We start from the raw sequence: 144,179 nt of genomic DNA on the forward strand, positions 1-144,179 counted from the left end.
TAATCTGTAATCCCAACTCCCAACCACAAAACACGGTTGTAATCTCAGCTATGTGTTCTTCACACTCAGGACACCAGCACAGATGCTTATCATAGTCACCACCCCTTCCAATGCTATTACAGTTATATATTTTGTCAAGAAGTACACTTCAGTTTTACCCACCCAGCATGTTCCAAATGGGGGTGTTTTAAACAGGGAATTTCTAATGGGGCAGTGGACGGAGTTCTTTCTTCTCTGCTGTATAACTCACACACAAAAGTTAAGTATAATCCCTGATATTTATATAGTCCCAATCCTCCTGTTTGGGGCGGGATCCTCTCCCCCCCCAGGGGAATATAAAGTTCTCGTTAATGCATTAACACCGGGAAGCTGAAACCACCGGCAAACTTCTCATTCTCGTTCCTTATCTCTACCTTGATAGTGTAAAATAGTACTATTAAAATATATTTCTTGGCTCCCTTAGTTCACATAAAACATATGTAGACAAGTTAAGAAACACTACAATTACTTGACACGCTTCGTCCGTCTCCGGACGGTCTCCTCGCGGAGATACGGAACCGCGGATAAGGACTCCGCACTCACTTCGCAGTCAGACTGCATCTCATTCATTCAAACACTCAATTCACACACATATATCACAACTTTAACCACGATATCAACAATATCCGTTTATCTTAAATACAAATAAGCCCGGGTACTTCCAATGCCACAATACTATTATTATTATACCAGCTGTTATCCCTTCCGCAGCTGCAAACTAAAACCAAGATGTCATGCGAATTCGCCCTGTAATCATCCAAATCTCAACTGGGGCCTCTGAGTTACGAAAAACCAAGTAAGCCCCCCCAATGCCAGCTGGGGCCTCTGAGTTATGAAAACCAGGTAACCCCCCCCCAATGCCGAGATTCTTCCCAACCCATACTTACACAGGGACTCTGTCGTGCGTCAGACGTCTCTGCGCGACTTAACGATCGCCCCGACCGCAGTCCCTTTTCCCTCTTTCACATACCTTGTCCGCAGGATAGATGGTTGTTGTCTGCTCCCGCAGTGAGTGGCTGGGAGTGGAGTTCCTCCGAAGAAAAAGACTCGGGCCGCGGTTAGGACATCCGTTCCTCAGTCACTCCTGCAGCTGAGCAGAGTGCATCCCATCTGGGATGCCAAAATGACTTGTGGAAACAGACTCTATAACTCAAAGAGTTATAAAGAAGGTATGTTTATGAAGGTATGTTTATGCGGCGCCGGGCGCACGGGGGGGGGCCTCCACCACAAACGTGAGCACCTGACTCAGCAACTTGCTTGACTTATATTTGTTACAAAGTTACAAAATCATATGATGACATTATCTGCCTAGACAAAGACACAACCTGTCCCCGATTTCACATGTAAATTAGATCTTTTCTTCCTTTCATTTGCCTGATGTCTCCCGGTGATAGTTGGTGATGGTCTTTGGGGCCTTGAGAGATGAAGGCTGATAAGTCCTGAGGCTTTCTCATCCCTGATCTCTCATATGATCTCTCATAAGTTCTCTCTTAAGCTGTTCAAAAGCTCACTTAGCCCCTCTCAGTCCATATTAAGATTGATGAACTGTTAAAGCTTCTATCTCATACAGACAAAACTATCTGCACACAGAGCTGTAAAAAAGTCAGGGTCCTCCAAATTCCTTGGAGGCAGAAAATTGAGTGAAACCGGTTCTTTGAGGGGCCAAGTGATATCTGAAGTTGTGCAAAGATCAGGGGTGAGAAAGACTTATCAGCCTTTGTCCCCCAAAGACCATCACTGACATCACGCAAATTAAAGGAAGAGAAGACCTAATTTACATGTGAAAGCAGGGACACCTTTGTATAGGTGGATAATGTAATCATATGATTTTGTAACTTTGTAACAAATGTAAGTCTATAACTGTTCGAGTTATAGAGTCTGTTTCCGCACATCATTTTGGCACCCCGGATGGGACGCGCTCTGCTTGGCTGCAGGAGTAACTAGGGAATGGACGTTCTAGCCGCGGCCCGAGTTCTTTTTCTCAGAGGAACTCCACTCCCAGTCGCTCACTGCAGGAGCAGACAACGACCATGTATTCTGCGGACAAGATATGTGAAAAGAGGGAAATGGGACCAGTAAGTCATGCAGAGACGTCTGGCGCACGACAAAGTCCCCTTATAGGTAAATTGGGAAGAATCTCGGCATTGGGGAGGGGGGGTGTTACTTGGTTTTCATAACTCAGAGGTCCAAGTTGGCATTGGGGGGGGGTTACTTGTTTTTTGTAACTCAGAGGCCCCAGTTGGCATTTGGGGAGGGGTTACTTGGTTTTCATAACTCAGAGGCCCCATTCAAGATTTAGAGGGGAGGGGGTTGATCACAGAGGGTGATCCAATAGCCCAGTGGCCCCAGTATCTGTATGGTTATAGGACAAATTCGCATGACATCTTGGTTTTGGTTTGCAGTTGCTGAAGGGATAATAACTAGTATAATAATAATAGTATTGTGGTGTTGGAAGTACCCAGGCTTATTTTTGTTTGTAAGATCTCCTTTTCTGTCCATTTTCTCATCCTTTGAACCTATCGGGGCATTCTTTTTTCCAATGTCCCCTGTTTTTACAGCACACACACTGATCCTTGTACAGTCTTGGTGGCTCTCTTCTTTGTGGTCTCTGTTCCAGGGCCACCACTGTAGCTGTTGTTAATCTTTGTTCCAAGACGTAGCATCTATGTCTTGTCAGTCTGGGTCTTGGGTTTTAAGAATCATATCAAATCTTTTGGCGACCCCTAGAGGGTCTTCTCGATACTCTTTTACTGTTTCCTTCCAGGAATCCAAGTCATTTATAGTAAAAGGGACCTTTATTTTCATGGGTCCCACCGAGTTCATCGCCTGTCTCAGGGGAGCTTGAATTATTGGACCTGTTTTACTCCAGGTCCTTGATGTAATGAGGCTAAATCCAAGGCCGCCTAGTTTTGTTTCCCTTTCCACTGTTCCCTTCTCCGATTGTCCCTCTTCTGCTTCTTTTCATTAGGAGGGGGCATGGAGGGAGGCATATAACCTTCAAGACTTTTGTAGTGGTTTAGTCCGATGTCCACCCAGTCATAAAATCACTCCCCCTCCTAAACTGGACAGGAGAGAGAGAAATATAACAAACGGCTTGTGAGTTGAGATAAAGACGCAGAGATCACTTGGCAATTAGCGTCACAGGCAAAACCAGACTCAGGGAGAAAAAGGTTTGATATATTAAAGAAACAATAAGAGCAGAGAGATGAGAAATAAAACGTTCTTAAAAACATGTCCCCTCACCCCTCCTCTTCCCAGGACTCCCTTTCCTCCCCCCCCCAGCGGCGCAGGGGATGGGGAATGGGGGTTGCGGTCAGTTCATTACAGATGGACTTTGCCGCTGCTTCTTCTCAGGGGGAGGCCTCCTCACACTTCCCACTGCTACACTGTGAGGTCCCTCCCCATGGGAGACAGTCCCTCACAAACTTCTCCAGCATGGGTCCTTTCCATGGGCTACAGCTCCTCACGAACTGCTCCAGCATGGGGCCTCCCACGGGGGAGGAAAAAAGATAACCAAGGATGTTGTGGATTGAGACAAGGGCAGGGAGGGCTCACTGCCAATTATGGTTCTGGGCAAAACAGACTCCACTACTCGACTTAGTGAGGAAATTAAGGAAAGCTTATTCTACTACCTACAAGAGACAGAACAGAACAAAAAGCAAAAACAAGACAGAATGATGAGAAAAATGAAAGCGCTTTAAGATCTCCCTCCCCCATCCCTCCTTTCTTCCCAGCTTCACTTCACTGAACGGGGAGGTAAGGAATGGAGGTCAGTCTCTTGCAGATGGTCTCTGCCACTTCTCTCTTTTCAGAGGAAGACAACTCCTCACATTCTTCCCCTGCTCCAATACGGGGTCCCTCCCACGGGACATGGCCTTTTCTGGGCATAGTCACTGCCCCTGGCACAGGATCTTTTATGAAGTGCAAGCAAATCTCTGTTTCACCACTCATCTCCACAGGGTGCAGGGGAATCTCTGCTCCAGCACACCTCCTCCTCTCTTCCCTCACTGACCTTGGGGTCCCCATGGTCACTTCTCTTTCTCAACTCCTTGCATCACTACCAGTCAGAAAAGAAAAGGAAGAAAGAACAGCAAGAAGGAACCAGGAAGAGCCCTCCTCTTTTTCTTCTTAAAAAGTGATCGTGGAGTTGCCTAATTGGCTCAGCCCCAGAAGTGTGTCTGAATCAAAGCAGGGGAGAATTTTGAGCAACTTCTTATAGGAGTCATCTTTACAGCTCCCTCCCCATCACCAGAAATAGGTCCGCACAAAACTATGACACTGCACATTACCTGCATCATTATAAATCACCTCCAGCCTGGCTAATTTCCTCAGGTACTGGATATCTCTCTCCATGGTGGTCCACTTGCCTGGGTGACATGGAATATCTTCCTTGAAGGGGTCACGCCCAACAGAAGTCGCCTCCAGAGACTGAGGACTTGTGTCCTTTTTCCAATTGCCTTGTCAATGCCCCCTTCCCTAGACAGGAGGCCCAGGTGCTTGACTTCCATGCCCTCTAATTCTGAGCTATTGGCACTATTATCCTAGCATCAGAGCAGACTGATGACAATGTGCTCCCCTCGATGATGGCTAAAATCCTTTCACATATCTCACAGCTCAGAGATAGGGATTGCATGTTAACCATCTCATTCATGACTTTTGCACCTTTCTCTTCCTCTTGTTATGGTCCTGCTTTATCCACTTCTGCCTCCTTCCCCTTTTTAGTAGGAGTTGGAGACTGATAGATGGAGATAGATACATAGATACATACGATACATAGTTCCCCAGTCAGGTACCAGTCTCCAGTGGTAAATGCCTTGGACCCTGGTGACACAAAAAAAGCAGGACTCTGCTTCATAATCTTCCCTTCAGTGTCTCAATCAAAAATAAATATGAAGCATTAACAACGGTGGGCATAGACAAGGAAGGTCCAGAAGGGGAAACCTCACTGACCAATCTACTGCCAAACATTCCACCAGCAACAGGCAGTGGGCACTGTAAAAAGAAGTGATGGGTGCTTGTGATGGGTGACTCACTGTTAAAAGGCACAGACAGACTTATTTATTCAGGCATATATAGAAATTGATGAATTTCCCACTGCCTCCCTACTCGAAATTTTAGAGGTTGAAGAAAAGATTGACTTTAAGCTTTCCCTGTAGCACCAACAACTTCTGTAACTTGTTTACTTAGTTTTCCTGTGCAGGTGTTTAACACAGAATAAGTTGCCCCCATATCAACAAGAAAATCTATTTCTTGATTCCCAAGCGTCATGGTAACCAGGGCTTCTGCTGGGGAGGTCTCCCCCAGTCTCCTTTAGGATTCATTTAAAGTTATTTGGTTCATTCCTGCAGCGAATTCCATCCCCTTTTTCCAGGGAGAGTCCCTTTTCCAGAGCCCCTCTCTTTTACATATCATCTACTAGTTAGGCCCCAATTTCATTATGTTTGAGGGGTTTCTCCCTGTTCCCTTCCAAGTCCTCTGCCCTCGTCTCTCATGTCTCCTTCTGAATTCCTTCTCAATGCAGCAATCACTTTACTATCCCTTCTTATCTGTCTCATTTCTTTTTCTCTCTCTCTCTGTTATTAAAAACAATCCAAGCCACTTCTAACATTTTCCCTATATCCCGAGAATCAGTGTTCTCCAGTTTTTGGAGTTTCTTTCTTATATTTGGGGCTGATTGTCCCATGAAAATAGTGTAGAATTTTCATGGTTTGACATGACAGCCATTTCTGGTAAGGGGGAAGGGGCTGTAAAGATGGCTCCTGTAAGAAGTTGCTCACAACTCTCCCCAGCTCTGAGTCAGACTCACTTCTGGGGCTGAGCCAATTAGACGCCTCCACAATCACTTTTTAAAAAGAAGCCGGAAGAGGAGACTTCTTCCTGGTTTTTCTTTTTTCTGTCCCCTCTTCTTTTCTGGCTGGTGGTAGTGCAAGGAGTGGGAAGAGAGAGAGAAGCAACCATGCAGACTCCAAGGTCAATGAGGGAAGACAGGAGGAGATGTGCTGGAGCAGAGATTCCCCTGCATCCTGCGGAGAGGACTGGTGAAGCAGTGATTTGCTTATACTTCATAAAAGACCCTGTGCCAGTCCCGTGGGAGGGACCCCATTTTCACAGAAGCAGTAACTGTGGGGAAGAATCCACGCCAAAGCAGCTCATTAAAATTATGCCCAGAAGAGGCCTTGTCCCGTGGGAGGGATCCTGTATCTGCAGAAGCTGTAACTGTGGGGAAGAACCCATATCAGAAATATTCACTAAGGACTGTGTCCCGTGGGAGGGATCCTGTATCAGAGCAGGGGAAGAATGCAAGGAGTCGTCCTCCTCTGACAAGAGAGAAGCGGCAGAGATCATCTGTGGGAGACTGACTGTCGGAGACGGCGGGAGAAATGCAATACGATCAACAAGGATGATCAGCAAATCTCACTTTAATTGCAAAGACACCACTCTTTTATAGCATCAATAATCAGCCTCATACATATTGCCAAAGCTAAGCTCATCATTGGCTATTTGTCTGTCAACTCCTCTTAAGAAACATCTTGCTCTACATTTTTGTGGTTAATACATCCTCTTTTTATATCCTGTCTACATACAGCTGCAAGCAGTTCCTCATCTCAAGGACAATGCGCCCTTGGGCTAACCTTTTTTCTATTTAAGACATTTCTATTAGGTTAACCTTGCTATGACCTCTTTCTTTCAGCCATACTTGAGCAACACTCTCCACATTTCCCCCGTTTTCTTTTTGTGCTAAAAGATTAGTGTCCCACATTTAGAAAATCATTTTTCTCATCATTTTTTGCAGACACATACATATACACGGCAAAAGCACAACCATTAGCAAGATTAATGCATATTACAATACCCATTTTAACTATAGCCTGTAACCAGGGACCAAGGCCTAATGAGGTTAACCATCCTTCAAAACCTAACTCCTTGTCTATTTGTAAATCTTCTGTCAATTGTTGTAGTTTTGACAACTGTGCATGAATAGATCGAGAGTGATCGGATAAATTCATACAACACATTGTATGAATACACCCACCTCTACTGTACCTTTCACCTCTCACGTTACAACCCGAGATCTTCCGGACGCCTACCACATCTCCCGTTCCCTATGCTCGATGACTCCAGTGTCTTGTGGCACGGGTTGATACATAACGTGTCTGCCCAGCACATATGCTAGCTGAGCCAATTGCAGGAAGATATGATCAGGTGGTGGTTGTGTTCCACTTCACTATTCAATCTTGCCAATACTTGAGTGACTCCATCTTGATCTGCATCACAGTGAGCACTCCGAAAAACACATCAATCTGCAAGAGAGACTCAGTAGACCATTATGCTCATATCTTCTATGCCCCATGCTCTCCCCCTCCCTAAGACTAGTGTGAGGGATACCATGGCTCAATGCATGGGGATAGCTGGTATGTCCATGACCCCTGCGGGCAGCCTATAACTCAAATTTTACTAACAAGCATCAGACCCTTACAATCAGCAGCAAAGCTAGCTTAGCAACTCATGCCTAGTAAGCTTCTTCTTATACACTGAAAAAAAAGCACAGCTGACAAACAAAGTTATTATACTTGTGCTAAAGGTAAAATCTCTAGCAGGTCTATGTTGCAAAGTTGTATGGCTAATACCACTTACATTACTAATCAAGTCTTCTAATGTCATTGAGGTTTGGTTACTTTGTTTGCTAGGCCAGTATCCTAATTTGTATAGCTGAGTTAATAAAGCAGATACTCCTACACCTGGAGCAAATATACTAGTTGCTATTATTGCTGAGGGAGACCAAAGGTAACATGGTCATCACATTTGCCAGTAAATGCATGCACAAATTGTTTTGGACAATGATGTTTCTAAATCATTGTGTGATTAGGCATCAAGATCGTCAGTTGTCCCAAACTGCATGGTCCCCTTTGTAATCTCGAGGGTATTCCAGGCCATGCCTGGTCCCCACAGATCAGAAAAATTCCCTTTGGTAACTGTACAGGCACAAGACCTGGGTATTTTTGGTGAAGTATAATTGCACCAAGATGTTGTGTTCTTATACACGCCCAGGATGGGATCCACATTCTGTCCCAAATGTTTTGGTATTGCCGGTAAAATTAAATATAACACAAAAATCCATCTTTATAGATCCCAATAATTCTAACTCCTGTGGCTCTGTTGTCATTATTGGCAACCATGAAATGATCAAATCCCAGCTGTCAACTTTGCCATTACCCTTAACTAAGGGATTTGTTTTTAATACATTTGGTACAGGCCATTGTGCCACATCTGATGGAACTCCCACCAAACAGGTAGAAAAAGGATTATCTGGAGTGGCCATTGATAAACATATTGTAGACTGATTGATTGCTTTGGCCAGTGTAAGCCACATGTTTTGCTTGGGTTGTGGAAATTACCTAAAACCATTTACTACAATCATTTGAAGCATCAACATAAGCCACCTTTTAGCTTCTCAATGTCAAAATGTTCTGTTCTTCCAAGTTCCATTCCTGACACCTAAAACGCCTTAGAAAGTTTCCACTGTAAGAAAACCACTATTCATTATCACATTTACAGCAAAATGCATAACATTACGACCAACAGTTTTTACACTCGTTGAGGCAAGGGATTGAGGATGGAAAGGATGAGCCCTGCGGTCCGTGAGGGCCGGGGCCGACGGTGTCGGCGCGGTATGTGTGTGGGGGGGCTCCGGAGACACTGACCGGGCGCGGGAAGCGGCTGCGCGGCGGCGGCTGCGGATGGAAGGGGGCGGGGGGGGTCTGGCTCACTCCGTGCCGTCCCCGGCACCGGCGGCGCAGTCGGTATTACTCTCTCCCGTGTTTTCTTTTTCTTCCCCCGCGTGCCCGATGGTATCCAGTCTAACACGGGGTCGCGCTCCCCCACTCTCCTCTGATCGTCCTGCGCTGCACCCCCACCCGACTCCGCCCACTTGGCATTCCCCTGCAAGTCGTCCCAGGGGTAACTCGGCGGGTTGGGCTCGAATGGGAAGCAGCTCTCCCGCGGGGGCTCTGCTCTGAAGCCCCTTCGCCTCTCTGACTTTGTAAAAACTCTTGTGTAGAGAAGAACCTTTTTCTTTTTTCTCGGTATCATCCGCCTCAGCGCCGCTCCCGGCACTACTCTCGGCACCTCTCCCGGCGCTACTCTCGGCGCCTCTCTCGGCACTACTGTCGGTGCCTCTGCCAGTTCACTCTCTGCCCCAGGGACAGGCTCACTAAGTGGGGGGGGCAGAGGCGGGGGCTCTTTAGGCCGGCACTCTCGTTCCCCAGGAGGGGCTGATGGCTCATATGGTTCCCGTACCCCGTCCGTGCCTTCAGGGCTATTTTCTACACGTGGGGGGTTGAGCATTACTTTTGAGACGGTAGGAGCCAGCAAGGTGGATTGGAACCAGTCATGCTCATAGTTTTTGTTCTTACTCTGTGCTGCTGATGCGTGCTCAGCAGCCTTCTTTTCTGCCTGATGTTGCAACAACTCATTGTGCACTATCCTCCAAAGCTTCCCTAACTTTTCAGCTATCTCATCGTCCTCCAGGGTAGCTTCCCATAATTTATCCCCAAACTTTCGCCATTCACTTAACTCATGAACAGTATGTGGGTTCTGAAAACAACCCTTAGCATACCCATAAACTAAAAGCCCAGGGAGATCCTTTTGCAAATCTATTCCCTTAACCTGTCGCTTTTTTAAAAAGCAAGTAAATAAATCATATGCTGCTTGCCTTTCCATTTTCAGAAGACGTCAGCGCTGTTGCAGCCCCACAAGGTCTCGGCAGCACGTATCGGCCGGGCTCGTCTGTACGGTCACCCAGGGCACAGCACCACCCCTTCCTTCTGCTTTCTGATGCTTAGCTGCCGTCCTCGCTGCTAGGACCCGAGCTCCTTCGCCGCTCTGCCGTGGTTGCCAATCTTGTATCACGTCGTTCCTGTATCACGTCGGTATATCACGTTCCCCGTGTATCACGTCGCTCGTGTATCACATCGGTATATCACTTCCCCCGTGTATCACGTCGGGGTCACCATTTGTCGGAGACGGCGGGAGAAATGCAATACGATCAACAAGGATGATCAGCAAATCTCACTTTATTTGCAAAGACACCACTCTTTTATAGCATCAATAATCAGCCTCATACATATTGCCAAAGCTAAGCTCATCATTGGCTATTTGTCTGTCAACTCCTCTTAAGAAACATCTTGCTCTACATTTTTGTGGTTAATACATCCTCTTTTTATATCCTGTCTACATACAGCTGCAAGCAGTTCCTCATCTCAAGGACAATGCGCCCTTGGGCTAACCTTTTTTCTATTTAAGACATTTCTATTAGGTTAACCTTGCTATGACCTCTTTCTTTCAGCCATACTTGAGCAACACTCTCCACAACTGACCACATCCCCCATTCCCTACCTCCCCCAAGCCGTTGAAGGGGGAAGAGGTAGAGATATCGGGAGCAGTGAGCTGGGTCTGGGAAGAAAGGAGGGATGGAGGAGGTAGATCTTAAAGTGCTGGTTGTAATTTTCTCAATCATCCTACTCTCTCTCTTTTTGCTTTTATTCCATTCTGTTTCTTGTAGGTAGTAGAATAAACTTTTCTACTTTCCTCTCTAATTCGAGTACTGCAGTCTGTTTTGCCCGGAACCCTCCCTGCCCTTGTCTCAATCCACAATGACCTTGATTATCCTTTTCCTCCCATTTCACTGGAGCCTCTGTCATCCTAACGAGGGTGAGGGTGAATGGGGGGCACAGAGCGAGAGACTGTCATGGTGCTTCTTTGCTAGCAGGACCAAACCACGACATAGCTTCATTCAGTTTCTCAGGGTCCAAACATCCTGGCTGATATTTTTAGTCGCTCCATAAAGGCAGATGGAGGCTCATTAGGTTCTTGTTTTATTTCATACAATTTAGACCAATTAGTTGCTTTGGGCATCCCATGTTTAATATCTAAAAAAATCTGGTTTTGTTATGCCATTAGCAGGGCTCTAGGACCCAGTAAATTAGGATCCCAAGCAAGGTCTGTCATAGGGAGATCTATGGAGCCTCGTAAATTACCAGCAGCATCCACAGTTTCCACCTGCCTCTTGGCAGCCTTAAAAAACCATGGGCTTTTCAGTTCCATCCATTAATATGTCTAAGATTACTTGCATGTCATTCCAATACGGATTCCGAGTTTTAATAATTGTTTCAAACACTTTTGCAACCCTTTCAGGATCCTCTCTGTGGTTACCTGCAGTCTCTTTCCAGGCCCATAAATCAGTTATAGTAAAAGGTACTTTAACTGCAATTGGTCCATCATTTTCCACAGTCTGTCTGAGTGGAGCTTGAAGCACTTCTCTCTCCCTTTCCTGCTGTCCCCTTGTTCTTCTCACTATTGGACTAAGCCCTTCAGCTTCTCAATATCCCCATGCTGCTGCTTCTGATTCTCCTTTCTCATATCTCCTTTCTCCTGGCCCTCTCTTGTTCCTGAGCTGCTTACCTCATCCTCTTGTCACAGCCCCTCGCCCATCCTTTGCCTAGGGGCTACCATCAATTCCAAATCATCCTCCACTAGCACACTTCAAACACCGTTTCCCAATATTACAAGCTGAACAACATCTTTTTAATACTTTCTTCCTCTTTTTGGTCTCTAGGGCTAATACCATGGGGTCTCTTGGTGTATATCCACAATCTTTTCACCATTTTGGATGTTCTCTCAAAGCAAAAATCAAATGCATATATGGAGGTTGGACTAGATGATCTATAGAGATCCCTTCCAGCCCCTACCATTCTGTAGTTCTGTGACTTCATCCCATTTTCCCCTTCCTCTACAAAAGAGAGTCCTGCAGAATAGTATTCTATTTTAAAGTTCCATTCTTTGGCTATTTTTCTTTATCATTCAGAATATAAAGTGGCCACCAATTATTACAGTACTCTATCAATTGCTTCTTAGTCAAAGAATTACTTCCCAGATCTTTCCAGTTCTTCAGTATGCATCCTAATGGGGATTCCTTCAAAATTCCCTCTTCCACTGCCGATCTATTACCCATTATAAAATAACACAAAAATAAAAGCTTAGTACAAAATGACACAAAATGCACAAATACAGCACAAAATGGCAAAATTCAACACAAAAAAAAACAAAAAAGAAAAGCTTAACACTATGTAAACAAGATACTGGAAACTCAAATCCCTTTAAACCTTCAGAGCTCTTTCAGTAGGACTTTAACTCACAATAGGAGACTCAAACCCCTCTGTTGCCGCTACCGGCAACACCACCAGGCCGCCTGCATGGATCACTCAGCCCACCCCGCTGAGGGGACAAGGATCACCACACACTCAGCATGGATGATACTTTATTCCAACCCCTTGTTTACACCATGTGCCTTTATCTGCTAACACCAGGACCTCCTCCCACTCCACCCCGTGCCTACCTCTTCTGTACCCTCCACCTCTTGCGTTACAACCAGAGATTTTCTGGACGCCTACTACATCTCACCCTCCCTAAGCTCGATGACTCCAGTGTCCTGTGGCACGGGCTGATACGTAACGTGTCTGTCCAGCACACGTGCTAGCTGAGCCAATTGCGGGAAGATATGAACAGGTGCTGGTCGTATTCTATTTCATTGCCCAATCTCGCTAATAGTTGAGTGAACTCAGCTGGATCTATGTCGCAGCAAGCACTCTGAAGAACACGTCAACCTGCAAAAGAGACTCAGTAGACCGTTAGACTCATTTCTCTGGTCGTATTCGTTTTGTCGGGACCCACTGCTGGGTTCCCTCTTTTTCTACACAAGCATACCCTCAGCCCAAGCATCTGAGCTTCCACCCTGATTCCTATTCCCCAGTGTAGATGTACCGTAGTTTGACTGCTGGTAATATCGTGTTGCCTATCAGGGGTATTTCTATTTCCCATGCTCTCCCTCTCCCTAAGACAGTTGAGCTGTACTTGTAGAGTAGCGTGAGCACGTTCAACGATCGTCTGTCCCTGGCTATTGTGAGGGATACCGTGTACCAATTTGATCTGCCAGGTTCGACAGAATTCTTGTGTCACATGGGAGGTGTAACTAGTCCCATTGTCAGTTGTGATTTGTGCAGGACATCCTCAGACGGCTATACATTGTAGCCAGTGCCTAACCACGTGGCCTGCTGTGGCTCGACACATGGGGGTGGCTCCCATCTGTCTCCCTGTTTCCACACCAGTGCTGCTGTGTTGGTCTTTGATGAGGTATCTGTAAAGCATGTGTCTTTACAGTCCCATGCAGCTCCTTCACAACCTTTTTTTCTAGGGGAGTCCATTCATATCTGCTTCCATCGATCACTGAATCATAGAATCATGGAATCATAGAATGTTCGAATGTTAGGAGTTGGAAGGGATCCCCAGAGATCACCCAGTCTAACTCCCCCTCAGTAGAAGTAGATTCACCCAGACCAGGCCACACAGGAACATATCCAGGCAGGTCCCGATGACCTCCAAGGGAACAGGCTTCACAATCCCTCTTTGGGCATCCTGCTCCACTGCTCCATCACCCTCACAGCAAAACAGTTTGGTTTGGATTTTTTTTTTTTTTTTTTTTTTTTGGTCATAACTATAATTTTACTAACAAGCATCAGACTTTTATAATCAGCAGCAAAACTAGCATGTTTACACTACTTCTAATTGGTCATTTCTCTAAAAGCCAGGTGCACTTTTCTGCGATAAGCCTTGCAGTTTCACATACTGCTTCAGCCTCCTCCTTGCTCGAGCTTGTTATCATGTAGGCATTCTTTCTTCTTTTCTCACAGTCGAGAGCAGCTCAAGGACAATCCGCACATTAGTTCTCAAAGCATGGGTTGTTCACTGTTACCAGGTCATGGCCTCTTTCAGACAGAAATTCCTCCACCATTCCCCTTTTTATTTTTGAGCAACTCATGCCTGGTAAGCTTCTTTTTATACACTGAAAAAAAGCACAGTTGACAAACAAAATTATTACACTTGTGCTAAAAGTAAAAATCTATAGTGGCTCTATTTTGCAAGGTTGCATGTCTAATACTAATCAAGTCTAAAATACAAACCACTTTGCATAAACTTCTTTTTTCTTTTTTTTGGTCCCCTGGATCCTCACCACCCCCCGTCCTCCAGCTCTTATTTCTGCCACTCCAGGCATCATCTTCAGTGGCCAATAACGCGGCTGACTTTTCTCCTTTCTCGTTCCTGGCACTGTTCGTGGTGTCGCTGCCGGTACTGCTCCCGGCACTGCTCCTGGTGCCACTTCCCGGCACTGCTCCCAGCACTGGCGGGGCAGTCGATTTTACTCTCTCCTGCGTTTTCTTTTTCTTTGTTTCCCCTCGCATGCCCAATGGTACCCAGTCTAACATGGGGTCGCGCTTCCCCACTCTCCCCTGATCCTCTTGCACCATACTCCCGCCCGACTCCACTCGCTCGGCATTCCCCACCCGCATCCTCTGCAACTTGTCACAGGGGTAAACCGGCGGGCTGGGCTTGACTGAGAAGCAGCTCTCCCGCGGGGGCTCCACTATGGGGTCGTACTCCTCATCCTCCTCCCTGCTGTCAAGCCCATCACATTTCGCGTCCCCACACAGTGACGGACCCGTCTGCGCTCCCAGATTCTCTACCTCCACGCTCCACGTTTGAGCCTCCTGATCACTACAAACTCTCTCCTCCGTCTGCGCTCTCCACCCCACCCCCCGGAGAGCCTCCCATGCTGATAGCCAAAACTGTATCCTCTACTTTAGTCAGAGTCCTCTTAACATCTCCCCACACTTTAAGATACCGAACTATTCCCTTAATCCCCGTTAAGCCAGCCTGTAACAGCTCCTTCTCCACCGTCGTCCAATTCCGTACATTTAATAACTCTCTGGGTGCCTGTACCACACCCCGCCTCTGCAACCATAGGAAACACTTGGCCGTGGGTGTGCAATTAATCCGCTTGCCCACCTTAGGTACCACCACCTTAAGTACCTTAATAATTTGTTCCATCTGTGCCATAGCCACAGACGTCCTGCGTTCCGCTGATCGCGTCAGGGTCACCATATGTTGCCGCTACCAGCAACACCATCAGGCCACCTGCACGGATCTCTCAGTCCACCCCGCTGAGGGGACAAGGATCACCACACACTCAGCATGGATGATACTTTATTCCAACCCCTTGTTTACACCATGTGCCTTTATCTGCTAACACCAGGACCTCCTCCCACTCCACCCCATGCCTACCTCTTCTGTACCCTCCACCTCTTGCGTTACAACCCGAGATTTTCTGGACACCTACTGCACCCCTCCTCACCCGAGTGCCTATAGACTTTCATCCAATAGGAAGCCCCAACCCTGCGTAGCTTTTGCTGTGCCTTACAGGCAGGCAGCCCAGCCCTGTGTAGCTTTCGCTGTGCCTTATGGGCAGGCAGTGGGACTTGAACCTGCTCTGCAGGGAAATTGGACCCTTGTTTGAAGAAAGGAAGAAATGCCTTTATCTTTCCAGAGGTCTTGCTTTGGAGCTTTTTGGTCCGGGGATTGGAGGTTCTCCCCAAGAATCCCTCGGTGCCAGCTGGAACTCCTGCAATCCTTTGGATCCATTGAGATTCAGAAGTGGAATTCTGCCGCGGTCACCAGAAACTGTCACTGAAATTGGGAAATAAACTCCTTAACACCGATGTAGCATTAAGCAGCAGGCATTCCTTTATTGCAGCGCTATGTGCATGGGGGATCACTCCACCTAACATGCACACCAAAAAATGAAAAAATGCTCCTTATATGCATTACAGAGAAATTAAGAAATGAAGCAATTATCTTATTTTTGAATACTGTGGCCTTGCTGAAACTGTTTTGAAATTGTTTTTCTGCTCAGTCCCACAACCTATAGTCAAAACATAATTAACTGCTGTTGTCAGGCTCTCTCCTTTGGCCTCCTCTCAGGCTGATAGGTTCACCTTGGTCTCTTCTAAGGCTGATTTCTAAGGCCTCTGGCTCCAGGTTGCAGAAAATGTCAATGTTGTTTTTGCAGTTGGTTTTGAAGTTAAGAGCTGACGTGGCAGGAATTAGGACAAAGAACTGCAATGTTAAAACTAGTGAGAACTGGGGTTTTTTGGTCAAGGATCAAGATATATTGTTGAATAACTGCTGAATAGTTTTGATCAAAGGGGACAAATGAATAAAGGGGAGTGGGAGACTAAGACAGAGTTGTAGGAGATGTAAACAGGGGTGAAACATCTCCTGGGGACTTTAGGCACCTCAGATAAGTTGTAAACCTTGGAGTACCTAATCCATAGGGAAGCAAGGGAGGGACCTTGTGGACAGGAATAGGGAATAAAAAGGTGAATTTTATACTTACCAGGTGTGCCTGCTGGCTAGGATACCTGTTCTTGAAAGAACGCTAAAGAAAAATGCTTCACTGCAGAGTCTGACCTGAGTCTTTTATGAAAAAGTTTATTTGTTTCTTACAGATGGAGGCTCGTCCGGGAACCTAAGTTGTTTTCCAAGGGACTTCTGTTGCCGAAGGATGGGAAGACATGTCCTGTTAATTTCAACAATCTTGTGAATCATCGGCAGGAGTTCTGGAGGAGATTGACTGGATCCTGAGACCAAGTTGGAAGGCAGACCCAGTGAATCACAGGGAGAAGGATAAGAACAATAGGCAAAATCATTTTGATCAGGCAACTCCGTGTATGAACCAAGGTAAGAAAATGGACTGTTATAGTATTACCTCAGTGGTCAGGGCATTCTGAGATATTTTCTGTGTGTGACTGAGATGTACAATGGGTACTAAGTGAGCGCAGAGTCCGAATTTGCGGTTCTGTTGTTTCACGAGAAAAACAGTCGGAGAAGGACAAAGAGAGAGAAGAGAGTGACAGAAAAGTCTCAGGAAATCAGAATGGGAAATAAAAGGGCTAGGCCTTAATGTAGTGGTTATGCCTGGGCCAGGTTTTTTTGTAGCAGGGGGCTCTTTTAAACAAAGAGTTGCCAGAAGCTTCCCCTGTAGCTCACAGGGTTAGGGCCAGTCAGTTCTAAGCTGGACCCTGCACCTGACCCAAGCCTAGCCAATTAGTGATGGAAATAACACCTCTGTGAATAACATATTTGAGAAGGAGAAGATGTTGCGCAGTGGCAATAGGGAGTGAGAATGTGAAAACATCTCCGCAGACACCAAGGTCAGTGGAGAAGGAGGGGGAGGAGGGTGCTTAGATCCTAGAAGAAAGACTCCCCTATGATATGTGGTGAGGACCATGGTGAAGCAGGTTGTCCCCCTGCAGTCCATGGAGGACCACCGGGAAGTAGAGACCCACTCGCAGCCCATAGAGGACCCCACACCGCAGTGGGTGGATGCCTGAAGGAGGCTGTGACTCCATAAGAAGTTCATCCTGGAGCAAGTTCCTAGAAGAACCTGGGAGTACGTGGGGAGAGAGGAGCCCACACCTGAGCAGGTTTGCTGTCAAGACTTGTGATCCCGTGAGGGACCCAGGCTAGAGCAGTCTATTCCTGAAGGACTGTTCTCCCGGTGGACTGTTCTCTCTCATTGGGGAAGTGTGTGAGGAGCTGCCCCTGTGGGAGGCCCCATGCTGGAGCAGTTTGTGAGGAGCTGCAGCCCATGGGAAGGACCCATGCTGGAGAAGTTCATGAGGGACTGTCTCCCATGGGGAGGAAGCTCACAGTGTAGCAGTGGGAAGTGTGAGGAGGCCTTCCCCTGAGAAGAAGCAGTGGCAAAATCCATCTGTAACAAACTGACGACAACCCCCATCCCCTGCGCTGCTGGGGGGGGAAGGAAAGGGAGTCCTGGGAGGTGTGGGGGGAGGTGTTTTTAAGATGATTTTATTTCTCATCTCCCTTTTCTTATTGTTCCTTTAATAAATCAAATCTTTTTCTCCCTAAGTTGAGTCTGTTTTGCTCATGACACTAATTGCTGAGCGTTCTCTCCGTCCTTATCTCAACTCACAAGCCGTTTGTTATATTTCTCTCTCTCTCCTGTCCAATTTAGGAGGAGGAGTGTTTTCATGACTTGATGGACACCGAGCTAAACCACCACAGCCTTGGGAAAAAGAGAATGATTAGGGAAAAAGTCTCAAATACATTACTCCAAACAGAAAAGATGGTCATCAGGAGGAGTAAACATGGATTCACCAAGGGGAAATCCTGTTTGACTAATCTGATATCCTTCTGTGAGTGCATAACCGGCTGGCTAGATGAGGGGAGAGCAGCAGATGTCATCTACCTTGACTTCAGCAAGGCTTTTGACACTGTCTCCCATAACATCCTCATCAGAAAGCTCAGGCACTGTGGCAGAATCCTGCACCTAGGGAGTAACAACCCCATGCACCAGTACAGGCTAGGGGTCAAACTCCTGAAGAGCAGCTCTGCAGAGAGAGACCTGGGAGTCCTGATTGATAATAAGCTAAACATGAGCCAGCAATGTGCCCTTGTGGCCAAGAAGGCCAATGGCATTCTGGGATGCATCAAGAAGAGTGTGACCAACAGGTCAAGGGAGGTTATTCTCCCCCTCTACTCTGCCCTGGTGAGGCCTCATCTAGAGTACTGTGTCCAGTTCTGGGCTCCCCAGCTCAAGAGGAAAAGAAAACTTCTGGAGAGTCTACCACAGGGCCACCAAGATGATCGGGGGACTGAAACATCTTTCATATGAGGAAAGGCTGTGGGAACTGGGGCTGTTTACTCTAGAAAAGAGGAGATTGAGGGGAGATCTTACTAACATTTACAAATATCTAAATGGTGGGTGTCAGGAGGTTGGGACATCCCTCTTTTCTATTGTAGCTAGAAACAGGACAAGGGGTGATGAGATGAATTTGGAACACAAAAAGTTCCACTTAAACATAAGAAAAAACTATTTCACTGTGAGGATGATGGAGCACTGGAACAGGATGCCCAGAGGGGTTGTGGAGTCTCCTTCCTTGGAGGTCTTCAAGACCCGCCTGGACATGTTCCTATGCGACCTGATCTAGGTGAACCTGCTTCTGCAGGGGGGTTGGACTAGATGATCTCTAAAGGTCCTTTCCAACCCCTACCATTCTATGATTCCTATGATTTTTACCCATGGCCATGAGTTTAAAACAAAAGGTCAATAACAGCTACATCACTAAACAATGTAACAAAAATCCATAAACTCAAAATAAACATAATATGATATATGTTTCTGGGAGGGATGCATACTGGCGAGAAGGGATGAGTTCTCTATACTTCCACTGATATTTCTGTTTCCTGAATGTATTTTCAGACTTTTCTTCAACTTCTGTAGCCTGCTTATCTGTAAGCATTATCTGTAAGTTGGAAATATCTCTTCATGTGTAGAAAACACAACATTTTTGCTTTCAACTTTCCATTGGCCATTTTGTTAAGTTCTTCAATTCTTTTAATGCAATACAGATTGCTGGAGGAATTTGCAGCAGCATATGTGGCGCCACAGTTGACAGATTTCACATTTTAATAGGGTGATGGATGGGGGGTACATCAATTGGATCTTTGCTCAAGATTGTTTGTTCCATTGGTCTTAAAGTCATTAAGTCCTTTCTGTTGATGTGGCTTGATCCATTTTGCCAGAATCCACCGGGGAACTTGATCTGTAATGACACACGCAGAGCCTCTTCCCCACGTTAACAGATCTGCAGGACCTTGCCACTATCCAGTAACGGGATTCTTATATCAAACTTTAGGTTTGTCAGTAAAATCCAAATCCCGACTCATTTGGGCAAAGTCTCTTAATGCCAGTGGTTCATTCCGGTTTGCCGCAATTCTTAGATGATTCATTGTATAAAGGGCTTTCATTAGTCTGTCTTGAGGGCTCTCCTCCTCTTCCCCCGTTTTTTGTTTTTCTAGCAGTCTTTTAAAGTTTGATGAGTACGTTCAATAATGGCTTGACTGGTAGAATTGCCTGGGATTCCAATAGTATGTTTAATACCCCGTGAGTTCAGAAACTTAGGTGTTCTACTGGCTATATATCCAGAACCATTATCAGTTTTTATCTCTCGTGGAACACCAAGGACTGCAAAGCAACTTCTCCAATATCTTATAACATCTCGAGCACTGTCACTCGTTAAGGCTGTGGCCCAAACCATGGCCGAATAGGTATCAATAGTGACATGAATTCGTTTAAATCGTCCAAAAAGAGCATAGACAGTGATATCCTATTGCCATATTCCCAATGGTGCCAGACCCCTGGGATTTACTCCTACACCTAGGCCGATTTGATTCTGGCATGCAGGGCATGTGGAAACAATAACCCTGAGCATCCGATATGGTCAGATCAAACTGCTTTGCCAGCATTTTTGCACCCTGGTGAGAAAAGTCGTGCAATCTTCAGGCTTGAGAAATTATTGGCCCCATAGGTATCAATAAAGGAGTTGCCACTATCTTGTCAACAATTTCATTGCCAACTGATTGATAGGCCATCTTTTAAGCCTGAATGTCTTTGAATATGACCAGTATAATAGGCAGTTTGATGTTCATTTATCTGATGCCAGAGCCGCAGAAATAAGTTCTACAGATTCTGATTAGAGATTTCTTTTAACAACGCTCTCTCTAATCGAGTGACGGCATCGACCACATAGAGGGAATCAGAGATGATGTTTAATGGTACGTCTGGCCATTTCTCGAAAGTTTTAACTACAGCCATCAACTCCAGCAGTTGAACTGAATTGTCTGGGGAGTGAACACTTAGGTTTTGCCATTTTCCATTCTCCCACCAAACCACCCCTGCTTTGGCTTGGATCTTACTTGTGTCGGTAAAAACAGTCAGGCCTTTAATGGGTACTGCTGATCTCAACGGCCGGTCTTCCATTTGAAATTTAACAGAAAACAATTTATGGGGTGGATAATGATTATTTATAGTCCCTGGATATGACAATAAGGCCCGCTGTAATTCATCAGATTGTTGCAGTGCCCAGTTCAAGAACTCATCTGTGAGAGGAACAAAAATGACGTCTGCCTCAATCCCTGCTATTTCCAGCAGACGTTTTCTGGCCTTAACTATTATTTTTGCAATTGCCTCTAGTCTTGTGGTAATTGTTTTTTGCAAATTATATGGCAAAAATATCCACTCCAAGATCCTTAATGGGTCTTTCGCTACTGAATCCCATTGCATCAAGACTGCCATTACATGCTGGTTTTGACTAATCACAGCAATGTTAATTGACAAGTCAGGATCATATTGGTGACTGTAGTTATTAACTATCTTGTTTCCTATTTTTTCTATTGCTTGTATTTGCTGCTGGGACAGTTTTTGCACACTGTCAGCCTCTACTGAGTCTTTTAACAAAGGCATTAGTGGCGCAAGATCCTCATTTGTGATATAGTTCGTACCCATTGGATATCACCTATTAGCTTTTGAACGTCTGTTAAGTTAGCAATATCTGTTTTAATTGCAACCTTCTGAGGATAAATGCACGCACTGGTGATAATATTACCTAAATATTTCCAAGAGGCATGCATTTGTACCTTTTCTGGCGCGATCACTAACCCAGAGATGCCCAACTGTCGCTTCACTTCTTGTAGAATCTGATGCTGGTCCAGGTCTGTTGCCGCTACCGGCAATATCACCAGGCCGCCCGCACAGATCACTCAGCCCACCCCCGCTGAGGGGACAAGATCACTACATACACAGTATGGATGGTGCTTTATTCCAACTAATTGTTTACACCATGTGCTTTTATCTGCTAACACAAGCATCTCCTTTCAGTCCAACCCATGCCCGCCTCTTCTGTACCGTCCACCTCTCGCATTACAACCCGAGATCTTCCGGACACCTACAACGTCTCACCCTCCCTAAGCTTGATGACTCCAGCATCCTGTGGCACAGACTGATACATAACATGTCTGCCCAGGACACATGCTAGCTGAGTCAATTGCGGGAAGATATAAACAGGTGCTGGTCATGTTCCACTTCACTGCCCAATCTCGTCAATAGTTGAGTGACCCCAGCTGAATCTGCATCGCAGTGAGCGCTCCGAAGAACACGTCAACCTGCAAAATAAACTCAACAAACCGTTAGACTCATATCTCTGGTTGTATTCGTTTTTCCAGGACCCACTGCTGGGTTCCCTCCTTTTCTACAGAAGCATACCCTCCGCCCAGGCATCTGAGCTTCCACCCTGACTCCCACTTCCGAGTGTCGATTTGCCGCAATTTGACTGCTGGTAATTTATCTACTGCTACTGGTTCTTGCTCCCTAAAGTGTGCTTGCGCTGGTATGGGTCCTGACCCTCGAACAAAATGGTTAAGGATGTACAGACAGCGCATTAAAATATCGTGTTGCCTATGGGGGGAGTTCTATGTCCCATACTCTCCCCCTCCCTAAAATGGTTGAGCTGTACTTTTAAAGTAGCATGAGTATATTCAACAATCGTCTGTCCCTGGCTATTGTGAGGGATACTGTGCACCAATTTAATCTGCCAGGTTTGACAGAATTCCTGTGTCACATGGAAGGTGTAACAAGTCCCATTGTCAGTTTTGATTTGTTCAGGACACCCTAGGATGGCTATACATTGTAGCCAGTGCCTGATCCTGTGGTGCGCTGTGGCTCAGCGCATGAGGGTAACTAGTATGTAGCCACTGCAAGTGTCAATGGTGACATGGAGGTGATGGTTGGAACGAAAGGGCTCATAAATTGTGATATCCGTTTGCCAGATCTGATTCGGGAGCAACTCTCGGGGGTTAACTCTGGCTTCCCATGGTAGCACTGAAGCACATTGAGGGCAAGTAGCAACTATCTGCTTTGTCACTTGGAGAGGGATCTTGGTCTGATGATGTAGAGCCTGTGCTCCACAATGCAAAAAGGTCTGCAGCTGTCTGGCCGCTGGGAAATCCTCTTGGGTGGAGATAGGTCATACATGTGTGTCGTGGTTTGGCCCAGCAAGAATAGCAGCACCACAACAGTCTCTCGCTCGGTGACCCCATTCACTCCCACCCTTGTTAGGATAGTGGAGGACCCAGCGAAATGGGAGGAAAAAGGACAAGGGCAGGGAGGGCTCACTGCCAATTATGGTTTCAGGCAAAACAGTACTCGACTTAGAGAGGAAAGTAGGAAAGTTTATTCTACAAGAAACAGAAGGGAATAATAGCAAAAAGGGAGTAGGATGATGAGAAAATTACAACCAGCACTTTAAGATCTCCCTCCCCCATCCCTCCTTTCTTCCCGGGCCCAGCTCACTGCTCCTGGTATCTCTACCTCCTCCCCCTACAACGGCTCGGCGGGGGGCAGGGAATGGGGGATGTGGTCAGTCTTTCACAGATGGGCTCTGCCGCTTCTGTCTTCTCAGATGAGGACGACTCCTGGCATTCTTCCCCTGCTTCAACACGGGGTTCCTCCCCCGGAACACAGTCCTTAACGAACTTCTCTGGTGTGGGTTGTTCCCAACAGCTGCGGCTTCTGCCGATACAGGTTCCCTCACACAGGAAGCAGTCCTTGGTGAATATCTCTGGCGTGGATTCTTCACCGCGGTTGCAGTTTCTGCAGTTACAAGGTCCCTCTCTCAGGCCTCTTCTAGGCATAAGTTTAATGAGCTGCTTTGTCGTGGGTTCCTTCCCACAGTTACAGCTGTGGATATCGGGTCCCTTCTTCGGGACACGGCCTCTTCCGGCCATAGTTTTAGAGAAGAAAATCACTGCCCCTGTCTCAGGGTCTGCAATGAAGTGGTTGGGTCCCTCTCACAGGACACGGCCTCCTCTGGCCATAGTCACTGCCCCTGGTCCGGGGCAAGCTTTAGCAAAATGAGTCTCTGCCCCTGATGCGGGCTTATTATCAAAATGAGTCTCTACCGCCGATGCGGGGTCTTTAAAGAAATGAAAATAAATCTCAGCTTCACCAGTTCTCTCCATAGAATGCAGGGGAGTCTCTCCAGCACACCTCCTCCTCTCTTTCATCACTGACCTTGGAGTCCGCATGGTTGTTTCTCTCACTGTTCCTACTCCTTGCACCACCACGAGCAGCAGAGGAAGAAGGGAAAGAAGAAAGAAGAAAACAGGAAGAAGCCTCCTCTTCTAGCTTCTTCTTAAAAAGTGATTGTGGAGGTGTCTAATTGGCTCAGCCCCAGAAGTGGGTCTGGCTCAGAGCTGGGGAGAGTTGCGAGCAACTTCTTACAGGAGCCATCTTTACAGCCCCTTCCCCTTTACAAGAAAAGGCTATCATGTCAAACCATGACAATGTGTCGCTGCTTCATCTGCCTTTTGGTTATCTCGTTAAGAGTCCCCAGAATATTGGTGTGACTGTTGATGTGTACAATAGAGCAGGGGGCAGCACGAGTTTGTAAGGCATTCAATATGAGGTCTGCTGTACTGGTGGAGGCACAAATGGCTCGTGCACATTGTCAAACTAGTTCAGTGATGAATCTCAAGTCCGTGATGATATTGAGCGGCATTGAATGCCATGCCTCCAGGGCAAGGGCGACAGCCTTGGCCTCCAGATATTGCACCGGTTTTGTGGCATCAGTATGCAAGATTTTCTCCCATTTGTCTCCCTGTTTCCACACCACTGCCACTGCGTTGGTCTTTGATGAGGCATCTGTAAAGCATGTGTCTTTATAGTCCCATGCAGCTCCTTCAATACCTTTGTTTCTAGGGGAGCCCATTCATATCTGCCCCCATCAGTCATTAAATCACAGAATCATAGAATGTTAGAATGTTAGGGGTTGGAAGGGACCCCCAGAGATCACCCTGTCCAACCTCCCCCCCCCCCAGAAGCAGGTTCACCTAGACCAGGTCACATAGGAACATGCCCAGGTGGGTCCTGATGACCTCCAAGGGACGAGGCTCCACAATATCCCCCTGGGCAGCCTGTTCCACTGCTCCATCACCTTCACAGTAAAACAGGTTTTGTTTCTTGTGGGTTTTTGGGGTTTTTTTATTAGTATTATTTTTATTTATTTAGGTGGAACTTTTTGTGTTCCAGCTTCATCCCACCACCCTTTGTCCTACAACAGAAAAAAGGGTGTTCCAACCTCCTGACATCCACCATTTAGATATATGTAAATGTTAGTAAGATCTCTCCTCAGTCTCCTCCTCTCTAGACTAAACAACCCCAGTTATCGCACCCTTTCCTTTAATGTAAGAGGCAATTTTTTTTTTTTAAGTCATAACTCAAAATTTACTAACAAGCATCAGACTTTTATAATCAGCAGCAAAGCTAGCATGTTTACACTACTTCTAATTGGTCCTTTCTCTAAAAGCCAGCTGCGCTTTGTGCAATAAGCCTTACGGTTTCACATACTGCTTCAGCCTCCTCCTTGCTCGAGCTTGTTATCATGTAGGCATTCTTTCTTCTTTTCTCACAGTCGAGAGCAGCTCAAGGACAATCCGCACATTAGTTCTCACAGCATGGTTTGTTCACTGTTACCAGGCCGTGGCCTCTTTCACACAGAAATTCCTCCACAATTCCCCCTTTTTATTTTTGAGCAATTCATGCCTGGTAAGCTTCTTTTTATACACTGAAAAAAAAAAAAAGAAGCACAGTTGACAAACAAAATTATTACACTTGTGCTAAAAGTAAAAATCTATAGCGGCTCTATTTTGCAAGGTTGCATGTCTAATACTACCTACATCACTAATCAAGCCTTCTAATGTTATTCAGGTTTGATTACTTTGTTTGCTAAGCCAGCATCCTAATTTTCATAGCTGAGTTAATAAAGCAGATACTCCTACACCTGGAGCAAATATACTAGTTGCTATTATTGCTGAGGGAGACCAAAGCTAACATGGTCATCACATTCTCTAGTAAATGCATGCACAAATAATTTTGGACGACGATGTTTCCAAATCATTGTGTGATTAGGCATCAAGATCGTCAGTCGTCCCAAACTGCACGGTCCCCCTTGTAATCTTGAGGGTATTCCAGGCCATGCCTGGTCCTCACAAATCAGAAAAATTCCCTGTGGTAACTGTATAGGCATAAGACTAGACCTGGATCTTTTTGGTGAAGTATAATTGTACTAAGATGTCATGTTCTTACACACAGCCAGGATGGGATCCATATTCTGTCTAAAATGTTTTGGTATTGCTGGTAAAATTAAACATAACACAAAAATCCATCTTTATAGATCCCAATAATTCTAACTCCTGTGGCTCTGTTGTCATTATTGGCGACCATGAAATGATCAAATCCCAGTTGTCAGCTTTGCCATTACCCTTAAGAGATTTGTTTTTAATGCATTTGGTACAGGCCATTGTGCCACATCTATTGGAACTCCCACCAAACAGGTAGAAAAAGGATTATCTGGAGTGGCCATTGATAAACATATTGTAGACTGATTGATTGCTTTGGCCAGTGTAAGCCACATGTTTTGCTTGGGTTGTTGAAATTGCCTAAAACCATTTGCCACAATCATTTGAAGCATCAACAGTATGACAAAATCAGGTTTTTACTTTTTTTTTACTCCCGATCAAAGAAAATCCTTCACCAATGAGTCTAAAACACAGATCACTTTTTATAAAACCTTTTTTCACCTTTTTTTTTTTTAATGTGTCACTGACTTCTCAATGCCAAAATGTTCTGTTCTTCCAAGTTCCATTCCTGACACCTAAAACACCTTAGAAAGTTTCCACTGTAAGAAAACCACTATTCATCATCACATTTATAGCAAACTGCATGACATCGCGGCCAACAGTTTTTATAATCCTTGAGGCAACGGATTGAGGATGGAAAGGATGAGCCCTGCGGTCCGTGAGGGCTGGGTCCGGTGGTGTCGGCGCGCGGGGTGGGGAGGGCACTCCGGAGAAAATGGCCACGGGAAGCGGCTGCGGATGGAAGGGGCGGGGAGGTCTGGCTCACTGCGTGCTGGGCCTGCTAGTCTCGGCGGGCGTCGGGCTCGCTCTGTGTTTGCTCTCGGCTGCGCTGGGTCCTTTTCGCCTCCTTGTCTTTGTAAAAAATCTTGTGTAGAGGAGAACTTTTTTTTTTTTTGAGATAAAGGCAGTTTAATAAAGAAGCCGCGTTCGCGAGATGCGAAGCAAAAGCAAATAAAACTGTTATTCTGTACCTCCCATCAGCAGCGATGTCCGGACACCTCCACGTACTCTGTCCCCTTCTCCTTCAGGCGCCATCTTTGGTGAGTCGTGGCGCAGCTGATTTTTTTCCTTTTTCGGCACCGCCCGCCCCGGCGGCGCAGTCGGTATTAATTTCTCCTGCGTTTTCTTTTTCTTTGTCTCCCCTCGCGAGCCTGATGGTTCCCAGTCTAACACGGGGTCGCGCCTCCCCACTCTCCCCTGATCATCCTGCGCCGCACCCTCGCCCGACTCCGCCCGCTCGGCATTCCCCGACCGCTTCCTCTGCAACTCGTCCCAGGGGTAACCCGGCGGGAGGGGCTCGACTGGGAAGCGGCTCGACTGGGAAGCAGCTCTCCCGCGGGGGCTCTGCTCTGGGGCCGCACCTCACTCTCCTCCCTACACAGTGACGGACCCGTCTGCGCCCCCAGATTCTCCACTTCCACGCTCGTTTGAGCCTCCTGATTGCTACAAACTCTCTCCTCTGTCTGCGCTTTCCGCCCCTCCCCCTGGATAGCTTCCTGCGCCGACAACCAGAACTGTTTCTCCTCTGCTGCCTTAAGAGTCCTCTTAATCTCCCCCCACGCTTTAAGAAACTTATCCATCCCCTTGGTCCCCGCTAAGGCAGCCTGTAACATCTCCTCCTCCACCGCCGTCCAATTCTGGATGCTTAATAACTCTCTGGGTGCCTGTACCACACCCCGCCTCTGCATCCATAGGATGCACGCGGCCGTGGGCGAGTGATTAATCCGCTCGCCTACCTCAGGCGCCACCGCCTTGAGTACTTTAATCACCTGTTCCAACTGTGTCATGGCCACGGACGTCCTGCATTCCACCGATCACGTCGGGGTCACCATATGTTGCCGCTACTGGCAACACCACCAGGCCACCCGCACGGATCACTCAGCCCACCCCCGCTGAGGGGCAAGATCACTGCATACTCAGTATGGATGATGCTTTATTCCAACTAAATGTTTACACCATGTGCATTTATCTGCTAACACAAGCACCTCCTTTCAGTCCACTCCATGCCCGCCTCTTCTTTACCGTCCACCTCTCGCGTTACAACCTGAGATCTCCTGGATGCCTACAACACAGGTCTTTTCCTGCAATTAGGATATCATCCATATAACGCTAAAATAAAACACAAGGGTATTTTTTGCACAGAGGTGCTAGTGCCCAGGCGACATATGTTTGACAAATAGTTGGAGAGTTCTTTATTCCCTGAGGTAAAACTGCCCATTGATACCATTTTGCCAGGTCTTGTTTGTTAATAGATGGTACTGTAAAGGCAAACTTTTCACTATCGTCCTCATGTAGACGAATTGTGAAAAAACATTTTTTTTAAATCGATAACTAATAGAGGCCATTCTTTTGGAATCATTGCAGGAGAGGGCAATCCTGGCTGTAAAGCACCCATATCCTGCACCACTGCATTAACAGCTCTTAAATTCCCTGATTTTTATAGGGATAGTAAAAATTGGTGTATTCCATGGACTAGTGGGTGGCTTAATATGATGTTTTTCTAATTGTTCATTTACTAATTCATGAATCTGGGTGAGCTTTTCTTTACTCAGCAGCCACTGATCAATCCAAATTGGTTTATCTGTAAGCCAGGTTAACTTCGGGATTGGTCGTCCATCAATGGCCACCACTAAGCCGTTTGGCTTAAGGCATCTCTACCTAAAAGCCAAACTGAAGTATTCATCATATAGGGTCTAATTTGCACACACCTATTTTCTTCACCCTGTATCCATACTAATTTAGGTCTCTGCTAATTTTTGTCATCTGTATGCCTCCTACTCCAACAACAGGGGTCTCAGTTATCTAAAGGCCAGCTTTTTGGCCAATAGGATAATGGAACAATGGTAATGTCTGCTCCCGTATCCAGTAACGTATTGTACCCAAGCATGTGTTCACCATCTGAATGTTGGAATACAACCGTCTGAGTGGGCTTTGCTTGCGAAAGTGGCATTGCCAGTCTTACCTCAGGTACACCAGTGGATCCAAAAGTACCATCTCAATGCTCATGACTACCTGCAAATGGAACTTTAGCCCTGAAAGGAACTAACTGCGCTATTTTAGTTCCTTTAGGTATATAAACTGGTGGCTGCCATACTTTAACCATTTTTCCAACGTTTCCTCAATAATCTGCATCAATAACACCAGGGAGCATGAAAATACCTTGTCAAGAAGCCGATGACCGTCCTAAAAGCAGAGCACTTAAACCATAAACAAGGGGTCCATGAGCATTGGATGGGATAACTGTTATGTCTGTATTGTGGATGGTTACATCTATTGCTGTTTCCACATCCACTCATGCGCTTCCTGCAGTGGTTGATCTGAGGCTATCCAGGCAGCCACTGGTGTCAAAGGGTGTTTTTGTGTCATTGCGCTCACCATTGCAGTCGTTAATCCGTTTCCCTTAGGCATTATGTGTCTGGCCACTCGAGAACAGCACTCAGTGGCTCTGTGTCCAAACTTGCAAAATTTGTAACAATTGCCATAAGATCTGCCATTGGACCCCGATGGTCTGATGGAGCTGTTTGTCCACACCAATGGTCTGGATTGACATTGTTTTTTCACATCCCTTTTTTCCACAATTGAAACATTTTGTCTTGTGAGGAGACGAAAAAAACCTACATCCTGTCCCCATCTTACGAGTCTTAACAAAATCTGTCTTTCATAGTCGAATCCTTTCTCAGCAAGGATATGCCGGAGAGTGTCAATAGGGTTTTCCTCTTTGCTTATTACCTTTCCCATTATACTGGTTTACTCGGCTCACTTGCCTTTTCAGACAGGAACCCGGGCAATTTTCTGACAAGGGTTCTTAATCCAACAAATTTGCCTGATCACATCAGGGTCACCAAATGTTGAAACGGTGCAAACAATATTCATTCAAAGATGTAGAGAAGCTAAATAATGTACATGCAAAGCCCTACACCAGCAACATAGTACAACCAACAGAGTTGACTCAAAGCCACCCTTCCTTTGCTAGCTACTTCCTTATATGCTGCTTCCGTCCATATGATCACTCAGGGCCGAATTGATTAACTTGCAGCACCTGTTTTTGATAATTGGTAGTAGCTTACCAGCTGCATTAAGTTGTCCCTACCATCTTTCTTTAAGCTGGCTGGTTCAAGTCATATTTGTACCTATAGGAGTAAGAATGTGAAAACATCTCTGCAGTTACCAAGGTCAGGGGAGAAGGATGCTTAGGCCCTGGAAAAAAGACTCCCTAGTGATATGTGCTGAGGATCATGGTGAAACAGGTTGTGCTCCTGCAGTCCATGGAGGACCGCTGGGAAGCAGAGACATACTCACAACCTGTGGAGGTCCTCACACCGCAATGGGTGGAATGCCTGAAAGAAACTGTGACTCTGTGGGAAGCTCACCCTGGAGCAAGTTCCTGGCGGGACCTGGGAGTCCGTGGGGAGAGAGGAGCCCACGCTAGAGCAGGTTTGCTGTTAGGACTTGTGACCTTGTGAGGGACTCATGCAGGAGCAGTCTGTCCCTGAAAGACTGTTCTCCTGGTGAATGGACCCACGTTGGGACTGTGTGTGATGAGCTGCCTCTGTGGGAGGCCCCATGCCGGAGCAGTTTGTGAGGAGCTGCAGCCCATGGGAAGGACCCACACTGGAGAAGTTTGTGAGGGACTGTCTCCCGTGGGGAGGGACCCCACAGTTTAGCAGTGGGAAGTGTGAGGAGGCCTTTCCCTGAGAAGAAGCAGCGGCAATGTCCATCTGTAACGAACTGAGCGCAACCTTCATCCCCTGCACTGCTGGGGGGAAAAGGGAAAACGGTGGATGAAGTAGTCAGCCAACTCCAGAAGTATGAAGGAAGCCTTTCTTCTTCTTTATGATCCTGTGTCTCTGCTGTGGAGAAACTATCCCTTGAGTTCCAACAATTTAAGAAAGACATCTCCTGCTCTGTACCTGTATTTACCTATGTCTCCGCTATTAGGAACAAGTGTTCTTCTGATAAAAGAGGAGATACAGAGGGTATGCACACCGGGGCAACTTGCGGTCCTATCTACGCAGTAAGGGAGAGGACATGAGGAGGTGGGATGGAAAACCTACCGTGGCCCTAGAGACAGGAACTACAAGCAAAAACAGAGAGGGACTCCTCATGAAAAAATGCTGCCCTGGTTTCCAGTGAGCAGCTCCCCAGAGATGCAGTGCTTAATCTTGCTTCTGATCCTCTCAAAGGGACCTCTAGTTTTTTTCCCACCGAAAGTATGTGATAAACATAATCAATATTAGAGGGGCCCTGCCTCCAGCTAGGGGGAGGACAGGGACAATAGGATCTACCGGTCTGTGTGGATCCAATAGCCTGGCACATCAGATCCACAAGAGTACAAGGCTCTCATGGATACTGGAGCTGAATGCATTTTGTTCCCATCAAGTTATAGAGGAGATGAACAAATTTTAATTTCCGGAGTGACAGGAGGATCCCAACAGCTCACTGTGTTGGAAGCAGAAGCGAGTTTGACAGGAAATAAATGGCAGAAGCACCCCATTGTGACAGGCCCAGAAGCTTCATGCATCCTGGGAATAGATTACCTGAAGAGAGGGTATTTCAAGGACCCATAAGGGTATTGGTGGGCTTTTGGTGTGGCTGCCTTGGAGACAGAAGGAACTGAACAGCTGTCCAGCCTGCCTGGCCTCTCAGAGGACCCTTCTGCTGTGGGGTTGCTGAGAGTTGAAGACCAACAAGTTCCAGTCGCAACCACAACAGTGCACCAGCGTCAATATTGGACTAAACCTGACTCTGATTCCAATCTACAAACTGATTCGTCAATTGGAGAGCCAAGGGGTGATCAGTAGGACTTGATCACCCGTTAACAGCCACATATGGCCAGTAAGAAAGTCCAGTGGAGAGTGGAGACTGACAGTAGACTATCGTGGCCTGAATGAAATCATGCTGCCGCTGAGTGCTGCTGTGCTGGACATGCTGGAACTCCAATATGAACTGGAGTCCAAGGCAGCCAGATGGTACGCTACCATTGACATTGCTAATGCATTCTTTTCAATTCCATTGGCAGCCGAGTGCAGGCCTCAGTTTGCCTTCACCTGGAAAGGCATTCAGTACACTTGGAATCAATTGCCCTAGGGGTGGAAGCACAGCCCTACCATTTGCCATGGACTTATCCAGGCTACGCTGGAAAAGGGTGGGGCCCCTGAATACCTACAATGTATCAATGACATTATTGTGTGAGGCAATTCAGCAAAATAAGTATTTGAAAAAGGAAAGAAAATAGTTAAAATCCTACTGAATGCCTACTTTGCTATAAAATGAAGCAAAGTCAAAGGGCCTGCACAGGAGATCCAATTCTTAGGAATAAAATGGCATGATGGTCTTCGGCACGTCCCAATGGATATTGTCAAGATTACTGCAATGTCTCCACCAACCAGTAAGGAAGAAACCCAGGCTTACTTAGGCACTGTGGGTTTTTGGAGGATGCATATTCCCAACTACAGTATGATTGTAAATAGTCTCTATCAAGTCACCTGGAAGAAAAATGACTTTAAATGAGGACCTGAACAATAGCAAAGCTTTCAACAGATAAAACAAGAAATTGCTCAGGCAGTAGCCCTTGGGCCAGTCCAGACAGGACCAGATGTGAAAAATGTGTATTACACTGCAACGGGAGAGAGTGGCCCTACCTGGAAACTCTGGCAAAAAGGACCTGGTGAGACTTGAGGCCAGCCCCTTGGGTTCTGGAGTCAGGGATACAAAGGATCTGAGGCCTGATACACTCTAACTGAAAAGGAGATATTGGCAGCATATAAAGGAGTCTGAGCTGCTTCAGAAGTGATCGGGACAGAAGTACAACTGCTCTTAGCACCCCGACTGCCAGTGTTGGGCTGGATGTTCAAAGGGAGGGTCTCCTCCACACATCATGCAACTGACACCACGAGGAGTAAGTGGATTTCCTTGATCACACAATGAGCTCATATAGGAAACCCCAGTCACCTAGGCATCCTGGAAGTGATCATGTCCTGGTTTAGCAAGGAGCAGCTTTTGCTTGGTAACAGGAGGAGCGGGTTGCAGTGAAGACCCGGTAAAGAGTTTGCGGACTCTCCCCCGGCTCCTGGGTTCACACCCATGTCTGGCCTGGCCTGGCCAATCTGGCACCTCTGCGATCACTATTTAGGGATGGGAATTTGAAGTGCTTGCAGGAAGTGTAAGAGTGATACAAGATGGAGGCAGCCACACGGACCCTACAGCCAGAGAAGGAGGAAGGAAGGAGAAGCAATAGACCAGAGACCCCTCTGCAAGCTGTAGCAAGAATGCAGGCTGTACCCCTGCAACCCATGGAGGGCCATGGCAGGACTGAGACTTACCAGCAGGTCCGTGTGAGTGAGCCCGGACAGGCAAGGGACTGTGTGGGGAGACGGCCATGGCACAGGCCGTGCTGGAGAGCCTGCGTGCCGCAGAGCAGACACACACGAGAGGCAGAAAGGAGCTGCAGCCTTTGGGATAAATGTGTGTCAGAGCAGCCCGTGCAGGGCTGCCGTGTGTGTGAGGTACCCCATGGACTTTCAGGGAGGAAGGGGGCAGAGCCCACCTGTCCTGAGGAGGGACAAACGGCAGAAGCTATCGGGAACAGATTGACTGAAATCTCCACTCCCTGCTCCCCCGAGCCCTTCGGGGGGGAGGAGGTAAAAACACTGGGATCAGGGCTCTGAGTCTGGGAAGAGGGGAGATGTGGCGAGAAGGTGTTCTCAAAGGGCTGGTTGGACTCTTCATTGTTGTACCACTCTGTGTTGTTTTATTTTGGTTATGTTTTGGGGTTTTAAGGTTATGTTTTAGTTGATGTTGCATTAAATTATTTTCTGTTTTCTCCCTCAAGCCAAGTAGCCTGGTCTGTTTTGTCCTGAACCTTAAGCAGCAACTAAGCTCTCCCTGTCCTTTGGCAATTCTCAGCCTCTTCGGTACTTGAGGCTAATCGTGATCTTTTGTTCCCTGATGGGCCTAAACCATGACAGATCACCAACTGGCCAGAGGGCAGACTTTGGAATATTGCCTGAAAAGGTGACATGCGCTGAAGAGGCCTCACTGTACAATAAGCTGTCAGAAAATGACAAGCAATATGCTTTGTTTACCGATGGATCCTGCCGTATTGTGGGAAAACATCAAAGGTGGAAAGCGGCTGTGTGGATTCCCCATGACAAGTTGCTGAAGCTGCAGAAGGAGAAGGTGAATCAAGTCAGTTTGCAGAGGTGAAAGCCATCCAGTTGGCTTTAGACATCGCCAAATGAGGAAAATGGCCAATACTATACCTCTATACTGACTCATGGATGGTGGCAAATGCTCTGTGGGGGTGGCTACAACAATGGAAACGGAATAACTGGCAACACCAGAGCAAACCCATCTGGGCTGCTTCATTGTGGCAAGACATGGCTGCCCACCTGGAGAAGCTGGTTGTAAAGGTGTGCCATGTAGATGTCCACATACCCAAGAACTGGGCAAATGAAGAATATCAGCACAACTAGGTGGTGGACCAAGCTGCCAAAATTGAAGTGGTTCAGGTGGATTTAGACTGGCAGCATAAAGGTGAACTGTTTGTAGCTCGGTGAGCCCATGATGCCTCAGGACATCAAGGAAGAGATGTCACCTATAGATGGGCTTGATATCGAGGAGTGGACTTGACTTTGGATGCTGTGGCACAGGTCATTCATGAATGTGAGATATGCGCTGCTACCAAACAGGCCAAACACATGAAGCCTCTGTGGTATGAAGGATGATGGTTCACGTATAAATATGGAGAGGCCTGGCAGACTGATTACATTACAGTGCCACCGACTTGCCAAGGCAAGTGTTACGTCCTCACCATGGTGGAGACAACCACTGGATGGCTAGAAACATATCCTATGCCTCATGCCACTGCCAGGAACGCTATCCTGGGCTTTGAAAGGCAAGTCCTATGGAACCCCAGAAAGGATCGAGTCAATTGGATGCATTTCAAAACCAACCTTATAGATACCTGGGCCAAACAGTGTGGCATTGTGTGGGTCTATCACACTTCCTATCATGCACCAGCCTCTGGGAAAATTGAATGGTACAATGGACTATTAAAGACCACTCTGAGAGTGATGGGAGGTGGGATCTTCAAACGTTGAGACATGCATCTAGCAAAGGCCACCTGGATAGTCAATATGAGGGGATCTGTCAATCGAGCTGGCCCTACTGAATCAGAGCTCCTACACACTGTAGAAGGGGATAAAGTCCCTGCAGTGCATATGAAAAATCTGTTAGGAAAGACAGTTTGGATCAATCCTGCCTTAGGCAAATCCCATCCAGGGGATTGTTTTTGCCCAAGGACCTGCATATACTTGTTGGGTGATGCAGAAGGATGGGGAAGTTCAATGTGTACCCCAGGGGGATTTGGTTTTGGGTGAGACTCGCCACTAAACTAAATGGTATTAGTTACTGAATAACCTCCTGCCTTGAGCATGCTTTTCAGGAGGAGATGATCTCATACAAGAACCAAGAGCTGAGACCAGAGAAGCTGAAGCAGCAAGTTGACATCATCTGAGCAGGAACCTAGAAGACTGCTATGAGAGATGGAGCCCTGAAGTCATGGACTAAATTAACGGCCCATGGTCTAAGGGAATGATATCTGTATCAATGACAGGAAAATGTTAAAAAATGTGTATGATCTGGGCATGATGTAGGTAGTATAGAATAAGGGGTGGATAATGTCCTGGGTTTGGCTGGAATAGGGGCCACCAGGGAGTGTGGCCAGGCTATTCAATCCCATGTGACATCACACTCAGGATATAAGGGCAGCAGCAGGGCCTGGGAGGGGCTGTGGCCAGTGAGGGAGCTGCGGTTCTGCTGTCAGGTTGCGAGTGGTGAGCAGTTACACCGAACATTGCTCATTTTTCTATGTCCTTTGGCCATCATTGTAACTGCCTACTCTTTGGGGTGTTCTATTAAATTGTCCTTATCTCAACCCACAAAGTTCTAGATCTCTCTTTATTCTCCTCCTGCTAAGGTGGGGAGGAGTGAGTAACTAGGTGGTTTGGTTATTGTTCAGCCAGGGCTAAACCACCACATACTAATTGCTAAATAACCCCACCATTAATACCGGAAGTTCTTCCACTCTATAAACATCACTTTGTTATAAAGACTTAGGCTGAACAATTAACCTAGAATAAACTGTGCATGATCAAGGGATAAGGGTATATTAGCAGAAAGCTTTAGCAATAAAGGATCTGCAGCACCATGAACTGTACCCGTCTCTGTGAGTGATTCTTGGCTGCTACGACAGCTCTGCCCCATTGATCACAACTCTCTGCGTTTTTTCCTTCAATCAGTTAACAATCCACCCGACTCCCTGATCATGCAGCCCATACTTTCTCAGTTTTGCTGCCAGGATGCTGTGGGAGACGATGTCAAATGCTTGAAACCACATCCACTGCACTACCACCATCTATCCACCTGGTTAAGTCTTCATAAAAGGTTATCAGGTTGGTCAAACACAACTTCCCTTTGGTAAATCCTTAATGCATTTCTTTTTACATTATTTGTAACAACTCTTTCTTTCCTTTCCCATTAATACTTTTTGCATTCTATTAGCAACATACGCATTCCATCCTTCTACAAAACTGCTTATTAAACAGTTCCTTCTAGCCTTATCCTCTGGATCTAAATCAGCTAAAGCTTAGAAGGAGATTTATGGTGACATTTTTCCTGCAAAAGCAGTACATAAATAGTATCTCTTAAGCAATCTTTATATGTCTTGCTTGTAAATAACAAATCATTTACATGTTGTATGTCTCCAGATTTCCCAGGTGAACTCACACAATGCCAGCAATTGGATGTTTGGAGACAAGAGATGCTGATGTTCACAAACACACTTGCTAACTGTTATCAAAATTCTGGAGATTTGTTCCCCCATACATCAACAAAGCCTGTTGCAATCTTTCCCCATAGCTACTGGGATGTTTCTCTATCCTTTGTCTACATTTCTGTAGTTTTAGTTCAACTTATTCTTTGCGAACTTTCCCAATTAGAGTCAATTTGAGACTAGATTGTTTTTTCCCATCTATGGGGTTAATTCCACATACCTGTCAATTATTTTCTCATAGTTTTACTCACTATAGATTATGTATCTAAATCAGTTGGCATCTAATCCAAGCTCTATTATATTTAAGGCCATCCTCTGCCCTGAGGTAGGGTTATTTCCAATGAATATTGAGGAGAGCTATTAAAAGATCTTCCAACCGGTAATGCTTCTTGTATCCCATCAGAGTGATTATCTCTGAGCTATCATCCCATCTACCGGAGGTATTAAAAGACTGTAGATAAAATCATTAATCACAAAGCAGGCTGTTTTTAAGCAAGACTTCCTACTCACAGACTCAATTTTCCTTAAGTCCCTGTATACACTGAAAAGATGCTATTGTATTAGCTTGGAGATTAGACTCCAAACAAAAAATATCAATTCTAAAGAGTTTCCACATGTTTCTCAAGCTGCGCTACCATTTTTGATGCTTGCCCACATCCACAAAAGAACCATGTATGAGATATGGGGCTTAGCACTAAGAGACAAACTTCAAGAAATTATTGGGGGAAAATTGCAACTGTGATATTTAAATCTTTCCCTATCTCACACACCAACACACACATTACAAGAGCACAGATGTCACCTTTTTTGGTAGTGTAGAACTGATGATTTCACATTCATCAGACTGGAGCACTCAAGTTGTATCCACACTGGGAGCACCAGAGTTAGCTACACAGCTCTGACAACAAATTTTCCTTTCTTCAGTTATAAATACAGGCCATTGTCATTCACTTAGAATACATTTAAAAGTAAATAAATGTATAAAGTACCAAATTATTTAATGGAATATTCTCCATACAAATACTAAAATCTCATTGCCAAGAATCAAAATTAATTGGAGGAGGAAGAATATTTTAATTGATATATCTCTATATTGTAAAATGGCACTTGAGTGACAGGCAATTAAACATCAAACAATTTCTATTACATAGTGTATAGTGGAACAAAGCAGAAAGGAGAACAAAAAAGCCTGAATATGCCAAAAATAATCAAATTTGTGTGTGCTGCCTGTATGACCAATGCAAACACACACAAACATTTATATGAGAATAGAGCAGTAAATAACTACCCTGAGATATTTACAGCCACATTAGTAAATATGCTTTCACTTCTCACAGAGAGGATGGTACTTTATAAAACTACTCAAACAAAACATCTTGCAATCCAGTGTATCCAGGGCAAAGGAGTTTGCTAATCAAGGTACCTGTGTAAGGATGATAAAACCTGTAAAAGAGATGGTAAATTGTTTTCCAATATTCCTTCTCCTTTAATATTCATTTGATCATCCCGTGCTACAGTGCTATTGACTAGAAAAGGTTTACCATATAGGATTCCAAATGGACTTATTCCTTTTCTAACTCTGGGAGTAATCCTGATTCTCATCAAGGCAATAGGTAAATTATCTATCCATTTAAGATGAGTTTCCTGGCATAATTTATCAGTTTGTCTTTTAAGAGTTTGATTCTATTTTTCTGCTAGACTGTGGGTCTCCAGGGGTTGTGTAATGTTTATTTAAATTAAAAACTCTAACACTCCCTGGATTGTTTCCAAAAGAAAATCAAACCTATTGTCAGAAGATAACCTTTCAGGAATCCTAAATCTAGAGATTTTCTTTAATAGTCTTTTAACAACCTTTTGACCTGATTTGTCTGATAAGGAAACTTTCTGGCTACCCTGACAAGGTATCTACCAAAACAAGCAAATACTTGTACTGATTGCACCTTGGTAACTCAGAAAAATCTATCTACCAGTGTTCCCCAAGGCTGATTTTTCTCTTTACATCTCACACAGGTGGTTTTCTTTGTATTTGTGGATTATTTGCACAACAGATCTGACATTTCTTCATTATGATGTACACAGTAGTTTGTGGGTTTGGTCCTATAGTATATCTTCTAACAGTGCTTAAACATAACACCTGCTCCTTGAGAGTTTCTTCATGAGGTCTTTTAATGGGGGGGTTCCATCATCTTGGCTGTAATAAGAATCTGTTGATTGGGATCTATATTGTTCAATGGTTCATTTTTTAGATCTAGTCTACTTGCATAGATTTATTCAGTGATAGTCACTGAATAAAGTTGTTTACCACCTTTAGCCAAGAACAGTCTGACCTTGAGGGAATAGAAAGCAGCCTGCTGTCTACGTGACAGCAACTGCTTTAACCATGTCTCTGACTCTGGTCTTGATTGTGCATCAAATCCATATAACTAGAGCCCAGGCTGCCTTGCCCCAACAGGCCTAGCATTATACCCCGGGATCCATGTCCATGCTCCCTCATTTTTTCTCCACATTCCCTTTGTGTTGCTCTGTGAATTTGTCATTATTTCAGCCCAGGAGATTTTACCTTTTTCTTCTGATTGCCCTCACCATCCCCCCCGGGGTGGTGGGGGGGGAGGAGGAGTGATAGAGCAGCTGCCTGGTTCTTTAGTACAACAGTAATGTATATGAATTTGGTACAACAGAGTGTACATTGTAATTCAGTTGTTTTCTCTCAGGTCTTAAACTCCTGAGATTGGGGTTTCTTAAGTGGAAATATAGGAGTATTAAATTCAGATTTACATTCTTTTAACAGTCCGTATTTTAATTGGTGTTTATCAAGAGTCCCAACTCTTTTCATGCTTCTAATGCTTCTTCTTATACTGTCTTTTTCTTACCCTGGCTTGAGCTCTATTTCAACAGGAATCTCTTCTCTCTACCTGGCTTTTCCAAGGCCCATACCAAAGGGATTGCTGCATTTAGTATTGCTCCTGGAATGTTGTCTTTGGATTCCTCCGTGGACTTTTCCCTGATCTGAATTTCTCTCCCTTAATCTGAATTACTCTTTTTCCCTTCTCAAACACTTATTCTGCCTTGTTGCCCCACACAATTATATCATCGATGTATTGCAGTTGCTCAGGGTCATCACCCTTTTCCAGTGCAGTTTGGATCAGTCCATGGCAAATGGTAGGGCTGTGCTTCCACCTCGGGGTACTCAATTCCAGGTATATTGGATACCCCTCCACATCAAAGCAAACTGTGACCTGCACTCTGCTGCCAAAAGGATTTAGAAAAATGCATTGAGGATGTCAGTGGTAGCATACCACTTGGCTGCCTTTGAGTACAGTTCATACTGGATCTCTAATATGTCTGGTATAGCAGCACTCAGTGGTGATGTCACTTCGTTCAGGCCACAATAGTCTACTGTCAACCTCCACCATCCATCAGACTTTTGTACTGGCCATATGGGACTACTAAATGAGGAATGTCTTGCTGATGACCCCTTGTCTCTCCAGTTGATGAATTGGCTTATGGATGGAAGCCAGGGAGTCTTGGTTTGTGTGATATTGCTGCCAGTGCACTGTCCTGGTAGCAATTGGCACCTGCTCTTGAACTCGCAGTAATCCCACAAAGAAAGGATCTTCCGAGAGGCCAGGAAGGGTAGATAGCTATTTGATCTTCTCTGTGTTCACAGTAGTACACCAAAAGCCCATCAATATCCCTTTGGGTCCTTCAAGTACCCTCTTCCAAGGTAGTCTATGCCAAGGATACAAAGGGCCTCTGGACCAGTCATAATGGGACAATTCTTGGCATCTCCCTGTCACTCCAGAGAGTTGGATGGGTTCTGTGCCCCTATACCCTGATGGCACCAGCATATAATGAGCATTAGTGTCTACCAAAGCCATATACTTCTATGGGTCTGATGTGCCAGTCCACTGAATCCACACAGTCCAATATACCCAGTCATCTCTTTCTTCCTCCTGGCTGAAGTCAGACATCCTCTATTTCTGTTCCTCATCAGAGTATTCACACTGTCTGACCCTTGCAGTGCCATACCAGAAGTCTCCTCACTGGGATCGAGGAAGCTGACTTTAGTCCTTCAATGGCTGGGAGATCACTGTTTGCTTTCTTGGGTGCAAACAGCCACTACACTTACAGCCTTATTGGGTGACCTCTTCTTAACAGTTGTCTTCCCCCTCAGTTTACGTACACGGGCTTCTAGCTTAGTAGAAGGTTCACCATCTCACTTCCTCACATCCTCTCCCTGACCACTCAGGAAGAACCAGAGTGCACCTTGCAGCATGTGTCTGGAGTTTCTTTTCCTTCTGGCTGGGGCAGGAGGGGACTGACTCCTTGCAGCACCCCTGACAGCCAAGTCGCTGGCCCATAGGGATGAGGGAATATAGAGATTGTCTTCAAAGTTTTGAAGTCAAGAAGATACTTTCTCCACAGATGGCATATTCATATCCAGACAATACATTGCTGCCAAACTGTTAGAACATGATGCTGGGGCGCTTTGAATCGCCTTCCTCTATATGGCCCATGTGCTAAGGATATCCTCTGGATCTTTGAGATCTCATCATTGTCTAGATCACTGTAGATGAATACCAGCAAGCTAATTCTCTCAGGTACTGGATACCTTCATCTGCAGTAGTCCACTTTCCTAGGGCATTCACAAGATCTTCCTTGAATGGGTATCTTGCCCTTAAACTTGAGAGGAGCCATCTCAAGAGACTGAAAATTGATGACTCTTTTCCAATTCTTCTCTCAATTCCCTGGTTTCTAGCAAGGGATCCCAGTTGTTGGGCTTCTTTACCTTCCAATTGCTGTCAGCCCTGTTATCCCAGCATCGGAGCAGCCAGGCAGCAATCTGCTCACCTGACTGGCAGCTGGAATCTTTCTGCATGTCTTGAAGTTCTGATGAGGTCAGAGACCAGGTAGTTTCTGCATTCTATTTGATTTTTCTCTCTCCTTCTTCCCATTTATTTGCTGAAGGACTGGCTTCTTGATCTAACCATTCCTCCACTTCCTCCTCCTCCCTTACTAATTGATGATATCACAGAATGATAGGGGTTGGAAGGGACCTCTAGAGATCATCTAGGCCAACCCCCCTGCTAAAGCAGGTTCCCCTTGATCAGGTTGCACAGGAATGCATGCAGGTAGGTTTTGAAAATCTCCAGAGAAGGAGACTCCACAACCTCTCTGGGCAGCCTGTTCCAGTTCTCCATCACTCTCACAGGAAAGTTTTTCCTTCTGTTCAAGTGGAACTTCCGGTGTTCCAGCTTGTGTCTGTCACCCCACGATATGGACCTGTTGACCTCTTTTCTTTTTCTGTGCAAATATTGTAGTTACTGTTGTTTGAATCCCTGTCTCAACCATGGCCTCAGATGCAGTTTAGGTCCCTACCTCAACCACAGTCCTCTGAGAGTACTGAACTGTGGCTCAGTAGGCACAGGTCAGGCCCTGGTGCTAGAAGTTGTTGGTTTTTACTGGGGTAGGGAAGGCATCCTTTTTTCAGGTGGCACTGTTCAGGTGTAAAATTCAAGGTTATGGGAGATAACTGTCATAGGAATCTGCCCAAATCCTTCCACACACCCTGCCACCCAGGGCCCAGCTGCCTCAGGGCACGTTTCAGTATTGTCTCACCCAAAATTTGTCTTCTCTTAGACCAGGATGAGACTAGATTCCACAAAATCCATAATATGCCAACCATATTAATTAGTAATATTAAAGAGTTCACATAAGGGTGAATAAGGACTTTGGGATCCTGCATAATAAACCCATCCACATCAGTCCTGAGTAGGGAGAGATGTATTCCCCCTCATCTTCTCCACAAGATAGCTTCCATAGCACAGCAAGACCATCAATGCCAGCATGAAGTACATAGCTATTATTTGTACCAGCACATTCTCAAGTTCCTTCATCGTCCCCCACAAAATAGCACCCCCAGCACAGTGAGGCTGTCAATGCCAGAACAAAGCACATAGCCATTATTTGTATTAACATGTTCCCAAGCTCAGCAAAATAGAGAGATAAGCAATGCAGCCAACAGAACTCCATGTCCCACACAGGAGCTTTGCACTTAATAACTACTATAGTTATAGCACATTTAATGCAAAACTGACATCTCGAGCCCCACACTGGATGCCAAAAAGGACTATAGTGAGTTGACCTTGGCTGGATGCCAGGTGCTCACTAAGTCACTCTATCACTCCCCTCTTCAGCAGGACAGGGGAGAGAAAACAAAGTGGAAAAAAACCATTGTGGATCAAGACAAAGGCAGTTTAATAAAGCAACAGCAAAGGTCACATGGAAGCAAAGAAAAACAATTTATTCTCTACTTCCCATCAGCAGGCAATGTCCAGCCACTTCTTGGGAAGCAGGGCCTCAGTACGCTTAGTGGTTGCTCCAGAAGACAAATGTCATAACAAATGCTATTGCTGAGCAGACAGCATATGGTATGGAATATCCCTTTGGTCAGTTTGGGTCAGCTCTCCCGGCTATGTCCCCTCCCAAGATCTTGCCCACCCCCAGCCCTAGGTGCAGGGGGAACATTGGAGAGATAGCCTTGATGCTGTTCGAGCACTTCTCAGCAGTAGCCAAAACACTGGTGTGTTATCAACACCTTTCTTGCTATCAATACAAAGCACAGCACTTGCTCTTGAATACTCCACTATTTTTTCTGACCTTTCCACCTAGTTAATTTTCTTTCTTCTCCAAGAGCAACAGAAAATGAGAAAACACATCACAGGAGAGTGACAATGAAAGCAGTGAGTTAGCATATGCTGTCAAGTACAGAAAGTATTATGTAAGCTATCAAATATAAAACAGCAACTTTAATTTTTTTCTCCAATTTAAGCAATTGATGTTGAAATGTCAAAACAACGAGGACAACTTTATTAGGAACACTGTAAGAACAACGATTTAACTTGAAACAATTCACTATTGTACATGCATGTCAAGAGAATGCAACGAATCGCCTATGCCTGCCAAGCTATGAAGAAACTAGGGAAAGGGTATTTCCAGCAGGGGGAGATCGAGAGCACCGACTCATGGCCCACCGACTCCAACTACACTTCAAAAGAAGGCAGGGGAGAAGGCAAAGTGGGCATGCCTGCTAATTTACATGCTAGGCAAAGAAATTTTGACCAATCATTTAGAGGAATATTAATGCATATGTATTAATGTATTGAATACATTAAAATTGTGTATATAAATAATCATAGTTTTGGGACCACAGTGTGCTGTCTTGGGACAGGCAACTGTGCATATGCATTCACATAATAAAATAAAATAACTCCATCTTGTGTCTGAATTGAACATCTGCACATTGGGTGACAAACCTCATTTTTTGGGACAACACAATCATGTTTAAAAATTGTTTAAAAGAAAATGTCCAAAGTTCATGCCCAAGCTCCTCAAAGTTTTAAACACAGAATCTTACAACTGGGAGAACATCATTTATAGTTTTATTTGTACACCAAGGTTTAAAATATCTTATAATATACTTTTAATTCAATTTTTCTAATAATTTAAGAACTAAAAAAATAGTGTGCCACTAAATGTTAAGGACCATATCTTAAAAATCTTTATTTAAAAAATGTTATATAGGGATGATGAATTTAAGTTGTAGGATTTGTAGACTTGTAAGTAGTCAACTACTTAAGCATCTAAATAATTTAAAATTAAGTGAAAAATTGGAAGATAGAAGATGTCTACCCATGGTAGGCACAGCTACACAGTCACTAGCTAACTCAGTCTGTCTCAGCCATGAATCCTGCAGATCTGAGCAACACCACTGATTGTCAGTTTGATCTACTTTATATAAACTCTTCCTTTCTAATAATAAGGTTATTAAGTAAAGCTTTCAGTTCTGCAATAAAGCTTTTCTAATTAGCAACAAAAAATAAAAATTCCATGCTCACTCTGTTTCAGGCACTTTTAAGATAAAAGTTTATTTACTATAGGTAAAAAGCCAGTATACAGATGAAGGGATCCCATAAATTTCAACTCTACAGTTATATACCATCTAGTATTCTTGCTCTGAATAGTAACCAAAAAAAGTTTCTAAACACCTGTAAGCCCCAATATAAATCTTCATTGTTATGAGGGGAAAAAAAACCCCAACTTAATTTGTTAAATGCATAAGATTTACACTGTGAAACCAATGGGAGATAACAAGCAGTGGCCAAGAGGCAATAAATTTTAAAAAGCCAAAGTTTTGTATTATTTTTACAAGAGTGTGCTAATCAGCATAATTGTTAATAAAAAAATTTAAATACATTAGAGTATCCCATTACAGAAATGTTAATAATCTGAAATGCAGTCATTACTTGCAAACCATTTACATGCAACATCTGCTAGGACTGACTTTTTGTATTCAAAGTGAAAAACAGATTATGAGGTTTGAGACAAACATTCATTTGTTTACAAACAAAATTAAAAAATGCACTCAAGAATTGTACTGGTAACAAGTATCTTCCATACAGAGGGGAGGAGGGAAGAAGAAAAAAAACCACAAACAATGATATAAATAGGTCTTTTTCTATACACTAAGTATTAAAGGCAATGCATAGACTGAGAATACCAGGATGGCAAATTCTGTATACACTGGAAACAAATAGCTTTCATATAATTGCTCTTTACAGGAGGCCTTTTTTTCCCTTGAATGGCAATGGCTGATAGCAAATAAGGGGCATCAGGTGTATAACTAAGTGGATCTTGCAAAATACTAAGATAGGACAGTTTTTAATATACAATTTGAACTATATATACAATATAATGGAATGTATCCAATCCCAAAACTGATTTATTAAACAATTGGACCTTTCTACACTAGCCTTATGACTCAGTTTTCATTATAATGAAAACATAAGTACACAAGAGACTTGCATGAAAAGTAAAATGTATGGAACATTTTACAGGAACTCTTAGCAAAGCTGCTTAGTGGCATTTCTGCTTTTTAAAGCAATTTTGTTAGATATAATTGTAACAACATCTATGTATAAAACATCCTGACAGACACTTGAACATGGAGCTTTGGTGACTTTAAAAGGCTCTTTTTCAATCTGTTATGAATTGTACTGCAGAAGTACTGATGCATGCATACATCTGTGTCAGTTGAGATGAGTGATCCAACTGCATACACACTTTGTCCTTGAGGTACTTTCCATGTTAAACCCCTTCAATAACAGTAAGATGAAAAACAGATTAAACAAAGTATTTCAGATAAATTGAATAAGAAATAGAATGCCAATATGGCAGTAAAACCTTTTCCAATTATTTTTAAACAGGAGGGTCCCATACCAGCAGAATCCTGTATACAGTTACACAGAGAAAGAGGGAATACACCACATAATTCCCATTAAACAAGAGTTGATTCATCATGTGAGAAGGTACAAATTACAGAAAACATGAACAGTAAATAGAAGAGAAACAACTGGTTTACATGAAAGAAGAGAGAACATTTCAGTCTGAGCGCAGTTATTTTGTGAAAGCTGCTACAACAGCCCACAGAACCTCATTCGTGTTGGCTTTCATACATTCAACCTCAGGGTCTAAATCCAGAAGCTGTCGCACTCTCTTTGTGGCTAAATCATACTGCTCATCCAAAAGCGGGGCAAAAGCATTCTCCAGAACATCTGAAGCATGGGATAAATAAACAAGTGCCAACAAGCGCTTGTCCATGCGGTGAGGGTCATTCACCCATTTGTCAAGAACTGCTTCTTGAATCTTTTTGATGAGGCGCTGTTTAATATTGTTGTTGGTGAGAGGGTGCGTAGTCATGTCAAAAAGAAGGAAGTTCTGTTTCTCTGTTGTCAGTACACCTTTTTCCACTAGATTTTTAGCTAACCGTTCACGGACATTTCGCAACTGGTAGTGCAACTTCAATGGGTTCCATGTTTCACCTAAATAAACAAGCAAAAAACCCAAGTCAGGCAAACTTTAAGCTGTACTATTACAATAATTCTCCCTCCTCCCCACTGCAGAATGAGCTGTCAACTTCATATAGCTGACTATTACACTAAGATATTGTGTTCATGTAAGCATTTCTCTGATCTCTGACCTACCCAGATCAATGCAGAGACAGAGACCAGGAGAGCTTCTTTTAAAAGTTTCAGTGTACATTTAAAGTTTGGATGAAATGCTAAGCCATATTTTGATTAAGAATACGACAAATAAGTACTCTTGTACTGAAGGAAAAAAAACAAACAAAACCAACAACCCCCCAAAAACAAACCACCAAACAAACCACCACACAATCATGAAGAGTTAATAAAAACAAAAATAACCACGTCCTCCAGTCTTGTCCATTTGTCTACTTCCAGCCTTTTATCAATTCAGAAGCTGGAAGAAGTGTCATTGCCATTCTTTCTGCCCCAGAGACAAGCTAATGTACACCTAATCTATTACTCATTTCTCTATTTCTTCAGGTTTACATTCTTCTCTCCCTGCCACCACCAGGTGAAACAGCAACATGCAATGTGTGACTGCGCGCATTACATACAGGTACGCGTTGGACTGGGGCTTTGATGTTTCTATAATTTTTGTTTTGTTTTGTTTTGTTAAGGCAGGAGAACTGGGCACTTCAGAGTGTGTAAGCTTGTGCACTTAGAGAAAGGAATTTTAAAAGCATAAAATCAGCATCAACAGCTACTGAGAAAGCTAAAGTTGCTAAGCACTGAGAAATCATCTTTGCTTAAGAGTTTACTTAACAAGATAAAATTTTATGCCCAGCCTAAATATTTATTCTAAATATTAAAATCTCTTTCAGATATAAAAGAGCCTGTGCATTTTAAGAGGTGAGGGATGAAACAGCATAAAGTATATCTTACATAGATGGAGTTTTTCCCATAAATTATTTAAGAATTTGTATATCAGCTTTTTTTTTTAAATCATTGGCTAAATAATTAATAATAATATTAAGACAGCTCACATACCTGGAGCACAGTCATGAATAGTTAGTTATATACTATTTAGGAAAGTTGATCTCTCTCTATGTGAGAGAGTAATTAGAGTGTATTAAGCTCTGCCTAGGCAGCAATGAGGGGCAGGTTGAATGTTTATGGGTGAGAATTAAGGGGCAGAGTAATGTGGGTGACACTGTTGTGGGAGTTTTCTACAGGCTACCTGATCATGAACAGGAAGTGGATGAGGCCTTCTACAAACAGCCAAGAGCTGACTCAAAATCACAATCCTTGGTCCCTGGTTGGAGGCAATCTTGGCTGCAGTGACCAGCCAGGAAAAGGTAAAAAAAGCCCCACAACTCCTCCCCCTCCCAGCGGAATGGGGAGGGGATCAGAGAAAAGATAAAGAAAAAAAAAGCGTAGGTTGAAATAAGAACAGTTTAATAGATCAAAACAAGTTAAGGAGGAACAGTTATAACAATAAATGAGGGAATATACAAAAGGGACTAGTGTGTGACACAATTGCTCACAACCCGGGACCTGACCCGACTGACCGCTCCAGACCGGCAGCCAAAAACCGTGATCCCAGAGGAGTTTCTTCCAGCTAGCTCCCTACATACATACTGGGCATGATGTCAGTATGGTATCGAATACCTGATGGCCAGCCTGGGTGTAGTGGTTTTGCCTGGGTCAGGATCTGGTAGCACAGGGACTACAGGGGTGGCTTCTTTAAGCAAAGATCTGATAGGGCTAATGGCAGTCAACTCTAAGATGGACTCGCAGCTGACTGAGGCCTGGCCAATTAGTGACTGAAGTAATGCCTCTGTGAATAACATATTTGAGAAGGAGAAGAAGTTGTTGTGCAGTTGCTAAACTGCAGCAGCAACAAGGAGTGAGAATATGAAAACATCTCCGCAGACACCAATGTCAGTGGAAAAAGAGGGGGAGAAGGGTGCTTAGTCCCTGAAAGAAAGATTCCTCTGTGACCTGTGGTGAGGACCATGGTAAGGCAGATTGTCCCCCTGCAGTCCATGGAGGACCACCAGGGAGCAGATATTCACCTGTAGCACGTGGAGGACCCCACGCCGGAGTGGGTGGATGCCTGAAGGAGACTGTGACTCTGTGGAAAGCCCACACTGTAGCAAGTTCCTGGCAGGACCTGGGAGCCTGTGGGAAGAGAGGAGCCCATGCCAGAGAACACGTTTGCTGTCATGACTTGTGATCCTGTGGGAGACCCATACTGGAGCAGTTGGTACCTGAAGGACTGTTCTCCTGGTGGATGACCCACATTGTAGCAGTGTGTGAAGAGTTGCCCCCCATGGGAGGCCCCATGCCAGAGCAATTTGTGAAGAACTGTAGACCATGGGAAGGACCCACATTGGAGAAGTTCATGAAGGCCTATCTCCTGTGGGAGAGACCCCACACTGTAGCAGTGGGAAGTGTGAGGAGGCCTCCCCCTGAGAAGAAGCAGTGGCAAAGTTTATCTGTAATGAACTGACCATAACTCCCATCCCACATCCCCCGCAACACTGGGGGGAAGGAAATAGAGCCCTGGGAAGAGGGACGGGTGGGGAGAGGTGTTTTAAGATTTGGTTTTATTTCTCATCTCCCTGTTCTGATGGTTCATTAATAAATCAAACTTTTTTTCTCCCCAAGTTGAGTCTGTTTTGTCCGTGACACTAATTTCTGAGTGATCTCCCTGTCCTTATCTCGACTCACAAACCTCTCGTTATATTTCTCTCTGTCCCCTCTCCAGTTTAGGAGTGGGAGTGATATTACGACTTCGTGGGCACCTGGCACCCAGCCAGGGCTAAACCACTACAACTGCTAAGGCTGGCCCTTGGGAAGCCCAATCCCTGGAGGATAGTGAGATAATCTGGAGAATGGACAACCTTCCCTTGGTGAAGACGGATTGGTTTAGAGACCTGGCAAGCTGGACACCCATAAATCCACGGGTCCTGATGGGATGCACCCACAAGAGCTGAGGGAGTTGTTTGATGTTATTGCTAAACCACTCCAAATCATTTTTGAACAATCATGGAGAACAGGCGAGGTGCCTGACTACTGAAAGAAATGTCAAAGTCACTCCAGTCTTCAAAAGGGGGAAGAAGGAGGACCCAGGAAACTACAAGCCAGTCAGCCTCACCTCTATTCCTGGAAAGGTGATGGAACAGCTCATTGTAGATGTCATCTCCAAACACACAAAAGAAAAAGTTAGTTATCAGGGGGAGTCAACATGGATTCACCAAAGGGAAATCATGGTTGACCAATCTGATAGCCTTCTATGATGGCATGACTGGATGGCTATAAGAGGGGAGAGCAGTGGATGTCATCTACCGGGATTTTGACACTGTCTCACATAAAATCCTCATTGGAAAGCTCCAGCAGTGTGGCTTGGATGAGTGGACGGTGAGGTGGATTGAGAACTGGCTGAATGACAGAGCCCAGAGGGTGGTGATCAACAGCACAGAATTGAGTTGGAGACCTGTGGCCAGCGGGGTTCCACAGAGGCAATTTCTGGGACCAGTCATATTCAACATATTCATCAACAACCTGGATGAGGGGACAGAGTGTACCCTCAGCAAGTTTGCTGATTACACCAAAATGGGAGGACTGGATGATTCCTTGAAAGGCTTTGCTGCCATTCAGTGAGATCTTGATCAGCTTGAGAGTTGGGCAGAGAGGAATCTCATGAGGTTCAACAAGGGCAAGTCCTGCACCTGGGGAGGAACAACCCCATGCACCAGTACAGGCTGGACCTGTACTGGCCTGGTTGACCTGCTGGAGAGCAGCTCTATGGAAAGGGATCTCGGTGTTCTGGTGGACAGCAAACTAAACATGAGGCAGCAATGTGCCCTCCTGGCCAAGAAGGCCAATGGCATTCTGGGATGCATCAAGAAGAGTGTGTCCAGCAGGTCAAGGGACATCATCCTCCCCCTCTGCTCTGCCCTGGTGAGGCCTCATCTGTAGTACTGTATCCAGTTCTGGGCTCCCCAGCTCAAAAGGGACAGAACTTCTATAGGGAGTCCAGTGGAGGGCCACCAAGATGATCAGGGGACTGGAACATCTTTCTTATGAGGAAAGGCTGCAGGATCTGGGACTGTTCAGTCTGGAGGAGACTGAGGGAGGACCTCATTAACACAAGTACCTAAATGGTGGATATCAGGAGGATGTAGTGATGCTTTTTTTTCTGTTGTCTCCAGCGAAAGGACAAGGGGTAAGTGGTTTTGTGGGGCCAGGTTTTGGTAGCAGAGGCTACAGAGGTGGCTTCTTTAAACAAAGATCTGCTAGAAGCTTCCCCTGTATCTGATAGGGCTAATGCCAGTCAATTCTAAGGTGGACCCACCACTGACCAAGGCTGAGACAATTAGTGACTGAGGTAATACCTCTGCGACTAATCTACTTGAGAAGTTTCTGTGCAGTTGCTAAATGGCAGTAGCAGCAGAAGAGAGTGAGAATGTGAGAACATCTCTTCAGACACTAAAGTCAGTGGAGAATGAGTGGGAGGTACCCAGGCACTGGAAGAAAGATTCCCCTAGGAACTGTGATGAAGACCATAGTGAGGCAGGCTGTCCCCCTGCAACCCATAAAGGTTCACAGGGGAGGAGAGTTCCACTCACAGCCCGTGGAGGACCCCACGCCAGAGCGGGTGGATCCCTGAAGGAGGCTATGACACTGTGGGAAGCCCACACTGGAGCAAGTTCCTGGCAGGACCTTTGAACCCATAGAGAGTGGAGCCCACGCTGGACTAGGTTTCCTGGCAGGACTTGCAACCCCATGGGGGACCCACGCTGGAGCAGTCTGTTCCTGAAGATCTGTTTTCCCTGTGGATGACTCACATTGGGGCAGTTTGTGGAAGACTGCACCCTGTGGAAAGGACCCCACACTGTAGCAGTGGGAAGTGTGAGGAGGCCTCCCCTGAGAAGAAGCAGCTGCAAAGTCCATCAGTAATGAACTGACTGTAACCTCCATACTCCATCCCCCTGTGCCGCTAGGGGGAAGGATAAAGAGTCCTGGAAAAAAGGATGGGTGGGGGAAGGTGTTTTAAAATTCAGATTTTATTTTTCATTTTCCCTATTCTGTTTTAATTGTTTGTCAATAAAGCGAACCATTTCTCCCCAAGCTGAGTCTGTTTTTCCCGTGACAGTAATTGCTGAGTGATCTCCCTGTCTTTATCTCGACTCGTGAACCTTTTGTTATATTTCTCTCTTCTCTGCCCATTTTAGGAGGGGGAGTGATAGAACAACTTAGTGGGCACTCAGTCAGGGCTAAACCTCCACATGGACATAAGCTGGAACACAAAAAAATCCACTTAAACATAAGGAAAAAACTTTACTGTAAGGGTGATGTATCACTGTAACACACTGCCCAGGGAGGTTGTCTAGAGGATGCGTTCCTGATCTAGGTGAACCTGCTTTAGCAAGGGGGTTGGACTACATGATCTCTAGAGGTCCTTTCCAATCCCTACCATTCTATGATTCTATGAATAATAATAATGATACACACATTAATTTTTCTCTCATTGTGATGGAAAGTGTCACTGTATCCACAGTAGGAGACACTGTATCCAAGTAACAGACAATTAAACAAATCAGGTGACACCAATTGCATACTGGAAGGTGGAGAACCCACCCAGGCCTGAACTCCACAAGTCTCCGTAGGAGTCATATTCTCATTGAATGTGATTCCCCCACTTGATCATCAATGAAAGTATTGTCCACCAAAAAGAAAAGTAATTTCCTTATAGTTTTTCACAGGGCAAAGGTAATTTTCTAGACATTTCTAAATTTGTTAGGTGGATGTGGCTATAAAATAAAAATCATTACTGTGGTGACACCTTGTGACAAATCTCTTCAATTACACAAGCATTTGCCTGTTCAAAGAGACAGATGTTTGTTATATCTACAGGAAGACCTGACATTTTGATTGAAACTTCTGTATTCCCTATACTTGCTTCCCTTATAGGCTATCCTATAAACAAGATCAGCCTGGTAAACATCACCTTAAATGTCCATATAAATATTTCCTTGATGGCTTTGAACACTAACTTCAAGCAGCATTCTTCACATCACTGACAATTATGAATAAAGTATGTATTTTCCATGATCAGGCTCTAAAGTAAAATTCTAATAGAGTTTATCAAAAACCCAAAATAAAACACTGAAATATTTCTTCTTCAAAGGGCAGTTCTCTAAACCATGGGAAACGCAAAGAACCCTAATGTCATCTAAGAACTAGTAATTAAGTACCCATGTGTAGTAAAATTATTCATTTAAGTCTCAGCCACGGCACTGATGATGACTATCTTCCCAGAGTCAAAGCTCAGCAGGGTCAGGAAACCTTAGCTCAGCTCAAGGAAAACTGACAACATTGATCATTCATTAGTTGACCTGTTTTCAATCAGTGCTAACTTGATGTGCTCCGCACTGTGAGAGAAGGTGAAACATCAACACAAATTATGTGTTTGGGACAAGAAAAATTAATTGGTTTTGTAGGCTGTAAAAGTGAAGGAGAGCTGAGCAAGAACTAACCTGCAAGGCTACACAGCAGCCATGTCCCCTACTGACAAGGGCTGCTTTGTTATTCTCTCTGCCCTCTCTGCCTGACAGTCAAGGAGCAAGAGGGAAGGGATGGCGAGGGCAGCAGTATGAACTGCTGTTTGTGAACAGGAAGGCTGTTTCAGGTGGTACAGGATGAATGGGAAGAGCATAAGAAAAACAAGAAGACAAAGAAAGCAGGAGAGATTTTGCTCATTTTTTAAACTTATTTATCTGTTGTTACACATAAGAAATAGATTTCAATAGACAACTTCAAGTCTCATTACATCCTACCTTTCGAAGTCATATTGTTGACATAACAGTGGGGTTTTTTTCTGTACTGTTAGCACAACTAATTACAGTTCTGATTTACTCCAGAGAAGCTGCATTTTGTGTTTTGTAAAAACAGACAAGCCTTAGTGATGAATTTTGTCTACAGAAAACAAACAAACCCACAATAAAAGCACTGCATGTTAAAAGATGGTCATTGTTAATTTCAGTTTAATTTATGCAGCCTGAGAATACAAACATTGGGGAGGTATATAAGAAGTGTTAACTGCAACTGTAAAGATGAAATCTAATTGACATTTTGGTTTTTTAGCAACAATTTATTAGTTTTATGGGAAAGTTTGTGTGCAAATTACTCATCTTGAAGACTTTGTTTTGAAAAACTATAAGTATCTAATATTTGAAAATATTTGCTACATTACTCCAGTTAATGGGAAAATAGAATTCCTAATTCTTTATTGTTTCTTTATGATTAATGGTCAAATCACTCTCAATTTTTACATCTGAACAGTGAGCTCCTTATCTCCTTTCTTTATCAAAAGATCTGAATACTGAATCCATATGGCTATACTCCAAACTTCCACTAACTCTCTTTTTCAGTTACAGAGAAAGGCAGTTATATATCCAGGGTGCAGTCTTGATTTACTTCAGAGTCAGAAGAAGACACCTCTTCGACAGAGTAGAGATGTCCTCTGACATTACCATCTGTATCTTTTCTGTAGCAAGTTAAATAAAAAGCAACAGGTGCTTACTTTTTATTAAAGCCTACAATCAACAAAAGACTAATCTAGAGAACAAACTAATTAACTTTTTTGCATACTATCTCCCCAAAATCTTATAATTTCTAGTGATAATTAGCTTTATTGGGTGGAAAAAAAACCCCAAATACATTATGTTCAAGGCTTACCACTAAGCAGCTCAATCCAATTTTGTACTGTTTCAGGAGGCTGTGTCTCTTTTATGTGTTTCAGAGCTTCATCAAGGAGAACATCCCCTGTAGGAGCATCTGACTTGCAAATCACCTAGGACCGAATAAAATGCAGTCAGTATTTTGACTTAATTCATATACCATAAACATCCAACAAGAAAAACTGGAAAAATCTACCTCTTATAAGAACCAAGGAAAATTTTGAGTGAGGAATTTTCTCTAAGAATATGTAAGTTTAAAAAATACCTAGTTGTTAAAAAAACTATTTAGGATTTTAATTACAAGGCTACGTTAAGTCTTAAGTTATCTCTAACCTAAATTAACCTTAATTGACTAAAACAATAGTATTAATAACATGCTTAATACCTAATTTTTTAAAGAAGATAATTCACTAACCTAGTTAGGCCCATCACTTCCTCCCTGGAGCGGTTTTGCCTGAGCCAGGTTTTGGTAGTGGAGGATACAGGGGTGGCTTCTTTAAACAGAGAGCTGCCAGAAGCTTCCCCTGTAGCTGATAGGGCTAGGGCTAGTCAATTCTAGAGATAAATCCACCGCTGACCAAGGCCTGGCCAATTAGTGATTGAGGTGACGCCTCTGAATTCTCGAGAAACTGTCCAGAGCTCTACTTTTGGAAGCTGGAGATCACTCCAACCATAAATGTCAGGTATTTGGTTTTAAGAACACAACTACATTTTAATCCATACAATCCCTATTTCAAACTAAACACAACAATGCATATTTATCTTTCTGATTTACAAGCTTGCACCATAGTATCACTCAAAACCTTTATAATAATATATATATAATATATAATGATATTACATATATCATATATCATTTCATATATAATGATATTACATATCTCCCAGTTTTATATCAAGACTCTGATTTTTTTCAATTTTCTCTAATTATACAGGATCATGCTTTAAGTTGGGTTTTTAAGCTGATAGACTGTGGCTATGTCGTGATTTGGCCCAGCTAGCACAGCAGCAACACGACAGTCTCTTGCTTGGTGCCCCCATTCACCCCCACCCTTGTTAGGACGGCAGAGGCCCCAGCAAAATGGGAGGAAAAAGATAAGCAAGGTTGTTGTGGATTAAGACAAGGGCAGGGAGGGCTCACTGCCAATTATGGTTCTGGGCAAAACAGACTCTAGTACTCGACTTAGAAAGTAGGAAAGTTTATTCTACAAGAAACAGAACAGAATAAAAGCAAAAAGGGAGTAGGATGATGAGAAAATTACAATCAGCACTTTAAGATCTCCCTCCCCCATCCCTCCTTTCTTCCCAGGCCCAGCTCACTGCTCCCGATATCTCTACCTCCTCCCCCCTCAACGGCTCAGGGGGGCAGGGAATGGGGGACGTAGTCAGTCTCTCACAGATGGGCTCTGCCGCTTCTCTCTTCTCAGATGAGGACAACTGCTGTCATTCTTCCCCCGCTCCAACACGGGGTTCCTCCCCCGGGACATAGTCCTTAACAAACCTCTCTGGTGTGGGTTGTTTCCAGCAGCTGCAGCTTCTGCCAATACAGGGTCCTTCACACGGGACGCAGTCCTTAGTGAATATCTCTGGTGTGGATTCTTCATCATGGTTGCAGTTTCTGCAGATAGAGGGTCCCTCCCTAGGGACACGGCCTCTTTTGGTCATAAGTTTAGCGAGCTGCTTTGTCATGGGTTCCTTCCCACTGTTACAGCTGTGGATATTGGGTCCCTTCCTCGGGACATGGCTTGCTCTGGCCATAGTGATAAAGGGTCTCTCCCTTGGGACACGGCCTGCTCTGGCCATAGTGATAAAGGGTCTCTCCCTTGGGACACGGCCTGCTCTGGCCGTAGTTTTAATGAAGAGAATCGCTGCCCCTGGCTCAGGGTCTGTGGTGAAGTGACTGGGTCCCTCCCTCAAGACATAGCGTCCTCCAGCCATAGTTCCTGGCTCGGGGCCTTTAATGAAGTGAATCGCTGCCCCTGGTCTGGGCCCAGCTTTAGCAAAATGAATCTCTGTCCATATCAGGGATATGGAGTTATTATCAAAATGAGTCTCCACCGCTGATGCAGGGTCTTTAAAGAAATGAAAATAAATCTCAGCTTCACCAGTTCCCTCTGTAAAATGCAGGGGAGTCTCTGCTCCAGCACACCTCCTTCTCTCTTTCATCACTGACCTTGGAGTCCGCATGGTTGTTTCTCTCACTCTTCCTACTCCTTGCATCACCACCAGCCAGAAGAAGAAGGGACAGAAGAAAGAAGAAACGGGAAGAAGAAGGAGGAAGAAGCCTCCTCTTCCAGCTTCTTCTTAAAAAGTGATCATGGAGGCGTCTAATTGGCTCAGCCCCAGAAGTGGGTCTGGCTCAGAGCTGGGGAGAGTTGTGAGCAACTTCTTACAGAAGCCATCTTTACAGCCCCTTCCTCCTTACCAGAAAAGGCTGTCGTGTCAAACCATGACAAGGCTACACGGGGAAAAAATTAGAAGGACCAAAGCCAAACTAGAACTTAACCTGGCTGCTGCCGTAAATGCCTTCTTAATGCCTTCTTTGCCTCAGTCTTCAATAGTAAGAGCAGTTGTTCTCCAGATACCTAGCCCCCTGAGCTGGAAGACAAGGATGGGGAGCAGAATGAAGCCCCCATAATCCAAGGGGAAAGCGGTTAGCAACGTGCTACACCACTTAGGCACACACAAGTCTCTGAGGCCGAATGGGATACACACAAGGATACTGAGAGAGCTGGCAGAAGAAGTCACCAAGCCACTTTCCTTCATCAGCAGTCCTGGCTAAGTGGGGAGGTCCCAGTTGACTGGAAATTAGAAAAACGTGATGCCCATCTAAAAGAAGGGCCGGAAGGAGGATCCAGGGAAGTAAGATGAGCACATTTTTAAGGTTCTTTATTGCATTAGGCTGAAGATTTGAGGTGCCTTGATTTATGATTCTTTTGCTACTGGCTTTTTTACCTTAGTACAAAAATGTAAAAAAGTCACACTGTTTGAAGAATTTTTACTTCGTTGGCATTAGGGGATATTTATAAAATAAGTTTATAACATCATGTGTGTATATATATATATATATATATACACACTGATATATATATATGACATTTCTTCTCCCATTGCCTCACTTCTCCATATGTAGAAATCCTTCCCATGAATGACTTGTGTTTTATGCTGTGTGAGCTGACATGGGCAAACTCAGGAACAACCACATAACCACAGATAAAATGCCAAGAGTAAATTTATTCTCCTTAACTCACAGTCCAGCAGATCTCTGAAACAGGCCCCGGGCAGAGGCACACAAGCAGGGACAAAGCAGCTGCGGCTTTGGCTGATACAGGGTCCCTTCCACGGGACACAGTCCTCAGTGAATATCTCTAGAGTTGATTCTTCACCACAATTGCAGTTTCTACAGATACGGGGTCATGGGATATGGCCCTTGGGACATGGCCTCTTCTGGGCTTAATTTTAATAAGCTGCTTTGTCGTGAGTTCCTCCCCACAGTTACAGCTTCTGTGAATACTGGGTCACTCCCATGGGACACGGCCTCCTCCAGTCTCGGGAAGTCAGAATGGGAAATAGAAGTGCCAGGCCTGAGGGAAATAAAAGGGACGAGGAAAAGGGTCCCGGGAACATTCTTCCAGATAGTCCGTTGGGAGGATGTTGGAAGCTGAGAAGACATGTCGGGTACTCAGGATACAGTACTGTTGTTTTATGTGGTCTAAAGAGATGAGGAAACAAGTTTTGGCAGCATGAGTGTTTGTGGACCTTAGATTTTGTTGCCTCCAAGCATCCAATTATTGACATCGACTGAGCTCACCTGAAAACTTTCATAATATATAAATGATTATGTGTGTTGTTTTGTTTTTGTCATTTTGTTTTGGTTTTTGTTGTTGTTGTTGCTCAGAGTGTATTGGACTTTTTGTGGTGGCTGAATGCATTGTCTTGTTTTCTGTGACATTTTGACATAGAGAGTAAAGTGGGACTGGTCTTTTTGTTGATGTCTGTGTCTTTCTCATTGTCCCTGTCATTTGACAAAATAAATGTAGTGTCACAGAGAGGATTGTTTTATAAACTAAACGTATCAGTTCAACTTAACGTTCCTGAATGAGGAAAAAAAGAAAAATTAAAATTGTCTATTGAAATAGAAAAGGATCTTGTGGGCTGAGGAAGACAGGAATTGATTTTGTTAACAGCATAGTGAAACCAGCTCCAACAAAAGGAGAAGGTGTTATTAAAACACTCATATAGAACGACAATGAGATTTGTAAAGTCAAATTGTAATATCGCAATCTCAAAACAAATTGTTTTCTGATAAGTTAAACACTTATCAGACTGTAAAAAAAAAAAAAAGAACCTGCAGTTCAGGTTGTATACTATAAACATTAGAGGAAAAAGAAAAAAATTAAGCTGCAGCAATTGTGTGTGCTCTTAACTAAAGGCGCCTGCAGAGCTGGTCTCTGCACTGTATGTACGAGGAGTGTGTTTGTGTAAAATGTTTTGCAATCAGTGAGTGAGTTTTTGTGGAAGGTTTTTGACCCCTTGATATGTTATGTGTGTGTGAGGAAGTCAGTGTGTGTTATTTTTTTTGATGTTCAGGGTATAATCTAAAGTTGATGTTAAAATGTATGTGAAACATTTTATTTGAAGAGAAAGAAAAGATAATTCACAGGAATGTGGGATGAAATTTTAATTTAGCCTCAGAATGACTTTGGACTGGGATTATGGAAGTTGAGCAAATGGATAGAGTTTGTCGATAATGGTTGGAAATTTGATATGTGTGATTGGAATATGAAGGAAGACAGGAGTGTATTGAATGGAACAAAGAAAGAGGCACGAAAGGAGTCAGGGGAAGAAGTGTTGGGGGAAGGTAAAGGACAGCCTGGGCAGGCAATGTAGATGTTTCCTCCCCAGCGGGATGTTTTAAGTGTGGGGAAGCGGGGCACTTTGAGAGAGAATGCCCCAAGTTGAAGGAAAAAGGAAAGGTGATGTCGTTACTGGCTTTTGAAGATACTGAATGGAGAGGTCTGGGATTTCGTAATTAGAAGTCCCATTAGGAGCCCTTGATAAATCTAAAGGTGGGATCCCAGGAAGAAGAGGTGATTCTCTTGGTTGGCACGGGAACTGCCAGAATCTAATTAAACTTTATACCCTATGGGGACGGGGAATGCCAAGCGGGCGGAGTCGGGCGGGGATGCAGCGCAGGATGATCAGGGGAGAGTGGGGGGGCGCGACCCCGTGTTAAACTGGGCACCATCGGGCACGCGAGGGGAGACAAAGAAAAAGAAAACGCAGGAGAAAGTAATACCAACGCTGCCACCTTCGCCAGGTCCGGCACAGAGTGAGCCATACCTCCCCCCCACCCCTTCCATCCGCAGCCACTTCCCGTGCCCATTAAGTTTCTCCGGAGCGCACTCCCACCCCGTGCGCCGACACCGCTGGCACCAGTGCTCACAGACCGCTGGGCTCATCCTTTCCATCCTCAATCCGTTGCCTCAACGAGTGTAAAAACTGTTGGCCGTGATGTCATGCAGTTTGCTATAAATGTGATGATGAATAGTGGTTTTCTTACAGTGGAAACTTTCTAAGGTGTTTTAGGTGTCAGGAATGGAACTTGGAAGAACAGAACATTTTGGCATTGAGAAGTCAGTGACACATTAAAAAAAAAAAAAGTGAAAAAGGTTTCTAAAAAGTGATTTTTGTTTTGGACTCATTGCTGAAGGATTTTTTTTTTTTTTTGATCAGGAGTAAAAAATGTATTTTGTCATACTGTTGATGCTTCAAATGATTGTGGCAAATGGTTTTAGGCAACAACAACCCAAGCAAAACATGTGGGTTACACTGGCCAAAGCAATCAATCAGTCTACAATATGTTTATCAATGACCACTCCAGATAATCCTTTTTCCACCTCTTTGGTGGGAGTTCCATCAGATGTGGCTCAGTGGCCTGTACCAAATGCATTAAAAACAAATCCCTTTCATGGTTACCAATAATGACAACAGAGCCACAGGAGTTAGAATTATTGGGATCTATAAAGATGGATTTTTCTGTTATGTTTAATTTTACCAGCAATACCAAAACATTTTAGACAGAATATGGATCCCATCCTGGCTGTGTGTAAGAACACGACATCTTAGTGCAATTATACTTCACCAAAAAGATCCAGGTCAAGTCTTGTGCCTATACAGTTACCAAAGGGAATTTTTCTGATTTGTGGGGACCAGGCATGGCCTGGAATACCCTTGAGATTACAAGGGGGACCGTGCAGTTTGGGACGACTGACGATCTTGATGCCTAATCACACAATGATTTGGAAACATCGTCGTCCAAAATTATTTATGCATGTGAATGTGCATCACATTCTGGTGAATGTGATGACCATGTTAGCTTTGGTCTCCCTCAGCAATAATAGCAACTAGTATATTTGCTCCAGGTGTAGGAGTATCTGCTTTATTAACTCAGCTACACAAATTAGGATGCTGGCTTAGCAAAAAAAGTAATCAAACCTCAGTAACATTAGAAGGCTTGATTAGTGATGTAAGTAGTATTAGACATGCAACTTTGCAAAATAGAGCTACTATAGATTTTTTACTTCTGGCTCATGGCCATGGTTGTGAAGACTTTGAAGGCATGTGCTGTATGGATCTAAATGATCATTCCAAAGCAATTCACAAACAAATACAGCAACTTATGGACCACACTTCTAATATCAAGCAAGATGTGGGATTTTTCGGCCTAGATGGTTTAATGTCCTGGATGGGCCCTGAAGGATGGATACGAATTTTGTTGAAACCTGGATTGCTTATATTGATCCTAATAATTGTAGGGTTATGTGTATTTAGCTGTGTGCTCTCTTTCGTAAGGAAACTAATTTTGCGAATAACCAATGAAGCATGGATTGTGCAAAAAGAAAAAGGGGGAATTGTAGAGAAGTTTCTTTCTAATACAGGATATGGAGTTTTGTTAGAAACATGTTTGCACAATCCAAGCTTTCACACAGATAGCCAGATCAGCTTGACCTTGGGCACATACCAGGAGGAGACTGCCTGAAAACAGTGAGTAGCTGAGAAGAAGTAAAAGCAGGATATTTTTAACCACAGTTGTGCTGAGATTTTGCTTAAACTAAGAGTGTGAGCTTTAGCAATTAACCAATTAGCTTGTGCCGAGTAGCATATTGCTTTACAGATGTAATCAATTAATGTTATGTTACTATCACCTGAATTCTGTACTAATGTATAAATATCAGTATGTATTACTAATAAAGGAGCACTGAGTCTACCTCCATGAGGATATGTCTTTGACTCCAGAAAGCTCCCACACATCAGATAACACAGGAATGTTTTGGTTATTGCTGAGCAGCAGAGCATCAAGACCTTTTCTCCTTCTCACCCTGCCCTGCCAGTGAGTAAGCTGGGAGTGTACAAGAAGCTGTGAGGAAGCATGGCCAGGACAGCCGACCTGTACTAGCCACAAGGCTATTCCATACCTTAGAACATCATGTGAACTGACTTGATTCACCCTCTCCTTCTGCAGCTTCTGCGACTTGTCATAGGGGACTCCATACAGCTGCCTTCCACCTCCGATGCTTTCCCACAATGTGACAGGACCCATCAGTGAATAAGGCACATTGCTTCTGATTTTCTGACAGCTTATTATATGTTGGGGCCTCTTCGGCATATGTCACCTCCTTCTCAGGCAGTATTTCAAAATGTTTGCCCTCTGGCCAATTGGTAATCACTGAGCTGGGCCCAGGAAGAAAGGAGGGATGGGGGAGGGAGATCTTAAAGTGCTGGTTGTAATTTTCTCATCATCCTACTCTCTTTTTGCTTTTATTCCGTTCTGTTTCTTGTAGAATAAACTTTCCTACTTTCCTCTCTAAGTTGAGTACTGGAGTCTGTTTTGCCCGGAACTATAATTGGCAGCGAGCCCTCCCTGCCTTTTTCTTAATCCACAACAACCTTGCTTATCTTTTTACTCCCATTTTGCTGGGGCCTCTGCCATCCTAACGAGGGTGGGGGTGAATGGGGTCACCGAGCGAGAGACTGTCGTGGTGCTGCTGTGCTAGCTGGGCCAAATCACGACAGTCCCGTTCACTGATATAGATATTAAACAGAACTGACTGCAGCACTGAGCCCTGGGGAACACCACTTGTGACTGGCCGCCAACTAGATTTAACTCCATTCACCATCACTCTTTGGGCCCAGCCATCCAGCCAGTTTTTTACTCAGCAAAGAGTATGTTCACCCAAGCCATGGGCAGCCAGTTTCTCCAGGAGGATGCCATGGGAAACATGTCAAAGGCTTTACTACAGTCCAGGTAGACAATATCCACAGCCTTCCCCTCATCCATTAAGCAGAACACCTTGTTGTACAAGGAGATCAGGTTAGTCAAGCAGGACTTGCCTTTCATAAACCTGGACTGATGGGGCCCGATCGCCACATGATGGCACTTAAGATGATCTGCTCCATAACCTTCCTTGGAACTGAGATCAGGCCTGTACTTCCCTGGATCCTCCTTCTGGCCCTTCAAAACAGTCCTGTTCTGGCTACTAGGAAGAAAATTAACTCTATCCCATCTAGAACCAGGAAACTACTAAAATTCCACCTCACTCAATCACAACCTTGGATGCAACTAGACAACTCATTCCACTCATTAAGCACACTATTTAATTCACAGGGAAAGCTGAGGGCAAGGGAAGCAAAACCTGCAAAAGGAGGGACAAGGTGGACAGTTGGTAGAGTTGAGACAATTTAATCTAGCAAACACAGAATTAAGACTGAAATTTAGTGTTAATGCAAGTTTTCAAATAAGGCATATGTGGGAAAAAAACAGAAGACTGTCAAGGAGGATTGTAAATACACTCAAGTGACCTGCAGTTGGAGTGTAGAAAAACATCTATATCAAAGATGATAATTGTTGCTTAGCCCTGTGTGCTTGGCAAGTAGAACATCCTTGTTTAGATAACACAGGCCTTTGATGAACTCAGAGGCACCTATCAGACATTTTTGAGATTCCTGCCCTGCTATGAGAAAGATCAAAGCACAGTGGAAAATTACACCTAAAAAACAATTCTTGATAAATCAGGTGAAAGCAGCAGGTTTGAAGTCTTTGTCTTTTCCTTTTGCTGTTGGCAGGACCAATCTCCGAGGTGCTTTGTCCCTACTTGTGTGCCTCTGCCCAGGGCCTGTTTCAGAGATCTGCTGGACTGTGAGTTAAGGAGAATAAATTTGCTCTTGGCATTTTATCTGTGGTTATGTGGTTGTTCCTGAGTTTGCCCATGTCAGCTCACACAGCATAAAACACAAGTCATTCATGGGAAGGATTTCTACATATAGAGAAGTGAGGCAATGGGAGAAGAAATGTCATATATATATCAGTGTGTGTGTGTGTATACACACATGATGTTATAAACTTATTTTATAAATATCCCCTAATGCCGATGAAGTAAAAATTCTTCAAAGTGTGACTTTTTACATTTTTGTACTAAGGAAAAAAAGCCAGTAGCAAAAGAATCATAAATCAAGGCACCTCAAATCTTCAGCCTAATGCAATAAAGAACCTTAAAAATGTGCTCATCTTAAAAGTCAATGAGTACAACTAAAGTAACATGCTAGTCACATGCTTAAACTAGATACCATTTTGTGCTATCAGAGGCCAAAGGTAAAAGTATCATTTCCTTCCCATGCTTTGCAAGCACTAACTGCAATATTGTGTACACCAGAAGTAAACTGATGACTTGTAGGATACATTTGGAAGACTGCCAGTTTGCCATCCCTCTCAGCCCCAGCCCCCATCTCACCAACATTGCAAAATACAGCAGATTACGACTGGTGCTACCGGCTCTCAGCAGCAACTGCTTCCACTGCACCCTGGCCAGAGCCACTGTCAACTGTTTTATAGAATCATAGAATGGCAGGGGTTGGAAGGGACCTTTAGAGATGATCTAATCCAACCCCCCTGCCAAAGTATGTGCAAGGTTCCCAACAGAAGCAGGAACACATCAAGAGAACAGGAGCAGAGAACAAATATAGAAGATTTTACAAGGCACTTCAGCTCACTGTTTAAACCCTTTAGGTAATAACTCTTTGCATCTAACTTGGGTCATTACTCAGAATCCCTATCTCCATATAAAGAAAAAAAAAGTTTTTCTTACAACCAGTTCTAATTTATAGCTACTATATTGCCTGAAGCATGACACAAAAGTAAATGTGACCATTTTCCTTTGCTTACCTTTCTTGTTAATAGACTTTTGCGCCTCATTCCACAAGCCTCTAACTGAAGACGCCCTCGCAATGCCAATTCGATTAACATACAGCCACGCAATCCTGAGGAGATGCAGTCATTCCAGAATGATGTGTAACCCTGTGAAGAATGAAAGACAGTAAGATATCTCTATCTCCACCTGAAAGCAAATGGAAAGAGGCTTACTGACTCTAAGCAGTTCTCAGTCCCTCATGCAGTTCTCAGTCCCTCATATACTTCTGCAGTAGCATCACTAGTCAACTACCATTGCTATATTGAAAACATGAAAGATTCATTCCCTATTAGTTTTGTCACCTAATCTCTGCTCTTTGAAGAGCAAGGAAACTTCAGGAAAGTACACAAAACAAAACAGCAAGATATCAAGAATTGAGATATATGTAGTTTATATGTGGTCAAAATAAACTTCTTATATTTTTAAGACATCAAACATTTGGCACTACCAACATCATAAAGGTATATTTAAGTTTCCTGAGAAATATTAACATGAATTTAAATCCATAAACAATATGGCACCAATGAAGTAATAATAACCTGGGGAAAAAAATCGATATTGCATAAAATATGACGTATACTGCAAATTAGAAGTTAAACACAAATGTGGCCATTAGCACAAAGCACAGAACATATTTTTCAGCTTGAATATTGTAAACCAAAAGACAAAGGCTTTGAAGCAAATATTTGGAACAACTACTGTTTTGTCATTTAACTCCTTTGAAAACATAGTTATAAAGTTGATGGATGTTGTTGTAGAGGGTTGACCCTGGCTGGATGCCAGGTGCCCACCAAAGCCGCTCTGTCACTCCCCTCCTCAGTTAAACGGGGGAGAGAAAATAAGATGAAAGGCTCCTGAGTCAAGATAATGACAGAGACATCGCTCAGCAATTATAGTCATGGACAAAACAGACTCGACTTTGTGGGGGAAAAAAAAAATATTACCACTAAAATCAGAATAGGATAATGAGAAATAAAAACAATCTTAAAAACACCTTCCCCCCACCCCTCCCTTCTTCCCAAGCTTAATTTCACTCCCAATTTTCTCTATCTCCTGACCCCAAATGGTGCAGAGAGACAGAACAGAGAATTGGGTTTGCAGTCAGTTTATCACATGTCTGAGTCATAGAATCACAGAATGGTAGGGGTTGGAAGGGACCTTTAGAGATCATCTAGTCGAACTTCCCTGCAGAGGCAGGTTAACCTAGATCAGGTTGCACAGGAACGCGTCCAGGCGAGTTTTGAAAACCTCCAGAGAAGGAGACTCTAAAACCTCCCTGGGCAGCCTGTGGTAGTGCTCCATCACCCGCACAGTAAAATAGTTTTTCCTTATATTTAAATGGAACTTTTTTTGTTCCAGCTTCTTTCTATTACCCCTTGTCCTGTCACTAGATACAACAGAAAAAAAGTGATGCCTCAGCCTCCTGACATCAACCATTTAGATATTTGTAAATATTAATGAGATCCCCCCACAGTCTCCTCTTATCTAGACTAAATAGCCCCAGTTCCTGCAGCCTTTCCTCATAAGGAAGATGCTCCAGTCCCCTGATCATCCTGGTGGCCCTGCACTGGACTCTCTCCAGAAGTTCCCTATCACTCTTGAGCTGGGGAGCCTAAAACTGGACACAGTACTCCAGATGAGGCCTCACCAGGGCAGAATACAGGGGGAAAAAATCCTCCTTCCTTAGGAAGGGGACTCCTCACACTTTTCCCCTGCTTCAGCAGCATGAGGTCCCTCCCACAGGAGACTCCTCCACAAACTTCTCTGATGTGAGTCCTTCCCACTAGCTACAGTTCGACATGAACTCCTCCCCCTCCTATTCATTGACCTTGGCATCTGTAGAGTTGTTGCTCTTACATATTCTCACACTTCTTTCCATCTGCAGTTGCTCCTTCACAGTAACATTTTCCCTTAAATATGTGTCCTGGTTTTAGCTAGGATAGAGTTAATTCCCATGAGGAACCAGGAAAGGGTACAGCCTGAACAGCTGATCCAGGCTGGCCAGCAGGTATTCCATACAATACTAATGTCATGCCCAGTATATAGGTAGGGAGCTAGCCAGAAGGAGCTCTCTTCCAGGGCTATGGTTATTCAGTCACCAGTTCAGAGTGGTCGCTTAGGTCGGGTCCTGGGTGGTGAGCAACTGCATCACTCACCAGTTTTCTTTGTAATATCCCCTTATTTTTGTTATAGTTGTTCCTCTTCAACTTTCCCCTAGTAAAATGTTCTTATTTCAACTTACACGGGCTCTTTTACTTTTTTTCCCCTGATCCCCTCCACGTTCCATCGGGAGGGGGAGGAGTCACAGGTTTTTTTCCCCTTTGCTCTGGCTGGGCAAAACCATGACATTAATTGGTGCCCAATGTGGGGCCTGCGAGGCTGAAATAGAATAGAGTGGGTTTAAACAAACTCCTAATACTAATTAACTGATTGCTGGTCACAATGTTGGCTGATATGCTTGTATGGTGGTATTACATGTCCTCTTATTTGCATCATGTATGTCCTGTGATAGTGTTTATCATCTGGGGAAAATGTATGAAAATTCTCGTGCTACTGCACTGGATGGGATTGGCTTATGATATGACTGTGTCATGGGTTATTAAGTTGGGTCAGAACGTGTACATGGCTTTTTTGTCTTTTCTGCATTTTCTCCTAGAACTTAATAATGGCACTCAATGTATGGGAAAAACTGATGGGTATAATTTCTCCCACTATGTTACTTACCCTCATTTCTTCAAGGTGCTTCTAATGGATTCTAACAATAATACTTGGAATGTTCTAATTACCATGTTTGTATTAATTTCCCTTGTTTTCACAAGCTAGGATTGTAAAAATTGTCCTTTGGAGAACTGTGAAGTTGAGTAGCTATGTGAGGAGAGGCATATGGAACATGGGCAGGTGTCTAAGGAACTTTTTACCTGTAAAGATTTGTAGAACACACAAAACCATTCCTAAATCAGCTGTGTCAGAACCAGTTGCTCTTCCCACTCCAGCAGTAGATGTTGCTGTCAACTCAGCTGTGCCAGAACCAGTTGCTGTTCTGACTCCAGCAGTGGATGTCGCTGTTACCACTGTGGACACTCATATCCAGACAACAGATACTGTTGCTGTGTCCACTCAAACTCAGACTGCTGCTGCTACAACTGTGGATGCTCAAACCCATACTGTTGCTGTTACAACTGTGGATATTCAAACCCAGACAGCTAATGGTGCAACTATAGACACTCAAATCCAGACAATTGAAATTGCTGTTGCTACAGTTGCAGCTACTCAGACCCATGCAACTGATGCTGTTACAGCCATAACTCCAGCAACCGATGTTGCTGCTGTAACTGCAGCTACTCAAACCCAGGCAATTGATATAATTGCTGTTGAATCAGAGTATCAATTTGTGCCAGTATCAATTGACCCTGTACAGAAAAAGAAATACACAAAAAAATCAGTTCGCAGTATGAAGATGAATCAGGGACATCACGGAGGGAAGAGTTAGAGCCAGAGATAATCAGCCAGTTCTTATCCCTGAGCAAACTGCAAGTGTGTGGAAAGATTATGGCCGTCGTCCAGGTGAGAACATTGTCACCTGTATGCTCCGATGCTGGGAAAATAGAGCCCACAGTTTGGACTTAGAGGGCAAGGAGGCCAGGCAATTGGGCTCCTTGTCCCAGGACGGAGGCACTGATAAGGCTATGGGAAAACCGGCACAAGCCCTCAGCCTCTGGAGACGACTTCTGTTGAGCGTGAAGGAAAGATATCCCTTCAAGGAAGATATTACAAGCCCCCCAAGAAAGTGGACCACCATGGAGAAAGGTATTCAGTATCTGAGGGAGTTAGCTGTGCTGGAGATTATTTATAATGACTATGCGCCCACAGACCCAGATGAAGTTCAATGCACACGAGTTATGTAGCGAAAATTCCTATGAAGTGCACCACCAAACTATGCCAGTTCATTGGCAGTTGTCTCCTGGAAAGAAGATGAGAGGCAAATGGTGGAGCAACTAGCTGCTCAACTCTGGCAATATGAAGAAACTGTGTCTTCTACCCTACAGGCTGTTGTTTCAGCTGTAGGGAAAATGTCACGGAAGATTGACCAATTTGTGTCTCGCTCTCCACCTGCTGGTACTCCAGCTGTTAAGAATAAGCATCCACGTGCTCAAGAGCAGGAAAGTAAGGAGTATACACCCCAGGATGCTCCATGGTCATACCCACAAGACCAAGGAGACAATATGAGCAAGTAGGATAGGCCATCTACCCCATCTACTCCAAGGCCACCCACTCCAAGAGCACAGGCACAGGAGTTGCAGGGAGGAATGGTAAGAAGAAGTAACTCTCCTGGGAGGAATGCCGCTCCAGTTTCCAGTGAGTAACCCCCTAGACAAGATAGGAGGGTACCCTCAGCAAGTTCGCTGATGACACCAAACTGGGAGGACTGGTTGATTCACCAGAAGGCTGTGCTGCCATTCAGCGGGATCTCAACCGACTTGAGAGTTGGGCAGAGAAGAACCTCATGAGGTTCAACAAGGACAAGTGCAGAGTCCTGCACCTGGGGAGGAAAAACCCCATGTACCAGTACAGGCTGGGGGTTGAACTGCTGAAGAGCAGCTCTGCAGAGAGCACAGGGCCACCAAGATGATCAGGAGACTGGAACTGGACTGGGCTTTTGGTGTGGCTGCAGTGGAGATAGATAAGATTAAACAATTATCCAGCATGCCTGACCTTTCAAAGGACCCTTCTGTTGTGGGTTTGCTGAAGGTTGAGAAGCAACAGGTACCAACTGCAACCACAACAGTGCACCGTCAGAAATATTGCACCAATATTCTGTGATTCCCATTCATAAGTTCATTCACCAATTGGAGAGCCAAGGAGTGATCAGCAAAACTCACCCTTTGACAGCCCTATATGGCCGGTACAAAAGTCTACTGGAGAGTGGAGACTGACAGTAGACTATCGTGGCCTGAATGAAGTCACGCCGCCACTGAGCGCGGCTGTGCCAGACATGTTGGAACTCCAATATGAATTGGAGTCAAAGGCAGCCAAATGGTATGCCACCATTAATTTTGCCAATGCATTCTTCTCAATCCCTTTAGCAAAAAAGTGCAAGCCTCAGTTTGCTTTCACTTGGAGATGGGTGCAGTATACTTGGGATCAACTGCCCCAAGAGGTGGAAACACAGCCCCACCATTTGCCATGGACTGATCCAGTTCACACTAGAGGAGGGCAAGACCACAGAACACCTGCAATACATAGATGATATTGTGGTGTGAGGCAACTCTGCAGTGGAAGTCCTTGATAAAGGAAAGAAAATAATTCAAATCCTTCTAAAGGCTGGCTTTGCCATTAAACACAGTAAATTTAAATCACCTGCACAAGAGATCCAGTTTTTAGGAGTAAAATGGCAGGATGGACATCGTCATATCCCACCAGTACAGGATGGGGGTCGAATAGCTGGAGAGCAGCTCTGCAGAGAGAGAACTTGGAGTCCTGATTGATAATAAACTAAACATTAGCCAGCAATGTGTCCTCATGGCCAAGAAGGCCAATAGCATCCTGGGATGCATCAAGAAGAGTATGGACAGCAGGTCAAGGGAGGTTCTTCTCCCCCTCTACTCTGCCCTGGTGAGGCCTCATCTGGAGTACTGTGTCCAGTTCTGGGCTCCTCAGCTCAAGAGCTGGACATGTTCTTATGTGACCTGATCTAGGTGAACCTGCTTCTGCAGGGGGATTGGACTAGATGATCTCTAAAGGTCCCTTGCAACCCCTACCATTCTGTGATTCTGTGAATGATGTGTATGTGAGGCAAGTCATCGCATGCAACATCAGGAGTTTGCAGTTGGTCTATTCAGTATGCATAGTGCTCACGATCTGTGAAGGCTTTGGTTCTGAAGGAGTTTCCGAACACAGATTCACTCTTCAATGGCCTGGAAAGTTCTTCCTGCAACATTAGTAAATAGCACAGAGCAACTATAGGAATAATGACATTCAACAGCTATCATTGTACAATTTAATTCACAGGTTATTCTCAATCAAATTCCCTTGAGGTACACATTGAGTCTCCCCATCCTTGCACATCACCCACCAAGTGCACCCAGATCCCTGAGCAAAAATAATCCCACAGATGGGTTTGCCTGAGGCAGGACACACCCATACTGCCTTCCCTAATATATCTTTTATGTGTACCACAGGAACTTTGTCCCCTTCTACAATATGCAAGGATTCTGACTGGGCAGGGCCAGCTCGATTGACAGATCCTCTGGAGTTGACTAACCAGGTGGCCTTTTCCAAGTGTGTATCCCAATGCTTAAAAGTTCCACCTCCCGTTGCTTTCAGTGTGGTTTACAATAATCCATTGTATCGCTCAACTTTTCCAGAGACTGGTGCATGATAGGGGATGTGATAAATCCATTCAATGCCATGCTCTTTGTTCCAGGCATCTATGAGGTTGTTTCTGAAGTGTGTCCCATTGTCTGACTCAATTCTTTCTGGTGTGCCATGTTGCCAGAGGACTTTCCTTTCAAGGCCCTGAATAGTGTTCCGGGCAGTGGCATGAGCCACAGGATATGTTTCCAACCATCCTGTGGTCGCCTCCACCATTATGATCACATGGCGTTTGCCTTGGCGGGTCTATGGCAATGTAATGTAATGTGGAAGCGTGGCTTACATTAGAAGGTCATGTTCCCATCAGCGAGATAAAACAGAACAAAACAGAGCTGAAACTGTAAATATGTTAGGTATGCTTGCTGACCTTAGTGGCACCAGCTAATAAGCAAATATAGTAATCTGGCCAGCTGCAGATGGCAACAGCTAATCTTAGGCAAGGATGATGTATCCTTGGCGGTTATCTGTAACTCATAAACAGGAACAGATGCCTGAGAAAAAGGATCTGAAAATGTACTTTGTAACCACAAAAATATCTGTCTTATGTAATGCCCTCAGTTATATCAAACTAATCATAGTGTGTGTATTTCCATATTCATGAGTTAGTGTTATATTAATCAAGCGTAGAGCTGCAATAAACGAATCATGCTTATCGATCATATTGGTCGTATTCGATTCCTCTCTGCTGCAACAATGTAATCAATCTGCCAGGCCTCTCCATATTTATATTTCTGCCATCGTCTTTCATATCATATGGGCTTCAACCGTTTGGCTTAATTGTAGCACGTCTCACACTCATGGATAACCTGTGCAATAGTGTCCAAGGTTAAGTCCACCCCTCGATCACAAGCCCATCTATAGCTGGCACCTCTTCCTTGGTGACATGAGGTATCATGGGCCCATTAAGCTAAAAATAACTCCCCCTTGTGTTGCCAATCCAGATCTATATGAGAAATCTTTGCAGCCTTGTCAACTTGCTGGTTATGCTGATGTTTTTCTGTGGCCTGTTTTTTGGGTACGTGAGCATCTACATGGCGCACCTTCACAACTAGTTTCTCCACTGGAGCAGCGATGTCCTGCCATAGTGGAACAGCCCAGACAGGTTTGCCCCGTCGTTGCCAGTTGTTCTGTCTCCGTTGCTGTAGTTATCCCCACAGAGCGTTTGCCACCATCCACGAATCAGTGTAGAGGTAGATCCTTGGCCATTTTTCCCGTTCAGCAATGTCTAAAGCCAATTGGATGGCTTTTACCTCTGCAAACTGACTGGATTCATCCTCTCCTTCTGCAGCTTCTGAAGTTTTGTGTAGGGGACTCCATACAGCTGCCTTCCACCTCTGATGCCTTCCCACAAGACAGCAGGACCCATCGGTGAACAGGACATACCGCTTCTCATCTTCTGGCAGTTCATCATATGATGAGGCCTTGTCAACACGTCACCTTCTTCTCTGGTGATATTTCACCATCTTCGCACTCTGGCCAGTTTGTGATTACCTCCAAAATTCCAGGGCGGCTAGGGTTCCCTATGTGAGCTCGTTGTGTGATCAGTGCGATCCACTTACTCCATGTAGTGTCAGTTGCATGATGCATGGGGAATGCCCTCCCTTTGAACATCCAGCCCAACACTGGCAGTCAAGGTACTAGGAAGAGTTGCATTTCTGTGCCAATCATTTCTGAGGCAGCTTGAACTCCTTCATATGCTGCCAGTATCTCCTTCTCGGTAAGTGTATTGGGCCTCATATCCTCTGTATCCCCAACTCTAGAACCCAAGGGGTTGGCCTCGAGTCTCCCCAGGTGCTCTCTGCCAAAGACTCCGAGTAGGGCCATTCTCCCCAGCTGCAGTGCAGAGCACATTTTTAACATCTGGTCCTGTTCGAACTGCCCGAAGAGACATTGCATGAACAATCTGCTGTTTAATTTGTTTAAAACTTTGTTGCTGCTCAGGATCCCATTCCAAATCATTCTTCTTTCATATCTCACAGTAGAGGGGGCTCACAATCATACTGTATTTTGGAATACGCATTCTCCAAAAACCCACAAGACCTAGGAAAGCTTGTGTTTCCTTTTTGTTAGTTGGTAGAGACATGGCTGCAATCTTGTTTATCACCTCTATTGGGATATCATAGAATCGTAGGGTTGGAAGGGACCTTTAGAGATCAGTTAGTCCAACTCCCCTGCAGAAGCAGGGTCACCTAGATCAGGTCGCATAGGAACATGTCCAGGCGGGTCTTGAAGACCTCCAAGGAAGGAGACTCCACAACTGCTCTGGGCAGCCTGTTCCACTGCTCCATCATTCTCACAGTGAAATAGTTTTTTCTTATGTTTAAGTGGAACTTTTTGTGTTCCAGCTTCATCCCATTACCCCTTGTCCTGTTGCTAGCTACTATAGAAAAAAGGGATGTCCCAACCTCCTGACACCTACCATTTAGATATTTGCAAATGTTAATAAGATCTCCTCTCAGTCTCCTCTTCTCCAGACTAAATAGCCTCAGTTCCCGCAGCCTTTCCTCGTATGAAAGATGTTCCAGTCCCCTGATCATCATGGTGGCCCTGCGCTGGACTCTCTCCAGAAGTTCTCTGTCCCTCTTGAGCTGAGTGGAGCATTTACAATGAATGGAGACCCAGAGTTATGGACTAAATGAACCAGACAGGCATGTCAGAGGAATGGTCCATGAACTGAGAAAATAATACACCTCCATTTGTGTGTGTCCATGTTTTCGGAGAGGAAGTACAATGGTAGATGATTATGATGTCTAAACCTAGACACGATGTAGGTGGTATAGAATAAGGGGTGGAATGTCCTGGTTTGAGCTAGGATAGAGTTAATTCTTGTGAGGAACCAGGAAAGGGTACAGCCTGAACAGCTGACCCAGGTTGGCCAACAGGTATTCCATATCATACTAATGTCATGCCCAGTATATAGGTAGGGAGTTAGCCAAAAGGAGCTCTCTTCCAGGGCTATGGTTATTCAGTCACCAGTTCAGAGCGGTCGCTTAGGTCGGGTCCTGGGTGGTGAGCAACTGCGTCACTCACCAGTTTTCTTTGTAATATTCCCTTATTTTTGTTATAGTTGTTCCTCGTCAACTTTCCCCTAGTAAATTGTTCTTCTTTCAACTTACGCGTGATCTTTTACTTTTTTTTTTCCCCGATCCTCTTCACATTCCGTCGGGATGGGGGAGGAGTCGAGGGGTTTTTTTCCCCTTTGCTCCAGCTGGGCAAAACCACAACAATATGTCATCACAGAGGTGCTACCACTGTTACTGATTGGCTCAGCCTTGGCCAGGAAGGGATCTGTCTTGGAGTTGGCTGTCATCATCTCTGTCAGACATGGAGGAAGCTTCTGGCATCTTTTCACAGAAGCTACCCGTGGCCTCCCTCTACCAAAATCTTGCCATGCAAATGCAATAAAGTTGTTCTTATGTGGACTGCAAAATTGCAAGCCACATTTACTTTATGAACCACACTACATCTACTAACCAATAGTCTCAAAACACTTAGACTGAAGATCAAATATCACTATTTATAGATGCAAGACATTCTACTATTTAATGCTCTTCTCACAAGTACACCACCAAATATTTATGCTTCATCTGGCTTCATTTATTCACTTTCTCCTCTCCCCACACCCCTTACCCAATTCCCAAGCTCACACATCTCTTCCTGTTCATTTATCTATTAATCACTTGAAACTATCACTAATAACTGTCCATGTCCTTCAGCTGAATAAGAGAGCCCAAAGGGTTGGTGCTGAGTCAAGTTGGAGGCCTGTGGCCAGTGGGGTTGCACAGGGGTTGGTTCTGGGTTCAATCTTATTCAACATCTTCAACAACCTAGATGAAGAGACAAAGGGTACCCTCAGTAAGTTCACTCATGACACCAAACTGGGAGGACTGGCTGATTCAACAGAAGGCTGTGCTGCCATTCAACAAGATCTCAACCAGCTTGAGAGTTGGGCAAAGAAAAAACTCATGACATTCAACAAGGACAAGTGCAGAGTCCTGCATCTGGGAAGGAACAACCCTATGCACCAGTACAGACTGGGGGTTGACCTGCTGGAGAGCAGCTCTGGGGAGAGAGACCTGGGAGTCCTGGTTGATAATAAACTAAACATGAGTCAGCAACATGCCCTCATGGCCAAGAAGGCCAATGGCATCCTGGGGTCTATTAAGAAGAGTGTGGCCAGCAGGTCAAGGGAGGTTCTCTTCCCCCTCTAGTCTGCCCTGGTGAGGCCTCATCTGGAGTACTGTGTCCAGTTTTGGGCTCCCCAGCTCAAGAGAGACAGAGAATTTCTAGAGTCCAGTGGAGGGCCACCAAGATGATCAGGGGACTGGAACACCTCTCTTATGAGAAAAGGCTGTGTGACCTGGGGCTGTTGAGCCTAGAAAAGAGAAGACTGAGAGGGGGACATCATCAACACTTATAAGTACCTAAAGGGTAGATGTCAGGAGGATGGGGCAACACTTCTTTTTTTCTGTATTGCATAGTAACAGGACAAGGGGTAATGGAAAAAAGCTGGAACACAAAAAGTTCCATTTAAACTTAAGGAAAAACTTCTTTACTGTATGGGTGATGAAACATTGGAACAGGCTGCCCAGAGAGGTTGTGGAGTCTCCTTCTTTGGAGGTTTTCAAAACCTGTCTGGATGTGTTCCTGTGTGACCTGATCTAGATGAACCTGCTTTAGCAGGGGGGTTGGACTAAATGATCTCTAAAGGTCCCTTCCAACCCCTACTATTCTATGATTCTATGAAAAAAACACACAAAAAAATATTATCATATGTACAAGCAAGTAAGCCTTAACAATACACTGGGTCTAGTTTTGCTGTGCTAAGCATAAATTCTTGCAGCTTCTTGGTGGTATAACACCCCAGCTCAGATCTGCATACAAATCAGTATAAACATATACTAGTACCCAGTTTACTGCAGATGGTGGCATGCAGAGAGGCAAGGTTCATACACATAGCCCACAGGAAAGGAAGGAACAGGGAAGAGACCTTTAATGGAAATGTCCCTTAAAACTTTACTTTGCCTTATTCCTTAACAACATCCTTTCCCAGTTTGTCTCCAAGATCTGACTCTCAAACTTCACAAAGCTATACCTAAAACATAATAGGGTCCTAGGATTTGCAAAAAAAAAAAAAAAAAAAGTTTGCAAGGACTGCAAGAAATTATGAGAACTCCTACACAGACAACTAATGTCATGCAACAGCTCACACAGTCACTCTAGATATGAAAAACTAGTGGGATCATCTGTTTATGCTATGGTAAAACCATAGCAAGATGGGTAAACTATACAGAGAGATCACACATACACATCAGGTCTGACAACACCATAGCATTCTGAATTTGGTGGCTATTCACATATTTTGTTAAAGCACTGTCATGATTTAATCCCAGACAGCAACTAAGCACTACACAGAAGGTTGCTCACCCCCATTCCCTCCCAGCGGAATGGGGAGGAGAACTGTGGAAAGAAAAAGCAAACTGTTCTTATCTCAACCCATGCATTTTACTAACTAAAATGAAATAAAATATAATAATTACAAAAATAATAAATTTATAATAATACAAAGAAATATAACAGAAAAAAAGAGAAAGGAAAAGTGAAAATACCACACAAGTGCTACAGAATGCAATTGCTCACCACCCACTGATGGATGTTTGAGCGGCTATCCACCCCTCCCCACCAACTTCCCCCAGTTTATGTATTGAGCATGATGTTCTATGTTATGGAATTAGCCCTTTGGATAGTTTGGGTCAGCTGTCTTGGCCATGCTCCCTCCTAGCTTCTTGTGCACCTCCAGCCTACTTGCTGGCAGGGCAAGGTAAGAAGCAGAACACTGTGCAAGCACTGCCCAGCAATAACCAAAACATCACTGTGGTATCAATGTTATTTCCAGCATAAATTAAAAACATAGCCCTGTACCAGATACTAGGAAGAAAATTAATTCTATCCTAGTCAAAACAAAGCCTGTTCAATTCTACTTTTAAGATAACAATGAAATAGATGTCAACAGATGTTATGCCAGTCTTCAGAGACTTATCCTAAATCCCTAACCTCAATTGCTGTTTTACAAGCATGATTTTAGTTGAAATTGCAACCAAAGGGTTAAAAGTGAGTAAAAGTGCCAGTATCCCCTTATCTGTTGTGCAGACACCTGGAGCCAGAGGCCTGAAATCAGCCTGAGAAGAGACGGAGGGAGGGAGCCTATCAGCCTAGGAATGAGCAGGGAGTAACTTCAAGGCGGTTTTAGCAAGGTCAGTGTTCAGAGATGAGAGAACTGCTTCATTTCTCTATAATGTATATAAGGAGTGTTCTTTCATTCTTCAGTGTGCATGTTAGGTGGAGCAAGCCCGCGTGCACCTGGCGCTGCAATAAAGAATGTTTACTTTCTAAATCTCCAAAATGAATCTTAGAGAGATTCTCTGCTGACTTTTATGGTAACATTTTGGCGCCCAAACAGGGACTCTCTGCTGTGTTTCCCGTGGATCCAGGGACCTTCATGCCAGCATCAGGAACCTTTCCTGAGAAGGAATCACAGATCCCCAGACCAACTCGGGACACTGGTAAAACTGTTGATTTTTTTTCTCTTCGGAAAGGCATTCTTTAAATATGTTTGTCTATCCACATTAATCACAGGAGACATCCTGGGCAGTAGACAGAAGTTTGTTTTGTTGTCTGGATGTTGTATTTGAATGGAGGTCAGGATCACGGGTATCAGTGCCTCCAAATGGAGAATCCTGAAAAAGTCCTCATTGGGTTGCATTTTGTGACACTGGTGGTCCCCGGGAGACTTAAAAAAAAAAAAACAAAACACACAGACAAAAAAAAAAGGAGGGGGAATTAGTATGGAATGGAAAAATTGGACCAATGTCATGGTTTAGGCCCATCCAGGGACAAAAGACCACGATTAGACCTAAGTACCACAGACTTAAGAACTCCAGAAGGACAGACAGGGCTTAATTGCTGCTTATGGTCCCAGACAAAACAGACAAAGCTACTCAGCTTGGGGAAGAAAACAGAAAATAATTTAATCCACCATCAACTAAAACATAACCATAAAACCTCAAAACATAACAAACAGAAAACAACACAGAGTGGTACAGTGGTGAAGAGCACAACCAGTCCTTTAAGACTCCCTTCCCCCCACCCCTCCCCTCTTCCTGGGCTCAGAGCCCTAATCCTGGTGTCTTTACCTCCTCCCCCCACGATGGCTCAGGGGGGTAGGGAATGGGGATTTCAGTCAGTCTTTTCCTGATGGTTCCTGCCGTTTGTCTCTTCTCAGGGCAGAGGCTGGCTCTTTGCCAGCCCTCCCTGCTCCAACACGGGGTACCTCACTGCTCCGATGTGCATTCATCCCAAGGGCTGTAGCTCCTCTCTACCTCTCGTGTGGGTCTCTGTGGCCCACAGGCTCTCCAGCATGGCTTGCACCATGGCTGCCTCCTCATACAGTCTCCTGCCTGTCCAGGTGCACTCACCCAGAGCTGCTGATGGCTCTCAGTCCTGCCATTGCCCTCCATGTATTGCAGGGGCACAGCCTGCCTTCTCGCCACAGGTTGCAGAAGGGTCTCTGGTCTGGCACTCCTCCTTCCTTTCTCCTTCTCCGACCATGGGGTTTATATGGTCACCTCCATCATATACCACTCCTCCTCCTCCCACACACTTTAAATTCCTGCTCTTAAATAGCGATCACAGAGGTGCCAGATTGGCCCAGCTGGGCCAGAGGTGGGTCAGAACCTCAGAGCCAGGGGAAAGTCCAAGAACTCTTTACGAGGTCTGCATTGCAGCCTCCTCCCCAGTTACCAAGCACAAGCAGCTCCTCGCAAAACCATGACACCACCATAAAGGAGACAGTCAAGAATGAATACAAAAACCTTGAAGAGAAATTCTGCAGTAACTGTGAGTGATGTAACTGAAGGATCCTGCAGAGCCAGTCTCTGTACCACTCTCCCTTTTGCTGTCTTCACTGTTTTTACAGCCAGTGTGTCTATGTGAAATGTTTTACAACCAGTGTGTGAGTGTGCATGAAAGGTTTTGACCCCCTTCTGGTGTTATATGTGTGAGAAAGTCAATAGGTGTCTTAATATTGTTCAAGATATAATCTAAAGTTGATGTTAACATGTCATTGAAAATTGTTCTGTTTGGAAAAAAAGAAAAGATAATTAACAGGAATGTGGAATTAACTCTATAGGAAATTATATAAATATCAGTCTAGCCTCAAAATTACTCTAATTTGGATTATAATAATCAAATAGATAAACATAATTTGTCAAACAATGGTTAGAAATTTGATGTGTGTGATTAGAGTTTAAAAACAAACCAAAGTAAATTGAACTAAAGTACAAAAATGTAGACAGAGGCTAAAGGAACACCCCAGCAGCTATGGGGAAAGATTGCAACAGGCTTTGTTAATGTGTGGGGGAACAAATATCCAGAATTAATAATGAATTGGCAGCAAGCGTGTGTGTGGACCTCAGACTCTTGTCTTCAAATATCCAATTGCCGGTATCAGGTGAGTTCACCTGGGAATCAGTACTGTATTTGTATTATTTGTTTAAAAGTCACCATAAATCTCCTTCTCTGATTTAGATCCAGAGGAGGAGACTAGCAGGAACTGTTTTTGTAAAAAGATGAAATGTGTATGTTTCTGATGGAATGCAGAAAGTGCTAATGGGGATTTGCAGGGAAAAATAAATCAGAATTTTCCTGCTGCAAACCCAGGGTGGGATCCCAACCAGCCAGGACCCTAGAGGCTTTTAATAAAATATCAGAGATGGATACTATTTGACATAAGACACGCTATGCCAAAAGCAATAATTTGATCCAAATTATATGAAGCTAAACAAAAACTAAATGAATTCCTGTCTGCCTTTGTGCAGCAGCTAAAAGCCACTGCCTGGACCCTGAAAAAACAGAAGAGATTGTTCAATTAGCTTCAATTTCTATGGGATAGTAGACTTTAAATATAAAAAGAAACTTGAACAATTAGGAAGAGTCCAGTGGAGATTTGGGAAAGATGTTAAAAATAGCGTGGATGTTTTTTTAATAAGTGTCCTTGGGTTTGGTGTGAATAGGGTTAACTTTCCCCAGACGCCGAAAGGGGGCGTGGCCAGGCTTTTCAATATCACGCTGCTGTCATGCTCAGGATGTAAAGGCAGCTGCCGGGACTCGGCGACTTGTACTGGAACTGTAGTTGCTCTGTCCCGCTGAGCGTCAAGCTGCGGGCGGTGAGCAGTTACACCGGGCATTGCTCGTTTTCTGTATTCTTTTTGCTGTCATTATAACTGCTTATTCTCTGTGCTGTTCTATTTAAATTGTCCGTATGTCAACCTACAAAGCTCTACAGTTTCCTCTTGATTCTCCTCCCCATCCTGCTGAGGTGGGGAGGAGTGAGTAACTGTGGTTTGGTTGTCAGCTGAGTTTAAATCACCACATAGCGAGAAGGAAATAGAGAAAAGACACCTCCTTCTCTGCAACCTCGCCTTGCAAAAGAGCAGTGTGCTATTTGCAAGAACAGAGGATATTGGAAACAGGATTGTCTAAAAAGGGAGGGGAGGCTGGTGTGTTCATTCTCAAATATACTGCAAGATTAATGAGACTGAGGCATGAAGGAGACTGGGGAAAACATCCCCGGCTGAGCCCCTGGTTACAATAAATTTGGGGAATGAGAAAGTAAAATTTTTAGTAGATACTGATGCTACATTCAGTTTTAAATACTTGCAAAGGCAATTTAAGTAAATAAAGAGTGTCTATTATTGGTGCCACAGGAGCTGGGAAAATCTGTCCACTTTTTTCACCAGTTTTTGTATCTGCCAAATTCGCCTATGGTATTGTTGGGAAGGGATTTATTGGAAAAGTTAGAAACAGGGATCAAGTTTGAGAAAAGGAGAAATATCTATTAATGTAACCTCTTTGAAACTAGAAGCAGTCGTGGTTTACTTTATTGACAATATAATATCTAGCATTCCAGGTGAATGAGCAGGGAGTAACTTCAGGACTGTTTTAGCAAGGCCACAGTGTTCAGAGATGAGAACTGTTTCATTTCTCTGTAATATATAAGGAGTATTCTTTCATTTTTCAGTGTGCACATTAGGTGGAGCAATGCCCCATGCACCCACCACTGCAATAAAGAATGCCTGCTTTCTAAATCTCCAAAATGAGTCTTAGAGAGTTTCTCTGCTGACTTTTATTGTATAGCCTAAGATGAACTAACTAAAAGAAATATAGAACTTGAAAGAACTTTGACATTCAGTTTAGGTCATCTGTAGGATTAGGCAAAGCAAACTGAGTAGCGTGCTGGTAAAAATTATGTGCGTGAGACTGATTTTCATGTTGCATAGCACAATTGGCAATGAGCCTGCTTACATCTAACACTTACAAATCGTGTCATGAAGGAAGAACACCTGAATGCTTGCTTTGAGTAGTTATCTCAATACTGAGAAAAGAGTAATGTTTTCTATATACCTAAATTGATGTATCTTTTCTTAGAGGTAAAGTGTCAGAGAGAAACACTGAGAGGGGAAAAAACACAGGAAAAGAAACCAAGGACAGAATGACATCCTGGTGTTACTTTCCCAGCATAAGTATCTCTCTTGAACCACTATTTTCTGCACACCACTTCAAATATTCTTTGAGAGACTCATTTCAGTTTTACTGACCTTTCAAATCTATGTTACAGCATCTCATTTTAACTTTGCACAAAACCATGTAACTTAAGAAGGTATGCTTTCTCCCATGTCTTCATTTTTAGCCATTTGAGGGCTAAACCCAAGAATGCAGTGCAACAAAGCATGAACTGCAACTGAAAACAAAGTATTTACTTTTTTTACCCCTTTGCAGCACATTGCTGATGACTCTCTTGATGCCGCAGTAGTATTTGTGTATTCAACTAGATGAGAATGTGGCCTATCTGAAAGCTAATGGTCCATCTCTTCACTTGATTCACTGAGAATATGAACAAATGAATATGAAGCAGCAGGGAAAAGGGAAGGAATGTGGGTGGGACAGATGGCAAAAGGCAAGATCATCCCCTTCAGTAATAATCGACATATCAAAGGACAAGCTTATTTTAAAACCTGAACAGTTTTCAAAACCTGAATAGTTACAGTTAGAACTATTCAGTTAGTCTTTGGGATAAAGAGTTTAAAAAATAATTAAATGGTATATTGTTGGGCTACCTATATTGAAGCCATTTATGAGCACATTCTGCTCAGTAAACACAAACAACAATGCTTAAGATATCATGTACTATGTTCATCACTACCTTAAGCTCATCATCTGGGACCTCAGCAATGATTACCCTAATCATCATACATCTGAAGTTATATTATTTAGCTCTGACAGGACAGCAATAGCATCCCTTTCCGATTCTCCAAAGCAATAGCAAGTTCTTTCAGAGGTATCTACTACCCTATTGTTAGACAACACAAAGTACAGACAGAACATCATATTCTGAAATCATCATCTGTCGCTCATTTAAAACCTACTGCAAAAGACAGGCAGAGACAATTTCTCTCAAAATATGGGCTGTGGCGAGTTGCATTTCATAATGGACTTGATCACAATTGTGACAAAGCTCTCACTTTTTTTAGTCAAGGAGTTCCTGTCTGAAGTAGCAATTTTTGGATCTACAGAAAGACAGCTGGGGAAGGCAGAGGGGAAAGAAATAACAGAATATGCTGTCCAGGTGCATTGCAATAGGTTAAAAGTTAATGGAAATTTTCATCTGCCATAGTTTTCACAAAGATAGCTGTTTCCTTCCCCTTGCATTCTATCTCCAGTGTAAGAATCTGTTGCAAAAAACTTTACAACTTCAATCTGCTTCACAGCTATGATTGTTGATGACAAACACTGTTTTTAAGTATTTTGATTTTAACAAAGAGTACTAGCAGACTGAGGAGTACAGAACTATCATATTCCCCAAAAAGACAAAAAACATCTTAATACTGTTTCCTTTATATAGTCTCTCTACAATTACTATGTAATAGCTCTAAAATTCTCTCTATAAATTTCTCTACATATTCTCTGTACAATTTGGGGCTTTTTTGAAAGCAGCTGGAATCACCTGAAGAACTTCCATAACACATATCCTTAAAATTGTTCCCAAATCCAGAGAGATTAAATAAAAAATGCAAACAGTATGTATATATAAAGGATAATGGAAGCTCCTGGTTTTATTATAAAGTATGTTTTATCACAGATTTTTTTTTGTTCCTGTTGACCCAAAAGCTTCATTTTATGAATTCCAAATTCATCAAGCATCAGTATTCTTCTACAATAGAAACACTACATCCTCTTGAATATTCATGTCAAGTCATACAATTAAATGGAGATTAATAGGAGAGGACAAAGAAGTGAACGTCAGCTTCTGACAGCTTTACACAATTCTGTGTTTCCTATCCTTTCAGCTGAAAGTAAAATTACTGATTAGAAATAAAAAAGAATCTATCAGCTATTGCTGCAGACAAGTAAATCTCTTCTTTGTGATAATGCAACTATAAGCAGATATCTTTGGCAGATCAAAGTTAATAACTGAGTTAATGTAACAAGTTTATGGATTCTTTAGATAAGAAAAACTCTTAAAAGCTAGTATTTAGGAACATAATAATTCTATAAGCAATACAATACAATTTCTGAATCTCTTGAAGGGGTAGAAGTCAGCAAGTCTGATGCTTTATATGCTCAATTTAATATTTTGCATATTTTATAAAGTCTTAGTCTAACAAATCAGATATCTGACTTTTCAAGTCAATCCTAAAAACTTCAACCACATCCTTTTTCAGAGTGGGAAATTCTTATATTAGAAATAAGGTACACTTCTTAAAAGTTTACCCAAGTACATTCTTCCAGCAAGAAGTATCACAACATAAAAATATGCAAACAGGTCTTGTAAAAATGAACACAAAAAACCCAAACCAAAACACAGCAACCCCCCTCAACTTTTCCAAGTTCTCAATGACAAATAAAAAAAGGTGGTCAATACTAGGAGAACTGCATATTTATTCTAATAATTTGAAGCCCTTTGATTCTGTTGTACTGTCATTTCTCCCTCTTTAACTAGGTCATTATGCAGATTTCTATAAAGCTCTGATTCAGCTATTCAAGTAACTTTAAAGAGACTGTAAACATATAAAGCACCTTAAACTCCAGTGAGAACCAATTAAAAGTCTTTTTACCAGCATAACTAAATATAATCCTAAGAAGTTAGGGAAAACTGCTAACAACAGGGAAAAAAATGATTGAACAGGACAAAAAGGAAAAGCTTCATTGCAACATTCACTGAAGACAAGTTGGAACGTCCAAAAACATTTGAACCCTCCAAGTAAAAATAAACTGCTCTCACCACAGTTATTATATTAACTGATCCTTTTTCACCTTCAGGGGATGTAATTATATTGTCTGGGCCAGATTTTGGTAGCAGGGGGCTACAGAGGTGGTTTCTTTAAACAAAGAGCTGCCAGAAGCTTCCTCTGTAGCTGATAGGGCTAATGCCAGTCAATTCTAAGATGGACCCACAGCTGACCAAGGGCAGTCCAATTAGTGATTGAGGTAACACCTCTGTGAATATTGTATTTGAGAAGGGGAAGAAGTTGCTGCTGCACAGTTGCTAAAGCAGAAGGGAGTGAGAATATGAAAACATCATCTCTGCACACACCAAGGTCAGTGGAGAAGTAGGGGGAGGAGGTGCTCAGACATGGGAAGAAAGATTCCCCTGTGACCTGTGGTGATGACCATGGTGAAGCAGGCTGTACCCCTGCAGTTCATGGAGGTCCATGGGGGAGGAAAATCCACTCACAAGCCGTGGAGGACCTCATGCTGGAGCAGGTGGATGCCTGAGAGACGATGTGACTCCGTAGCAAGTTCCTTGTAGCAAGTTCCTGGCAGGACGTGGGAGTACATGGGGAGAGAGGAGCCCACACCAGAGCAGGTTTGCTGTCAGAACTTGTGGTCCTGTGGGAGACTGACTCTGGAGCAGTCTGTTCCTGAAGGACTGTTTTCCCCATGGATGACCCACGTTGGGGCAGTGTGTGAAGAGCTGCCCCTGTGGGAAGGACCCATGCTGGAGCAGTTTATGAAGAGCTATAGCCCCTGGAAAGGACCCATGTTGCAGAAGTTCATGGAGGACTATGTCCTGTGGGAGTGGACCTCACACTGTACCAGGGGAAGTGTGAGGAGGCCTCTCCCTGAGAAGAAGCAGCGGCAAAGTCCATCTGTAATGAACTGACTGTAACTCCCATCCTTCTGCACCAGTGGAGGGGGAGGAAGGAGAGTCCTGGGAAGAAGGAGGGGTGGGAGGAGGTGTTTTGAGACTCGGTTTTACTTCTCGTTTTCCCTACTGTGTTCTGGTTATTTATTAATAAAATGAAACCATTTCTCCCCAAGTTGAGTGTTTTTCCCATGATGGTAATTGCTTATCTCAATTCATGAACCTCTTGTTATATTTCTCTCTCCCCTGTCCAGTTTAGGAGGGGAGTGATAGAACAACTTGGTGGGCATCTGGCACCCAGCCAGGGCTAAACCACCTTACTTATATCTAGTCTGAGCCTACGCTGTTTTAGTCTAAAATCATTACCCGTTGTCCTATTGCTACAGGCCCTGCTAAAAAGTCTCTCTACATCTTTCTTATAAGGCTCCTTTAAGTGTTGAAAGGCTGCTATAAGGTCTCCCTAGAGCCTTCTCTTTTTCCAGGCTGATCAATCCCAATTCTCAGCCAGTCCTCACAGGAAAGGTGCTCCATTCCTCTGATCATTTTTGTGGGACCCCACACTGTAGCAGTGGAAAGTGTGAGGAGGTCTCCCCCTGAGAAGAAGCAGCTGCAAAGTCCATCTGTAATGAACTGACCATAATCCCTATCCCCCTCCGCCACTGGAGGGAAAGGAAGGAGAGTCCTGGGAAGAAGGAGGGGTGGAGGTAGGTGTTTTAAGATTTGTTATTATTTCTCATTTTCCCTGCTCTGTTCTGATTGTTCATTAATAAATCAAACCTTTTCTCCTTAAGTTTCTCCTTAAGTTTGTGGAAGACTGCACCCTGTGGAAAGGACCCCACACTGTAGCAGTGGGAAGTGTGAGGAGGCCTCCCCCTGAGAAGCAGCAGCTGCAAAGTCCATCAGTAACAAACTGACTGTAACCTCCATATTCCATCCCCCTGTGCCACTGGGGGGGAGGAGGAAGAGTCCTGGAAAAAAGGATAGGTGGGAGAAGGTGTTTTAAAATTCGGATTTTATTTTTCATTTTCCCTATTCTGTTTTAATTGTTTGTCAATAAAGCAAACCATTTCTCCCCAAGTTGAGTCTGTTTTGCCCATGATGCTAATTGCTGAGTGATCTCCCTGTCCTTATGTCGACTCACGAACCTCTTGTTATATTTCTCTCTCTCCTGTCCAGTTTAGGAGGGGAAGTGATAGAACGACTTGGTGGACAGCTGTCACCCAGCCAGGGCTAAACCACCACAGGGGATCAAAAAGATCTGTTCTTTTCTTTCCTAGGCAGGTTATTGTAACTTTATCTACCTGAAGATGAGTGTAAACATAGCACAGATTAAGCTTGAAATCATCTGCTAATTTTTATGCATGTCAAAGCAGAAACCTAAGTAGGATTAATGAGAAGTTGTCAAGAGACTGTTACAAACCACCTATGTCTGCCAAACTATGAAGAACCTAGGTGGAAGGTAATTCCAAGGGTATTTCAGGTCCAGTAAATTAAATAAAGTGCTATCTCCATAATTGCAAAAAAATACAAATCCTTTACTGAAGGCAAAATAACTTTTAAAATAACATAAATACATTTATGTCTCTCAGCAGTCATCCCTAAAAAATAACAGAAAGATAAAAACAACATGCCCAGAAATTGGAAATATTCAAAATATTCAAGACACCTCTTAGAGGAATACTTTGGATTTTCTCACAAAGTAAAAAATATTCAAAATTCAAGTCTGAATATATAATTTACAATTAAAATGGATTCCTCTTTGTACTATATCAGGGATCTATGAAAAGCTACAGAATAATAGAATCGTTTCAGTTGGAAAAGAACTTTAAGATCAAGTCCAATCACTAACCTAACACTGCCAGGCCCACCACTAAACCACGTCCCTCAGCACCTCAACTATGCGTCTTCTAAATATCTCTAGGGATTATGATTCCATCATCTCCCTGGGCAGCTTGTTCCAAAACTGAATAACCCTCTCAGTGAAAAAGTTTTCCTAATGTCTAATCTAAACCTCCCCTGGTGCAACTCTCGGCCATTTCCTCTTCTCTTATCATTCATTACTGGAGAGAAGAGACCGATCCCCACCTCGCTACAGCCTCCTTTCAGGTAGCTGTAGAGAGTCATCATGTCTCCCCTCAGCCTTCTTTTCTCCAGGCTACATAACCCCAGCTCCCTCAGTCATTCCTCATAAGACTGTTCTCCAGACCCTTCACCAGCTTTGTTGCCCATCTCTGGACACATTCCAGTACCTCAATGTCTTTCTTGTAGTGAGGGGCCCAGAACTGGACACAGTATTCAAGGTGCAGCCTCACCAGGGCTGAGTACAAAGGGATAATCAATTCCTTGGTCCTGCTGGTCATGCTGTTTCTGATACAAGCCAGGATATCATTGGCCTTCTTGGCCACCTGGGCACACTGCTGGCTCATATTCATCCAGCTGTCAATTAACACCCCCAGGTCTTTTTCTACCAGACATAGTATTTGATTTGTGGCTTCACCAGTGCTGAGTACAAGGGGACAATCACTTCCCTCGTCCTGCTGGTTACACTATTTCTGATACATGCCAAGATTACATAATCACAGAATCTTAAGGGTTGGAAAGGACCTCGAAAGATCATATAGTCCAACCCCCCTGTCAGAACAGGACCACCTACAGTAGGTCACATAGGAACTCGTCCAGGTTGGTTTTGAATGTCCCCAGAGAAGGACACTCAACAATCCATCTGGGCAGCCTGTTCCAGTGCTCTGCCATCCTCACAGTGAAGTTCTTCCTTATGTTTCTTTGGAACCTCTTATGTTCTAGCTTGTACCCATTGCCCCTTGTCCTATCATCGGACATCATGGAGAAGAGCCTGGTTCCATCCTCCTGACACTATCCCTTTATGTATTTGTAAACATTAATGAGATCACCCCTCAGTCTCCTCCAAGCTAAAGAGCCCCAGCTCCCTCAGCCTTTCATCATTAGGGAGATGCACCACTCCCTTAATCATCTTGGTGGCCCTGCATTGAACTCTTTGCAGCAGCTCCCTGTCCTTCTTGAACTGAGGGGACCAGATCTGGAATCAATATTCCAGATGCAGTCTCACAAGGGCAGAGTAGAGGGAGAGGAGAACCTGTACTGGTACATGGGGTTATTCTTTCCCTTTGGCTGACCAATCTGTAGTTACCCAGCTCCTCCTTCTTGCCCTTTTTTAAGACTGGAGTGACACATTTGCTTTCTTGCGGTCCTCAGGTACCTCTCCTGTTCTCCATGACTTACTGAAGATGATGGAGAGTAGTTTAGCAGTGACTTCCACCAGCTCCCTCAGCACTCGCAGGTGCATCCCATCGGGGCCCATGGATTTATGTACATCCAGACTGCTTGACTGATCCTTAACCCAGTCCTCATCAACCAAACAAAACTCCTCCTTTAAACTGACTTCCTCCAGAGTCTGGGGCTCCTGAGGACAGTCTCCAGCAGTATAGATAGAGGCAAAGGCAGCATTCAGTAAATCTGCTTTCTCTGTATCCTCTGTCACCAGGGCACCAGCCTCATTCAACAGTGGGTCTATATTGCCTCTAGTGTTAGTTTTGTCAGCAATGTATTTGAGGCCCTTTTTGTTGTCCTTGACCTCCCCTGCAAGGTATAACTCCAATGAGGCTTTAGCTTTCCTACTTGCCTCCCTACATCCTCTGACGACAGTCTTATATTCATCCCAAGTGGCCATCCCTTCCTTCCATGATCTCTAGCCTCTCTTCTTCCACTTGAGTTTGCCCAACAGTTCCCTGTTTAACCATGCAGGTCTCCTGGCTCCCTTTCTTGATTTCCTACCCACTGGGATCCTGAGCTTGGAAAAAGTGATCCTTGAATAAAGACCAACTATCTTGGGCCCCTTTACCTTCTAGTACCCTGTCCCACGAGATGTCCCCTAGCAAATTCTCAACTTGCCCCTCATCCTCATCTAGACAGAATTCAGTACATTCCAGTTGTTCTCTCATATAAAGAGCAACTCCATCACCTCATCTTGTTGGCCTGTCTTTCCTAAAAGGGACATAGCCATCCATGATCACATTCCAGTCATGTGAGCTGTCCCACCATGTCTCAGTAATTGCTACCAGATCACAACCCTTTGCCTGTATAAAGACTTCCAGCTCTTCCTGTTTATTCCCCATGCTGCATATATTGGTATAGAGGCATTTCAAGAAGAAAGCCGATCATGTAGGATTCACCTCCGACACTGGCTTGCCACCCTTAGGCTAAACTCTAGTGGGCCTGGTTTTATCCCCTTCCCCCTTCAAAACTAGTAACAAACTCCTGTAACATGCACAAATAGTAAAAGACCTACAAGTGTTTAACAGCTCTCCAATTGCAAAGATCAAACTTACAAGGCATACTGTTATTATCTTAATGGTTCATCACAAACAAAGAAAAAAAGAGGACTGAAATGCAGTGTTTTAGTTAGTATAAGATATACTGGGAAGGTGGGGAAGACTTGACATGCATAATAGTGGTCTGCACTCAGACTAACAGCTTAGTCATAGTACCACAAACCTATGTGCTCCTACTCATCCAGACTTACACACGATGCACTTATAAGAAGAGATGTGTACTATTTTATGTCAAACTTTGCACTTATGTCTGAAATGTGTATGTGAAATGTTCTGCAGCAACATTTTATGAATATTTCTGAAAGGAGTAAAAATACATTACTGAAGTTGTTCTAAAACCTGTTTGCAAGATGGGGGAAAAACACTTGAAAGTGGCACATAATAAATTGACTTATTTTTTCCTTCTTTGTTAAACGTCAAAAAAAAAACCAGATTGAGAAAGTTGTCTATGCAGAGGAAACCCTGGGTTGCATGAAAAGAAGCATAGCCAGCAGGTCAAGGGAGGCGATTCTGTCCGTCTGCTCTCATGAAACTCCCCCTTGAGTACTGCATACAGCTCTGGGGCGCCCAGGACAAGACAGACATGGACCTGTGGGAGCTAGTCCAGAGGAGGGACACAAAAATAATGAGGAATGGAGCACCTTTCCTGCGAGGACAGGCTAAGAGTTGGGGTTGGTCAGTCTGGAAAAAAGAGAAGGCTCTAGGGAGACCATATAGCAGCCTTTCAACACTTAAAGGAGCCTTATAAGAAAGATGTAGAGAGACTTTTTAGCAGGGCCTGTAGCAATAGGACAACAGGTAATGATTTTAGACTAAAACAGCGTAGGCTCAGACTAGATATAAGTAAGGTGGTTTAGCCCTGGCTGGGTGCCAGATGCCCACCAAGTTGTTCTATCACTCCCCTCCTAAACTGGACAGGGGAGAGAGAAATATAACAAGAGGTTCATGAATTGAGATAAGCAATTACCATCATGGGAAAAACACTCAACTTGGGGAGAAATGGTTTCATTTTATTAATAAATAACCAGAACACAGTAGGGAAAACGAGAAGTAAAACCAAGTCTCAAAACACCTCCTCCCACCCCTCCTTCTTCCCAGGACTCTCCTTCCTCCCCCTCCACTGGTGCAGAAGGATGGGAGTTACAGTTAGTTCATTACAGATGGACTTTGCCACTGCTTCTTCTCAGGAGGAGGTTTCCCCACACTTCCCCTTGTACAATGTGGGGTCCACTCCCACAGGACATAGTCCTCCAAGAACTTCTGCAACATGGGTCCTTCCCACAGGCCACAGTTCTTCACAAAAAAAACTCTTCATACACTGCCTCAGTGTGGGTCATCCATAGGAAAAATAGTCCTTCAGGAACAGACTGCTCCAGGGTGGGTCTCCCACAGGATCACAAGTCCTGACAGCAAACCTGCTCTGGTGTGGGCTCTTCTCTCCCCACAGACTCTAAGGAACTTGCTCCAGTGTGGGCTTCCCACAGAGTCCCAGTCTCCTTCAGGCATCCACCTGCTCCAGTGTGGGGTTCTCCCTAGGCTGCGAGTGGATCTCTGCTCCCCCATGGACCTCTGTGGACTGCACAGAGACAGCCTGCCTCACCATTAATTAGCCTGGCCTTGGTCAGCAGCAGGTCCATCTTGGAATTGATTGGCATTGGCCCTAACATTCACAGGAGATGCTTCTGGCAGCTCTTTGTTTAAAGAATCCACCCCTGCAGCCCCCCCACTACCAAAACTTGGCCCTGACAAAATGACTACAATAAAGATCACATTTTTTATAATGAGGGTGGTGAAACAGTGGAACAGGTCACCCAGAGAGGTGGTAAATACCCCATCCCTGGAAACATTCAAGGTCAGGTTGAATGGGGCTGTGTGCAACCTAATCTAGTTGAAGATGTCCCTGCTCATTGTAGGGGGTTTGAACTAGATGACCTCTAAAGGTCCTTTCCAACCCAAACCACTCTATGATTCCCCCAGTAATGTAACAGAAGTGAATATGTGCTGTAGTAATTATTTACTCTGTGTGTAGTAAAGTCATTCTTGAATATACTGCCTTTAACACTTAGCCTGGTCAATTTAGCATTGCAAAGAAGGCCTGTTACACATAGCTTAACTGAGATAAATGCTGCAGTACTTGAACTACTTTAGACTCAAAGAACACATGAAATAATACCACTTTTTCTTAAATGTAAAATGTTAGTTTTCAGTTCCATGATTTCTTCTCTTCCAGCAGTTAACAGCAATACTTTCTCAGATATACTTCATGTAAAATTTTTAATAAAAACAGCTTGCTACAGGAGAAGAGTTACAGCTTTTTTTTTTAAGAGTGCTTAGAAAAACTGAGAAGTATCACTAGAAAGGCTTTAATAATGCTTTTGCCTTTGTTCTACAATACATAGCTTGACATGAAAGTAGGGACTATGCTACACTCAAAGTTATCCATAAATAATACAGATTACAGATTAGCTATGTTGTAAGAGAAGGGATAACCACACTAGTTGCATGTAGAATCATGAAATATAAACACCATTTCAACACAAAGTCAACTTGGATCTGAAGTGCTGCTTCCAAATCAGCATGATGTCCTTCAAAGAGCCCAAAAGTAAGATCTGCTCAGCAGCACAGTAAAGATCTTGTAGCACACAGAATTTGGGTACTCCTCCTCCCACACCTCCTGTAATTTATATATGGACATGAAATAAAAAAGGGACAAAAAAGGTAGGCGACTATGAAAAAAAGAATTTTTCATCACAGACATTACATACTTTGTTGTTATTTGATCCCAAACATTTTGCCTGGGGAAGTAGTTGAGTCACCATCCCTGGAGGTATTTAAAGGCATGGCGCTTAGAGACATGATTTAGTGGTAGACTCGGTAGTGTTAAGTTTAAAGTTAGACTTGATCTTAAAGGTCTTTTCTAACCTAATTTTATGATTTAAGAGCACGTCTTTGTCAAGGTTTCAACGCATTCATATCATTCTTCAACTGAAATGCAAGTTCCCAGTAGATGTCTCTTCATGTTTCACTCATTTGTCTCATTTTCCAGCAAAACTTGGGAGCTTTTCTGTTGACGTTCAGGCTGTCAATGAAACTTTTTTTATGTGGGAGGGGGGAACAACATTGGGACAGGACACAACGACACTAAAAGATATGAAAATGGCTTTTGAAAACTCCATCATTTGTTACACAGGCAAAAAGATCAGAGACTTCTGCATCATAACCTGAATTTCACAAAGTCAAATCTTAAGATCAGGGAAGATGCCACTCATATTTTGAATTTTTAAAAACTCCTGTTTCACCTAAAAAAAGTCTCTTTAGGAATAAAATATAAAGTCCAGTAACAAATCCAGCTACTCAGATTTGCAAGAATAAAGAAACTACATTTTACACTAATCTCAGCAACACAAAACAGCACATCTGAAGCAGGCAAATTAGCTCCCTAATAACTTATTTCAATATAACGAAAAGTTTCATAGGCTAGAGACCTTCCCATGAACTATTTGTACAAAAAGCTATACTGCAACGCTAAATCTTTGTCAACAAATGAAGTTTCTGAAAGCCAAACATGAGTAGCAAAGATACAAGAGAATTTCTGTATCTAACAAAGTGATTTAACATTACTTCATTATCATAAATGATATTTTAGTCTTCACCAAAAAAAGCATAAATAAAAAACAAATATTTACTGTTGCAGCAGACTGCAGTGCATGAATATTATTTCAAAAAATACAGTACACTGGTAGAAGTATACCTTCCTCAATGACTGTTATTCACAGTATCATGATGTCCAATTAAGCTATAAATTTAGTAAAGACACAAAATTACATAATAATGCCATTTCCTCATTTTGACACACTTCTCAGTATCCAAGGTCCATTTTTGTCAAATATATCTCCTCAAAGTTTAAGACATTTTTAACATGCGGTAGTCTGGAAAGTCTTATTAAAAATGTCTGCTAAGCATCCTAAAGCGCCTGAGAACCCCATAAGTACCATATAGTTGTGCCTGACAAAATACATAGGAGTAGACAAGTCTCCCACATTAGAGCTATAAGTATATGAGTATAAATATCATAGGCCTAATCAGGACCTCAAGTCAACCACCACCACTATCAGGCTCCAGGTCCCCTTCTTTCCTCGAGCTCTACAATGCCCTCCTCCAGATGGTACAAATATTGAAGCCCTTCTGTGAACCCTGCATCCAAAGGGTGATCCAAAAATCTCTGCTAGGTTCCCTTTTGCCCAACATCCAAGCACCTTCCGCACCTTTTCCAGTATGAATCCCTGCCCCAACCGCTATCAACATCACAGTCCCTGTCCCCAGCAACACCCTAAAGCCACAGCAAAACTCAGCCAGCAGTATCCTTGCCCCCATACCACCTGCACCCTAGCACCACTTAAAATCATAGAATCATTTCATCTGGAAGAGACCTTTAAAATTATCTAGTCCAGCCTTTGTCCTAGTCCTATCAACCACTAGAACATTTCCCCAAGTGCAACATCCAACCAATTCTTAAACACCTCCAGGGACCGTGACTCCACTTCCCTGGGCAGGCTGTTCCAATGCCTGACAACCCTTTCAGTAAAGAAATTCCTCCTAATATCCAGCCTGAACCTCCCCTGGCACAACTTGAGGCCACTTCCTCTTGTTCTATTGCTTGTTACTAGGGAGAACAGACCAACCCTTGCCTCGCTACAACTTCCTTTCAGGTAGTTGTAGAGAGCCATAAGGTCTCCCCCGAGCCTTCCTTTCTCAAGGCTAAACAGCCCCAGATCCCTCAGCCCTTCCTCATACGAGACGTGCTCCAAATCCTTTACTAGCTTGGTAGTCCGCTTCTGGATCCTCTCCAGCACCCCTTTCTTGTAGAGAGGGGCCCAAAACTGGACACAGTATTCGAGGTGGAGCCTCACCAAAGTCGAGTACAGGGCAATGATTACCTCCCTACTCCTGCTGACACCGTTAAACATTTAAACTCCCCTTCCCCATGAACGACCTCCCTAAAGCCCCCGAATAACCAGTGTCCCCTCAGGCACCCTCTCCCCAGAGCTCCTCAGCACCCTTGAGACTCCTCAGCCACCCCCTTCCCGGTACCCCTCACCTCGGCCCACCCCAGCCCCACCGCTACGGCCGCACCTCACGGTCCTTAAGGCCCAGAAGCAGCACCTCTTCCATGAGGGTGAGCCGTGTTTCCTTGGAGTCGCTCTTCCTGTCGTCACCAGGCTCATCCCGGCGGCCTTCTTCCTCTGGGCTACCTCCCGCCCCCTGCTCCTTGTCGGCGGCGGCGCTGCGGGAGGCCTCAGTTCGGCGCTGCACCAGACCAGAGCTACGCTGGATCAGGGAAGTCATGTCTGGAAGCAGCGGGAGGGGAAAGGCTCAAGACGGAGAGGCTTATAAACAGCTCAGGAAGGAAAGAGGAGAAAAGACGAGAACCACTTCAGCCTCCGCCCTAGGGCAACAGCCGGCCAAAGAAGGTCATAGAATGGGGCTCGGCCACGGCGAGGGCGGGGGAGGCGGAGACTGACATCCCTCCTGCGGTGGCCGAGCTAGCGGAAATGACTGTTCCTCCAATATGGCGGCGGGGGCTGATATTAGCGAAGGATGTGGCAGTGGGAGGGTGAGATCAGAAAGGGGTGGTTGGGGGGTGGGAGGGAGGTTGGTTGGTTGGTTTATTTATTTATTTATTTTCGCGGGGCTGGGGTTTCTTGGGTTCAGGGAATGTGGGTGGTGCTGGCTGGTTTTGATCGTTACTTAACTGTTGCTTAACAGTTACCCGGGGTTGTGTAGGACGGTTAATCCAACACGCCAGGTGGAGGGGAGAGGAGTTGGCTGACGCCCGCCGTGGCATAACCGAGAGGCTGGGTGGCATGCTCTCTTAAATTAATAGTTTTTTTCTTAGAAAATGCCTTATTTACAGCCTTAAGTCTGCTTGATTTTATTTTTAGCCCCAAGAGCATGTCTGATTCCTATTGCAACTCTGCAAGTGCACCCTGTTTACAAAGAGCTCCAAGTCACTTTGTAAGTCACTCCGTTATTTTCCACACTTCCAATTCTTGAATAATCTGCTAATGCAAATTGGTGACAATTCAATATAGCTTCTTCAAGATCACTGATAAAAACAAATAGAAGATGGACAAAACTGATCCCCAGAGGACCTGAATCAATCACACAAGTGTTTGCCAATTGTTCCTCTTCTGTGTTTTGAGGCCTGCCAATTATTTACAGTCCACTTAACGTCTGACATTCTGATTTTTTTTTTTTTTAATTCAGATTTTTTGCTCTACTAAGTCAAATGCCAAACCAAAGCTTTTTAGTTCTACATGAGCCACTTGGATATTTTGCTGAGGATTTTGATCAAGATGACAGGAATGTAATTAAGTTGGTTGTGTGAGCTGACACAGGCAGGACATGGGAACAACCACAAAACCATGGATAAAATGCCAAGAGCAAATTTATTCTCCTTACTTCTTAACTCACCAGCAGATCCAGCAGATCTCTGAAACAGCCCCCCTCCCCCCGCCCAGCAGAGGCACTTAAGTTGGGAGTCCTGCCAGCAGCAGAAGGAAAATACAAAAGACTTTGAACCTGCTGCTTTCACCTGTAAAACAGGGATTGCTTTTTTGGTTGTAATTTTCCACTGTGTTTTGATCTTTCCCACAGCAAGGCAGAAATATCAAGAATGTCTGATAGGTGCCTCTGAGTCCATGACAGGCCTGTATTATCTAAACAAAGATGTTCTACTTGCCAAGCACACAGGGCTAAACAACAATTAGCATTCTTTCAACACTCCAGCTGCAGGTCACTTGAGTGTATTTACAATCCTTCTTGCCAATCTTCCCTTATATTCCCACATTCCGTGCCCTTGCTCAAGAGACCACTTTTACTAGTGCTGGCAAAGCTAGAAATGTTCATTTGAGTTTGTAGGACATAGCAATTCCAAGAGGCATGCAATAAACACGTATAAAAAGAAGGAATGAACATATCTCTACAATAATACTTTGAATCAGGTGTCCCATATATACTGTCAGGGAGTTAAATCGATTTCAGACAGTCAGGCAACATCAGTAGATTGTTTTGTGTGAGGCTTTAAGTGCTGGACAAGTTGAACGTTGTTCTCTATGCTGGCTGATTCATCAGTTACATTGAAGCAACTCATGCATTCAGAATTGAATGGTATCAAAGGTATCAAATTGAATGGTATCATGGTATCAAAGGATGAAATAGTCCACAATCAATTTTGTAATCTTTGTAGGTGTACAGCCATCACCTATTTAGGGCAAAAGAAAAACACCCAAAGCAATGAGAAATAGTAATGTCAAAATTACTTAACATAGTATAATCCTGTAATACAGCTACTGGGGTTGGCACACCAATGAAACACATTGTTAAAAGATCTATATTATTTAAACCTCCTTCAATGTAAAAGGTAGATGAGTTAGTTAAAGTGGAGGCTAACTGTGTTAAATATTGCCATACTGATCTTGCAGAAATATGTGCAGTGTATGTGCTTGTAGCACAGACTATAAAGCACAACAAGCCAACCTATGATAAAAGAGGAAAACAGGAGTATCATCTTTCAGTAATACATACATTGCTGCTCCAGCTACTTCAGCTAATATTAGTTTGGGTTTGATAACCTGATGCGGGGTAATTGTCCACACACATTGGAAAGCTGTGGCTTCACTTTTTCAGATTGGACTTCAATGTTGGGTTCACAATATCAGTAATACTGTTCTAATACTGTCTCCTCTAAATAAGGCACAGGTGTTTGTCCAAAATACCTGAAATACTCAAGAATCTGATATCAACAAAGGATGTAAAATAAGAGAAGTTGGGGTACAGAACCATATGGCATTCTCAGGGGTTACCAAATGAATCTCCACATCTAGACTAATAGGTCCCAGTCCCACCATGCAATCTGAAGATGTAAATTATTCCATTTCCCCTGTAGTTTCTGTGTATGTTGTGCTTTCATTAGTAAACCAGGCATCTTCTTTGTGCTCTTCTATTAACTTGTTATAAGGGGAAGCCTTCTCCACAGGAGATGTAGGGATATCTCCAAGGGGAAGAATTTCCCCTAGTATGGGCATAAAAGTTCTACAGTACCCTAAATGTCCCTGTAAGGTCTATAACTGTTTCACTGTGATTCGTAGAGGAAATCTCTGGACTGTTTGCTGTACCTTATTTGGTATTTCTCTAATTTGTCTATGCCAAAATAGTCCCAAAAATTGTACAGTAGTACCAGGTCTCTGTATTTTCTTTGGATTAATTTCCCAGCCTTGGTCTTGTAAATGTTTCAATTTCTGGTTTTGAGTCTGACATAATCAATAGTTCATCAATATAATGGTAAAGAGTGACAGTACCACACCATAGTGCTACATCAGCTGCTGTCATTTGGTGGCAAATTTTAAAGTTTCAACTGTTTCTCCTGCCAACGCATCAATAGCCAAAATACATTCTTTAATTGGGGCAATTAACACCATAGCAGTAAATGGCATAGCATTTCCTATTGTTAAGGCAACCTCAGCTTGGAGGGCCTGGATAGAACTTCCCTCTAATACACATATCTGTGATGTGGCTTTTTTATTATTGATATCAATATGCAAAACAGTAACTTCAGCTCCAGTGTCCAGGAGAGCTAATACCTGTAAAATCCCACCAGCCTGCTGCTGCTTCTCAGAGGGAGGCCTCCTCACACTTCCCACTGCTACACTGTGGAGTCCCTCCCATGGGAGACAGTCCCTCACAAACTTCTCCAGTGTGGGTCCTTCCCATGGGCTGCAGCTCCTCACAAACTGCCCCAGGGTGGGTCATCCACCAGAAGAACAGTCCTTGAGGGACAGACTGCTCCAGCCTGGGTCCCTCATGGGATTACAGGTCCTGACAGCAAACCTACTCTGGCATGGGTACCTCCCCCACAAACTCCTAGGTCCTGCCAGGAACTTGCTCCAGGATGAACTTCTTATGGAGTCACAGCCTCCTTCAGTCATCCACCTGCTCCAGCGTGGGGTCCTCCATGGTCTGCGAGTGGGTCTCTGCTTCCCAGTGGTCCTCCATGGACTGGAGGGGAACAACCTGCTTCACCATGGTACTCACCACATATCACAGGGGAGCCTTTTCAGTGCCTAAGCACCCTCCTCCCCCTCCTTCACCACTGACCTTGGTGTCTGCGGAGATGTTTTCACATTCTCACTCTCTGTTGCTGCTGCAGTTTTGCAAATGCGCAACAACTTCTTCCCCTTCTCAAATATGTTATTCACAGAGGCATTACCTCCAGCACTAATTGTCTAGGTCCAGGTCAGGTGCAGGTATTGATGGACCCTACCCCTGTGAGCTGCAGGGGAAGCTTCTGGCAACTCTTTGTTCAAAGAAGCCACCTCTGTAGCCCCCTGCCACAGCAGCCCTTGTAGTGCTGTGCCTTCTGTTGCTAGCTAAAAACATATAGTGATAGCACATCAATGTTTTAGCTACTGCTTGCACAGCATCAAGGCTGTCCCTCCAATATTTTTTCCCCCACCTTCACCAGTAGGCAATATAAATTCAGGGAGAGGAGCAGGCTGGGTTAGCCATTTCTGATTCACTTTTCCCTTCCAAAGCAACCGTTACTCATACCGAAGCCCTGCTTCTTGGGAAGTAGCCGGACATCGCTGCTGATGGAAAGTAGAGAGTAACATCTTTATCTGCTTTGCTTCTCATGGGTGTGGCTTTGCTGTTTCTTTATTCAACTGCTTTTATCTCAACCCACGAGGCTTCCATCTTGTTTTCTCCCCTCCCTGGCTTGCTGAGGAGTGGGGTGATAGGATGGCACCTGGCATCCAGCTCTGAGCCTGGAAAAAGGGGAGGAGTGGGGAGAAGGTGTTCTTAAAGGGCTGGTCGGACACTTCATTGTTGTACTACTCTGTGTTATTTTGGTTTTCAGGTTTTAAGGTTATGGTTTAGTTGGTATTGCATTAAATTATTTTCTGTTTTCTTCCCCAAGCTGAGTAGCCTTGTCTGTTTTGTCCTGAACCTTAAGCTGCAATTAAGCTCTCCCTGCCCTTTGGCAATTCTCAGCATCTTTGGTACTTGAGGCTAATCGTGGTCTTTTGTTCCCTGATAGGCCTAAACCAGGACACATCCTCATAAAAAAGCAGTGTGCGTTGGATGAGTGGATGGTGAGATGGATCAAGAACTGAGTGACAGAGTCCAAAGGGTGATGATCAATGGTGCTGAGTCAAGTTGGAGGCCTGTGGCCAGTGGGGTTGCACAGGGGTTGGTTCTGGGGCCAGTCTTGTTCAACATCTTCACGAACAACCTGGATGAGGGGATAGAGTATACTCTCAGCAAGTTTGCTGATGACACCAAACTGGGAGGACTGGCTGATTTACCAGAAGGCTGTGCACATTTTGCACATTTAGCATGATCTCAATCAGCTTGAGAGTGGGGCTGAGAAGAACCTCATGAAGTTCAACAAGGACAAGTGCAGAGTCCTGCATCTGGGAAGGAACAACCCTATGCACCAGTACAGACTGGGGGTTGACCTGCTGGAGAGCAGGTCTGGGGAGACAGATCTGGAAGTCCTGGTTGATAATAAACTAAACATAAGGTAGCAATGTGCCCTCATGGCCAAGAAGGCCAGTGGCATCCTGGGATGCATCAAGAAGAGTGTGGCCAGCATGTCAAGGGAGGTTCTTCTCCCCCTGTACTCTGCCTTAGTGAGGCCTCATCTGGAGTACTGTGTCCAGTTCTGGGCTCCTCAGCTCAAGAAAGACAGGGAACTTCTGGAGAGAGTCCAGCATAGAATCATAGAATGGTAGGGGTTGGAAGGGACCTTTAGAGATCAAGTAGTCCAACCCCCCTGCAGAACCAGGTTCACCTAGATCAGGTCGCGTAGAAACATGTCCAGGAAGGTCTTGAAGACCTCCAAGGAAAGAGAATCCACAAACCCTCTGGGCAGCCTGTTCCACTGCTCCATCACCCTCACAGTGAAATAGTTTTGTCTTGAATTTAAGTAGAACTATTTGTGTTCCAGCTTCATCCCATTACCCCTTCTCCTGTTGCTAGCTACTATAGAAAAAAGGGATGTCCCAACCTCCTGACACCCACCCTTTAGATATTTATAAATGTTAATAAGATCTCCCCTCAATCTCCTCTTCTCCAGACTAAAAAGCCCCAGTTCCCGCAGCCTTTCCTCATATAAAAGATGATCCATTCCCCTGATCATCTTGGTGGCCCTGCGCTTTACTCTCTCCAGCACTTCCCTGTCCCTCTTGAGCTGAGGAGCCCAGAACTGGACACAGTACTCCAGATGAGGCCTCACCAGGGCAGAGTAGAGGGGGAGAAGAACCTCCCTTGACCTGCTGGCCACACTCTTCTTGATGCATCCCAGAATGCCATTGTCTGCCTTGGCCATGAGGGCACATTGCTGGCTCATATTTAGTTTATTATCAATCAGGACTCCCAGGTCTCCCTCTGCAGAGCTGCTCTTCAGCAGTTAGACCCCCAGCCTGTACTGGTGCATGGGGTTGTTCTTTCCCAGATGCAGGACTCTGCACTTGTCCTTGTTGAACATCATGAGGTTCCTCTCTGCTCAACTCTCAAGCCGGTCGAGATTCCACTGAATTGCAGCACAGCCTTCTGGTAAATCAGCCAGTCCTCCCAGTTTGGTGTCATCAGCAAGCTTGCTGAGGGTACACTCTGTCCCCTCATCCAGATCGTTGATGAAGATGTTGAAGACTGGCCCCAGAATCGATCCCTGTGGAACTCCACTGGCCACAGGCCTCCAACTTGAATCTGTGCCATTGATCACCACCCTCTGGGCTCTGCCACTCAGCCAGCTCTCGATCCACCTCACTGTCCCCTCATTCAAGGCACACTACCTCAGCTGTCTGATGAGGATTTTCTGGGAGACAGTGTCAAAAGCCTTACTGAAGTCAAGGTAGATGACATCTGCTGCTCTCCCCTCATCTAGCCAGCCAGTTATGCACTCATAGAAGGATACCAGGTTAGTCAAACAGGATTTCCCCTTGGTGAAGCCATGTTGACTGCCCCTGATAACCATCTTATCCTTCATATGTTCAGTGATAACATTCAGGATGAGTTGTTCCATCACTTTTCCAGGGATGGAGGTGAGGCTGACCGGCCTGTAGTTTCCTGGGTCGTCCTTCCTGCCCTTTTTGAAGACTGGCGTGACATTGGCCTTCCTCCAGTCCTCAGGCACCTCACCTGTCCTCCATGATTGTTCAATCACATCAACCAGCTCTCTCAGCACTCTAGGATGCATCCCATCAGTATCCATTGACTTATGAGCCTTAAGCTTGGCCAACAAGTCTTTAACCTCTTTCTCTTCCACTCAGGGCAAGTCCTCTGCTGTCCTGGCCATCATGTTATCCTTGCCAGACTGGGCTTCCCGAGGGTCAGCCTTGGCCGTAAAGACTGAAGCAAAGAAGGCATTCAGTACTTCGGCCTTCTCTGCATCCTCAGACACCAGGGCACCCTCAGCATTTAGCAGCGGGCCCACATTACCCCTCACCATCCTTCTGCTGCTGATGTATTTGAAAAATGCCTTATTGCTGTCCTTAACATCCCTGGCTAGCTTTAATTCTAGAAGCGCTCTAGCCTTCCTAGTTGCACCCCTGCATGCCCTGGCAATTTTCCTATACTCTTCCCAAGAAGCCAGCCCCTGTTTCCACCTCTCATAGATGGCTGCTTTCTGCCTGAGTTGTCCCAGCAGATCTTTGCTCATCCATGGAGGCCTCCTACCTCCTTTTCCTCCTTTCTTGCACATTGGGACACACTGATCCTGGGTTTGGAGGAAGTGGTGCTTGAAGATTGACCAGCTCTCATTGGCACTTCTACCTTCTAGAATCATATCCCTTGAGATCCGTCCAAGTAGATCTTTGAAGAGACCAAAGTCGTCTCGCCTGAAATCCAGGGTCACGGTCCTGCTTTGTGTTCTGCCTCATCCACACAGGATCTTGAACTCTACCATCTCATGGTCACTGCAGCCGAGATTGCCTCCAACCTTCACATCCCCAACCAAACCCTCTTTATTCGATAGTACCAGGTTCAGCAGCACACCCCTCCTTGTTGGTTCCTTGATCATCTGCGACAGGAAGTTGTCGTCAACAATCTGTAGGAACCTCCTGGACTGAATGTGTGCCGCGATTGAGAGACGGAGACGCAACTTGATACAAGCAAAGTGTCCGCTTTATTGAATACAAGCAACATTTTTATATCTTTTTGGAGTCAACGCGTTACATGCTGATTGAACCATTCACTTAATTAGCTCATACATATTGCAAAAGCTAAGCTCCTAATAGGCTGACAAAAAGGCACACGATTTCTCCAAAGGGCTTATTGTTTCCCAAGATTAGATAAGTTTCAAGGTTTTCTTAGCAGTCTCATAGCAGTCTGTTACTAAGCACCATGTCCCTATCTCAAGTTTTCTGTCTCCCCGCCAAATTCCTGTTCTTTTGCACGTACTTCTACATACTGTGCTTTTCACTACCCTCAGCATTTTTCCATGCTAGCACAACAAGGCCTAAAGATCAAAGCTAACTAATATTCTATAGTCTTAGCTAAATTATATTTCTATATGGACCACATTTCCCCCTTTTTGTTTTTAAGCAACATCCGCTTCCCAAGGTTTGCGTCCAACTAACTCAAGGACATTTCGCTTTACTAGCTCTTCAGTACTGGGAATTTTCAACAGGTCCGGTTGTTGCACAACAAGAATCTTATTAATAGAAGCTGATATAGATTTTTGCAAGCACTACAAAATACATGGAACAATCACTAATAATACACAAACTACTAAAAGGATCAAAACTCCTTGCTTAAACAAGTCTTTTAACCATCCCGTAATTCCCCAAGATGCTAACCATCCATCAAATCCATCCACTCCCTCTTGTACATTGTGCCAAAAGTTACAGTCCACAATGGGGACACTAAAGTACCCACTTATTAATTTCCGAAATTGATGTCATTCAGGAGCAGTATTCTCATCTTCGTTCACCGATTCCGAGGTGTCGTCGGCTGACCGCTGCTGTAATATTTCTCTAAAGGGTCTCACACTCTTTGCTGGAATCCAACGAGGACCTCTTTCTGTGGAGACACAAGCATAACCTCTGCCCCACGTAATAAGGGGATAGGGTCCCATTATCTTACCTGATTCTGGATCTCGAACCAAAACTGGAGGTTTCACCCTGGGCTCAAAAAGATTGTTTGAGCTAAAATGTCGAACTACCGGGGGATTGTTATCTAACAAAGAACAATTCAAAAAATTAAAAACATATAAGGCTTTCTGTAATCTCTCTCCTGGTGTGTCAGTTCCTACTCCTCCTTTTTGTTTCTGTAATAGCCGCTTGAGGGTTTGATGAGAACGCTCTATCAGAGCTTGACCCGTGGGGGAGTGAGGAATGCCAGTGGTATGTAAAATTCCCCAGGATACAAAAAAGTCAGTTAAAGATTTAGAGATATATGCAGGACCATTGTCTGTTTTTATCTGGGAGGGCACTCCCAGAGTGGCAAAAGCACACATTAGATGTTTACGTACATCTCGTGCCTTCTCTCTGGCATGACAAGAAGCAAATAACATTCCAGAAAATGTATCGATAGAACAGTGAATATACTTCAAACGCCCAAATTCAGCAAAATGGGTAACATCTGTTTGCCATAATTGAAGGCTTTGCAAACCTCTGGGATTAACCCCTCCTGCTATAGAAGGAAAAGAATGTTTTTGACAGTCGGGACAAGTGGCAATGATACTATTAGCCTGCTGAGGCGTAAGATTAAACTGTCGTTTCAAGCCTCCGGCATTTTGGTGAAAAAAAGAATGGCTAAGTCGAGCTTGCGCTAAACGGTCAGGTAACACCTGTACAGGTAACGTAAGCATATCCGCCTGTCGGTTTCCTTCAGCAATAAACCCAGGCAACGAAGTATGGGATCTAACATGCATAATAAAATAAGGATGATGGCGAGAGTTTAAAAGAAAGATAAGTTCTTGTAACAGAGTGAATAAGGCGACATGAGAGACATCACGGAGTACCGAGGCTTCTGCTCGTTGAACAATTCCTGCAACATAAGCAGAATCAGTAATTACATTAAGAGGAATAGACCATTTCCGAAAGGCACGAACCACGGCCGACAATTCTGTTATTTGAGGAGAACCTTGTACAGTTTCTACATCAGAGTCCCAACGTCCAGACTTATCATCCCACCAAAGAATGACAGACTTGTGGGTTTTTCCCGATCCATCTGTAAAAACAGTAAAGGCCTGCAGAGGCTGATCACTTCTTTTTGGCATCGGCAATAAATGAAAATCAGCGTGTAACAGTTTATGAGAAGGTGGATGCGAGGTAAGTTGACCTGCATAGTTGACTAAAGCTGTCCCCAAAGCATCCGATTGTTGCAACAACCATTGCAAATAAACTGCTGTTACTGGTAAACAAATAAGGGTAAAATCTGTTCCTGCTAAAGTCAACAGTCTCTGTCGAGCCTTGATGACAAGGGATGCAAACATTTCATGCTGTGTCGAAATAGTTTTTGTAGCTTGGTTGGGTAGAAAAATCCATTCAATAATTAACAAAGGGTCCGGTTTCTGGTTGTCCCACTGAAAGATCAACGCATGAGGTTGCCGCACAGGGTTTAAAATGATGAGTTGAAAAGGCAACTCAGGTGCATACCATTGCGCTTGTCTGCTGGTAATCGCTGTAGCAACCTTTTGTAACGCATTCATAGCCGCATTGTCAAGGCTCCGTGGGGCGCATAGGTCTGTATCCCCTTTAAGCATTTGAAATAAGGGACTTAAGTCTGTATTGGTAATACCAAGTAAAGGCCGCACCCAGTTAATTGTTCCCAACAGCTTTTGTATGTCATGTAAATTTCTTACATTAGCATGAATCTGTAAAGGTTGGGGAACAACAGTCTGAGCTCTAATACGCCATCCTAGATATTTCCAAGGCGGTAATCTCTGTACTTTTTCTGGTGCGATACAGAGGTCTGCTGATTTTACAGCAGCCGTGACAAGGGCTACGGCTTCCTCCATGACTTCTTGGCGCTGAGCTGCCACTAGAATGTCATCCATGTAATGATATATCAGTACTTTAGGTACTGCAACCCTAACAGGGCTAAGCATTCTCGCTACAAACCATTGACATATTGTGGGGCTATTTTTCATTCCTTGTGGCAACACAACCCAATGGTATCTCTGCAAAGGAGCTTGCATATTGATGCTAGGGACTGAAAAGGCAAATTTAGGGGCATCGTCTGGATGCAATGGGATATTAAAAAAACAATCTTTAAGATCAATAACAGTTAAGTGCCAATCACGAGGAATCATGGTTGGTGATGGTAGCCCAGGTTGTAGGGCTCCCATGTCCTCCATAGCATCATTAATTTTTCTCAAGTCATGGAGCAAGCGCCACTTGCCAGTCTGTTTTCGGATAACAAAAATTGGCGAATTCCAGGGACTTGTAGAGGGAACAATATGTCCCTGAGAGAGCTGCTCTGCAACTAATTCTTGGAGGGCGTGAAGTTTTTCTATAGGCAGGGGCCATTGATCGACCCAAACAGGAGAATCGGTTTTCCAAGTTAATTTTAGGGTTTCACGCCCTGCAATGGCCCCACCTAAAAAGGCTTTTGGGTAGTTTGAATAAACATTCCCCATTGAGATAACACGTCGCGTCCCCATAAAACCATAGGGACAGGTAAAACAAACGGTTTAACAGAAGCTGTTTGACCATTCGAATCCTGAATCTGAATCAAATCAAAGCTTTGTCGGCTAGTTCCATAGCCCCCTATCCCAGCCAGCGCCTGAGAAACATTTGCCAGTGGCCATTGTGGGGGCCACTTAGCTTGGGAAATAACTGTAACATCTGCCCCTGTATCAATGATTCCACTCAAAACCACTCGTTGATCCCCGCGAACTAAAGTACAGCGGCACACGGGGCGCTTTTGGGTGATAGATTGGACCCATAAGATCTCAGGCACTCCTGTAGAGCCAAAAGCTCCCTGTCTTTGTTTCGGCTGGCCATCAGACTGGAGGCTAGTTGCCTTAGGGATTAAAATCAATTGTGCTATTTTACTATCCCTTGGTACGGTACAAGGCGGAAACGGAGTCCAAGCCATGATTTTAATTTCCGATTCACTATCAGAATCAATTACTCCTGGCAATACAAAAAGACCCGACAAGGTAGCAGACGACCTCCCTATTAATAATGCTTGAGTCTGTGGTGGTAAAGGGCCAGTAACTTCAGTAGATAACAGGTGGACAGAGGAATCAAGTAAAGTTACTGTGTGGGAGGTTGCCAGGTCCAAGCCGGCGCTTCCTGTGGTTGCTGGGCAGAGGTCAGAAACCCTCCGGTTTCCTGCCCCCCCCCCGCGTACGGAGGGGCACCGGGGCCGGTCGCGGAATTTGTGTCTGCACGCGCCGCGGATTCGCGTTCAGCTGCCGGTTTCCCGGTATGGGACGCCCATTCACATCAAATTTGGATTTGCATTGGTTCGCAAAATGCCGTCCCTTTTGACATTTAGGGCAAACGTTAGGTACTAAGGGTCTCCTTCCAAGTCCAATGTTACGACAATCTCTTTTAATATGCCCTGGTTTCCCACAACCAAAGCATTTCTGCCTTTCATCACCTCCCACGGGCCCCTGTATAGCTGCAAAAGCGGCGGCCATTGCTTCATATTTATGATCCATCGTGCCAATCCTGTTACAAGCCTCAATCATCTCAATTATCGTAGGGTTTTGATTCGGGAGCGATTTTAAAAGTTTTTTACAATCGGCATTGGCGTTTTCTACTGCTAATTTCAGCAATAGGATCTCCCGAGCTTCGGCATTATCTATTTGCCGATCTAGAGCCTGTTTCAGCCTATCTATAAATTGCATATACGGTTCCCGAGGCTCTTGAGTGATATTAGTGAAGACTTTTTGAGACTTTTGGGAATCAGGAACTTTCATTAAGGCTCTTCTCGCTTCCTCCCGGACCGCTTCTAAAGCGTCTCGGGGGATATCTCTAGCTTGAGCGGCTGGGTCTGCGTATTGCCCTGTCCCAGTAAGATGTTCCATAGTTAAAGCTGCTAAAGCGGCATTGGCGTGCCCTGCATACCCCAATAAAACTTTCTGTAATCCCGACCTCCATTGAGATTCCCACATTGTATATTGAGTCGGGGTTAACAACAATCGCACAAGAGATTTTAAATCATGCGGCGTCATGACATATGTATCGAATACAGAAGACAAAAGACTCGCAAAATAAGGAAAGGACAGTCCGTGCTCAGTAACCGTACGACGCAATTCCTTAATCACTGAGAAAGATAGCGATTCCCATTGAGCCGCCCCCCGCTTCCCTTTATAGATCACAGGAGCCACTATGGTTTTTGCTATTTCTAGTTCCCCTTCCTTCAGCGCTTGGCGCTTAATCTCTCCCCAAACATCATGGGGGTCAGGAGGGAAAAGATCAGGCTCTTTTTCAGGATCAATGGGTCCCGGATCAAAAGGATCATCCTCTGGTGGGTAACCTGCAGCACAAGCTAATGGGGGGGGTGACGAAACAGCGGGAAATGGTGGTGCTGAGGGCTGCACTTCCCCCTCTGAGTCTCGCTGGCTTTGCTCCTGCGCTTTTATCGTTTCATAAATCGATCTCCACCGTGGGAGCATTCGTTGTGCCTCCTCATTTCCAGAAGTAGCTGCATCCCATAATTTTACCCCCACATCATCCCAAACTTCGCGAGTGAAAATTGAAGAGGCAGTGACCGTGGGGATTTTAGCCTGGACCCATTTAAGTATCAACTTAAGATCCTGACCCGAGAGGGTCTTTTTTCCATGCTTTTCAAGCAAAGCTTCCATTAATTCATAAACGTCTCTCTCAGAAGAACTAGTCTGATTTCCCATTTTTCAGTTTCCCGCAGCTCACCTCTCGTTCCGGACGGGGGTGATTGGCCGGCCTTTTCCTGCTTCGTTTCAGCAATTCCTTCAGTTCTGCGGGACTCGCAGCACGCCACCAGATAGGTGATTATCTGTCTCCGACGGACTCTTCACAGAAGATCACGTCGGGGTCACCATTTGCCGCGATTGAGAGACGGAGACGCAACTTGATACAAGCAAAGTGTCCGCTTTATTGAATACAAGCAACATTTTTATATCTTTTTGGAGTCAACGCGTTACATGCTGATTGAACCATTCACTTAATTAGCTCATACATATTGCAAAAGCTAAGCTCCTAATAGGCTGACAAAAAGGCACACGATTTCTCCAAAGGGCTTATTGTTTCCCAAGATTAGATAAGTTTCAAGGTTTTCTTAGCAGTCTCATAGCAGTCTGTTACTAAGCACCATGTCCCTATCTCAAGTTTTCTGTCTCCCCGCCAAATTCCTGTTCTTTTGCACGTACTTCTACATACTGTGCTTTTCACTACCCTCAGCATTTTTCCATGCTAGCACAACAAGGCCTAAAGATCAAAGCTAACTAATATTCTATAGTCTTAGCTAAATTATATTTCTATATGGACCACAAATGTGCTTGGCTGTGTGGCTATCTCAGCAAATATCAGGGTGGTTGAAGTCCCCCATGAGGACCAGGGACTGTGATCGTGAGGCAGCTCTCAGCTGTTTGTAGAAGGCCTCATCCACATCCTCCTCCTGATCAGATAGCATGTAGCAGACTCCTACCACAATATCACCTGCCTTGCCCTGCCCATTAATTTTTACCCATAAGCACTCTAACTGCTCCTCATCCCCACCCAGGCACAGTTCGGTACACATTAATTGCTCCCTCACATAGAGAGCAACTCCACCTCCACGCCTTGTCAGCCTGTCCTTCCTGAACAATACATAACCCTCCATGGCTGTGCTCCAGTCATGGCAGCTGTCCCACCATGTCTCTGTGACCACAATGAGGTTGTAGCCCCGTATCCGCACCCACGTGTCCAGTTCCTCCTGCTTATTTCCCAGACTGGGTGCATTGGTGTATCAGTTTATATAATTCAATGGAGTCCCACAAAGTACTCCCTAATCTTTCCCAATATTCTATTTCAAGTATATTTTGTGGGGAGGAGACCTATATCCTGCCTCCATTTTACAAGCCTCTGTAATATCTCTGTTGTAATTTAATGCTCTCTCAGAGAAGATACGCTGCAGGATGTCCATGGGAGACATTTCTTTGCTTAAAGTCAGTCCCATTTTTTCCATCTTAGTCATTCACTTGCCTTTTCAGATGTTTCTGTCACGGTGATCTGAGTGTTTCTTCCGAAAGGTTTGACCTGACAGGTTTGGCGTATCATGTTGAGGTCACCCCTTGTTGTGATGAATGTGAGTGATGCATTCCAAGATGTGGAAAAGCTAGGAAATGTACATACAAAGGCACACACAGGCAACATAGTACAACCACTAAGGTCAACTCAAAGCCACCCTTTGTTTGCTAGCTACTTCCTTATATGCTGCTTCCGCCCATGTGATCACCCAGGGTTCAATTGATTAACCTTCAGCACCTGTTTCTGATAATTGGAAGCAGCTTGCCAGCTGCATTAACTTCTCCCTACCATCTTTATTCAAACTGAGGAAGAATCTGCTTGGTCCAAGTTATATTCGTATCCATACATGACCCAACAATGTGCCCTCATGGCCAAGGACAGTTGCGTCCTGGGGTGTATTAGAAGGGCTGTGGTTAGTAGGTCGAGAGGTTCTCCTCTCCTTCTACTCTGCCCTCATGAGAATATTGTGTCTGGAATATTGTGTCAAGTTCTGGGCCCCTCAGTTCAAGAAGGACATGGAGTTGCTGGAGAGAGTTCAGTGCAGGGCCACAAATACGATTGAGGGAATGGAGCATCTTATGATGAAAGGCTGAGGGAGCTGGGCCTCTGTAGCTTGGAGAAGAGGAGACTGAGCGGTGATCTCATTGATGTTTAAAATACATAAAGGGCGAGTGTCAGCAGGATGGAGCCAGGCTCTTCTCCATGATGTCCAATGATAGGACAAGGGACAATGGGTGTAAGCTGGAACATAGGAGGTTCCAATAAAATATAAGGAAGAATTTCTTCACTGTGAGGATGATGGAGCACTGGAACAGGCTGCCTAGATGGGTAGTTGACTGTCCTTGTCTGGGGACATTCAAAATCAACCTGGACAAGTTCCTGTGTGACCTACTCTAGGTGATCCTGTTCTAGCAGGGGAGTTGGACTAGATGATCTTTCGAGGTCCCTTCCAGCCCTTAAGATTCTGTGATTTTGTGATTTCTTTTACCTTCTTTGAACATACTATATTAGCTTTCTTCAATTTCTTTGGAACTCACAAAAATTATTGAAAATCACAGAATCATAGAATGGTAGGGGTTGGAAGAGACCTCTAGAGATTATCTGTCCGATCTCCTTGCTAAATCAGGTTAACCTGGATCAGACCACACAAGAGTACATCCAGGTGGGTTTTGAAAGCCTCCAGAGCAGGAGACTCCACAACCTCTCTGGGCAGCCTGTTCCAGTGTTCCGTCACTCTGACAGTAGTTTTTCCTTGTGTGTAAGTGAAACGTTTTCTTGTCCAGCTTGTGTCCATTACCCCTAGTCCTGTTGCTGGACACTACAGAAAAAAGTGTCACCACATACTCTTGACAGACAACCTTTAAATACTTATAAATGTTGATGAAGTCCCCCCTCAGTCTTCTCTTTTCCAGGCTAAACAGACCCAGGGCTTGCATCCTTTCCTCATAAGAAAAATGTTCCAGTTCCCTGATCATCTTGGTGGCCCTGCACTGGACTCTCTCTGGAAGTTCCCTGTCTTAAGCTGGGGAGCCTAGAACTGAACATAGTACTCCAGATGAGGCCTCACCAAGGCAGAGTACAGGGGGAGGAAAACCTCCCTTGACCTGCTGGTCACACTCTTCTTGATGCATCCCAGGATGCCATTGGCCTTCTTGGCCATGAGGGCACATTGCTACCTCATGTTTAGTTTATTATCAATCAGGACTTCCAGGTCTCTCTCCCCAGAGCTGCTCTTCAGCAGGTCAACCCCCAGTCTGTACTGGTGCATAGGGTTGTTCCTCCCCAGATGCAGGACTCTGCACTTACCCTTGTTGAACCTCATGAGATTCCTCTCAGCCCAACTCTCAAGCTGATTGAGATCATGCTAAATGTGCAAAATGTGCACAGCTTTCTGGTGAATCAGCCAGTCCTCCCAGTTTGGTGTCATCAGCAAACTTGCTGAGAGTACACTCTATCCCCACATCCAGGTTGTTGATGAAGTTGTTGAACAAGACTGGCCCCAGAACCGACCTGTGTGGAACTCCACTGGCCACTGGCCTCCAACTTGACTTGGTTCTATTGATCATCACCCTCTGGGCTTTGTCATTTAGCTAGCTCTCAGTCCACCTCACCATCTAACACACACTGCCTGACTTTACCTATGAAGATGTTATGGGGGACAGTGTCAAAAGCCTTGCTGAAGTCTAGTGCTCTCCCATTATCTAGCCAGCCAATTATGCCCTCATAGAAGGCTTTCAGGTTGGTCACTCATGATTTCCCTTTGGTGAATCCATAATGACTCCCTCTGATAACCATCTTTTCCTTCATGTGTTTTGAGATGGCATCCAGCATGAGTTGTTCCATCACCTTTCCAGGAAAGGATGTGAGGCTGACTGGACTGTAATTTCTCAGGTCCTCCTTCTTGCCTTTCTTGAAGACTGGAGTGATGTTAGCCTTCCTCTAGTCCTCAGGCTCCTCGCCTGTTCTCCATGATCATTCAAAAATGATGGAGAATGGCTTAGCAAGAACATCAGCCAGCTCCCTCAGCACTCATGGGTGCATCCCATTAGGACCCACGGATTTATGGTTGTCCAGCTTGCCTAATAGGGAAGGTCTCCATCAAGGGAAGGTCTTCCATTCTCCAGACTTTCTGTCTTCAAGGGTGTGGGATTCCTAAGGGCTGGCCTTAGCAGTAAAGACTGAAGCAAAGAAGGCATTCAGTAGCTCAGAACTGGAATTAGAGACCAAAAAAAGGTTTCAAAAAGCTCTTTTCAAAACCTGTATGCAAGTTATTCTGGCTTACTGAGATGAATTACTTACCTTTACTACTTTTGTTTATATTTTTCTAAAATTCACTGTTAAAAGAAAGTATTTAAACATTTTTCTACATTATAATATTTACCTATTTCCCCAGAATGCAAGGATATTTATTAATTACATCAAGAAGAGTGTGTACAGCAGGTCGAGGGAGGTTCTCCTCCCACTCTACTCTGCCCTGGTGAGGCCTCATCTGGAGTACTGTGTCCAGTTTTGGGCTCCCCAGCTCAAGAGGGAAAGAGAACTTCTGGAGAGAGTCCAGTGCAGGACCACCAAGATGATCAGGGGACTGGAACCTCTTTTCTTATGAGGAAAGGCCAGGGAACTGACTCTATTTAGTCTAGAGAACAGGAGACTGAGGAGGGATCTCATTAATATTTACAAATATCTAAATGGTGGATATCAGGAGGTTGAGGCATCCTTTTTTCTTTAGTATCTAGTATCCTTTCCTTTCCTTTCCTTTCCTTTCCTTTCCTTTCCTTTCCTTTCCTTTCCTTTCCTTTCCTTTCCTTTCCTTTCCTTTCCTTTTTCTCCTTCTCCCCCTGCCCCTCCCCCTCCCTCCTGCAGGGCCCTCGGCAGAGCCAGCACTCTGGGCCTTCAGTGCCGCTGATCTTGGGCCAGCCCCGCACGCCGACCCTCCCCCTCCAGCCCCCCTCCTTCCGCCGCCCACCTGCCTCTCTTTTTCTCCCTTAAATCATGGGATCAGGCCTTTCTAAGGAACAAAAGCTGTATATGCAAATTTTAAAGCAGCTACTGAAGGCTGCCCAATGTTTGATAACAGACGATCAATTGCGTGAGTTACTGTGCTTTATTTGGAGATACTGTACATTGTTCCCCGCAGAAGGGAGTATTGATTTAGCTTTATGATGGAAGGTCGGGCAAGAGTTTAAAACTAAAAAAGAGATGAGGCTTGCAGTTCCTATGATTAATAGTTAGATAGATAAGTTTAGGTTATGGAAGCTTGCTTATTGAAGCTTACAATATTAGGTAGAAAATCACACATATAGTTTTATGAAATTGCTAGCCTTGTAAGCCCACATAAACTTTACAAACAGAGCTATTAGGATGACACAGCTATTTCTTGTAACATAACTATTGCTTAGTGCTGATAACTTCAAGGCTGGTGTGGTCCTAAACGAAATTATTATCTAAGGATGGCAAAGCTATTAGGTAAGTTCTACAGTTGGATATTGTTTAACGCTGATAACTACAAGGCCTGCCTAGCCCTAAACGGAACTGTTATCTGGGTATGACAGAGCTTTTAGAAACCGTTAGGCCGGTTATTATTCTGTCCAAAGACCCAGGGTTAAAAATACACCACAAGGAAGGTTCAGATCTTAATCCAACAGCGACCCCCAGTGACCACCGAAGGAAGCGAGAAGACACCGAAAGAGGAGTGACGGAGGCGTAACTTGGGCGGACTAAGACGGGACTGTGGGCGGGCCCTTTCTTGGAAATGTGATGAATATTCATGTTTGTTGTAAATGTAAGTTAAAAATCCAAAAGTTAGGGCGAACACGTTTGGTGGAGAAATCCCCCGTGTTCCCCAGTGCTGCAATAAAGAATACCTGCTTAATAGTCACATTCGCTATTGAGTCCTGACTGGCTTCTTCAAGGCATCAATTTGGCACCCCAGATTGGATCCTCTCTGCTTGACTGCAGGACCCGGTAAGGAACAGGATCCCTAGGTGCACCCTGGGATTTCTCGGAGGGCCTCCTTGCCTTGCCAGATCGCTGCAGGATCAGACAAGGACCATCACAAGAAATAAAGGTATTCTTTATTTTTTGTTTGTCTGTGTGTGGGTTAGGAGGCCCACTAGGGACCGGTCAAGGGAAGGGGAACCCGTAAATCTTTGTGAGACGTCCCGCATAGGACCTGTAAGTCGTGGGAGATGTCCACACAAAAAAACCCCAAACTTTAACTGAGAACTAATGAAGTGGGCTGATCATTTATTGGGTTGATTGCGTGGTCCAATTACTGCTTGGTCTAGTTAATTTACCCAAGTCTGGCATAGCCTAGTGTGCGGCCTAATATGGACCCAGAATTTGTAATAAGGATTTCTGAGTTTTGCCTACGACTTTACTTATTTTTTGTTGCCAATATATTTGTGAAGTATGTTAATAAGTTTTGTTGATGGTGTGTGTATGTGTGACTGAGACGTGCAAATAAGCACAAAGTGAGTGCTGATCTGCGGTTCCGATATTCTGTGAGGGATATGGCCAGAGAAGGACAAAACAAATGACAATACTATAAATTGTTTGTTATTGCTATTGATAATAATCCTTGTTATCTGTGTAATGGTGAGCATGAAATATTGTTGTCCCGAAGAATTTTAAACCAAATAGCATTTGAGTCTTAATTCTATTCCTAAATACGATAATTTGTTTAACTGGACATCACTCAGGAGTTAAGCCCAGCTACCCCCAACTACCCAGAATTGTCTGAGATTGATTGGAAAGCTAGGGGATTTAACTGCTGCCAAAATATTTACAATCTAGCTGGAGACTGTGACATTAAATTGATATGGATCTTAAATTGGACTTGGATAAAATTATTTGGGGTAGCGTTTTTTGTAATTATTCATATTATCTATTGTTGTATTTGCAAACGCTGTCTGGCGAGTTGTCTGATGCTGCCCTATGTTGTTTAAACCGGATAGCTTTGTGTGGGTGGAAACCCATGATCAAAGGTGATTTTTAAGGAGTATAAAGTGGTGAATTTGGTCTGAACAAGGCTGAAGTTAGTTGTTTGTGGAAATTAAGTGCAAGGGCTGTAAGGGGCAGAAAGGAGCTGAGTTAATTGTGAATTAATAATGGGGGGAAGGCAGAGTAGTGAAATACCTAAGAAGAGTCCTCCATTAGGCTGTATATTGGCTCATTGGAAGGAGATAGAAGGAGGACCTGGAGGTAGTGTTAACAAAGTAACTTGAATTAAATATTGCAATCAGTAGTGGCCGATATATAAGTTGAATGATGAGGAAAAATGGCCCAAGAATGGAACTCTTAGTTATAATACATTGTTGCAACTAATGCTTTTTATAAGGAAAGAAGGAAAATGGGATGAAATTGGTTATGTGGATATGTTTTTCACTCAAAAATCATCAGGATTGGCAGAGGGAGTGTGGATACTATACCACAGGACTCTCTAGTATTAGCTTTGGAGAAGGACAGAAACAAAGAGCAGGAAAGGTGACTAAAAAGATGTTTTTCTGCTTGTAGCATAGGGGAATGTTGCACGAAAAATAAGGGATCTAGGAAAACTGAAGATAAAAAGGATAGTGAGTCTGAGGATGATTTGGTTAATGAACCACTGGAGATGGAACCAAAAGTTATAGCTCCATTGAGAGAAATAGCAAATAATAGAGGACAGAAGTTTAAGGTAAAAGCTCCCTTTTCTGCTAGTGACTTAGAAGCTTGGAAAGCAGTGTCCAAAAGTTATCGAGAAGATCCCTTTATGGTAGCGAAAATGTTTGGCCAAGTCGTTAAACAATTGGATCCGGATTGGGGAGATACAGATTTAATGCTGGATCAGATGACAGAGACAGAGAAACAACTGATTCAGTAAACTGCTCAAACTCATGTACAAACCTTAATAAATGGGAGTTCATTGAGCGTAAACATAAATGATCATGTACCCCTAACTGACTTGGGATGGGATTCGGATTACATGAGTGACTATAAAAGATTAACACAATATCGAGATTGGATAAAATTGGGGATAGAAACTGCAGTTCCTAAGGCTGTGAACTGGTCTGTGATATATGCTATTAAATGGGGATGAACTGAGAATCCCACAGACTTTTTGGACAGATTAAGAGAGGCTATGAGAAAGTATACCACTTTGGACCCTTCCTCTGATGAAGGAAAACTGCGACTGGTTTCTTTGTTTTTAGGACAATCAGCTCTGGATATTAAAAAAAAGCTTCAGAGGATAAGGGAACCTGATAATCAGAGTTTAGAAAGATTGTTGGAAGAAGCATGGAGAACATACAGGAACAGAGGAGAGGAAGAGACAAAGAAACTGACAAAAGTGGTAGTGCCTGTATTAGATCAGAAAGAAGACGGGGAGAAGAAAGAAGAGGAGTTGGAAGTGGTGCAGAGGGGTTTCGCAAAATTGGTAGAAGAGAGTTTTGTGGCAGGTTAGGACGGAATCTGTTTGTACTGTAAACAGGAGAGGCATTGGAAGAGGGAATGTCCAAAGCTTTTACAAGACCCTAGAAGGATAGCCTCTACTGGATCCACTGGTTAAAATAAAGCTAGGGAAACAGGAGGAAGAAGTGGAGTTTTTAATAGATACCAGTGCATTTCTTTCTGTTTTGAATCAAGAATTATTGCCTATAAGTAAGGATTTTGTGGACATAGTGGGAGCAACTGGCCAACAGAAAAGGACATTCTTTTGTGAACCTCTCAAATACAAATTGGGGAAACAAATTGGAATACACAAATTTTTACATGTTGCAGATGCTCCTAAATCCCTGCTGGGATGAGATTTATTAGAACAATTGGAATCCAAAACAGAATTTAAACAAGGAGAGATATTATTTAAAGTAAAAGAAAATCAACTATATCCTGAGCTTAGATAAAATAAATCTTGCTAGATCTATTGAAGTAACAACAGTCTTTAAAGAAATTGTTAATCAGGTGTATCCAGGAGTATGGGCTTCAGGAATTACAGGGAGGAGTAAAAATGCTACCCCAATAGTGATTGAACATAAGGAAGGTGCCACCTCTGTCCAAAAAAACCCCAGTATCCATTGAGATTGGAAGATCAAAAAGGAATAGAAATTCCAATTAGTCATTTTATAAAACATGGACTCATGGTAGAATGTCAATCAGAATTTAACACTCTTATTTTACCGGTCAAGGAACCTGACAGATCTTAGAGTCGTGCAAGATCTCAGAGCAATAAACAATATTGTTAAAGACATATATCCCGTGGTACCTAATCCTTACACCCTGCTTACAAAAATTAGGGAGAATCAGATCTGGTTTATAGTGTTAGACTTAAGAGATGCTTTCTTCTGCCTGTCTTTAGCCAAAGAAAGTCAGAGGCTGTTTGCATTTGAGTGGGAAAGTCCTACTTCTGGAAGGAAAACCCAGCTTACCTGGACAGTCTTATCCCAAGGATTTAAAAACAGCCCAACAATCTTCGGGAATCAATTTGCAGGAGAATTAGAAAGTTGGGAAGCTCCTTCTAAGGAAGGAACTCTCCTGCAATATGTAGATGACTTGCTGATAGCAAGTAAAACAGAATCAGAATGTATCCCATGGACTGTAAGCCTACTAAATTTTCTTGGACTAAATGGATATCAAGTTTCTCAACAGAAGGCCCAGATGGTTCAGTGGCAAGTGACCTACCTGGGATATGAGGTCTCTGAAGGACAATGAGAACTGGGACCTGAGCGAAAGGAGGCTATTTGTAAGACTACCTGGAACGGTAAAAGAACTTAGAACCGTTCTGGGAATGACAGACTGGTGTGGGCTGTGGATCTATAACTATGGGATAATAGTAAAGACTCTCTATGAACTTTTGAAAAATAGCCTTGCCAAACTGATATGGACAAAAGACGCTCAGAATGCTTTTGATATTCTAAAAAAGGAACTCATGAGACCCTCAGCCTTGGGATTGCCAGATATTACAAAACCCTTCTGGCTCTTTTCTCATGAAAAACAAGGCATTGCCTCCAGAGTATCGGCCCAACATCTAGGGCCTCATAAAAGAGCTGTGGCCTACTTCTCCAAACAACTAGATAAAGTAAGCAAAGGCTGGCCAGGATGTTTACGAGCTGTGGCTGCAGTAATACTGAATATTGAGGAACCTCGAAAATTTAGGCCAGAAGATGACAGTGATGGTCTCTCACACTGTATCTGCTGTTTTAGATCAAAAGGGAAGTCACTGTCTTTCCACATCTAGATTTTTGAAATACAAATCTATCCTGGTGGAATTTGATGATGTTGCAATAGAACTCATTAACACTGTGAATCCAGCCTCTTTCCTCAGTGAAACAACTACGAAGCCATTGAGTCACAACTGCTTGGAGGTTGTATATTCCAGCAGACCAGACCTAAAAGAAGAACCTTTGGATGATGCTCATGATTCCTGGTTCACAGATGGTAGCTGTCACGGTTTAGCAAGGAGCAGCTTTTGCTTGGTAACAGGGGGAGCAGGTTGCAGTGAAGACCCGGTAAAGAGTTTGTGGACTCTCCCTTGGCTCCTGGGTTCACACTCACCTCCGGCCTGGCTGGGCCAATCTGGCGCCTCTGCGATCACTATTTAGGGACGGGAATTTGAAGTGCTTGACAGGAGGTGTAAGAGTGATACAAGATGGAGGCGACCACGCGGACCCTTCAGCCAGAGAAGGAGGAAAGAAAGAGAAGCACCAGACCAGAGACCCCTCTGCAAGCCGTGGCAAGAATGCAAGCTGTACCCCTGTAACCTATGCAGGGCCATGGCAGGACTGAGAGCCACCAGCAGCTCTGTGTGAGTGCACCCAGATGGGCGAGGGATTGTGTGGGGTGACGGCCATGACACAGGCCGTGCTGGAGAGCCTGCGCGCCGTAGGGCAGATCCACATGAGAGGCAGAAAGGAGCTGCAGCCTCTGGTATGAGTGCATGACGGAGCAGCCTGTGCAGGGCTGTCAGGTGTGTGAGTTACCCCATGGACTTTCAGGGAGGATGGGTGTGGAGCCCACCTGCCCTGAGGAGAGACAAATGGCAGAAGCTATTTGGAATAGACTGTCTGAAACCCCCACTCCCTGTCCCCCTGAGCCGTTCAGGGGGGGAGGAGGTAAAAACACCGGGATCAGGGCTCTGAGCCCGGAAAGAGGGGAGGTGTGGGAACAAGATGTTCTTAAAGGGCTGGTCGGACTCTTCATTGTTGTACCACTCTGTGTTGTTTTATTTTGATTATGTTTTGGGGTTTTATGGTTATTTCAGTTGATATTGCATTAAATTATTTTCTGTTTTCTTCCCCAAGCTGAGTAGCCTGGTCTGTTTTGTCCTGACCCTTAAGTGGCAATTAATCTCTCCCTGCCCTTTGGCAATCCTCAGGTCTTTGGTACTTGAGGCTAATTGTGGTCTTTTGTTCCCTGATGGGCCTAAACCAAGACAGTAGCAGTTTTGTCCAACAAAGTACTTGTAAAGCTGGGTATGCAATAATCACCATTGACAGGGTAATCAAATCTGCACATTTACCTGTTGAGCATCTACTCAGAAAGCACAAATGATTGCCCTACCCAGAGCATTAGAACTGGCAAAAGGGAAGAAGATAAATATATGGACAAATTCTAAGTATGTGGTAGTTTGAGCCTGGCTGGATGCCAGGTGCCCACCACACCGCTCTATCCCCCACCTCCTGAGAAAGCCAGGGAAGGGGAGAAAATAAGATGGGAGTCTCGTGGGTTGAGATAAAAGCAGTTTAATAAAGAAACAGCAAAGCCGCGCGCGCGGGAAGCAAAGCAAAAGCAGATAAAGCTGTTACTCTCTACTTCCCATCAGCAGCGATGTCCGGTCACCTCCCGAGAATCAGGGCTTCAGTACACGTAGCAGTTGCTTTTGGAAGGCCAGAAATGAATCTCGCCTTCCCTTCCTGCTCCTCTCCCCCAGTTTATATTACTGAGCTGACGTCATATGGTATGGAATATCTCCTTGGTCAGCCTGGGTCAGCTGTCCTGGCCATGGTCCCTCCCAAGATCATGCCCACCCACAGCTATTGGTGAAGGTGGGGGAAGGAATGCTGGAGGGACAGCCCTGATGCTGTGCGAGCAGTAGTCATAATATTGATATCAACAGTAAGCACAGCACTGCAGGAGCTGCTGTGGAAAATCACTACCATCCCAGACCCACTACAGAGTTGTACATGCCTATGGAGCAATCTGGAAGGAACTCTTGACCAGTGGACTCTTGACCAGTCAAGGAAAGCAAATTAAACATACAGAAGAAATACTTTGTCTTCTGGAAGCTGGGCAATTACCAGCCAAATTTGCTATTATGCATTGCCATGGACATGTAAGAGGTAACAGTGATCCAGAAAAAGGTAACAGATTGGTTGATATTAAGACTAGGTGGGCAGCAGAAAGAGAATGTGAAGTCCAAATTTCAACTTTAATCCCAACTAGTAAAAACAGAGAACTGGATGATCAGGAAGATGTTAAATATTAAAATTTGGATCAGGAACTAATGGCAAGCCTAGGGATAAAAGTCCCTCTTAAAGGATGGGCAGGACTAGAAGATGGAAGGACAATAATGCCCTCCATCTTTATTTGGGGTCTGGTTAGAGCAGAACATAACAAAACTCATTGGGGAGCAGATGCCCTGTACAAATACCTTAATCAAAAATGGATAGGGAGAAATTTGTATACAGCAATTCAACAAGTGACACAACAATGTGAAATATGTTTGAGAAATAATCCTAATACTGGGAATTGGGTACAATTGGGTACAATTCAGAAGGGAAATGCTCCAGGAGAAAATTGGCAAATTGATTTTTCAGAACTCCCAAGGAAAGGGGGTTATTGATACTTGTTGGTACTGACAGATACCTTTTCCGGATGGCCAGAAGTTTTCCCTTGTAGGACCAACAAAGCTAGAGAAGTAACTAAGGTATTGTTAAATGAAATAGTACCTTGTTTTGGGGTACCTATAAACATTTCATCAGACAGAGGACTCCATTTTTGTGCACAAATAGTGCAGCAGGTGAGCAAGCTATTGGAAATTGTCAATTGCACACACCCTATAGGCCTCAGGCGAGTGGATAAGTGGAAAAAATGAACCATTTAATAAAACAACAAATAGCCAAAATATTCCAAGAGGCAAATCTGCATTGGTATCAAGCACGATTAGCCTCAAGTACCAAAGATTTAAGAAATGCCAAAGGGCAGGGAGTGCTTAATTGCCATTTATGGTCCTGGACAAAACAGACCAGGCTACTGGGCTTGGGGAACAAAACAGAAAATCATTTAATTCAACACCAACTAAAACATAACCATAAAACCCCAAAACATAACCAACACAAAACAACACAGAGTGGTACAATGATGAAGCGTACAACCAGCCCTTTAAGGCCATCTTCTCCCCACCCCTCCCATCTTCCCAGGCTCAGAGCTCTGATCCCAGTGTCTTTATCTCCACTCCCCTGCTGAACAGCTCAGAGGGGTAGGGAATGGGGGTTTCTGTCAGTCTATTCTCGATGGTTTCTGCCCTTTGCCTCTCCTCAGGGCAGACGGGCTATGCACTGGTCCTCCCTGCTCCTCCGTAGGGTACATCACACACCCGGCAGCCTTGCACTGGCCGCTCTGACTTCATCCCAAAGGCTGCAGCTCCTCTCCACCTCTTGTGTAGGTCTGCTCTGCGGCCTGCAGGCTCTCCAGCACGGCCTGTGCCATGGTCACCTCTTCACACAGTCTCTTGCCCGTCTGGGCACACTCACATGGAGCTGCTGGTGGCTCTCAGTCCTGCCATTGCCCTCCATGGGTTGCAGGGGTACAGTCTGCGTTCTCGCCACGGTCTCTGGTCTGGTGCTCCTCCTTCCTTCCTCCTCTGACTGTGGAGTCTGCATGGTCACCTCCATCTTGTACCACTCTTACACCTCCTACCAGCACTTCAAATTCCCGTCCTTAAATAGTGATCACAGAGGCGCTAGATTGGCCCAGCCAGGCCGGAGGTGAGTCTGAACCCAGGAGCCGGGGGGAAAGTCCAAGAACTCTTTACTGGGTCTTCACTGCACCCCCCTCCTCCTATTACCAAGCAAAAGCGGCTCCTTGCTAAACCATGACAAAGTGTTTGGATCACCCTATACATCCTTTTAACCTGTGAGATTGAGTTTATGTTAAAAATTTCTCAGATGATCCTCTTCAGGAGAAATGGGATGGACCATATCAGGTGCTACTAACAACCTTTACACCTATTAAGATACAAAAGCGACCTGCCTGGATTCATTACTCCCGAGCAAAAAGGACCCCAGAAGGACAGTGGACTTCTGAACTCCAAGGACCTTTAAAGCTAACATCTGGAAAAGTGAGACTGAGTGGCCCTGGTCTCAAGCAGTCAGAATAAAAGTATGGCACGTGATTCAAAACTTAACACAGTTCAATAGCTTTAATAAAATGCTTGTGCAAATAGGTATAGTTTGAATTATTATGCCTTGTCAAAGAGTTTTCAAGGATCAAGGGAAGTGAGGAATTGATTAATAGGTAGATAGGTTATGGAAGCTTGTTTATTAAAGCTTACAATATTAGCTAGAAAATCGCACATATAGTTTTATGAAATTGTTAGCCTTGTAAGCCCCACAACTATTAGGATGACACAGCTATTTCTTGCAACAAAGCTATTGCTTAGCGCTGATAACCACAAGGCTGATTTTGTCCTTTTAGTTGTAAACAGAACTATCTAGAGATGACAGAGCTAGTGCTTAGGATGACAAAGCTATTGCTTAGAATGACAGTTCATTAGGTCAGTTCTACAGTTTGGACGTTGCTTAATGCTGATAATTACAAGTACAGCTTAGTCCTAAATGGAACTACTATCTGAGGATTACAGAGCTTTTACCTAGGATAACGAACCATTAGGCCGTTTTGTCTTGTCCTGCTGTTTGGACAAATGTCAAAGACTCAGAGGTGAAAAGTACACTGCAAAGACTCAGATCTTAATTCAGCAGTGACTCCCAGTGACCACCAAAGGAAGCGAGAAGACACCAAAAGAGGCGTGACGGAGGTGTAACTTGGGCAGACCAAGACGAGACTATGGGCGGGCCCTTTCTTGGAAATGTAATAAATATTCATGTTTGTTGTAAATATAAACTGAAGATCCAAACGCTACGGTGGACACATTTGGTAGAGAAATACCCCATGTTCCCCAGCGCTGCAATAAAGAATATCTGCTTATACTGGCTATTGAGTCCTGACTGGTTTCTTCACAGCATCAATCCTCCATTCCCTACCTCCCCGAGCTCTTGAGGTTGGGGGAGGTAGAGATATTGGGAGCAGTGAGTTGTTCCTGGGAAGAGGGATGGAGGAGGAACATCTAGAAGTGCTGGTTGTAATTTTCTCAATCATCCTACTCTCTTTATGGATTTTGTTCTGTTTCTTGTAGTTAGTAGAATAAACTTTCCTACTTTCCTCTCTGAGTACTGGAGTCTGTTTTGCTTGGAACTGTAATTGGCAGAAAGCCCCCCCTGCCCCATCTCAATCCACAACAACCTTGGTTCGGGTTTTTTTTCCCTCCCATTTCACTGGGGCCTCTGCTATCCTAACAAGGATAGGGGTGAATGGGGGGCACCGAGCAAGAGACTATCATGGTGCTGCTTTGCTAGCTGGGCCAAATCACGACAACAGACTAACATTTATCTTTGAAATTAAAAAAAAAATATATATTCAGTTCTGGGGCCAGTCTTGTTCAACATCCTCATCAACGACCTGGATGAGGGGACAGAGTGTACCCTTAGCAAGTTTACTGATGACACCAAACTGGGAGGACTGGCTAATCCACCAGAAGGCTGTGCTGCCATTCAGCGAGATCTCAACTGGCTTGAGAGTTGGACAAAGAAAAACCTCATGAGGTTCAACAAGGACAAGTGCAGAGTCCTGAACTTCAGGAGAAACAAACCCATGCACCAATACAGGTTAGGGATTGACCTGCTGGAGAGCAGCTCTGCAGAGAGAGACCTGGGAGTCCTGGTTGAAAACAAACTACACATGAGATAGCAATGTGCTCTCGTGGCCAAGAAAGGCAATGACATTCTGAGATGCATCAATGTGGTAGTTTGACCCTGGCTGGATGCCAGGTGCCTACCACACCGCTCTATCATCCACCTCCTCAGCAAGCCAGGGAGGGGAGAAAATGAGAGTCTCATGGGTTGAGATAAAAGCAGTTTAATAAAGAAACAGCAAAGCCGCATGCACGAGAAGCGAAGCAAAAAGCAGATAAAGCTGTTACTCTCTACTTCCCATCAGCAGCAATGTCCAGACACCTGCCGAGAAGCAGGGCTTCAGTACGCATAGCGGTTGCTTTTGGAAGGCCAGAAATGAATCTTGCCTCCCCTTCCTGCTCCTCTCCCCCAGTTTATATTCCTAAGCTGACGTCATATGGTATGGAATATCTCCTTGGTCAGCCTGGGTCAGCTGTTCTGGCTGTGGTCCCTCCCAAGATTGTGCCCACCCACAGCTATTGGTGAAGGTGGGGGAAGGAATGCTGGAGGGACAGCCCTGATGCTGTACGAGCAGTAGTCATAATATTGATACCAACAGTAAGCACAGCACTACAAGAGCTGCTGTGGAAAATCACTATCATCCCAGACCCACTACAATCAAGAAGAGTGTGGCCAGTAGGTCGAGGGAGGCTCTCCTCCCCCTCTACTCTGCCCTGGTGAGGCCTCATCTGGAGTATTGTGTCCAGTTTTGGGCTCCCCAGCTCAAGAGGGACAGAGAACTTCTGGAGAGAGTCCAGTGCAGGGCCACCAAGATGATCAGGGGACTGGAGCATCTTCCTTATGAGGAAAGGCTATGGGAACTGTGGCTAGTCTAGAGAACAGGAGACTGAGGGGGGATGTCATTAATATTTACAAATATCTAAATGGTGGGTGTCAGGAGGTTGGGGCATCGCTTTTTGCTGTTTTATATAGCAACAGGACAAGGGGTAATGGGAAGAAGCTGGAACACAAAAAGTTCCATTTAAACATGAGAAAAAACTATTTCACTGTGAGGATGACAGAGCACTGGAAGAGACTGCCCAGAGGAATTGTGGAGTCTCCTTCCTTGGAGGTCTTCAGGACCTGCCTGGACGCATTTTTGTGTGACCCGATCTAGGTGGATCTACTTCTGCAGGGGGGTTGGACTAGATGATCTCTAAAGGTCCCTTCCAACCCCTACCATTCTGTGATTCTATGGTTCTATGATTCCTAAGGTATCATGTCCTATGATAATTCTCTACACAACATAACCTGCAACCTTAGATGTTGGCAACACTGGGGAGCTTGGTATGCTGACTCAGAGAAACAGCATGGAAGGCGGAGCGGAGTGAAAACACTGCTGCCAGGCTCTGTGATATTATGACTGGGATGGGAACCTGATGGTGCAACAGAACTGATAAGCTGTATAGCTACTACACTGAGTCAATTCACTGAATGTTATCAGTTTAGCAATTAGCTGTTTGGAAATATGTAAATATCAGGCAAATGTTAGGTCAGTCTGCCCCTTGAGATGACAAAGATTATTAAGTAAGGAACTTCTAATCAGGAGTTACTGTTCTTGAACAGAAAAACATCCTGGGACATACGTACTTTATTACATGGGAAAATGATTGTGTAATTGAATTTATGACCTTCATTTGAGCTTTACTCATAATTTCATCATAATAGCAAAACATCCTGAAAACTATCTGCTTCTGAGGTGTGACTACCCCTCATGGAAATTTTACACCCATTATAATAAAGGTATGTATGACTAGAGTTGCTCAAGCTCCACCTAAAAATGAAAAATAGTATCAATATATCTTAAGAGAGGAAGAATGTAGGTGGAAGACAACATCCCACACAAGTCAGTTAGGAGGACCTCATCACTGTCTTCTGAGATCAGTCAACGGGGCTGAACCTCTCTTCCCCTCCCCCATAGGGATGCCTATTGGATGAGATTCAAACACTTGGTTATACAGAGTTCTTAGAAATAGAAATCTCTAGAGAATCATTTTATATTTCAAGGTACTTATCTTCAGCTATGTTATTCATATTCTTAATATTTGCATGTGCAGACAGTGTATTTATCACCAGCAATCAAAAAGAATCTGCACTTCTGTTGCTTCAATAAACTGCACTATTCATTAATCTAGCCATGAAAGGTCTTATTGAATGTGACCAAACTCCTTAAGTGTGATTGTGCTAGTTCATGAATGTGCCTAGACTGAAGGTGCATCGTGCTATTTGTACATTCATAATCATGATAGTTTGATATACCAAACATGACCAGACTTATAGTATTTAATTGGGCATCACTCAGAATCTAAGCCCAGCCACCTCCAGCCCCTTTCACGTATGAGGATAAGCTGGAATGCAAGGGGGCGTTATTTTCTGCAAAATTCCTTTAACCTTGTCATGGATTTGTGTGGAGCCATTTCTGGTAATGGAGAAGGGGCTGTAAAATTCTTCCTGTAAGAAGTTTCTTGAAACTTTCCCCGGCTCTGAGTTGGACCTACTTCTGGGGCTGAGCCAAGTGGGCACCTCCACGATCACTTTCTAAGAAGAAGCTGGAAGAAGAGGGTTCTTCCTGATTTTCTTCCTTCTTTTCTGGCTGGTGGTGGTGGAAGGAATTGAAGGAGAGAGAGCAACCATGCAGAACCCAAGGTCAAGGAGGGAAGAGAGGAGGAGGTGTGCTGTAGCAGAAACTGTCCTGCATCCTGGGGGGACATGACAGGCTGTCCCCCTGCAACCTGTGGAGAGGAGTGATGAAGCAGAGACTCGTTGGCAGTTCGCAGAGGACCCCATGCCAGGGGTAGTGACTATATCCAGAGGAGACTGTAAATTTGTGGAAGGACGGCATTGCAGCAGAAGGTGCCTGGAATGCTTCTGGCTGCAGAGGAGTCCCATGCTGGAGATGTTTGTGAGCAGAAGCTGTAGCCCTCAGGAAGAACTGACCGCATCCCCCATTCCCTGCCCCCCTTTGCCATTGAGGAGGGAGGAGATAGAGATATCAGGAGCAGTGAGCTGAGCTTGGAAAGAAAGGAGGGATGGATGAGGGAAATCTTAAAGTGGTTGTATTTTTTTTTTCTTCTCATCATCCTGCTCTGTTTTTATTTTTGTCTGTTTTGTTTCTAGAAGGTAGTAGATTAAGCTTTAATTATTTTCCTCTCTAAGCCAAGTAGTCAGAGTCTGTTTTGCCCGGAACCATAATTGGCAGTGAGCTCTCCCTGCCCTTGTCTTGATCCACAAGGTCCTTGGCTATTTTTTTATTCTGCCATCTCACTGGGGCCTCCACCTTCCTAAGGAGGATGGGGGTGGATGGGGGGCAGTGAGCAAGAGACTGTCGTGGTGCTTTGTTGCTGGCTAGACCAAAAACATAACAAGCTTGTTACCATGAAGTGCTGCTGCAGTTTTCTGCAGTCAGCTTTAATTCTTTCTAGCCTGAATAATGATCAATAAATCATAGAATCATAGAATGGTAGGAGTTGGAAGGGACCTTTAGAGATCATCTAGTCCAACCCCCCTGCAGAAGCAGGTTCACCTAGATCAGGTCACACAGAAATATGTCCAGGCAGATTTTGAAGATCTCCAGAGAAGGAGCCTCCACAACCCCTCTGGGCAGCCTGTTCCACTGCTCCATCATCCTCACAGTGAAATAGTTTTTTCTTATGTTTAAGTAGAACTTTTTGTGTTCCAGCGTCATCCCATTACCCCTTCTCCTGTTGCTAGCTACTATACAAAAAAGGGATGTCCCAACCTCCTGACACCCACCCTTTAGATATTTATAAATGTTAATAAGATCGCCCCTCAATCTCCTCTTCTCCAGACTAAACAGCCCCAGTTCCCGCAGTCTTTCCTCATATGAAAGATGATCTATACCCTTGATCATCTTGGTGGCCCTGCGCTGGACTCTCTCCAGAAGTTCTCTGTCCCTCTTGAGCTGAGGAGCCCAGAACTGGACGCAGTACTCCAGATGAGGCCTCATCAGGGCAGAACAGAGAGGGAGAAGAACCTCCCTCGACCTGCTGGCCACACTCTTCTTGATGCATCCCAGAATGCCATTGGCCTTCTTGGCCACGAGGGCACATTGCTGGGTCATATTTAGTTTATTATCAATAAATATTGTTATTCATTCCTTATTCCAGAATGTAAATGTATGTTGAATGAGAGGTTCTAGTGAAGATCATATGTTGAGAAATGCACTGACATAACCAAGATTACAAGTAGTTTAAAGTAAATGCCACAACAATTTTCTAGCCTTACATTTTTTTGAGACCGGTCATTTCCATGTTTGGATTCAGTTGCTTCCTGGATCAGATTGTTCTTGGCTCTTGCAGTCAGTAGGAATGCCTTCTCAGCTATTCTAGATGCTAGAACAAAGAATCTGACAACTCAACACTTATGAAAGAAACTGTTAGCTTCTATTAGTGATGTAAGCAGTTGCAAGAACCCTAGTTTTCTCTAGTCTACTCTGAAATAGCTTTATCTATCAATGCATTTTCAAATTTCAAAGTTATTTCCTTGTTACAATATTTTTCCAATATGGTCAATGTGTTGTAGTGGTCAAGAATCACTCACAGAGATGAGTTCAGTTCAAGGTGCTGCAGATTCTTTATTGCCAAAGCTTTCCCCTAATATACCCTTATCCCCTGATCATGCACAGTTTATTCTATGTTAATTGGGTAACAGTCTCAAAGCACAAGCCTATGCTAACATAATGATTGGTCACTCTATATTTATCATGTGCTGCTCTTGCTGCTTTGGTATGCTCACATCTTGTTTTTATGCTTCAATTATTCTGTCTTATCACTTCTTTCTAAGAGCTGTTTATCTGTGTGCTTCAAGGAAAGAGCTTTGTCTCAAGGTTAAAGCTGCCTGCAGCCCAATACTGTCCCACAGTAAAAGACCATGCATATTACAGTAGGACACCCTGATACAGATGACCAACTCATCAGTGTGACATTCTGTGTTAAATATCAAAAGCTTAGATATCATTTGTTGTATCTCAGCAAGAGCAGAGAGAGAAATATTTTATTTTCAGAGATAACTTATAAACCAGACAGATCTTGACTTACTTGCCAGTCTTGGGCCAGTCAGAATTGGAGCAATATGCTGAAACATACCAAACCCACTCAGATTTGCTGAAGGGGGAGCATTGCCATGACTGAGATGCCTGGGGACTGGAGAAAAGCCAATGTCCCTCCAGTCTTCAAAAAGGACAAGAAGGACAACCCAGGAAATTACAGGTCAGTCAGCCTCACCTCCATCCCTGGAAAGGTGATGGAACAGCTCATCCTCAAAGTTGTTAATAAACATATAAATGAAAAGATGGCTATCAGGGGGAGTCAACGTTGATTTACCAAGGAGAAATCGTATTTGACCAATCTGATATCTTCTATGAGAACATAACTGGCTGGCTAGATGAGGAGAGAGCAGCAGATGTCATCTACCTTGACTTCAGCAAGGCCTCTGACACCGTCTCACATAACATCTTCATCAGAAAGCTCAGACAGTGTGACTTAGATGAGTGGACGGTGAGGTGGATCGAGAGCTGACTGAATGACAGAATGAGTGGTGATTGATGTCACAGAATCGAGTTGGAGGCCTGTGGCCAGTGGAGTTCCACAAGGGTTAATTCTGGGGCCAGTCTTGTTCAACATCTTCATCAATGACCTGGATGAGGGGACAGAACGTACCCTCAGCAAATTCACTGATGACACCAAACTGGGAGGACTGGCTGATTAACCAGAAGGCTGTGCTGCCGTTCAGTGGGATCTCGACTGGCTTGAGAGTTGGGCAAAGAAGGACCTCACAAGGTTCAATAATGACAAGTGCAGAGTCCTGTACCTCGGGAGGAACAACCCCATGCACCAGTATAGGCTGTGGGTTGACTTGCTGGAGAGCAGCTCTGCAGAGAAAGACCTGGGAGTCCTGATTTATAAAAAACTACACATGAGCCAGCAAAGTGCCTTCATGGCCAAGAAAGCCAATGGCATTCTGGGATGCATCAAGAAGAATGTGTCCAGCAGGTGGAGAGAGGTTCTCCTCCCCATTTACTCTGCCCTGGTGAGGCCTCATCTGGAGTACTGCATCCAGTTCTGCGCTCCCCAGCTCAAAAGGGACAGGAAACTTCTGGAGAGAGTCCAGCGCAGGGCCACCAAGATGATCAGGGGACTGGAGCATCTTCCTTTTGAGGAAAGGCTATGGGAACTTGGGCGGTTTAGTCTAGAAAAGTGGAGACTGAGGGGGGATCTCAATATTTATAAGTATGGTGGGTGTCAGGAGGTTGGGACATCCCTTTTTTGTATAGTAGCTAGCAACAGGACAAGGGGTAATGGGATGAAGCGGGAACACAAAAAGTTCCACTTAAACATAAGAAAAATCTATTTACTGTGAGGATGACAGAGCACTGGAACAGGCTGCTCAGAGAGGTTGTGGAGGCTCCTTCTCTGGAGATCTTCAAAATCTGCCTGGACATATTTCTGTGTGACCTGATCTAGGTGGACCTGCTTTGATAGGGGAGTTGGACTAGATGATCTCTAAAGGTCTCTTCCAACCTCTGACTTGCGAAAACAGACTCTATAACTCGAAGAGTTATAAAGAAGATACGTTTATTTGACGCTGGGCACACTGGGGATCGCTCCATCACAAACATGTGCACCCCGACTCGGCAACTTGCTTAACTTATATTTGTTACAAAGTTTCAAAAATCATATGATTACATTATCCGCCTATACAAATATACAACCTGTCCCTGTTTTCGCATGTAAAGTAGGTATTCTTTTCCTTTCATTTGCGTGATGTCTCCCAGTGATAGTCAATGATGATCTCTGGGGTCATGGGGGATGAAGGCTGATAAGTCTTGAGACTTTCTCACCCCTGATCTTTGCACAACTTCAGATATTACTTGGCCCCTCCCAGGACCAATTTCACTCACTTTTCTGCCTCCAAGGAAGTTGAAGGACCCCAGAGGTATTGTATAAGCAGATAAAAATGACCTTTTTACAGCTGTATGTACAGATAGTTTTGTCTGTATGAGATAGAAGCTTTAACAGCTAAACTTTATACTGCTGCAAGAAGTTAGTAAAAGGTTTATTAATACATGTCAGTATAAAGCTTCACATCACCCCTATCATTCTATGATGCTATGAAAAGGGTGTAGTTTAGAGACATGTTTTAGGGAGGCATTTAATAATGGCGACCCTGGGGCGTTGTCATGGTTTAGCAAGGAGCAGCATTTGCTTGGTGACAGGGGGAGCAAGTTGTAGTGAAGACCCGGTAAAGAGTTTTTGGACTTTCCCCCAGCTCTTGGGTTCGGACCCACCCCCGGCCTGGCTGGGCCAATCTGGTGCCTCTGCGATCACTATTTAGGGACGGGAATATGAAGTTCTTGACAGGAGGTGTAAGAGTGATACAAGATGGAGGTGACCACGCAGACCCTGCAGTCAGAAAAGGAGGAAGGAAGGAGGAGCACCAAACCAGAGGCCCCTCTGCAACCTGTGGTGAGAGCGCAGGCTGTACCCCTATAACCTATGGAGGGCAATGGCAGGACTGAGAGCCACCAGCAGCTCCGGATGAGTGTGCCCAGACGGGCAAGAGACTGTGTGAGGAGGCAATCATGGCGCAGGCCGTGCTGGAGAGCCTGCGCGTCACAGAGCAGACCCATATGAGAGGCAGAGAGGAGCTGCAGCCTTTGGGATGAGTGCATGTTGGAGCAGCCCATGCAGGGCTGCCCAGTGTGTGAGGTACCCCACAGAGGTGCAAGGAGGACTGGTGCGGAGCCCGCCTGCCCTGAGGAGAGACAAAGGAATAGACTGACTGAAACTCCCATTCCCTGTACCCCTGAGTCGCTCGGGGGGGGGGGGGGGGGGGGGGGGGGAGGAGATAAAGACACTAGGATCAGGGCTCTAAGCCCGGGAAGAGAGGAGGGTTGGTGGGAAGGTGGTCTTAAAGGGCTGGTTGTACTCTTCATTGTTGTACCACTCTGTGTTTTTTCGTGTTGGTTATGTTTTGGGGTTTTATGGTTATGCTTTAGTTGGTGTTGGATTAAATTATTTTCTGTTTTCTTGCCCAAGCTGAGTAGCCTTGTCTGTTTTGTCCTGGACCTTAAGCAGCAATTAATCTCTCCCTGCCCTTCGGCAATCCTTAGGCCTTTGGTACTTGAGTCTAATCATGGTCTTTTGTTTCCTGATGGGTCTAAACCATGACAGGCTTTTTCAGTGATTTTGACACAGCAAACAGCCTCAGTATGAACTCATTTCATATGTGATTTTTAAAGACGGGTGGTAAAGCATCAATGAGAAGGGGTTTCAGAGCCCATTTACAATGAGTATATTGGAGGGAAAAAGGGATATCAATTGGTCCCATGGGACTGGCAAGCACGTGTAAAAATGGTGTTAACGCCAGCACAGTATTGCATTTGGAGGACCAAGTATTTAGCATTATTCTACTCAGCAAGCCATGAGAAATTTGACTAAGGGCACACTGTTGTAGTAGTGCAGGCAATATTCACTTGAAAACGTAAAGAGTCTAAGTAATGCACGTGCAGAAACGTACAGGGGCAACATAGTACAACCACCAAAGTTGACTCAAAGCCACCCTTCCTTTGCTAGCTACCTCCTTATATGCTGCTTCTGCCCATGAGATCACGCAGGGCCCAATTGATTAACTTGCAGCACCTGTTTCTGAAGTAGCATGCCAGCTGCATTAACTTATCCCTACCATCTCTATTCAAGCTGGCTGGTCCAAGCTACATCTGTGCCTACAATTCCCCCCTTTTTCTTTTTTGAACCAGCCAGCCTTTAGCAACACATTTCAAAATTAAAAGTACATGAAGAAAACAAAATATTTTTACCCATGGCCATGAGTTTACAACAAAAGGTCAATAACAGCTACATCGCTGAACAATACAATACAGAAATCCATAAAGTCAAAATAAACATAATCTGATATGTGTTGCTAGGAGGGACGCACACTGGCAGGAAGGGATGAGTTCTTGGTAGCTCCACTGATATTTCTTTTTCCTGATGTAGTTCTGGACTTCTCTTCAGATCCTTTAGCATGCTGATCTGTGAGCATTATCTGTAAGATGGAAGTATCTCTTCATCTGTAGAAAATACACCATTTTTGTTTTCAAGTTCCCATTGGTCATCTTAAGTTCTTCAATTTTAATGCAATACAGATAGCTGGAGGAATTTATAGCAGCGTACGTAGTGCCACAGTTGCGAGGGTTTACATTTTAATAGAGTGATGGATTGAGGGTGGATCACTTGGTTCTTTCCTCAAGATTGGTTTTTTTTTTTTTTCATTGGTCTTACAGTTAAGTCCTTTTTGTTGATGTGGCTTGATCCATTTTGCCGGAATCCATCGGGGACCTTGATCTGTAATGACACAAGCATAGCCTCTTCCCCACGTTAACAGATCTGCAGGTCCTTGCCACTCTCCAGTAGTGGGATTCTTATACCAAACTTTAGGTTTGTCAGTAAAATCCAAATCCCGACTCATTTGGGCAAAGTGTGTTAATGCCGGTGGTTCATTCCGGTTTGCCACAATTCTGAGATGATTCATTGTATAAAGGGCTTTCATTAGTCTGTCTTGAGGGCTTACCCCCTCTTCCCCTGTTTTTTGTTTTTCTAGCAGGCCTTTTAAGGTTTGATGTGTACGTTCAATAATGGCTTGACCGGTGGAATTTCCTGGGATTCCAGTAGTATGTTTAACACCCCATAAGTTTAGAAACTTACGTGTTTTACTGGCTATGTATCCTGAGCCATTATCAGTTTTTATCTCTCTTGGAACACCAAGGACTGCAAAGCAACTCCTCCAATGTCTTATGACGTCTCGAGAACTGTCACTGGTTAAGGCTGTAGCCCAAACCATGGCTGAATAAGTATCAATAGTAACATGTATACGTTTAAATCGTCCAAAAGGAGCATAGACAGTGATATCTGATTGCCATATACCTAATGGTGCCAGACCCCTGGGATTGACTCCTACTCCTAGGCCAATTTGATTCTGGCATGCAGGGCACGTGGAAACAATACCCTGAGCGTTTGATATGGTCAGGTCAAACTGCTTCGCCAACATTTTCGCACTTTGATGAAAAAAATCGTGTGATCTTCGGGCTTGAGAAAATTTGTCAATTATTGGCCCCGTAGGTATCAATAAAGGAGCTGCCACTATCTTGTCAATGATTTCATTGCCAACTGATAGGCCATCTTTTAAGCCCGAATGGCTTCGAATATGTCCAATATAATAAGCAGTTTGACGTTCATTTATCTGATGCCAGAGCCGCAGGAATAAGTTATACAAATTCTGATTAGAGATTTCTTTCAACAACGCTCTCTCTAATCAAGTGACGGCATCGACCACATAGAGGGAATCAGAAATGATGTTTAACGGGACGTCTGGCCATTTCTCAAAAGTTTTAACTACAGCCATCAGTTCCAGCAGTTGAACTGAACTGCCTGGGGAGTGAACAGTTAGATTTTGCCATTTTCCATTCTCCCACCGAACCACTCCTGCTTTGGCTTGGATCTTACTGGCGTCGGTAAAAACAGTCAGGCCTTTAACGGGTACTGCTGATCTCAACGGCCGGTCTTCCATTTGAAATTTAACAGAAAACAATTTATGGGTCGGATAATGATTATTTATAGCTCCTGGATATGACAATAAGGCCCACTGTAATTCATCAGATTGTTGCAGTGCCCAGTTCAAGATCTCATCTGTGAGAGGAACGAAAGTGACGTCTGCCTCAATCCCTGCTATTTCCAGCAGATGTTTCCTGGCCTTAACTATTATTTTCGCAATTGCCTCAAGCCTCGTGGTAATTGTTTTTTGCAAATTATATGGCAAAAATATCCACTCCAAGATCCTCAATGGCTCTTTCGCTACTGAATCCCATTGCATCAAGACTGCCATTACATGCTGGTTTTGACTTATCACAGCAATGTTAATTGACAGGTCAGGATCATATCGGTGACTGTAGTTATTGACTATCTTGTTTCCTATTTTTTCTGTTGCTTGGATTTTCTGCCGAGACAGTTTTTGGGCACTATCAGCCTCTACTGAGTCCTTTAACAAAGGCATTAGTGGTGCAAGATCCTCATTCGTGATACCACATATGGTTCGTACCCATTGGATATCACCTATTAGCTTTTGAACATCTGTTAAGTTAGCAATATCTGTTTTAATTGCCACCTTCTGAGGATAAATGCGTGCATCGGTGATGATATTACCTAAATATTTCCAAGAGGCGTGCATTTGTACCTTCTCTGGCGCAATCACCAACCCGGAGATGCTTAACTGCCGGTTCACTTCTTGTAGAATCTGATGCTGGTCCAGGTCTTTTCCTGCAATCAAGATATCATCCATATAATGGTAAAATAAGACACAAGGGTATTTTTTGCGCAGAGGTGCCAGCGCCCAGGCAACATAAGTTTGACAAATAGTTGGCGAGTTCTTCATTCCCTGAGGTAAAACAGTCCATTGGTATCGTTTTGCTGGCTCTTGTTTGTTAATTGATGGTACTGTAAAAGCAAACTTCTCACTGTCATCCTCATGTAGGGGAATTGTGAAAAAACAGTCATTTAGGTCAATCACCAACAGGGGCCACTCTTTTGGAAGCATTGCAGGAGAGGGTAATCCTGGCTGTAAAGCACCCATGTCCTGCATCACTGCATTAACAGCTCTTAAACCATGTAACAGCCTCCACTTCCCTGATTTTTTAGGGATAGTAAAAATTGGTGTATTCCATGGACTGGTGGATGGCTTAATATGACCTTTCTCTAATTGTTCATTTACTAATTCATGAATGTGGGCGAGCTTTTCTTTGCTTAGCGGCCATTGATCAATCCAAACTGGTTTATCTCTGAGCCAGGTTAACTTCAGGATTGGTCGCCCATCAATGGCCGCCATTAAAAATTTTCATTTGACAAACGAAAGCCCATTTGGCTTAAGGCGTCTCTACATAAAAGCCAAATGGCAGTATTCATTATATAGGGCCTAATTTGCACACATCTATTCTCTTTGCCCTGTATGCATACCGAAATTAGGTCTGTGCTAATTTTTGTCATCTGTATTCCTCCTACTCCAACAACAGGGGTGTCTAAATTCTCTAAAGGCCAGCTTTTTGGCCAGTAGGATAATGGAACAATAGTAACATCTGCTCCCATATCCAGTAATGTGTTGTACCCAACCATGTGTTCACCATTTGGATGTTGGAATACAACCGTCTGAGTGGGCTTTCCCTGTGAAAGTGGCATTGCCAGTCTTACCTCAGGTACTCCAGTGGATCGAAAACCACCGTCTCGACGCTTACGACTTCATGCAAAAGGAACTTTAGCTCTGAAAGGACCTGATTGAGCTATTTTTGTTCCTTAAGGTATATGAACTGGTGGCTGCCAAACTTTAACCATTATTCCAATGTTTCCTTCATAATCCACATCAATTACACCAGGGAGCACAAAAATACCCTGTCGAGAGGCCGATGACCGTCCTAAAAGCAAAGCACTTAATCCATAGCCAAGGGGTCCGTTAGCGTTAGATGAGATAACTGTTACCTCCGTGTTGTGGATGGTTCTACTGCTGTTTCCACATCCACTCCTGCGCTTCCTGCAGTGGCTGATCTGAGGCCATCCAGGCAGCTCTTGGTGTTGAAGGGCGTTTTTGTGTCATCGCGCTTGCCCTTTTTGCGCTCGTTAACCCGTTTCCCTTAGGCATTGTATGTCTGGCCACTCGAGAGAGGCACTCAGTGGCTCTATGGCCAAACTTGCCACATCTGTAACAATTGCCATGAAATCTGCCGTTGGACCCAGATGGCCTGGCAGAGCTGTTTGTCCATACCAATGGTCTGGACCAACATTGATTTTTCACGTGTCCTATTTTTCCACAGTTAAAGCATTTTGGCCTCCGATTTCCTTTGTGAGGTTGAACTAAAGGTTTCAATGCTGTTGCCATAGCTTCAGCTAGATGGGCTGACGATCCTACCCTAGAGCAGGCTTCTATCATGTCTACCAAAGTTGCTGTCCGCGGGAGAGCCTGCAGGATCTTTTTGCAGTCATGGTTAGCATTAGCAACTGCTAAGTGTAACCCTATTTCCACCTTTACTTCAGTTGACATGTTTGGTATACGATCCAGAGCTGCTCTTAGATGGTCTAAGAAGGTCATGAAAGACTCATTAGGTTTCTGTATAATAGTTGTATATGAGGGAACTGGCACCCCCATGTCAGGAACAATCTTAAATGCTTGATGAGCCAGTGTCTGTGTTTGCTGCAAAATAGCTTCATGCAGTCGGGCTTGTACCTGAGGGTCAGCAAACAGTCCTTTACCCAACATCATATCTGCTGTGACGACTCGCCGTGGATCTCCCTGTTGTAAGTCCATATTTTCTACTACTGCCAGATCAACTCTTTTTTCCCCATTCAGACTCCCATAGTAATTCCCGAGTGGGCTTTAGGAAAGTTTCTGCTAGCTTCCGGCAGTCAAATGGAGTCATTAATCCACTGGCGAAAATATGATCCAATAACGTTTGAACGTATGGGTTGGACAAGCCATATTGCATTACAGCTTTCTGGCCTTCCCTTACCAACTTCCAATCCAAAGGTGCCCACTGTCGTTTTCTTTGTGCTACTATTACTGGAAAGGCTTGTGGAATAAATTCTCCTTCGATTATCGAATCATGTATGAGGCCTCTCCATTTCTTAGCCGAATCATAGTCATCTGGTTAGGGGTCTCTGAGCACCTGTGGGGATGAAGCTTTAATCTCTGGTTTATTTAATTCATTAATCCGTTCCAACAGTTGATTAGCTGTTGCTTTTGGCTTTTCAATCAGTTCCTCCAAGTGGGCCAAAGTGTGTTTCATATCTTCTCCGTGTCGTATTAATTCTTCCTTTAATAATTGTCTTTGTTGATCTTCAACACACTGATAGGTTATGACATGTTAGTTGCCATGATGCTGGGAAAGTGCCAGTCTGGACTCAATAGCCAATATGACTATTAAGCAGGTATTCTTTATTGCAGCGCTGGGCACACAGGAGATCACTCCACCAAGTGTGTCCACCGTTCAAAGCAAAACTTTCTACATTTATACAGACTAGAAAAACAGACAAATACAGACAAAAACTCCCCTGCTTCTGCAGGGGGGTTGGACTAGATGACCTCTATAGGTCTCTTCCAACCTCATGATTCTATGATACACATATTCATGACACTTCTTCATTAGTTCCACCCATTGTGTAGGCACAAATGTGACTGGTCCAAAAAGAAAAAGGGGGGAATTGTAGGCACAAATCTGGCTTGAACCAGCCAGCTTGAATAAAGACAGTAGGGACAAGTTAATGCAGCTGGCAAGCTACTTCCAATTATCAGAAACAGGTGCTGCAAGTTAATCAATTGGGCCCTGGGTGATCACATGGGCAGAAGCAGCATATAAGGAAGTAGCTAGCAAACAAAGGGTGGCTTTGAGTCAACTGTGTTGTTTGTACTATGTTGTTTGTGTGTGTCTGTATTTGCATTACCTTGATTCTCTACATGTTTGAATGAATATTACTTGCACCGCTACGATGTTTGGTGATCCTGATGTGATCAGCTGAATTTGTTAGATAAAGAACCCTCAGCAGAAGATTGCCTGGATTCCTATTTGAAAAGGCAAGTGACCTGATTAAATTGGTATAATGGGAAAGATGATGAGCAAAGAGGAAAACCCCTTTGACATCCTCCAGCATATCCTTGCTGAGAAGGGATTCAATTATGAAAGAGAGGATTTGTTAAGACTTGTAAGATGGGGACAGGAAGACGGTATCTTTGTCTCCCCCCAAGAAGTATATGAAATGGGACACTGGGAAAATCTAGGAGATGTGTTGAATGATACTATTGGCCTGTGTAAATTAGTATTATCCATTCTACAACAGCTAGAAGCTGAGCGTGCTACACCTGCTGCCATGAAAGCAAAAAATGCTGTACCATCTGCGTTCCCAGTAGATGCTAGAAGGTTCTTTGGAGGTGGTGACTTTATAATGCTATTGGCTCCACCTCTAGAAGAAAATACTAAGAGACTGTTTGGAGGTGATAATGTCATAATACCCTCGGCTCCATCTCTAGAGGAGGAGAGTATGGATGTGAGCTCCACCCCCCCAACCCCCTAGAGTATGGTTTCAGGAGCCAAATGCGCGCATTGTTTCTCCTTCCCTCCCACCCACCCTTCACTGTCCTGCCCTGTCCCATCCTGCTGCCATGCCTGAAGGATAAATACCTGGCAGAGAACGAAAGGTATGCTTTGCTCACAATGCTACAGATGTGCTATTGCCCCTGAGCTTATCAACCCCTGAGTGTATTCCTCTTCCATCATCACCCCCAACATCTAGTGAAGGGGAAGATCAACAAAAACAATTCTCACAGGAAGAATTAATAAGATATGGAGAAGATATTAAATGGACTTTGGCCCACTTGGAGGAACTGATTGAAAAGCCAAAAGCAACAGCTAATCAACTGTTGGAACGGATTAATGAATTAAATAAACCAGAGATTAAAGCTTCATCCCCACAGGTGCTCAGAGATCCCCGGCCAGATGACCATGATTCGGCTAAGAAATGGAGAGGCCTCATAAGTGACGCAGTAATTGAAGGAGAATTTATTTCACAAGCCTTTCCAGTAATAACAGCACATAATAATCGTGCAAAATGACAATGGGCACCTTTGGATTGGAAGTTGGTAAGGGAAGGCCAGAAAGCTGTAATGCAATATGGCTTGACCAACCCATCAGCACATTTAGCTGAAGCCATGGCAATAGCATTGAAACCATTAGTTCAATAGGACAAAGGAAATTGGAGGCCAAAATGCTTTAACTGCGGAAAAATGGAACATGTGAGAAATCAATGTTGATCCATACCATTGGTATGGATAAGCAGCTCCATCAGATCATCCGGGTCCAACGGCAGATTTCATGGCAATTGTTACACATGTGACAAGTTTGGACACAGAGCCACTGAGTGCCGTTCTCGAGTGGCCAGACATGTAACACCTAAGGGAAACGGGTTATTGATCGCAAAAAGGGGTGAGCATGGTGACACAAAAATGCCCTTCAACCCAAATGGCTGCCTGGATGACCTCAAATCAGCCACTGCACGAAGCGTAGGAGTGGATGTGGAAACAGCAGTAGATGTAACCATCCACAATACGGAGGTAACTATTATCTCATCCATGGACCCCTTGGCTATGGATTAAGTGCTCTGCTTCTAAGACGATCATCGGCCTCTCAAAAGGGTATTTTTCTGCTCCCTGGTGTTATTGATGCGGATTAAGAAGGAAACATTGGAATAATGGTTAAAGTTTGGCAGCCACCAGTTTATATACCTAAAGGAACTAAAATAACTCAATTAGTTCTTTTCAGGGCTAAAGTTCCATTTGCAGGAAGTCATAAGCGTCGAGACGGTGGTTTTGGATCCACTGGAGTACCTGAGGTAAGACTGGTAATCTCTGTTACTGGATATGGGAGCAGATGTTACCATTGTTCCATTATTCTATTGGCCAAAAAGCCGGCCTTTAGAGAATTTAGGCACTCCTGTTGGAGTAGGAGGAACACAGATGACAAAAATTAGCAGAGACCTGATTTCAGTATGCATACAGGGCAAAGAGAATAGATGTGTACAAATTAAACCCTATGTAATGAACACTTCAGTTTGACTTTTAGGTAGAGACGCCTTAAGCCAAATGGTTTTTCGTTTATTGAATGAAAATTTTTAATGGTGGCCATTGATGGGCAACCAATCCTGAAGTTAACCTGGCTCACAGATAAACCAGTTTGGATTGATCAATGGCTACTAAGCAAAGAAAAGCTTGCCCAGATTCATGAATTAGTAAATGAACAATTAGAAAAAGGTCATATTAAGCCATCCACTAGTCCATGGAATACACCAATTTTTACCATCCCTAAAAAATCAGGGAAATGGAAGCTGTTACACGATCTAAGAGCTGTTAATGCAGTGATGCAGGACATGGGTGCTTTACAGTCAGGATTATCCTCTCCTGCAATGCTTCCAAAAGAATGGCCCCTGTTGGTGATTGACCTAAAGGACTGTTTTTTCACAATTGCCCTACATGAGAATGACAGTGAGAAGTTTGCTTTTACAGTACCATCTATTAACAAACAAGAGACAGCAAAATGATATCAATGGACCGTTTTACCTCAGGGAATGAAGAACTCGCCAACTATTTGTCAAACTTATGTTGCCTGGGCGCTGGCACCTCTGCGCAAAAAATACCCTCGTGTCTTATTTTACCATTATATGGATGATATCTTGATTGCAGGAAAAGACCTGGACCAGCATCAGATTCTACAAGAAGTGAACCGACAGTTGAGTATCTCTGGGTTGGTGATCGCGCCAGAGAAGGTACAAATGCACGCCTCTTGGAAATATTTAGGTAATATTATCACCGATGCGCGCATTTATCCTCAGAAGGTGGCAATTAAAACAGAAATTGCTAATATAGGAGACGTTCAAAAGCTAATAGGTGATATCCAATGAGTACGAACCATATGTGGTATCACAAATGAGGATCTTGTGCCGCTAAAGTCTTTGCTAAAAGGCTTAGTAGAGGCTGACAGTGCCCAAAAACTGTCCCGACAGCAAATACAAGCAATAGAAAAGATAGGAAACAAGATAGTCAATAACTACAGTCACCGATATGATCCTGACCTGTCAATTAACATTGCTGTGATAAGTCAAAACCAGCATGTAATGGCAGTCTTGATGCAATGGGATTCAGTAGCGAAAGACCCATTGAGGATCTTGAAGTGGATATTTTTGCCATATAATTTGCAAAAAACAATTACCACGAGGCTTGAGGCAATTGTGAAAATAATAGTTAAGGCCAGGAAACATCTGCTGGAAATAGCAGGGACTGAGGCAGACATCATTTTCGTTCCTCTCTGTAGTGGGTCTGGGATGGTAGTGATTTTCCACAGCAGCTCCTGCAGTGCTGTGCTTACTGTTGATATCAATATTATGACTACCGCTCGCACAGCATCAGGGCTGTCCCTCCAGCATTCCTTCCCCTACCTTCACCAATAGCTGTGGGTGGGCATGATCTTTGGAGGGACCATGGCCAGGACAGCTGACCCAGGCTGACCAAGGAGATATTCCATACCATATGACGTCCACTCAGTAATATAAACTGGGGGAGAGCAGCAGGAAGGGGAGGCGAGATTCATTTCTGGCCTTCCAAAAGCAACCACTACACATACTGAAGCCCTGCTTCTCGGGAGGTGGCTGGACATCGCTGCTGATGGGAAGTAGAGAGTAACAGCTTTACCTGCTTCTGCTTTGCTTCCCGCATGCGCGACTTTGCTGCTTATTTATTAAACTGCTTTTATCTCAACCCACGAGACTCCCATCTTATTTTCTCCCCTTCCCTGGCTTGCTGAGGAGGTGGGGGATAGAGCGGTGTGGTGGGCACCTGGCATCCAGCCAGGCTCAAACTACCACAGCCTTTTAGGCGCCCAACGTGGGGTGAGATAATAGCAGTTTTACATTAACTGCATTGCAATTACAGTAAGCCAATGAGTGCAAAGTTCCTGTGCTGGTCACGGAGCCTTGCTGTTATGCAGCTTATCTTACACTTTCTAATGTTTGGGAACACGATGCTACTAACATTGACTCTGTGCTGTGCTTTAACCTTAATAGCTTTGCTAAGCTGGCTATATGATTTTGTGAAAAGGATGAAAGGGCCTGGGAACATGATGGCGCAAATAATAATAGCAAGTGTCATTCTGTTACTGATGGATTTACTGTGCTGTGGGAGCTATCTTGTGGAGATCATGGGGTAAAGCACCTCTTTCCCCTCAGCTCGGACTGATGTAGACAATTTTGTTATACAGACTTCCCAGGTCCTTAGTCACCCTTATATGAGAGTTTTAATATTACTAATTAACATGGTTGGTATATTATATATTTTGTGGAATCTGGACTCATCTGGGTATCAGAGAGGGCAAATTTGGGATGGAAAGATGTTAAAATGCCCCCTGAAGCGGCCAGTCCCTGGGTGACAGGGTGTGTGGATGAATTTGGGCAAATTCCTAGGACGGTTATCACCTCCTGTAACCTGGGATTTTACACCTGAACAGATAAAAAACCCTGCTTTACTGGCACGCTACCTGATAGAAGGGTGTCTTACCTACCCTAATGAGGCCCATCAGGTTCAGGCACTATACTGGGGCCTAGCCTCTGCCTACCGAGCTGCATTCCAGTCCTCTCAGAGAACTATGATTGAAGTGGAAACTGAAATGGTACCTGAGACCACCATGGTTGAGTCAGTCACAGTCCAGTCCTCTCAGAGAACTATGGCTGAGGTGGAAATTCAAACTATATCTGACACTACCATGGTTGAGTCAGGGAATCAAACAACAACCACAGTGGTTGCCCCAGTAGTGAAAAAGAAGCAGTGGATAAGGAGGTCAAGTCCATATCATTGATTAGTAAGGGCAGAAGAGGAGGAAGAGGAAAGGCTAGAAGAAGAAACTGGTCCTTCGGTAAGGAGATCAGGAGAAGGAGTGAAAGAAATCGAAAAGGAAATGGAAACTACTCGGTCCCTCACCTCAACAGAACTTAGAGATATGCGAAAAGATTACAGTCGCCAGCCAGGTGAGCGGATTGGTGCCTGACTGCTCCGATGTTGGGATAACGGGGCTGACAGTCAGCAATTGGAAGGCAGAGAAGCCCAACAGCTAGAATCTCTTGCTAGGGACCGGGGAATTGATAGAGGCATTGGAAAGAAGACCTCAATTTGTAGTCTCTGGAAACGGCTCCTCTCAAGTGTAAGGGCAAGGTACCCATTCAAGGAAGATCTTGTAAATGCCTGCCTGAGGAAAGTGGA

The 144,179-nt window shown here is 44.3% G+C and overlaps 1 protein-coding gene and 1 long non-coding RNA gene across 4 annotated transcripts; both read right to left on the bottom strand.

Annotated features, from left to right (window-relative positions):
• Positions 1–21,590: 21,590 nt before the first annotated feature.
• On the bottom strand, positions 21,591–27,455 carry LOC133628655 (uncharacterized). Of its 2 annotated transcripts, none has more exons than XR_009820770.1 (2): positions 26,958–27,455; positions 21,591–25,412 (listed from the first exon to the last, which is right to left on the bottom strand). It is a non-coding gene; the product is annotated as an uncharacterized LOC133628655 (long non-coding RNA). The 2 variants fall into 2 exon arrangements; XR_009820771.1 differs by having other exon boundaries at positions 26,428–27,455.
• A 17,541-nt stretch (positions 27,456–44,996) lies between these two features.
• Positions 44,997–95,152, bottom strand: LOC104555766 (Golgi phosphoprotein 3). Of its 2 annotated transcripts, none has more exons than XM_062016778.1 (4): positions 94,787–95,152; positions 64,657–64,788; positions 54,433–54,547; positions 44,997–46,701 (listed from the first exon to the last, which is right to left on the bottom strand). In XM_062016778.1, exons 1-4 carry the CDS (start codon positions 94,967–94,969, stop codon positions 46,277–46,279), a joined length of 855 nt encoding a protein of 284 aa, XP_061872762.1. In that variant the 5' UTR covers positions 94,970–95,152; the 3' UTR covers positions 44,997–46,276. The 2 variants fall into 2 exon arrangements, with proteins under 2 accessions (XP_061872762.1, XP_061872761.1); XM_062016777.1 differs by having other exon boundaries at positions 94,757–95,152.
• Between the last annotated feature and the right edge of the window lie 49,027 nt (positions 95,153–144,179).

The sequence above is a fragment of the Colius striatus genome, chromosome W (assembly GCF_028858725.1).
Source record: "Colius striatus isolate bColStr4 chromosome W, bColStr4.1.hap1, whole genome shotgun sequence".
Taxonomy (NCBI): Eukaryota; Metazoa; Chordata; class Aves; order Coliiformes; family Coliidae; genus Colius; species Colius striatus.

Bases quoted from the DNA above. Each gene is read 5' to 3' on its own strand.
- LOC104555766 (XM_062016777.1), bottom strand. From the start codon at position 94,969: ATGACTTCCCTGATCCAGCGTAGCTCTGGTCTGGTGCAGCGCCGAACT. The intron at 64,789-94,756 runs GTGCGGCCGTAG...CATTCTTCACAG, and splicing joins TGGGCCTTAAGGACCGTGAG to GGTTACACATCATTCTGGAA. The intron at 54,548-64,656 runs GTAAGCAAAGGA...ATTCGGTCCTAG, and splicing joins AAAGTCTATTAACAAGAAAG to GTGATTTGCAAGTCAGATGC.